This window comes from Sander vitreus, chromosome 2 (genome assembly GCF_031162955.1).
Source record: "Sander vitreus isolate 19-12246 chromosome 2, sanVit1, whole genome shotgun sequence".
Lineage (NCBI taxonomy): Eukaryota > Metazoa > Chordata > Actinopteri > Perciformes > Percidae > Sander > Sander vitreus.
The window spans coordinates 12,462,383-12,606,561 of record NC_135856.1 but is presented as its reverse complement, the minus strand read 5'-3'; the positions used below and the strand labels follow the sequence as shown (position 1 = coordinate 12,606,561).

At 42.4% G+C, this 144,179-nt stretch overlaps 6 protein-coding genes across 14 annotated transcripts in view; 2 read left to right on the top strand and 4 right to left on the bottom strand.

Annotated features, from left to right (window-relative positions):
• Nucleotides 1–24,359: 24,359 nt before the first annotated feature.
• tmem186 (transmembrane protein 186) lies at nt 24,360–26,621 on the bottom strand. The gene is made up of 2 exons (XM_078278580.1): nt 26,488–26,621; nt 24,360–25,458 (listed from the first exon to the last, which is right to left on the bottom strand). Exons 1-2 carry the CDS (start codon nt 26,524–26,526, stop codon nt 24,799–24,801), a joined length of 699 nt encoding a protein of 232 aa, XP_078134706.1. The 5' UTR covers nt 26,527–26,621; the 3' UTR covers nt 24,360–24,798.
• Nucleotides 26,622–26,892: 271 nt separating this feature from the next.
• gde1 (glycerophosphodiester phosphodiesterase 1) lies at nt 26,893–33,297 on the top strand. Its single transcript, XM_078278541.1, has 6 exons — nt 26,893–27,436; nt 28,173–28,348; nt 29,576–29,681; nt 30,146–30,238; nt 30,826–31,037; nt 31,213–33,297. The coding sequence occupies exons 1-6, from the start codon at nt 27,185–27,187 to the stop codon at nt 31,358–31,360; spliced, it is 987 nt and encodes a 328-aa protein (XP_078134667.1). The 5' UTR covers nt 26,893–27,184; the 3' UTR covers nt 31,361–33,297.
• A 994-nt stretch (nt 33,298–34,291) lies between these two features.
• Nucleotides 34,292–41,369, top strand: mcrip2 (MAPK regulated corepressor interacting protein 2). The gene is made up of 5 exons (XM_078278553.1): nt 34,292–34,906; nt 35,086–35,155; nt 36,375–36,508; nt 38,505–38,612; nt 40,915–41,369. The coding sequence occupies exons 1-5, from the start codon at nt 34,852–34,854 to the stop codon at nt 40,983–40,985; spliced, it is 438 nt and encodes a 145-aa protein (XP_078134679.1). The 5' UTR covers nt 34,292–34,851; the 3' UTR covers nt 40,986–41,369.
• A 215-nt stretch (nt 41,370–41,584) lies between these two features.
• Nucleotides 41,585–56,823, bottom strand: slx4 (SLX4 structure-specific endonuclease subunit homolog (S. cerevisiae)). Its single transcript, XM_078278567.1, has 15 exons — nt 56,611–56,823; nt 55,828–56,353; nt 55,071–55,269; nt 54,709–54,918; nt 54,091–54,350; nt 53,667–53,962; nt 53,224–53,449; nt 52,376–52,563; nt 52,190–52,258; nt 51,341–51,487; nt 50,657–50,826; nt 45,537–47,986; nt 44,574–44,673; nt 42,879–43,202; nt 41,585–42,214 (listed from the first exon to the last, which is right to left on the bottom strand). Exons 2-15 carry the CDS (start codon nt 56,282–56,284, stop codon nt 41,836–41,838), a joined length of 5,475 nt encoding a protein of 1,824 aa, XP_078134693.1. The 5' UTR covers nt 56,285–56,353; nt 56,611–56,823; the 3' UTR covers nt 41,585–41,835.
• A 1,342-nt stretch (nt 56,824–58,165) lies between these two features.
• crebbpa (CREB binding lysine acetyltransferase a) lies at nt 58,166–118,283 on the bottom strand. Of its 7 annotated transcripts, none has more exons than XM_078278438.1 (31): nt 117,365–118,283; nt 98,973–99,664; nt 91,047–91,226; nt 89,001–89,256; nt 84,596–84,709; nt 83,056–83,316; nt 82,615–82,714; nt 82,274–82,411; nt 81,976–82,093; nt 80,846–81,017; nt 80,184–80,246; nt 79,266–79,387; nt 76,921–77,133; nt 76,280–76,588; nt 75,767–75,946; nt 74,349–74,523; nt 73,834–73,952; nt 73,427–73,666; nt 73,025–73,113; nt 71,993–72,073; nt 71,423–71,479; nt 68,789–68,866; nt 68,618–68,685; nt 67,442–67,592; nt 65,651–65,797; nt 65,449–65,562; nt 65,122–65,287; nt 63,531–63,698; nt 62,972–63,133; nt 62,069–62,350; nt 58,166–61,727 (listed from the first exon to the last, which is right to left on the bottom strand). In XM_078278438.1, exons 1-31 carry the CDS (start codon nt 117,444–117,446, stop codon nt 59,454–59,456), a joined length of 7,371 nt encoding a protein of 2,456 aa, XP_078134564.1. In that variant the 5' UTR covers nt 117,447–118,283; the 3' UTR covers nt 58,166–59,453. The 7 variants fall into 7 exon arrangements, with proteins under 7 accessions (XP_078134564.1, XP_078134573.1, XP_078134582.1 ...); XM_078278447.1 differs by having other exon boundaries at nt 76,280–76,585; XM_078278456.1 differs by having other exon boundaries at nt 89,001–89,244.
• A 4,864-nt stretch (nt 118,284–123,147) lies between these two features.
• adcy9a (adenylate cyclase 9a) overlaps nt 123,148–144,179 on the bottom strand; it is a 33,742-nt gene continuing 12,710 nt past the window's right edge. For 2 of the 3 annotated variants that reach the window (XM_078278506.1, XM_078278516.1), the window contains 10 exons: nt 134,735–134,934; nt 133,750–133,857; nt 133,017–133,291; nt 132,240–132,342; nt 130,140–130,357; nt 129,007–129,166; nt 126,470–126,618; nt 125,752–125,781; nt 124,860–125,145; nt 123,148–124,600 (listed from right to left, as the gene is read on the bottom strand). In XM_078278506.1, the coding sequence (XP_078134632.1) occupies nt 123,545–124,600; nt 124,860–125,145; nt 125,752–125,781; nt 126,470–126,618; nt 129,007–129,166; nt 130,140–130,357; nt 132,240–132,342; nt 133,017–133,291; nt 133,750–133,857; nt 134,735–134,934 (2,585 nt within the window). In that variant the 3' untranslated portion in view covers nt 123,148–123,544. The remainder of the gene's footprint in view (nt 124,601–124,859; nt 125,146–125,751; nt 125,782–126,469; nt 126,619–129,006; nt 129,167–130,139; nt 130,358–132,239; nt 132,343–133,016; nt 133,292–133,749; nt 133,858–134,734; nt 134,935–144,179) is intronic. The other variant, XM_078278527.1, reaches the window with a different exon arrangement.

The following is a 144,179-nucleotide window of genomic DNA, read 5'->3' as shown; positions in this document are numbered from 1 at the left end:
TATGGCCTAATTTTGTAGGTGTGATGTTAAGTACAGTGTATGGACACATGGGCGCGACACAAAAACCAAAGGAAGTGACCAAATAAAGATAAATTGCACCCAACTGACATAAAAGCACAACAGTTATTTAATCATGTCAAATCAAAGCTCAACACATTGTATTATAGGCTTAGCTTTACGTCAAGACTTGGATGTTGTGGACACTACAGAAATTCTCATGGCTCAGACAGGAGGCAGGGTCACACAGTGTATTTGCCAAGAATTCAGACGTATCTTGACCGCTTATTCCTCTGTGAGCCATAATTATGCAAATGTAAATGCACAACTGTTGGATGATTCCTCTGGTATTATTGCTCTGTTCTGGCTTAATCTAAGCAGGGTAGCTGTAGCATCAACTTTAGAGATGCAGGCTTGTTAACTGTAAGGTCGTAAGTTCAAATCCCCTCGCCTGGCTGAGAAATGTGGGTGGAAAACACACTGACACTTCTCCATTCCCTCATCAACAATTCTCTTGACCCCCATCTACTACAGCAGAGCTGGTCAGAGGCCAGCATGTGTGTTGTCAAGGGCAGCTTCCAGGTGTGCATGTACTGGAAAAAAGGATGGTGAAGGCATTACAAGAAAGGTTCCCTGGATGAATAAGTAATAAGACCGTCTTATTGATGGGTGTTGTGTCGCATTTAACAAAATAACACATTTAGACAAACCTTTCAACAGTGATGCGTTTCATGAACTCATTTTTCAAAACGATGATGCGACCGCTTAGGAAAAAGCAAGTGAACGACCATGCAGTACATAGTCAGTGACTGAACTGCACAAAGTTATTCAAATCAGTAAAGGGTTTTGTGATTATTCGTGATACATGTTAGCGGTAGCACAAGCATAACCTCATCAGCAGATGATGGGGAGTTCTGTCGTGTGGGGAAACTCACAAAAGCAACTTGTGTGGCCCAGTTTACAGTGCACCCTTCCCTGCCCTATTGGTAGTCCAGTTGGACAGAGTTCTTCTTCCAGCCCGGCACACAGGGTTAGACAATGCATGCTAGGGGATATCATTACCTGCAATGTCATATTAGCATCACTGATCACAGTATACGGTTTACCTGGAGCCAGAGCTTCGACATAGCACTGATAATGAGAAGATAAAAAGATTGTTACCTGCTGGCCAAAGGATACATTACACTGTGAGTGGACCAATAGGAACAAATAAGAGAAACCAATAAGATGACACTTTCAGGTCAACTTTCAACTATTTCTACACATTATGCTCTCCAGCTACAAGGTACAGCCATAGAGGGGTAAAACTCTATCTTAATATTCTCTGGCAATAATGTTGTCTTTTGGCTTTGCAGCAACAATGCAGAGGCACCTCCTTACATGGCTTTCAAGAAATGCTAGCTATAAATAAGAACAGAGCTTTTCCCCCTCCATCAATCATGAGAAATTTTTTCACGACTGATGGCTTGACAGCTTTATATTATAGACATTAAGTGAAATACATTGACCGCTGGCCCCACGTTGGTCAAACTTTATTTATTACATGGAAATCCCTCTTCTCATCAGAAATATTTGTTAACCCATTCAAAAATAAAGTTGATGTAGTTAATGTACCCAAGCATGCATACACAAACTCACACAAATACAGAGGCCTTTTTACAGTGTAATTTTTGGGTGCAGAGTTTATCAATTTGCAGTTCATAAACAAATAACTCAAAGTGCTCACTATGGGTGGGAAAGTGCAATAAAACGCTGCAGTGAAAGAGCTGAGCCGTAACTACCTCCTGTGGAGAGACAGGCTGATTTGACAGCCGGAGAGGGATGTCACAGAGGTTAAAGGTTATGGAACTACCTTGGGTGGCATAGTTTAGCTTTCCCCTGCAAAATCCTCCCTCAGGGAGCCATGAGGAGACTTATAATAGATGTGAACGAATGCTGATCTCTTAGTGCCCCGCTGCGACTTCAAATCTACACACTATTCCCCTGATAAACATCAGGGCACACTGGGAAAGAGCTGGTGAGATATTTCAATGACGAGTGTATAGATTTAGAGCAGGCAGCGGCCCAGCTGGGGGTTTTGTAGACACATGTAGTTATAGGAGACTTTTGGGGCATATTCACGCTAATGTGAATAAAGTTTAGATAATCAATTTGTCAAAACTCTTCCATCACATACTCCTCCTCCTCTTCTTTTTTCTCCTCTTTTGATTTATTGGTAGTTGATGAAGAACAAAATTGTTCTGGTAAGGTTTGAGGTGGTTGGGAATTCTGGTTGCTGACTCTGACTCATTGACATAGCTTTCTGTTTCAGGCTATGTTTAGACTAAAATACGGTGGCCGACAGGGGCAAACGCCCTGCAACTTAAGAAAACACACGCAAATAGACAAAACACAAGCAAATTAAGAAAACAACTTCATTAATTTGACAACACATGTGCAGCATTCAGCAAACGTGCTGCAAATACACACAACACAACCAAATACATAAACGCGCTGCAAATAAAAAACAATGCAAAAAAAAAAGCACACAAACCCCGAAAAAAGAAGCGAGGCAAAAAGAAAAACAACTTCATTAATTTGACAACACATGCGCAGCATTCAGCAAACGCACTGCAAATACACACAACACAACCAAATAGATAAACGCACTGCAAATACACACAACACAACCAAATAGATAAACGCGCTGCAAATAAAAAACGATGCAAAAAGAAAAGCACACAAACCCAGAAAACAAATGCAACAAAAAACGCTGCATCCAGATTATACAACGGAAGTTCCCCAGGCTTCTAGAGGGAGCAGCTAGTGGAACAGCTGGATTTTCGACCCCACACAGAGAGAGAGAGAGAGAGAGAGAGAGAGAGCGGGCAACTGCATAGACTGTAAATATTAAGTCTATGTTTGCAATATGTTTTCTCTCGTTTGGTGGGTGTGTCTCGGCTCAGGTTACAGGTGATACTCCATCAGCAGAGACGTGTCTGTAAACTCGTGGTGATAAAACATTTAAAACTGCATCAGCGTTTAACGTTGACGTTTGTTTCGAGGTCCGAAAGGCACATTACTGAAGTATAGGCCTCCTCAAGTGTAATACTGTGATTATACAACAACGGTTACCAACAAAATAAGTGATCAATCTGTATTCATATTGTGGAGCAATTGACTCTTGAAATACAAAAAACAGACAGGATTTCTAGTCCCTCCCTGTTTAGTAAACCAGCCAATTTACCGTGGGATTTATCAAACTGAATAAAACCTGCTCGCACATATAAACACAAAACTGCATTGCTAACTCCAACGTGTTGTTAGTAAGACATCTGCTGAAAAAGTTATTGTATTCATTAGCATGATTGCCGTACTGTAACAAAATATGGGGTGCCACCGTGAGCATATCGGAGCAGACTTTTGCATTTTTACCCTTTAGACGGGAACGCTACGGTGGAGCGTTTTTAAGATTTCCACTCTGGAGGGTGGTTTCACTTTTTTGCGTTTTTAAGCCCCAAAAACGCCGTCGCCATCTAAATAAAAGGCACATCTGATAAAATATTTTGTGTAAACAGGGCCTCAGTCATACTACCTGTCACAGTCCTGGATAGAACCCAGTCTTTTAAATTGCTTAGGTATTAATAATGTTTGTCACAGGATTACGGTAAGCAATCTTGCTTACTGCTTAGAAGAATTTCTGTCAATGAGCAAAGAAAAAAGCCTGTGCCATCTTTGCACAACAATTTCTCCAAATTAAATGACAAAATACATTGCCAGTCCATGCCTTCCAAAGCATTTTCTGATCAACAGAACAACATTGCCGTTTCAAAATGAATACAATTTTCTGATCTTATACAGCTATGGTTAAGGTTTGGTTATGTTTAGGCCCTTGGTTAGGTTTAAGAAAAGATCATGGTTTGGGTTAAAATTAGGGCTGTCAAACGATTAAATTTTCTTAATCGCGATTAATCGTTGAATTTCTATAGTTAATTGCGATTAATCGCATGTTTTATCACATGATTTTGCATTTCAGAACTGTTTTTAAGTACATTTTACAATGGAAAGCAATTCTTACCAGTGTATCTTGATTGGGAATCAAATGAATGCAAAGAAAATTACTTTATGAACTTGATTTTAAGATTTGTATTTGTTTATTATATATTTAATCTAGTCACACATTTTAATCTAGAGTCAATATTAGGGTTGGGTATTGTTAGGTTTGGATACTGGTGCTAAAGCGGTACTTTTAAAACGGTACCGGTGCCTTAATGGTGCCTGAAACGATACTTTTTAAGAAAGTTAAAAAAAGAAAGGTACTAAACAGTTGGCGACATTAAAGAACGGCTTGTTTATTGCTAAGGCCATATCCTCAAAATTAAATGTTTAATAATAATGTAATCACTATAACAATAAATTATTTCACTAGTAAATAGCTGTTGAATGACAAAACCACCAGATGGGAAAAGGGCATTTAACAACAACTTTGAATGCACCACGAGGCTGTAAATTACCAGTTTCACGCACCGTCTATGTTTTTCCGACAACAGCAGCTGCAGATTGTTACCAAGGGGGTAAGCTTCTCGCGAACCTCCTATGGCGCCATTTTGATGCTAACAAGCCATCACCTCCGTTAGCATTCCATTGACTGCCATTCATTTTGGCGCCACTTTGACAGCGAATAACTTTACATCTGAAGCGTTTAAAGACTCTATTTGTCCACTGTTTATTTCTAAAGAAACACGACAATGTATAAAAGGCTCCATTACCTTGTACCTCACGTTATGGCTCCGTAGTATACGTTTTTGTAAAAATAGGCTAACAATTGTGTCATAACCATGCGACTTACTGTCGAATAGTAGAGGAATTACCGTATAGTACAGGAGAAGCGTGCAGGCAGTTTCGTCTCACATTAGCTGTTTAAGTGTAATTACTAATGTTAACTAGCATTTTAGTTAGCAATAATTAGCCTGTTCACATGTTATCTCCCTACATATACCTATGCTCTCCGTCTCTGCAATATTCGGAATGATTGAGATTTCTCTTGGCACAGCTACCAGAAGACTTACAACTTTCAGACACGTTGCTCATGGCACATTTACGTCATCTCTCTCAGTTGGAGGCTGCGCAGTAACGCTAGCCATCACCGGAAAAGTGCTTCTAATGGCCTTCACTGGACTCCGTCCAGAGCAACGGGATCTGTTGGTCCATTCTTATATACTGTCTATGATTGTTACATCCCGGTGTCGGAATCTTCTACAGTGAAATACAGTCACACTTTACACCATGTAGCGTTAGCTGTCAGCATTTTAACTGTGTTTAATCCAGCTACTAGCTAGCGGTAGGCTAACGTTAGCTGCTGTCAAGTATAGTGTTAACTAGCATCACGTGCAGCGATGTTTCTGTTGCCTGTAACGTCTGTTTCAGAGCATCAGAGAGATGTGCAGGCATATCAGTGGCACCAGAATGAGGCACCGAAATCCGCGTTGCTATTCCTGCAGCAGCAGGATGTGTTACGAGGAAGTACGGCAAAATAGTAGCCTGTTAGGCACGACGCAAAGTGAAGTGAAAATAAATTAATAAATGGCGGCATGCGATTAATACGATTAAAAAAATGTAACGCATTATGCTCGGCCCTTAATCGCATCGCGATTAACGCGTTGATGCTGAAAGCCCTAGTTAAAATCACTACTTCATAAAGATAAACATAAAATAAACCAATGCTGACTGTCCTATGTAACAGGAAATGAACAACGCCTGTGTTAATTTTGTTAAGTTTCGTTGACCCATACATACACCTCGACTTCCTCCCTCCTTTGCTCCCGACAGACAAGTATCATAATTCCTACGGCCGCTATAAGGCTTTGTTTTTCATCTTACTACATATTTTCCAGCTGGGCTGTTGCACTCATTCAAACCAAAGCAAAATGTCAAAAATGTTTTTCTAAAAACAACAATTACCTCTGCAGGTAGATTGAATTTCCAACATAAATGCACTCTTAGACAGAGTTGCAACAGTTGACATGAAATAGAAAATAGGATCTCATAGATAATCGGTGTGAATTTTTAAAATCTCTTTTATCCTCTTTCAATATAACGTAAAGCAACTCTGTAGAAGAATGTTGCCAATCCACGTCAAAAGTACTGCATTGTATGTTTAGTGTAAGCCCATTCATTAAATTATTACTACACAAGTGTTTACCAAAATCTGCTCTGAACCCTATGTGATTCCAAGATGCATAGAGTTAATGTGTAGAGTCAGCAGTAAGTCGGGCATCCTTCCTTCCAGTTCCTATAACAAATACTGTGGTAAACAATAACAATGACTATAGCCTAGGTTATTATTATATGCATCACCCACAAAATATGCTGCTTACATAAGGCTAGAAATGGGAATCTGGGTGCATACAATTCATATCTGTGTGGTTTGCCTTGTAATGTATGTGAATGTACATGTGTATGTACGTGTGTGTGTGTGTGTGTGTGTGTGTGTGTGTGTGTGTGTGTGTGTGTGTGTGTGTGTGTGTATGTCAGATGTATTTTGAATGTGCTTTCAACAACACAGGTTTACAACAAAGTACTTTTTAGACAACACAGGACATAAACAGAACAATGATTAGACAATTGCTCAGATATTGAGGAGATTGCAGGCGGGGTAAGGGTGGTCTAAGGGGGATTTTAAAAGGCCACAGGAGGCCACTAAACCAAAATAAAGACTTCTGGTGCTTTCCCCAGCCATTCAGTCCTCGTTTAGTCTTCACTAGATGGTCTGATAGCCACTTGTAAACAGCTGGTAGATCCATAATTCTAAGCACTTGCCGTCACTGGGGCCAGACAGAGACAGCAATAGTCGTAGCCCACTGCCGCCACACATAAAGCACTTTGATAAATTCAAGGGAGGACCAGATTAAGTTGGGAACAGTGAATGAAGATGTAAATCTGAATGAGAAATGAGAATTTCGGATCACAGCTGCCATGGTCAAACTAAAACTAAAACAGTTTGTTCTTTGTTGGAGAAATATTACGTTTTGAAGTCATGTGTGGTGAGCAAAGATCTGGAAGTGTGTGTTATTTGTTCCAAGATGGGACTGTATTGTCTTCAGCTGATTATAATCATAAATCTGTCTCTTCCAAGGAAATATTATGGATATATTACATTGCACATACTTTTCAGATGATGGAACCAGTCCTTGCATGCTTGTCACAAGCCAATTATCGGGTTGCCAGTGGTTGAGGATGGCATCTGGGAAGCATCAGGTGCAAGTCCAGAGGCACTTTGTATTGGCCAAACGTAGAGCTGGGATGCTGAGAGACAATCAGGGGATTCACAGGGCGTCCGAGTTATCCACATTATTTGGATTATAATGAGAGGTTCTTAGAATATATCAGCATAATTATCAATTAAATGTACTTTTTTATTAACATAGTGAATTTAAAAACTGCTATGAAGAGTTGTTAAACATCAATATGTAAATGTACCTGAGCATGTCATTCCATTCTCTCTTCCCTTTCAAGTCTAAGCTGTCCTATCGACAATAGAGGCCTAAAAATGGCAAAAACATACTCTTAAAAATAAAAAAAGCTAAATTATTATGAAATGGGTGAACTGGTATCATCAAAGTTCTTTACTGTCATGACAAAACACAATGTTGTGTTTTACAGCCAAATATATCAGTATATAAAGTTGATAAATGATGCTATATTGAGAGCACCAAAATGTGTGCACAATTTGTTTTTTGTGCATCACTGAACAGCCACAGAACTTCGAGTTGCCGTGCTTGCAAGGGCGGACTGGCCATCTGGCATACCGGGCTCTTTCCCGGTGGGCCGGCGTGCTTTTTGGGCCAACTCCGACACTTTTTATTTATTTGTTTATTTATTTTTTTAATTTTTTTTGTCCGGCCCATGAACCGGCCCATAAAAGTTGTAGGCCTAGACCGGCGGCCCATTGTTTTTTCAATTGACAATGGGCTGCTGGCCCAAAATACTTTAGTCAAAATATCACACAGTCTAGGTTTTTTTTTCTGACAGACGTGGCCCATGAAACACTTAGCGCAACTTGTTTGTTTTTTTAATTGGCACTGGACTGGACCAATCATGTCTTTAAACAGCACCCTCTTTGAGGGTGATAGAGATCATAGAGAAGAAATGCAAAGGAGGTGCAGAGAAGCTGTGTGAGAAAAAGAAACAGGCCCTTCAGGTAGAAGTGTCACCTCTCAATGATTCTTGCTTACTCATTACATGGCGTTAGTAGTTTTAAGGAGTAGGAGTTGTTATACATATTCAGAGGAGCGCGGGGGTGGTATTTGTGATCTTATGTGGTGGGCCGGTCTGGGCCAAAATGCCAATTTTTGGTCCCAGTCCATCCCTGCGTGCTTGCTTTGTCCAATTCTTATTCCTAGGCCAATTACACAGTGATTCATGTCTTCTGGTGTTCTAATCCAAAATGATGAGTCTTGAGGCAGTGAGTGGGTAGAGATGGGGGGGTTGATATACATGTATGCATGCATGTGTGTATTAAGCATATCACCGCCAGCATGACAGGGCATTTAGCCATTTGTTGGGTGTCTGCCCAGGCCTTGGTGTCTCTGTCGACAGCACTGTCAACACAGCATGACCGTTTACGCCGCATTTTATCTGTTGACGGAGGAGGGAGCCATCACCTCTGAAGAGAAAACCCCATGTTAAAAAGTAATTAGTCTTGATTAGCTATCTTCGTAATTATTCATTTTTAAATGAGCAGAACCAAAAGCTGCCATCTGGTCTGGCAACTGCTGGCCGCACAAGTTAAAAAAAAGCCTAAAATACAAAGCAAACACACAGGCTGTCTATATTCTAGAGACTTGCTGCAGTATGAATGGAGGTGCAGGAGGGCTAAATGCCTTTGGCACAAAAAAAGACATTGTCGTTTCCATGGGTGGGACCACAGTGTACTATTTGCTAAATTTTTACCCACAGGAGTCGTGCCATGTTGCTGTGCCAAAGTAAGTATGCACTCCCGACACAGGCCTCTCAAATAAATAGTGCAAGAAGCCAATTCAAACCTGCTAACATGTTAACAAGACAAGATAAGTTATCTTATTGTTACTAAATCAAACAGATACAGGTTTAAACAGATTCCTTTTCTTTCTTGTTGTTATTAAATGTTTATGCAGTATCAAATATAAGTAGGAAGGGAGCCAGAGTTTTGGGATAATTGCTGAATAAACTTTGGCTTTGACATAATGTGATGAGTTTTCTCAGACAGACTCCCACCGCTGAGTGCAGGGCCGTTTCTGGACATTTTGTTGCCCTCGGCGAGATGCCCACTGGCGACCCTGAGGGGGATCTGCGTTTGTATTACAATATTGTATGCAATTAAAATATTGTAATAATGTATTAGTTCAAATGTAACTTTAATCAACTAATCAAATCATTGATTTCTCATGTAAACAAACCTTTCGCAGTATACCATAAACCATACTCAGTCTAACAATTTGGGAATGATGGTTTCAATTCTGTGTCTTACATTATGGTGATGGGGGACCCTTTGGATTGCAATGTTCTGTTTTCTACAAAATGCATTGGTAAAATTGATTGGCATTTATTCAGATAATGACCAGCATTACACAAGTCAGGTAGTAATTGTTTGCATAAATGAGAATACAGAGAATGGCCACTGTGCTTCCCTTTAAAGTGAGACTTTGTAACTTCTAAAAGAAGAAATTAGTTGAATTCATTAGAAATAAAAACATACCTTTTATTACTCAGGGTTGTGCTGCGACAGTCTTACTTGGTCTGGTATGACCAGTAGCGTATGCTAGCTGTTAGCTAATGTTAGCAAACTTTGGACAGATATTGCTGTTTACACTTTAGGACTCCTTTCTACTCGTGCTACTGTTACGCGATGTTTAAGCATTCATCACTATTGTTTAATTGGCACAGGTAGTGGCCACATTGGCCGCTGATCAGCCAAAGTTGCATAGTGTCACTTTAAGACCTCTAAACTTAAAACAAAGTGCTGTTGGATTGTTTAACATAGTGCATGCCTTGGCTTGGAGGTGCGACTGTCCAAAAATGTGTGCCACGTTATCTCCTTTTGTACAATTAATCGTGTCAATACTACCAAGACATGCAAAAAAAGACACAGAATCCATGCTTCTAGATCAGTCATCTTTGGTTCTTTGATTGATCTTGGTCGCTAAATTTCACAGAATGAGCCAATTTACTAAACGTCCCATGAAATCCCAAACCTTTATGGATCTCATTTTCAAATCTACATTTATACAATAATCTTTTGTTTACAGTGAACTTTACTATATACCAACACATGGGAATAACATGTAGACTCTGGGACAGTTAAATTGTGTACATAAAATGAGTCTAAATAATCACGAGCACCACCTTAACTTTCTTCTCCATGATCTGAAAACAGTCAGGTTTACAAAAACAGCCTGCCTACACATCAGCCTTTGTTCCTACGTCCCCCAGGAGTTCTGCACCCTGCTGTTAATGCAAAACCACTTTATTCACACAAAGGCTCAAATCTACCGACAGCAGATAGATCATGTTCAAGTCCCTGTCAGCCCTTTCTGGACACTGACGGAGAAATCTCAAGACTAAAGAGGGTCAAGCTGTTACAAATTAAATTAGAGCGCAATTTCCAAGGACTTTTAAGGGGAAGTGAGGCGGTTCTGTTGACAGCATGTAACACATGCACTGCAGAAATGTATATTTATCTTCATTTATAATGAGTGAGCATGTAAGTGATTCTGAGTGAGCATGTAAGTCATTCATCATTGTACATTCCATCATTGTCAGTTGTATTGCTTTTTCCTGATTGAGCTGACTGATGTAAGGTCACCTGAGGCTCAGTGCTGGAAGTTGTAAGGCCTCAGAAAAAGTCCTGTTCACCGTCATTGTCATGGCCAAGACAAGGTGGTACCCAATAGTGGTCTAGCAGTAGAATGAATAATAGGAAGTTTAAGTAAATGCTAATGGAGCATAGGTAGGGATTCTGCACTAGCATGGTTAATTATATTTTTTGAGCATTTGTTTAGGCCTTTATTTATATAGGACAGCTGAGGAGAGAGAGAGAGAGAGGGGGGGATGACATGCAGCAAAGGGCTGCAGGGCAGAGTTGAACCTGCGGCTGCTGCATCAAGGAGTAAACCTCGACATTTGGGCACCTGCTCTACCAGGTGAGCTACCCAGGCACCCTGGCATGGTTAATTTACTCTTAGCTTTACGGAGCTTTATAGTGAGTTTGTTTAGCTGTCCGACCCGAGTGGCCAAATAACATATTTAACATTTAACAACATTTAACAATTTAACATTTGTTTTTAGTGCAGCAAAATGAATTAATTGACTTTAAAAACGGCTCAGTGTGTGTGGGTGGAATTCATCATTAAGTGGAGTAGCATTCAATATGATCATAAAATGTTATTGGCAAGTTTAATACTAGAATATTCACCTTTTCACCTTTTCCTGGCACATTGCGTTCAGCACTTTTTCACCCTGGGTGGATACTATAATGTATGACGATGGCTGTTTTTATTTCACAAATGAGGATTATCAGAATATATGTGTATTTGATGAGGAATAATACTTACAGTAATGTCCACTGAAGACCAGAGGCCCTTCAAAAAGATGACATATTGGTGCTCATGTCTACTTTAAGACCAACAGGACATTGCTAATGTCATAGTAAAAACAAACCACCTAATCATCTCTGGAATCTATCACTAACACATTACCTCTTTTAGGACAAAGTCATACTGCAATGAATGGTAAAATAACAAGCTTAGGAGTGTTTCCTTTCCTCATCAGGACCAGATGGCATCAGCCATTAGTTAAGAGCTTGATCTCAGCTGGAAAATGGTGGATTTCACAGTCAAAGCCGATGCCTTATGTGCCTTAGCTACCTGCAGTTGATGCCAATGCAACACAGATGCTTTTTAACCCATGAGTAATATTAAAAATAGAAGAGATATTCATGCCCCACAGTGTTTATTATAGTGTTAGTAATCATCTTTGGGATGATTTTCCCTGAAGCTACCTGACTTCGAAGTCTGAGCTGTTTATTTAGACACGCTGAATATATACATGAAAGGACCAGAGCCATTAGGTGAGATGAAATGAGCCTAATGTGTGTTGAAGGTGTAAAAGAAAATATGAAACATGCTTAGGTAGGTAGAGGACAAAAAAAGAGCCTTTTAGATGTTGATCAGCATAATATGAAGCCAGCGAGGACCTGTGTCTACGTAGCTCAGAGTCCAGGCGTCTGCTGCCAGCTGAGCAAATAACACCACAGGAGGAAAGCAGAGGGTCAAAAAGTTGAGGAAGATGTGGAGGAAGATAAAGGACGGTTATACTCATTGTTTTGCATTAGAAGAGATGCAAAAGATGGATGGATGGAAGGAATGTCTGCAGTGTAGTGATTATGTACAGTACATAGCCAAAGGAATGTGGACAACTGAACATTACAGCCATATATGATTGTTGAACATTTCATTCCAAAACCATCTGCTGGTAAAATGTTCTTCTTGTAAGGTTTTCCACAAGATTTTGGAACCTGGCTGAACCTGAACCTCAGCCATAGGAGCATTAGTGACATTAGTGAGGTACTAGTCTATATTGTTTCATTTCAGGGATTGTTCAGGTGCCGCCGGAAGTCCCTTATTTTTGTCCGGATGTCCGTCACCTTCCGCTTTCTTTTTGTTGGCATTTAAAATGTCGGTCGATCTATGAGAACTGTGGTTAATTGCTCCTTAGATCTCTGCAGGGTAAATCGAGACAGCTAGTTAGACTATCTGCCAAATCTGAGGTTTCTGTTGCACGACTAAAACAACCTTTGAACGATCACATGTTCCACCAAAACAGGTTCCTTCCTGAGGCTATTTTGCAGAGGTACCATTGCTCCGTCCGGCGCTTAGCACCACCCAAGATGATTGTGATTGGTTTAAAGAAATGCCAATAAACGAGAGCACGTTTTTCTCCCATCCTGGAATACTGTGTGGACTAGCCAGACCCAGGCATTAAGGCCTGACTTGCAGTCGGCGTTCCAAGCTGTTCAGTGGGGTTGACATCAGTAATTTTATGCTGTGGAGTGTCCACATACTTTTGGCCATACAAACTGAGCAAAACATTTTACAACCTGACTTAGACAGAGTTGATCAATATCAATATTCTAAATGGAATATTTTTTTGCTTTGATTGAAAAGGACATTATTCAGCAAGACATGTTCTGTATGTAAATCTTTAAAATCTTGCACTCTCGCATTGCAACGTGTGCAATCAATATGTTCTAATGTTTCTCCTCAATTATAATAAGTACTCTTGATTAATGCAAAAGATCCAGTGACACCTCCACCTCCTGTTCCATGGGCACCCATAAACTAGAACACTGTGGCCGTAGCTCCAAGATTTGAGTCGGATCATAAAGCAGGGCGATGATAAAGAAGAGCAAATGTTGTCAGAGTATCTTCCTTGGATAAAAGAAATGTGTAAATTATATATTATATGCAGTGTTTCTGCTGTCAAGTTGATCTAGAACAGAAATGAATTTTGCACAAATGAACCCTCCACACTCAATAAACATAGTTATCATGATGATTTCTTTACTCATGATCTATCATACCACCACACTGAATTTATTTTGAGAGGATGAGGAGAGCATCGAATGCATATGCCAGAACAAATATCGTAGTCATTTGACGCATAAATTACCCCAATTTTCACTCTCTGTGAGGTAACCTTATAAACATGCCATTCTGAATACTACAGAGCTGCCAAGACACAGCGACTCAGTGAAATCTGTATTTATTGAAAAGTCAGAGCTGGAATTTAACCAGATACATTTAATCACACATATGTATGATGATGAAACCAGAAAATAGTCCTGAGCAACATGTGTGCAGACAGTGTAAGCTGCAGCTTAATGGTGATATGTGATTGTAACCTTTACTTTAATTACATGTTATATTTTCAAAATCCGGTGCAGCCCTCTACTGTTTTAGTGTACTTCAATGTCAGAGTGGTTGTTGCAAACTGGCTTTGAGACAGACACTAAATTGCTGTTGTTTGACGATCTGTTCAAAAAGTTAATTGATACTATTGTAGCCCAGGATAATAGATTAGACATACAGTATAGCAGTGTAAAACAGAAGAGACGATAAGAGAAGAGAAGAGAAGAGAAGAGAGAAAAGCAGTACAATGCACAACAAGTGCATTGTATGAATGAATGAATGAAACTGAATCAAGCAGAGTACATTGAGTTTAGCAGAGAAGAGTCGAGTACAGTAGAATAAAGTCATTCTAATCGCTTCTAATCTTAGAGTGCGAGACAAGGAGTCTGTTTACCTGCACGGTGTTTACGAGAAAACCTGGAATCCCCCTGCTGAACAACAAAAGCTGGACGTGTGCATGTGCAAGTGAGCTGCTTGTGTGTGTGTGTGTGTGTGTGTGTGTGTGTGTGTGTGTGTGTGTGTGTGTGTGCGTGTGTGTGTGTGCGTGTGTGTGTGTGCGTGTGTGTGTGTGTGTGCCTGTTGTCTGACTGCATCTCTGATTGGTTTAGGTGTGACCAGCTCTGTTTGGAGCCTGGCCTCCTGCACTCTCCCAGCTCCCCTCCCTCTGCTGGGCAGCAAGGTCGTGGGGAAAGAGAGAGCGAGCGAGTGAGGGAGCAGCCCTGACCTCCGGCGCTCAATACGGAAACAATGGCGACGCGCCTCAGGGTGACAGCGGGAGACAGGAACAGGCACAAACACAGGAACTGTCCATTCTGCCACAGAGACAGACCTGCAGAGGCCTGAGAATCTGGAGGAGGAACTGTCTCTCTCTCTCTTGTTCCATTGCTCTCTCTCTCCCTTTTTCGATATGCCCTAATATGACAAAAAGTGATACACTTGATTGTATGTTGTTATTAGCCAGTGGTCCCAAAGGGAGAGGCTCTGAGCGCCATAGAGTCGTAAGGAATGAGACAGGGATATTTTAGGATACAATGATGGTTTCTTTCAGCTCCTACTGTACCTTGCACAAGAGGTCAGAAGCTTAATTCCAAAATAAGATAAACACCATTTAACAAGACTGAAGCCCCTTTCACACATGCACTGCAAACCAGAAATTATCTAAAACATTACCTGGGCTGTATGTGAGAATGCAAATGTCTGAACCAGTTGGTTAAGATATTAAAGGGATTTACCCTGCCAGCTTCCTAGTACAACGTCCATGTAATGTCCAATTGAGCCCATGTGTGTGAACAGAGCCGGTCACTGGGGGCCGACACCGAAAACGTCAGACAAATTCAAGGTATACAGCAACGAACTTGGCTGTTAATGACCAAATTATGAACCGGCTATGTGACAACAATGTAATCCGCATCATGTCTTGCCCCCTGTACTCTCTACCTAGCGCCACCCCTCGCCTAACCCAAGCGGACTATTCTAAGATGGACATCTGAGATGGACAATTTCCTGTTGTGTGCATCTGAGATGGGGCAAGTGTCCAGACCTGATTCGTCGAACATTGTCTGGAGTTCATATGTGAAAACAGACATGTTTGCAGCTCTTTGAGTCCATACTTGAGCTAAACGCTAATGTCAGTATGCCAACATGCTCACATGCTCATAACTATGCTAACGTCCTGACATTATACATTATAATATTAGCAGGTATATTGTTCAGGTGTACACCCAAAACTGATGAGAATGTCATGAGTTTTGCAGGTATTTGTTCATAAACCAAAGTATTGAGCACATTTCAATTTTAACCTGATGATGGTCTAGATGAATGTCAGGGGAACACCAAAGTCATTTTCAATCATCCTATGGGGACTATGCATGTCAGCACAAAATTCAATGGCAATCCATCCAATAGTTGTTAAGCTACTTCGGTTTCACCATGGAGCCACACCTGTAGCATGTTAAAGAGTTAAAGTGCTCATATTATGCTCATTTTCAGGTTCATAATTGTATTTAGAGGTTGTACCAGAATAGGTTTACATGGTTTAATTTTCAAAAAACACCTTATATTTGTTGTACTGCACATTGCTGCAGCTCCTCTTTTCACCCTGTGTGTTGAGCTCTCTGTTTTAGCTACCGAGTGAGGCATCGCACTTCTGTCCCATCTTTGTTGGGAGTCGCACATGCGCAGTAGCTAGGTAAGCAATGCTAGCTAGTCAGAAGCAGAGTATGAGGGCGTGCCACGCTAGCAGCTAGGCGAGCATTATAACGTGTGTTACAAAGTTTGTCACGGAAGTAAAGGCTGGACTACAATAGAGCTGTTTGGAGCAGTTTGTGGACTGTGTTTTCTGTTGGAGATGGTAAGTGCCTTTGGGGTGGACTTTGGGCTTTTTCACTTTGTAAACCTATAACATGCACAAAAAAGATATATATAACACAATAAAGCAAAGGGAAAAAGCCAAACAGCATAATCTGAGCACTTTAATAGAAATGTACTGATTTACTGACCTAAATCCATATTTGTAAATTTCTAAATCTGGACCAGAAAAGCATACAAAAACAGAAGGTAGAACAAGTATGTATGTGCCCCACACTAATACAGTATGCATGCTCGTGTGTATCATGTTTATGTGGGTGTAGATGGAAATACCAGGCAAAAAGCCCTGTCAGTTCATAGCAGAAATAATGAATGACAGGCTCCAGTTGCTAGTTATATCAGGGTGTAGGCTGTGCTGAACAAATGGGCCTTGAGTTTGTACAGAAATACCAAGATTGTATCTGAAATCCTTGAAAATACATCAGGTTGTGGAAATCAACTCCCTAGTTTTCTCCTGACATGGACAAAGGAAAACTTTCAATACTAAAAGTGATCAAGAGCAAAAAACCAATCTTTGGTCTTTTGGTTGACTTAATTATTTAAGATATAGTGATAATATTGATTATTAATATGATGTATATTAAAAAATTGTTAAAGCTCAAGTTATTGCATTATCCAGCATTTGTAGCATGACCACATTATCAGTAACTATAATCGTTCAAAGCCATCCTCTGTTCTGAAAAAGTAGTGAATGGTAAATTTTGATTTTGGAATAAAAGTTATTTTATATACTTGATCCTCTCATTACAACATGCCAAGTATATATCCTAACCCACAACACTGTTTTTAACATATAATGTGCATAAAGTGTCTGTGTGGTTGCTGTTATTTGTTCTCAGAAATTAAAAAAAGAAACCTGAACTATTGATTTGAAGTTGATCCATGACAGTTTTATGTTTGGGTAATTACCTAATAATTTTGACTGTATGAAAAAACCTTAATGAGCTATAGCATATTTTAGGTTAATTCATCTCATGCACAGCATTATGAAGAGGTATTAAAGAAATACATTAATCATTGCTGTAAAGTCTCTACATTACCTACCGTTATTTTAGGGAGATGATGCTGAAAAATGAATGTGTACTGAGCTCATTTGTCAACAGCATTCTCTCAGTATAATGGGAACAAGAATAAACATTTGTCTGCGGTTTAAAAAAAATAATGAGGTATAAATTTGTACATACAGCATTTGATTTTTCCATTTGGTCCTTACTGCGATCAGCTGCACTGTCTCATTAAGTGTCTCATTAAACAGTGTGGTTCTGGGAAAGCCGACATGCTTTTGAGGAATTCTTTTCTGGCAGAGATTTCTATTTTTCTCTGAGGATGTCAGATCACTAACAGTAAGCAGAGTGTAAAGTAATGTCTACACTGAAACTTGACCCAGTCACAATGAACTCTGCAAAACCAAATGAGGGCTTCATATTTATTGCAGTAAAAAAAAAAATAAGAAAGTGGAAGATTCTTCAATAGGAAGCCCAGACAGCAGTGGTTATATACACTGACACTGCCGGCAAGCTGTTTGTATCCTCCAAACTAAACCAATTTCACATGTTCTCATATGCTGTCAAAATGTAGTCTAATATGGTGCAGCATGTGACTCAGTGGTCTATTTGTTGTAAACCAGATTTATTTTATTTATATTTTTTTTTTTTTTTTTTTGGGGGTACTTAGGGGTAGCGGTAACAAGTTATGAACACAACATTAACACATCATCACCTTTTAAGTTGATATGGTGAACTTGTTAGAAAGCAGTTGCCTATTTATTTATTTAGGTTTTTTTATTGGTTTAGTTAGACAGGGTTAAATTGAAGTGTGAAATTAGACATTGTTTCTGTGAGATTTACACGTAAAAACATGCAACCAATCACAGGAAATTGCACATCACTGTGTACACAGTACAACATAAAAAAAACAACAACACAGGAATACTTACAGTTCCTCCTGGGCCCCTATTGCTAACAATGTATGCTGTCATGGTATTGCATACATTGTTTGCATTCTCACTGTATTTCATTGCCCATTCTACATCTAGAATAGCTCAGTCTATTCTCACTATATATACTGTGCATACTGTATAGTGCATCTCATAAGCTGTAGGTTACACAATGGAGCTGCTGTTAAGGGTACGATTGAGCTATAAACCTGCCAACCGTTGATATACACTAAACACTGACTTCCTGTCTTGGTCATTGTGCTGTATTCAAGGTAAGTACTCAAAGCCTCGAGGGGCAGCGCTGCAATAACTGACCAGATTACATCACTCAACACCCAGAGGGCACCTACCACCTCAACTCAATACACAATCACACCCTCCTGCTACCTCCGTCCCTTTTCCAGTAATGTGGCATTGTTCAGTATTGATGAGGTTGACCTTAAGGAAATCCCCCGCAGCTCTTGAGTGGAGACTGTCAGTCTGGCGAGCTCTGCCAAGGTAAACACAGTTAATCAACCAATCAGTCTCTGACACCTGTCTGATGAGGGACCAGGCTGTTCTCACCTATCAGCAGCAATGTAAAACTGGATTAAGAATGGCACTGGGAACACCGGGGGCATAATGTTGGGAGCAGAGCAGTCTTCCTCCCTCCATCCTGTATGGAGGCCGAGACTGAGTCGCGTTTCTCTTTTCAGCAGGAACCCCCCACTGGGTGAGGCATCGCTTTCAAAGAATTCAAATGTGCAGCGTGGCCCACAAGGTCTATTGGTCGGGTGTGAGAACTGGTCCTCCATGCTGGCTTCAATGTGTTTCTTTAGGGGGGGAAATATACGATAAAAATTCAGTCCAAATGGGGGAAGTACAGCTCAGTGTGTCAAATGGGTGCAAACGTTGCACATGTTAACCCATGAACTTTGCTGGGTTCCCTGTGAGGGTGTTAATGCAATGTGTTGCATACAGGTCCACTATGTATTTTAATTGACCTTATAAGGACCAATGGAGCATTTATTGAATCCAGGGAAGACCAAGTGTACACTAATACCCAGACACAAAAATAGATTTTTTTTGTTTGTTGTGGATTCCCTGGTGAAGGAATGCTGTGCTTTTAAAACAAAAAAGGAAAAGACATTTTGGGTTTGGTTCAAAGGTTGGAATATTTGGGTTCCGCGAATCAAACTAGGAGACATTTCACCCCAGAACACAATGGATGTTGTGGTGCGGATTATTCATTGTCCATTGTCAGATTCCCCCAGCCTCACCCTGTGTTATCCCACAACACATCCCCTTCACTACTACTGAAAAAAAAACATAGGGTGAACCAGTGAATCCCTAACTCTTTTTGTTTTCAAAAACACCCCACTAGTGAGATCTTTGTCTGGCCTTGGCCTGCGTTGCCAAGGCGGTGGGACTCTATGCCTCATAAAAACAATTGATGAAACAGAAGATGGCGTGAAGCGTGTCCAAGAACATGGCTTCCCAAACAAGTGGGGCTTACAGAACATGTCTCCCAGTCCTCCTTTTTCCTTTCCTTTATAAAAAAAAAAAGCATCCTTTCTTTCTCACTTTCCATTAGCTCTCCAGACTGGTTGGTATATTATGTCTGGTTAGAAAGAAATACAAAGTACTTACTCACCAAAGAACTTGATGAGATCAATGGTCCGCCATTTTTTTTGCAGAGTAGAAATGAGAAGCAGCACATACTTACAGTAGTAGTGTAGTAAGTTTTAGATTTAAGTTTTATTTACCTTGTCTGTTTCGGATCAAATATCCGAAAGTTCTATGATTTTGTAGAGATGCATGGACATTTCGCTATTTATATATATTTTTTATACTACTGTATGTTTTTAGTTTTGTTATGGTTTAACTGTATGGTATTCAAATGTCAACTGTAAGACAGCTGCACTTATCCAAGTGCCCTATAAAAAAAGGGCCGGGTGTATTATGTGTTAGCGAGATCAGTTGGATAATGATTTCCTGTCTTTTGTGGCTTTGGACCAATTGTAACTGTTTTTACTTACAAAATAGGATTTCCCATAACTAATATATAAGGTTTCTAATCAGACTTAAGGTCTGCCCCATCTCCATGTGTTTTAGATTTCCTTGGAGACACAGTGGATAACAGATATAAAGGAGATCAGTGAATGGCTGGGGGTGAAAAAAGCTATATGCTACATTGCAGAGCTCAGCAGAGTATCCTCCTCATAACTATACAACTTTCTGGGTTACAAAAAAAAAAACTTCTGTTCAGTGATAAAATAAGCACACTGTTTTATCATGATTAGAAGTGTACTGCTAAATGGCTCTGTATTCAAAGTTATGTTTGACTACATGTTTGTTAATGTAAAAGTCAAAGTATTAATATACATTAAAGATCGTTGTTCCATGCTGGTCTTACATGTGTGTTTAAAACAGCACTCTTTCAAAAGAATTGTAAATGTGTGCCAATAGTAGAATCCCATTTCCTTATGACTATGAGTCAACCTGCAGAGCTTTGTCTGTAGCATAACCCCACAGTTCAGTGATGTCTAACTGAAACATACAGTAAAAGTATGACTATTCATTTCCCTTCTCATTACCTTGTCTGATAGGTTCTCTCCATCCTGGCCTCCAATCCACCTGCACATTCTAACGAGGTGATCGCAGCGCTCAAATACCAGTCTGTGATCACATCAAATGCCTGCCCCATGTGTCCACTTCCCTCTCTTTGTTAGTCCACCGCCTCACACACACATGGAGGCCCAGGCTGTTTCCTGCAGCCGAACACAGGGCAGTGTGTTTCTAATTATAAACCTGATGCAGGGTTAAGCACACTCTCTGCAGGCCACCACAGCCACCAGGATTTATGGTACCAAGGTCCAGGCTTCCATCCGTGAAACCCACCAGAGACGCAAAGTTTTCTGTGGCTATAAATCAGAAAAATATGGCCGTAGCTGCCAGTCTATCACAAACTGATGCGCTGTAGGCTATGCTGCAGGAGGTGAGAAAACAAATCTGCTCCTTGCACTCTAGTTAGATAAATGTGGCACTTTAATGCCTTCATTCCTGTGGGCTTCTCAAATATTAAACCTTTTCTTTAGTAATTCATCTCACATAATGTTACTTTTGGCTACTCCTGTACATACCATGCTAAAAGTGCATAGAATTAAAGAGTATTTTAATCAGCAGGCGCAGGGTCCAGCAATGTCCTCAGTAGCTGAGATCCATGTTGATCAGCTGTTAATGTCTGCTATCAACAGTTAATGTAATCAATTAGAAATATGTAAAAAGGTGGACTTTGCCAGTTGTAAATGAAGTGCAATTTCCTTTATGTGAAGAATTGTAAAATACGTAAAAGGACAATTCCGGCGCAAAACGAACCTAGGGGTTAATAACAGATGTGTACCCACTCGATCGTTCTCTGGGACATGTTTTCATGCTAATCGAATGTGTTTGTAGTTTGAAAGAAGCTAGCGCGGACCGCTGATTAGCTTACAATGCTAGTATTCGGGGCACAGGGAAAGTAAAAACAAATCGCTATTTTGTACCACTAAAAATGCTCAAAATATCACCAAACTTCAACGGTAGCATAATGAGGGTCTCTAAATGTTAACCGAAGCATTGAGAACTTTGTAAGTGTACAGACAGTTTATTGAACGAAGAGCTGCGGGAGACGCAGTGTTTTGTACAGTCTGAAGATTTCCCCTCTCTGATAAACAGGGCTGTACTTGAAACTTTTTTCCACGTCCCGAAAATAAATTGGAGACGGCGACCCAGACCGGAGGGACCAGTTGGACAGTTATCCACTGAGTAAGTACACTAGACAAGTTATGTTTTACATCGGTGCAATTATTTCAGATATATTGAGCAAATTCCTTTTGATTTTAGTTTGCATTGCCAGCTGTAAGTCATGACTGGTTTTCAATAAGGTGGCGGCATGTAAACATGAACGCGAGTGTCTTTATAATCTATCTTTTCAATAAACTGTCTGTACACTTACAAAGTTCTCAATGCTTAGGCAATGGTTAGGGTTAGGGTTATGTGCCTTGAAGTCGACAGTCGTAGCGCTGCCTTGAAGTCAACGTTGGGGGCTTAAAACACCATTGAGAATGAGAATTTGCATTGAGAATGCAAATTCCAAATATCTAAATCAGTTTTCTTAAATAAACTCTGGACACTGTCCGATATTTGTGTTCTCACGTACAGCTCCTCTGCGTAATAGCTACATAAGTTCAGGGTTGCAATGCATGTGTGAAAGGGGCCTAACTATCCCATAAATGTCCACTCCTTGAGAAAAATGTTGCTAATATAAAGTGTATTGTTTTGATACCACATGGATGATGTGACAAACTGGGATGTAGATAATATACTCTAAGTCTTTCATATGATAAGGAAATGAGCCATATATTTTGACGGTGATGGTCATGGATAGGAATAGCATGTACACTTTGCTATAATTGGTCAAGGTCAAACACCAGAAAACAAAAACAAAATCACAAAATATCTAGGGACCACACTGTTTGTTCTATCCCTACATAGTCTTTATTTAAAATACTGATCTAATTTATTTGAACCAAGCCAACATTAATCCAATGAATGAATGATTTACTATGAATACTTTTACCCTGAGCCTTTTGATTATTGAAAACAAGAGGAAATCCTTCACAGACAGGAAGGTTTCCCTTTTGTGTAATAAATATCCAAAATATTGTGGCAAAAACAATCTGGTGTGGTAAACAATGTAGGGGAACAAACTGCACGCATGGCATGGCTGGACAGTTGATCATAGCAGCGTCATGTAAACCCAAGGGAACTATGGCCTTAGTTTAGCACTTACAGGGTGTGATACAAGCACGATGGTATCCAGGTTGCGTTGTGATAAATGCCTCTTTGGGAAAACACAAGCGGTCAGACATACTTAAGAGTATTACACATTTGTTCTAAAAAGCTGCATGCGCCTTCCTATATATTGTTAATGACTAATGAGTCAGAGAAAAGCAGCCAAAATCTTTATAAACACAGGAAATTGTATTGAATATAAAAGCAAAATCACTCGGGCAGGAAAGGAGTCGAGGTCAATGCAATATTGTTGATCATAGGAAGCTCGTCTTGGTTATTAACAATGACAAAAACAAACAGAGGTGGGTCTGTAGTTGGCCGTTTTGGAGCAGGACAGCAACAAGTAGAAGTGGGGTTTTCCTACAGTGGAGCAGGGCTCTCCAGGGCCCTTCAAGACATAAAAGAAGCCCTCTGGGCTGCCAGAATCTCTTTCAATACACAGAGGTTTTTGCAGAGGGAAATCTAGGACCTTTGTTCCTTTGTTCATGTTCTCAAGTGTTCTTTTGGGAGCACATAGGTGAACTGAGGGTGTTCTATATCTAGGGTGTGACTGCAACCACACAATAACATCCAGATCAATCCCTATCTGCTGGACGTTTCAGGCTGAGTAGATGTATAGATTACCAGAACAGAGTAATGCAAACAGCGAGCCATAGGAAGACAAACCATTCAAAATATATGTTAGTAAACCATACAGTTCCCATGCATTGTCAGTTGGTGCCAGAGCAGGATGTGTGTTTATTGCATCCGTGCAAATGTAGTGATATAACTTAAAGTGGTAAAAAATGATGAGGGTTAACAGTTATAGATGGAAGTAGTTGCTGCAGATATTGTTACACCACATAATATTCATATATCAGGCAAAGGGAGCAAAACAGCTACTGGCTGGATAATAATCACCAGTGCAGCTTATAAAATGAGCGAATAGCCCACTGCTCCATCTGCACTGATGCTACTGACACTCTGCCCAGCTGCAAAATAAAATGGTATGAGCATTACATGGAGTCTAGTGACATCTGGTGGTCAAACCAACAGACTACAGTCCAGAGTGTGGTGATGAGTGGGGAAAAAAATTCAGCTCCTGGCAGATCAGTAGTTTTTGTTTTTCTTAAACCAATGAAAAAATAAAAACGTAAATACCGTTTTGGTCTTGAACTGAAGAATAAAGAAACACATGAATGAAGACACATGACCCGTGCTCTGCTTCATTTCTTACCTTGAAATATCTTTTAGTAAAGGAATGCCACTGTACTTCTGTCATTCATTGTTTTAAGAGGCAATACGACTATTTCTGCTTGGAAAACAATAGGACAACCTCATTTGTACCGAGAAGACTGTGATTTTATTCAACTTTTTTTCTGCTTCACACATTACGACACTAGTTACCAGACAGACGTAACCTGAAAATACTCTTAACATATTACTGCCAACAATGGTCACTTAGCACATTGTTCTACTCTGAAGGCCAGAGTCCTGTAAAGGGCTGACTAACATACAACCATACTTTTCAATCCCAAGCTTCACTAAACAAATAATTAGCTTGTTATTCACGGTGGACACATCAGCCCGATAACAGCAAACATATTTCAGTCACAGATTATATCAGAGACAGTCTTCCACTGTAAGGCCTAATCTTATTTTTCACAGAGAACAAAATCTTCTCATGATAACAAGGTATATTTTGAATATAAGAATTAGAAGAATTCACAATGCCGGTCCCCAACACGTATACATTTTGAACAAACAAAACTACTATATTTATGTTCCGAACACCTTCTCAAAACCCTGTTTGTCCACCACGCGTCCAAAATTAATGGAAAAATACAATGTCTCTGGAGAGCTGTATCTCTTTAGTTTCAATATTGTCTCGTTTACAGAGTCTCCTGTATCCCCAATGGTCATAACATCTGACACAGGCAGGTAGATGTCATGGCGCCTGCCCCAGAAATTGAGGTGGGACACTTTGAGCGTGGTCTGGGACGGGTCCAGGTACATCATCCCCACAACCCTCCTGAAGAAGTGACTGGCAGTGTACAGCATGACACCAGCGAACAGCGCTATCCCTGTTGTGTAGCTGACAAGAAAGAAGGGGATGTCTCCTTGGAAGTAGAGGAAGTACACTGGGGGCAAGATGACCACGGTGATTGCAGTTTGGAGCAGTTTGAGCCTGGACAACGCTCTGAGGAGCTTAATGTGTGGCAGGTTGTAAATCATGGTGTAGTTCTCTGTGGACAAATCAGAGTACCTGACCAGGGCTGTGGTTTTAGGTATAAGGGGTCCATGGAAGCTCTGCTGGATGGGTGTGTGACCTCGTGAATAAGGGTGCACACCATCAGGTATCCGACCTGTAAGAAGACACGATCCTCTAGTACAGGACAGGATGTGGGAGGTTAACCTGCGCAGCAGCACTGACCTGATCTGTAATAAAACAACAGATACGTGTGACACTTCACTAGAGCCAAAACAATGTGCATTAATGAATTGGTCGATCGAAATGTATCTGGAAAAACTTTATTGTTAATTGTTGTCATTTTTTAAAGAAAAAATGCATTACATCCCTGGTTTCAGTATGTCAAATATGAATATTTGCTGTTTTTCTTAATCTTCTATGACAGTAAACTAGGGATGGGCGATATGGAGAAAATCCAATATCACAATATTTTTGACCAAATACCTCGATATCGATATTGCGACGATATTGTAGTGTTGACAATGAGATTTGTGATAAAGAATCATCACTAATGTCAACTAAGTGGGTAAAGGCAAATAAAGAAGAGTTAGAACAGTCTGGTAAGTTCAGAACATTACATAACTTAACTGTAATGCAGCTTGTAAAACCAGGAAAAGACTAAAGTTATGTCATATTACTCTTTTTGTTTTTAACTATTTTCTGACTTTTTTTGAAGAACAGCTGATTAAGCAAAAAAAATTATCAGCAGATGAATTAATAGTGAAAGTATGTTCAAACTTCACACTTAATTATACAAAGTAATGCAATACAGCAACAAAATGTACATAAATAGCAGGGCTATTGGATTGGATTGCATTACATGTATACAGGTGTTCCTGTTATTTTGTTATTATTGTTATTTTATTCACCCTATGTATAATAAGCATCATCATGGCTGCAGTTGCACTTTGTGTGATGCTGTTGTGTAACAGTTTTTCAGTTCAGGTTCAGTACCCAAATTATAAATCCTCCTTGCAGCCAGTTGAATAAAAAGTATGAGCAAATTTAAATGAGCAATAAAGCATATGCACACCGCAGACAGAACTAACAAAAAACAACTAGTGTATAACCAGAGTTAAACAAATTAGATACACACTGAGCTTTCAAAGTCAAAGCAGCAGTTAGCTTCTAGGCTAAAATTGAACTTTCACATTATTTTCTCATGTCTTGCAAAATATTGAAAGCAACATAAGAGTTTGAGAAAGAAAGAGACTCACCATGATTGACGATCGGCTAAATAGAAAACAAAGAAACATGAATCTCCTTTTTAGAAATAAGAGACAAGCCAAAGGTAACACTTTGAGAGAAATTACGTACCCACTCTGACCCGGATATACTCACCAACCGTGTTTTGTTTGCTCGTGTGTGCCCCCTTGCGGGAAAGTCATAAATTGTCACTTTAGAAACATTTAATTGATATTTTATTAAAATCTCACCTGAACCTAACCCTACATTTTTTTTATTCAAAACATCACACAGATAAGAGTACAGTGTGATATAATATATATTCTACAAAATAACTCAAGACATTAGTGTTATCTATCTTTGATTTATGGTACAGGTAAGATATTCTGATTCTGATCCACACACTCCATACCAGTTGGTGGCGGTTATGCACCAAATCGTGCCAACCGCCAATACATGGAAGAAGAAAAATGAAGAACTGAAAATAGACAGCTTGTTGTTTCTCGTCAACTGTAAAACCAGTTACAGGTTTTTATCTTTTAAGTGTTTTATAGAACGGTTTAAGTAGCTAATGTTGCGACTTAGCTAGCTAGACGGAGCATGACCTTATCTCAGATAAGGCGTTTGAAGAAAGTAAACTTAGAACGGGTAGCTAACGTTAGCTAACGTTAAACTAACAGGCGGCGGCGCTCTTGCTGACGTTAGCAGGTTAACGTTACCAGGACAACAATGCTGCAGATGGGAGATGAAGTCACCCTGTACTCGGTCGTCTTCGTGGTCGTCCTGCTGGGGACCCGTAGCCCTGTTTGGACAACCGTCCTCACCGCCTCCCTCTACCTCTTTCTGGCCATGTTCCGGTTCCCCCAGGTACCGACCAGCCGAGCCCGGCAGGTGCTGCACCCAGCCAAGGGCGTGTCGGTGGTCGCTCACCGGGGCGGTGGGCACGACGCACCGGAGAATACGATAGTCGCCATTCGGGAGGTGAGAGGAGAGAGAGGAGGGGATTTGAGGGCTAAAGTTAAAATCCCAGGCTGGGATGGGACAGCCTGGGTTACCAATGGTAAAAAGGAGCACACCACCACTAGCTAGATGCTGAAATGTCATATCTTCATCCCTGACTGAATTGAAAAATATTGCCAATTTGCCATAGCTCTGTAAGATGGCAGGCAGTAACATGTGTACTATGAATGGGGAAGAAAATATCAGGGGGATCAGGATTTACCCCCACCATCAGGACATAATGTCCCATTTAACAACTGGTGACCAACATTGTTTCATCAGAATTCAGCAGCCCTACAGATTCATTAAAGCTGCATACATTATCCACACTGCTTTTCATTTAACTGTTGTATCCATAGCAGGCAAGTGGTGTATGTGACTGTTTCACATAGCCTCTATGGTCTGAAATTAGTTTCAAATAATGTGTACTGAACAGGGTGTTTTTAATTTGAAAACGTGTCTATGCTCTCCAGTGAAAAACTACATAATGGAGGTTCTTTTTTAATTGGTCCTTGTTCCTTATAGGACAACATACACCAGTATAAACCCAGTATATCTATATATGTTCAATATAAAGTCAAAGTCTGTGAGGTTAAAGCTAGGGTTTAGTCAGAGTTTTAACTTTTTAAATTAAGATTTTGACAGATTTCTGGCCATGACCAGAAGAAGAAGAACCCTTCTGAAATATTTGGCTTTAAACCCATCTGTCCTGCTTTAGGCCAGTAAGAATGGGGCGACAGGCGTGGAGTTGGACCTGGAGTTTTCAGCAGACGGCGTTCCAATACTGATGCACGATGAGACTGTGGACCGGACCACTAACGGTTCGGGACCACTCAGTCAGATGACACTGTCCGATTTGGGGAGACTGGATGCAGCTGCTAAACATCGACTCAAGTAAGAAATGAGTGCATAGGTAGGTCACCTGGTAGAGCGTGCACCCCTCGTACATAGGCATAGCCCATCGACGCAGCGGCCCCAGGTTCAATTCCAACCTGCTGCCCTTTGCTGCATGTCATTCCCCATCTCTCTCCCCCTCATGTCTAAGCTGTCCTATCAAGTAAAGGCCTAACATCTCAAGAAAGAAAGAAGGATATAGATAGGAATGCATATACAGTACAATCATGCAGACAGATGGGCAGTCATTCAACATTTTCTTTTCAGGGATTTGTTTTGCAGCTGATGCTTTCGATTTAGGATGACACAGGTTTTTAGAGTGTGCGTGTACAGTTGAAATGTCGCTCAAATAAGAGGCTGTATGCAATATCAGAGGTGTGCTGTCTGTAAATACATGTACGACAAATAACCCACAGGTTTCTAAACGCAGCTTACTTCAGAACAAAGAAAAGAAATGCAAAACAGTCTCTTTAACTTACACTTTCAGAATGGCAATTAGTTTTACAGCAAAGCATACAATACATGAAAAAAACATAGACATACAGTACAGTAAGGGGGAACCGTCCTGAATACAATTGGGCTAGAAGTCAAACAAAAGTAGACCTTATCACCTGACAAATGATAATATGGATATCACAGGACATTTTACATGGGATGAGAAATCTTTGTAATTTGTCTTAAAAATTACAGGAGGGAGGACATTTTGTTGTCCCAAGAAAGTGAGGTTCCATGAGTCATGCGTATCACCGAAGCATGATGTAATATTATGACAATAACGATACCAGAATAATAAACTACACATAACTATAAGCTTTATGAATGTTGGCAATTGGCTACTGTATACAATTTACCTAATGCTCCTAAGTTATGTAAATACTTTTACTATTTAATGACACAGGAGCGTGAAGTCTGTACAAATGTTTTACATGTATGAGTTGTAATATTATTACATAGGGGCCTTTGTAGTTATTATATTACCCAGCCTTAAAGATGAAACGTGTCCTATCTAGATATAGTGTCAGACAGATGCTAGGAGCCTTTACATACAGAGATTCATGAACATTATCACATGCATTTTATCATAATCCAGGCATGGAAAAGTTAGGTGTATCTCTGATCAAAGTTGAGTGTAATGTGTCCCCTGCAAACAGTAAATTAGTTTAAAAAAAGAATGATATGCACGTGAGCCTGAGATCGCACTTAAACATTTGTGTCCTTCATCACCAGGGACAAGTTTGCTGGAGAGAAGATCCCAACTCTTGACGAGGCGGTGGAGGAATGTATCAAGCTGCAGCTCACCATCTATTTTGATGTCAAAGGTCATCCAGATGAGGTGCAACCAACAAAACTAACAAACAAAACAAGAGTTAATGATGTGCGATCTGCAAGTCATACTTGTTGATTTAATTGATTTGTACCTAGTCAATCAGCATTGCATGATGAAGAGAAAATGATGTTATTGTGATTACGATGGTCCAAAGCTAGCTTTTACTTTGGCCTTAGTCCATCAGTGTACTTTCCAATACTCAGCACATTTTTCGATGAGTAAGAAATGCAGAGCTGCAGTTGTTGTCTTAGGCCGTAAAATTCTTGAGCTTCACAGCAGTGCATCTACACATACACAGCTGCTAGTTACCACCAAATGGTTGGACAGGAACACACACAATTATTTTAAGCCACACACACACACACACACACACACACACACACACACACACACACACACACACACACATACACACAACTCTAAACAGTTGACTGTCCTACAATAACCACGTGTTTCTCCTCTCCTCCCAGGCAGCTGCAGCCCTCAAAGAATTGTATAAAAAACACCCAGTCCTCTACAACAGCAGCATTGTCTGCTCTTTCGAGCCCAGAGTTATCTACAAGGTAAGAGGGCTCTTTGAAGTTTGTTGGAAGTGAGTGTTTGGTAGTATACTGTACCTGAACAAAGTCAGATTTGCAGTGTTTGACTGTCAAACTGCTGTGGAACAAAAGGGGCCAGTTATTAAATGAGACTGTGGACATTTTAATTGGGGAACCAGCCTGCACACATTGCTGCAAACACGTCCAAATGAAATGGTTTGTTCTGGTCCAATCCCTACCATGTTGCCTGCATAAACACTATATTATAGCAGGGCTCAAACACTTTGATCATAAGCAAAATGTCCATGTTTTCAGTGGTTGAGCAAAAAAACCTAAATTACATATATATTTTATACAGTTGGTATAAACATGTTTATCGTGTTATAACCATATTTAAAAAAAAAAAGAGACAAAACGTATTTGGAACAGAACAGGCTGGCGTTTTGTGTCACTTTTCTCTCCCAACTGTCTCATAGTTAACATACTGGTACTGATTAAATAAGCAAAAATATTGGCTTACCTCCCTGTCTTGTATTGCATTGCTGTTGTATCTATCACATTGCTAACATTCACCATTATTTAATCTATGTCTCGGATCCACTCTGGCCCAGATGAGGCAGAGCGACCCAGAAGTGGTCACAGCATTGACCCACCGGCCATGGAGCCTGAGTCGGTTAGGAGATGGCACCCCGCGTTTCTCATCGCTATGGAAACACAATTGGATGACACTAATGGACATGGTGTTTGACTGGGCGCACCATCACATGCTGTGGAAGCTGTGTGGCATCTCAGCCTTCCTTATCCAGAAGAACTTTGTCTCAGTGTGAGTTGAGACCATACAGTCATATTCTCTCATCATAAGAAGACACTAATTTTTTTGGATCACAGGGTGTTTGCTTAACAAACTGAAATTCCTGTTTGGAACCGCTCAGGAAGAACATTACTAATTACTTAAATAAGAGTAACTGAATAACTGTGTTTGCGTGTTCTGTCTGCAGGGACTATGTGCAGTACTGGGCCCAGAGGGGGGTGGAAGTGGTAGCCTGGACAGTCAACACAAAAGTGGAGAAAGAGTACTACCAGGAGCTGCTGCAAGTCAACTACATCACAGACAGCCTTGTGGAAGACTGTGAACCCCATTACTGAAACACACATGAACCCAGCACAGGATGTGTTTCCACATATTGTCATTAAAAAGATCAAATCCATATGAAAGGCCTTTTCACTGTCTACTTGTCACCCATAATGTGGCCTCAGGTAAGAGAACACATGCCACTCTTATTCCCATGCACTATGCATTATTGTGAATGTGTGTACGATTACTTGAGGCAGTCAAACTGACCAGACTGGTTGCCATACTTAATAACAAGAGGCATGACATGCCATTTCTAGACATTTTGGCAATAAGTGTCTATAATAGACCTTTATCAAATGTACTGTATTCACCAACTCAGGACTGCAGTTATGTTTGTTTTCTTTATAATTGTGTCTGTCTTACAAGACCTACAATATATGTATATTGTATCATACTGTCTGCTTTTTACTCAGTAAAGATGATTAGGTCTGGCATAATCCACCTAGAAAGGATTTTGGTCACTCATAAAAAAATGAATACATATTTAGAACTAATATGAACACGGTAAACATTTTATATATTTGACAAACGTGCATATGGAACTGAAATGTAGAGTAGAATAAGATAAGATGGATACAGATTATACAGATGGATACAGATATTGTTCTTTAGGTTCTGAAAAGTACAGTCCACCGAATCAACTAATAACATGAAATAAACTAACAATGTCTCTGTTGCATTTAGGTGTGGAAGCCAGTGAGCCAGCATCTGCAATATCAGATGAACTGGACTGAAAAAACCTAAATGAAATGCAGCCATTATTGTTAATTACTGGTATCTATGTTTGACCAAAGGTAAATTCAACATCAGAAAGGTTTTCAGACTCGACAGAGCTCTGAAATATACAGATAAGACCGCTAGATTCATTCAATTTATAAACTCTTTGACTCAGATATTAACCTCATCTAAGCAGACTTACCAATTTAAGAATCATTGAAAATGATTTTGAAAGGAAAAAGTAAAAGGCTTATTTCACTGTTAGTCTTAAAAGCGGATAGTATCAAATCATGAAGATTTGATTTTATATAATTGAATATGTTTTGTGGTGATGCAGAGTAGGCGGTAGAGCGGACATACTGTATGTATAAAATGCTGTGGGTTGGGTGCCCAGGTAGTTCAGTTGGTAGAACTCGCGCCCATAACTAGAGGTTTACTCCTCAACGCAGTGGCCGCAGGTTCGACTCCGACCTGCGGCCCTTTGCTGCATGTCATTGCCTCTCTCTCTCTCCCCTTTCTGTTTTCAGCTGTCCTGTCAAAATAAAGGCCTAAAATGCCAAAAAATAAATAAATGCTGGGGGTCACCAAATGGGTCCCTAAAGACCAGTTGTTTCAGGCCTGTTGTCAGGGGGTTCAAAGTGTACAGTTGACCAAGGCCCAGGGGCAGTCTATGCAAAGGTCTATGGTGTTGGAGAGCGTGGAGGAGGGGCTCAATTTGGAAAATTGTGTCCCACTGTCGGTTTCTGACGGTGGGCCTGCTGAAATTATTCAGTAGATCAACATTAAAACTAATTCTGTTAGGAGCATTCATAACGTGTCAGAAATCCAGACACTTCTGTGACACTTCTGGCCTGTGCTGTTAATTCAGTTTTGTTCATCTTAATTGTCAGAGTGTCAAGCACTAAGCCTATGTAGTGTGGGCTGTTGATGATTAGCCTCGTGGCCTGGAGTCTCAGGTGATTGACCCAGATAGTACAGATGAATGGGGGGTGAGTGGGAGATGTAGTGTTGAATATCACCCTGGATAAGCCTGTCTGAGCTGCTTCTTGTCCCGGCTGATCTTCAGTTACTAAACACGGACTGTCAGCTCACATCGTAGAGTCACTCAGGTGATTTTCACTTGAAAGACAAAGGTTACCTGTGAAAAAAAGAATGCTTTTATTATAAGTTGTTGTGTCACACCATGCTTGCTGTCAGTCTTTGGAAATATATGTTAAATGGTACATTCTCATCAGGCTCTCTTGGTTATTATTGATTCATTATACAATTTACAGTCTGCAAAAAGGTGCAGTTTTATTTAACTTTTTGTCATTACTGTCAACACTTTTATCTGTCTGCGCGTTCGGATTAATAGGTGAAAGGTGATCGCTCCGCACGAGGGGCGTGCAGTGACGTCACTGAGGGGGATTGCCCCGCTCCGTAAAGCAGTCCCACCACAGATTAACAGAAACGACAAGAGCGGAAATAAAGAGACTAACTTCAAAGTAAAAGCCACAAAAAGTAGGATATTCTAAATAACTTTAACTTTAAGATCCTAGTAAAATACTGTCGTTTTGCATGGTTACATTATAACTGTGCCTTATAAATAAGTACATTTGATGTCACACTTCATATTTACCCAAAACACACACACACACAAGAATTTCACGCATTAATAAGCCATACAGAAAGCGTTGGTTTCATTTGCCCAGGTCTTGGAACATCTAACCCTAATATAATGATAAATAAAATGTTGTCAATCATTGAAAAAAAATCACTCTAGATACTTAATGTTTTGATTGTACCTACTGCCTGCTAAACAAATAAAAAGAACTAACTTATTAAAATATCACATCAACCAAAACATCCATAGTGAAAGCTGAAACTATGTAAAATATTCATAATCACAATGAATAGTAAACAATAAAGTGTAGCACTAACTCAGTCCCTTTCCTACTCCCTAGTGATTTTTAAAGAAAATCCCAACTTTTCCAGTTCATGTGCACAGAATACAGGATGTCAAATAGCACATAAATTAATCCCAGTGTTCTCAATGATAATAGCACAATGTGCGTTATAATATTGAACATTACGAGTCCTCTAAAGACTGGACGCATTCAATGTTTTAAGTGGTGCTTGGTGATGTGATGTAGCATTTGTGATCTCAACGGTCATCAAAATAGAAGTTGTCAACATTTTATCTTGAAAACTTTGACCGGAAATATTGCTCCGTATTGTCGCTTGCTTGACGGTGGGTCAAGCATTGTAGCTTTCCGTCCTAATGAAAACAGCAAAGTGTGCACTGTGCAGTGTCCTTGTATTCTGTGAGAGAGCGGAGGTGTCGCAGTCAGTAGCCTACCGGAGAGAGGGTAAAGTGCCCGGCCTGGAGTGTCGCTGTCATCGGACGTCAGGAACCAGAAAGTCCCGTACCTCTGACTGACTGAACCCCGGCTTGTGGAGCCGCTTTCTCCTTGGATGACCTACACGCAACCTCTCACAGGAGCAGCGGCCGTCGGTTCGTACAACTGAACACCTGCTGGTTAGGAGGTGCAGCGGGTTTGCGTGTTAATATACAACTCACAACAAGGCAAAGCGAGTCTCTTGCAAGCGCCAGGCCGACTCTGGAGCAGCTGATCTGGGGAACAAAATAAGACACGTCGCGAATTTCTTTTCCACATCGTGGCTGCGTCAGGAGGAGCGGACAGCGGACTAAAAGTTGGAGTTGACAGTCAATGTGCGCACCTGATACATAAGAAGACAAGACAGGTCCTTAAACACAGACACTATAGAATACCTTGGCGTTCACATGATGTACACAATCACCAGAGGTCCCAGCAAACTTGTTACACAACGGAGGACAGGTCAGTGAATGTATCTCGTTATCTAAAGCATGATGTAATATCACATCAGATCGCTTTTGGTCCATGAGGGAGGTTTTGGGGCACTCTAACAGTTAACATGGTTCAGAGTTCACACGCAGCGTTTAAAGGTAACCTGTGCAGAGCATGGAAACAATTAAACTTGACTTTTGTCTCAAAAGGTCCCACGCAACAAATCGAGAGCAAATTCAGCGACTTGAAGCTCAAGCCGACGTCTTGGCTCTCATCAAAGTAAGTATAGCTGCTCTTAAGTAAGTCTTGTTTTAGAGTATTTGTCTTACAAGAATGTTTATGCCGGCTGTTTGAGCTACTTGGCCCAAAGTATTCAACACGTGCCCCGTGAGTTCGGTCATGTAACACTTCGGTGACTTGGGTAACGTCTCTGCATCCATTATCGGACACTTAACCAGCCTTCACGGAAAAACCAGGCAGCAACACCCCCGAAAGAAACGCTCACTCGCCATTTAATAGGTGCACCTATCTAAAACCGATTAAGTCTATTACAGCAGCTCTACTTCACTATGGAAATGAGTTGGACATATGATTAGAAACACCTCTCAGTGTAGCTTAATGCAGTACAATTCAACAGCACGACAAACGGCATCCTCCAAAATAAACATAACGTTGACTCAACGCCTCTTAAACAGTTTCTAACAGGTTTGCTTGGTGTACCTAAAACACTGGCAACTAAGTGCATTTGCAGTACAGTAGCTGCTTCAGGTGAATTTGACAGCAGGAAAAGTATCAACTGCTTTTTCTAATTTAAGCAGTAAACTTAACCATCAGGTTTTACTGTCAGAGGCTCAATTAAAGTAAGGCAAGCAGGGGTTTTTTTTCAGACTTTATATCCGCATCAACATTGAATACGTGGCTTTGCAGGATGAAATCCATTCTAGAAGAGGAAAAGGCATATTGCATTGCAACGACAAGGTGTAGGCTATTGCATTCTGAGTAAAGGTTGCAAGTCTTGCTTTTTCTCCACTGTTACAAACTCTTGTGGTCCTACTATTGCATATTGCAAGTTGGAGTTCTAGATTGACATTCTGGGATAAAGAAAGTAACATCTGGTCACTTAAGCACAAATGAAACAAAGTGAAAACTTAGCAATGTCTTTCTGTAATCAAATCAGAGTTTTTGAACTCCCAGCTGATGATAAAGACTGAGATACGGTTTAAATCTCTGAAAAAGCTTTAAGTAATGTTTGTTAATACCAAGAATGTAGGCCTATCTTTAATGAACGTCTGGACGCTAAATCTGAGGTTTAAAGCGTCACTTATTGGTGTCAACACAAAGCATCCTGTAGGTCAACCATGAAGTTTTAAATGAACTGGCAACCAGCATAATATTTTCCATCACTATGAGATTTAACTCTTGTGTTTTGTTGTGATGCAGGCTGCCCTAGTCGCCAAGCTGACGTATTTCTTTATTCATCTCGGTCTGATCTCTGCAGCTCTCCGCCCCCAAAGATCGTGTTCAATCGTCTGAACGGGAAGCGCTACCACAGTGCAGCCACACAGAAGACCGCCAGCCCGGCAGAGGGATTCACTCCTGCACATGAAGAGAACGTCCGATTTGTGTATGAAGGTGAGGGCCGCAGGATCAGTAGACGAGTGGATGTGGGTCACAGTGCGAGGGCAGACCTCCAGGGGCGATTCCAGGATTTCTTTTTTTAGTGGGGTGGCACAGTGGGGACCAATAATCAGTCAGGGGGGGATTTTATCAGAATACAGCCTAGAAATATTGGATATGATAGAACAACACATTGTAATTTTGCTAAATAAAACACATCACATTCATTATTAATTTAACTTGTTTTTATTTGCAACAAATTGTGTATCTAAATACAATACACATTTTCTATTGGCTCATCATGGAAACATTAATTGGTCATGTGACAAGGGCTGGGAAGATTTTTTTTCACAGAACCGTATAAAATTAAAGAACAATACACAATAGACTAGATAAAAAGAAACCCTTGCTGTACACAGTTTTCAGATAAAAGGAAACAGAACAGAAATAAAGTGCAATACACAATTTATTTCTTACAGCAACAAGTGCTCTACAGTGAGTTCAATATGTTTCTATTATCTATTCTATTTTGCACGGCTACATGTAACCCGTGAATATTAGTGGAATGTTCACTTTCTTTAGCCATGTAAACAGCTTAGTCAGAATATCGTCTTTTTCAGAATAAGGGCAAAAACCGCAATATTATGTGCATGTAAACGTATTCATTGTGGATGGCAGATAATCTCCTGCATTCTCTCTAATTGTTTTTTTATTATTATTTTTTTTACTCCTTTACAACAACGTCCTGACTGAGAAGCTGCATTTTAACAAGGGTGGTTGGTAACTTTGGGAAATTGTGCAGCTGAAATAGACCGACAAATTGAGGGGGTGTGTTTGGTAAATGATACGGGGGATATTTTTCAATTTTCAGCAGCCGTAGTTCAGTTTCTCAGTAATTTTACAGGATATGTCTGTATAAAATAAAACGGAAGCAGTGCATTACGATACAGCCAGTCAGTCAGATGTGTTGTGAAAAATAGGAGATGGCTAGTAACACTTTACACTGAGGTACATTATCTACTGTATATTCTTTGATTGCTTTGAACCACTTGTTAATTGTTAATGTACATTTATTAGTTTCTTACTAAGTCCTTGGTATCTTCCTAAGAAGTCAGAAGTTTTGCAGTAACTCCAAAACCACGTTTTGTTTACAGCCACATATGAACTCACAGTTTACATCGTCACAGCTCCTCAGCAGTTACAAATGAGGCTGAATATATACCGGCACACTTTGAACAACGGCCTCACAAAAGAAATGAAATGTGGCACGATTGCAAGAATTCCACAAACTGTCAACAGACAGTACTTCATTAAAACCCAACAATGATTAAAAATCCCGGCTGTGCACCACTCAGCCCGTCTTTAAATTTATCCCAGCATGCCTCAGTGCTGGCCAATACTTCATGCCCTGGTGGAAATGAATGACTTGCAGAGCTGAATCAGCATGAACTAGTTATCTGTGTTACTATTGGACCGCTGCCAGTACAGACTGCTTTGTGGCGTCCTTTTGTGACCTTTTTCTGCCGTTCGCACCTAACGAAAAAACCCTCGGGCACATTCTGTCGAGTTGTTTTAAGATGGAAAACCTGATGGGTCTCACTCCAGCTGAACATGACGACCCCTTAAACCCCTTACACAGAGCCGAAACCTTGAGGCTTATCGCAGGGTGAAGCTGGAAAACCTTCACCCGCAGCAAATAAAACACACGCCACAGAGCAGTTTAGCCCTCTCACAACTATTTACATTATCTTAAAAATGGACATAGTCAAAGTCAGCTGCTATGCAGTGGAAGTTTTCTTTAGTGATGTCCTGGAAATGTTTGAGTGTCAGGGCTAAGTTCAGAAATGTTGTAGAAAATAAGAAAACTTAATTAGTTTTTATACCCGTTTAAAATCATATTCCTGTTGAAGTATGCATTGCAGTTAATTCAGCGTATATATATTTTGTGTGTGTGTGTGTGTGTGTGTGTGTGTGTGTGTGTGTGTGTGTGTGTTTGCATGCATGCATGCAGCGTGGCAGGAGGTGGAGCAGAAGATGGAAGACGGGGAAGGTGGGGAGTCAACTGCCAGCCAGGGGCCCGTTCAGTACACTGAGAAGACTCCCAGTGCTGCGATGAAGAGTAAGTACCTGCTATCTCCACTTTTAAACAGGGATCACTTTGTTTAGAGTGCAATTCCCATCCATTCACCTGCTGAAAGTAAGTCTTCAAAGAACACGACAATGAAGTAAATCCGCCTAGGGCTGGGCGATATGGAGAAAATCAGATATCACGATATTTTTGACCAAATACTTTGATATAGATATTGTTGCGATATTCCACGGTTGACAATTGGTGCTTCAACAAAAATATCTTCACACTTAGATTTCAGATAAATTATCATCAGTAATGTGGACATAATGTCCAAGTGGGGAAAGGCAAATAATAGAACAGCTAGAACAGTCTGGTAAGTTCAGACAATGGCATCACTTTACTGTAATGCAGCCTTTAAAACCAGGAAAAGACACCACTTATGCCATATTACGATATCCAAAATCTAAGACGATATCTAGTTTCATATCACGATTTAATATCTATATGTCTCCCAGCCCCAAATCCGCCCTCAAATTTGATCTCACTACTCCGTTTTATGGCATCCAAACAGATGACCACCTTCCTGCTTTCTATAACCCCCTGAACTTTTAACCAGTAATCCTGTCAAGTTTTCATCCTTCCTGGTTATTAAAAGACCAGAGGAAAAAATCAATGGCTGCTTTCATCTCTACGCACAAATCACATGCAGTGTTTTTTTGGCTCAACTTTATCCGTAGCCACTGCCAGAGGTTGACTGTTGTAATAGTCCACTTTAATTTTTAACTCTTATTTTGGTTATTGAGAAACTGGCTGTTCCAGATAAACCAGGCCTGACTGCTGATGGTAGCGTGTCTCGTCTTTCCACACACACACCTGTCTGCTCCGGTTCCTTCTGTGGCTCGCTGCCCTCAAAGGTTATGACAGATTTGATGTGAGGATTTGAGGCACTTAGATTTTCATAAATGGTAGTTACAATATGAGTAATGAAACCTCTAAAATCTATGTGTATCTTCATTTTTCATAAACAGTACTTTGGATCATCCTTTTTTCAGCCACGCTCGTGTTGTGGTTCTATGGATGGCTCTGTCAGTTGGATCAAGACTGAAATATTGCAATAACATTTGCATGGATTGCCTCAACATTTTTGTACAGTCATGATCCCCAGGGAATAATGTCTACCTCCAGTGCCACCATGGGGTTGAAAATTGTGGCCGTGGTTTTGAGTGAAATGTCTCCACAACTATTTGATGGTTTGCCATTAAATTTGGTACAGACATGCATGTTCTCCTCCGAAAGAGAGGTTATAAGAGAGGTTATAATTTCAGTTTGTACAATACTTTGGTCAATGACTAAATACCTGCAAAATGAATGCTTCTCCCATCAGCTGTCCTTTTTTTTGTGCTAATTAGCAAATGTTAGCATGCTAACACACTAAACTCAATTTGTAAACATTGCACCTGCTAAACATCAGCATGTTGGCATCATAATTGCGAGCAAATTAGCTCGTAAATTAGCATTTAGCTCAAAGCCCTGCCTAACAGAGCCACTAGCATGGCTGTAGACCAGGGGTGTCAACTTCACTAAGGGCCGCACTGGAAAAGGAGAATCGCATCAAGGGCCAGACATATAGAGTTTATTTTCATGCTTTCATTTCGAAGAAGTCAAATATTTTTGACTATATTATTCCATGTCTCATATAGTCTTCTCACTTACAGTTTGGTCCACATAATGCCCTAAAAAAGGCAGCAAATAGTTCCTTAGAAATCTTAGAATTTAGCAAATCAAGCAAAACAAAGATTACATTTTAAAAGTTGACTCACAGCAACCAGTTTCTCAGCTTTAATTTAGAAAACTCTCTGCTTCTGTGGGAATTTCTGGGAGTCCCAAAGTCGGCAAATCTACCAAATTCTGCTCCAAGTGTCGTGTAGTTGCCGTTTTGAAAAACAGTTTCCTGTCTTTTTGTTTTGGTGCACAACTAGGCGGGCCAACATTTATTGTGAACCTAAATTGATATGCGGGCTGGATCAAAACCTGCCAGGGGCCCGGGTTTGGTCCACGGGCCTTGAGTTTGACACATGTGCTGTAGGCTGTCTTGTTTAAATTAATATAAATGTCCAGGTTTTGTTTTTTGGATGAGATGAAACACAGAATAAAAACAGTAACAGTTGTAATAAGTAACTCAGTATAGGAATTCACTTCCATACTTGGTTGCACAGATCATCCCTTGTTTCTTTCTAAAACTAATTTGACTTTGGTATCCAAAATTAATAATTAAAGAACAAAATGAATAAATCATAGAACATGGATTATGCTTTAATTTCGTGTCCCCTCTATCTTTGTTTCTGTACAGACTTTGTGCCCATTGACCTGGAGGAGTGGTGGGCTCAGCGCTTCCTTGCCAACATTGCCAACCTGTCCTGACTGGCTGAGGCTTTGAGGCGGGACAGGAAGCACGGCGTTGATGCTCCGTCGTGAGGGCATCACGAGGGTGGAGAGGAGGCGAGGCGAGCACATCTCCGGTATCTGCGGTGCAAAAGGGTCGTGCGTAATTAGGAATCTGATTTGATGCCCTGTGCGTCATGCTGCTGTAGATGCAACAACAGCGACCTAACTGAACTGTGACAGCGCTGACTAGAGGTTGTGCTGTTGTGAAGGACCCGTCTCTCTCTACGTGAATGACGTATCGGATAGAAGTTGGGAGAACCCTGCGTTCTTTCTCAAGTGTTCTCGGCTGTATGTACATCTTGGCTGATCTTTGGATATAAATCTATTGAGCAAAAAAGTAAAATGTTTTTCAAAAAAAAATTTTGTGATGGAATTTATTATTTAGGCCATATTTTTACTGAGTTTTTTCATGAAACCTGACGTGATTGAAGTGTATTTAGTATTCTGTTCATTCAATAGGATTATTTTTATACATAAGGTGACAGAGCGTGTGTAAAATCTATTTTACACATCAAGACAAGACTGAAATGATTTTTTTTAAATCAAAAAGAACCAATTGTGAACATGGACCACAGCAACATTTACCTTTTAATTTTCACAGAAGGTTCATAATGCAACATTTAAAACAATACTTAAATTACAAAACCTGTCCTGAAGAAACATTTGTATTGTACATAGTTTAAAACATGTTCAAACCTAAAGTCTACTCGAGTGCCAGCTGTCCAAGAACAACCACAAATGTTCTACTGACCTCTTCAGACAAATGTTCAAAGCACTTTAAAACCTGCCGCCTGTCATCACAGTTTCTACATAAACCTTTTTTGTTTTAAATCATGGCTGTAACAGCTCTTTTCCTGCCCACTCCTCTGTCCCGTGCTGCTTTTGCCCCCTTGGCTGTCCTCTTGCCCCGCCTGCGGCAGGGTGCCGATTGGCCCGGTTTGGCCGTGGTGAAGGTGATGCACTGAGAGTCCAGGTAGTCCACCAGTTTGGCGGCACCCAGGCGGATCCCTGCAGCTTTGAGTTGCTCCTGGAGCTGGGACAAGACCAGAGGCTGGTACTGGAGGATCTGACTGTACAGTCGGGAGTCGGACAGGATGAAGGAGCGCACCGCCCGGAGGCGGTCCTGGAGGCGGTTCACTGCCTGGGAGGCAGAGATGCCGCCATCGCTGTCTGAGTCGGAGGAGAGGCACAGCTCTGGGTTGGACCTACAAGGAGAGGGAAGTGCTTAGATGCACATACCGTATTTATGGAAGTCTTTTTCAAAATACCATATTTATGCGACAACACATCGTCTTATGGCCCCAATTAGTAATGAAGCTGGAAGGAGTGCTTCTCTCATTAAATCTCATAAGTGTACCCTACAAAATAGACTAGAAACACACGAGACAAACTGAAACTTGATTCCAAATACAAAATATTTCACAATCATAAATGAGTGCTGCAAACTACAGCTTTATTTAACAATTGTTTTCTTATAACCATTATTATTGTTTTGTTTGACCAACAGACCAAAACCCAATTTTTTAATTTACAATTATATACAACCGAGAGTATTGTAAATATTAGAAATATTATAATAGAAAATAATAATAGAAATATTTGTCAAAGTTTCTATTATGTATATTTCTATATATATATATATATATATCTTAACCTATGTATTTTAAAGCAGACCATTCTGGTAGCCTGAGCACACCCTGGGCAGTTGTGTGACAGGATTTCTAGTGATGGTGTCATTTTGAGCGTGTACAAAATATTGATTGAGCCCTTTGAAAATGCGTAACGCAACAAAACGCATGCGCGATGCCTGAAGAAGTGTGCAGTTACAAAACACCTGAGCTGATCCACACACTGGAGTAGACATGATACCTTTCAGATTCTTCACTGGCAGCAGTGGAAGAGGTGTTGGAGCCCTGCGAGGCAGACAGCAGCCCTGCCTCCTCCTCTCGGTGGGGTTTCAGAGGGGAGACGGCAGCGGGCGCTCTGGGCTCTTTAAAAGTCACTCTCTGGGCGCAGGAGGCCGGCCTGTTGCCAGGAACCTCCGAACCGGTGTGCGGGTGCTTCGCCCGAGCTGTGCAGCCCGCCGAGGGTGCCTCTCCCTCAGAGTCGGAGCTGACCAGCTGGTGGGTGTACTGGTGAATCTCCTTCAGTTTGAGGATCATCTGGCGCTTCGGTAAAGGCCGAACACCAAACCTGCACAGAGATAAAAAGTACGGAAGGAAGGACAGACGTACAAACAGATGGACGGGAGACAAACAGCCTGAGATACCGAGCCAGACAGACTAAGTTGACAGCGACACCATGGGAGGTAATCGGATAGCCTCCTCAGTTAATAGCCTTGATTAGAACAAATAAAAACGTGTGGCCCTTCTTCAACCTCTCTTTCCAACCGGAGGGATTTTTGCAGTTCTTAGAACTAAACGTTCCTAGAACACTTTTCGTCGTGTTCAGACAGAAAAAATGTGGGGATTTTTAAGTTCCTCTGGCTGCAGTAGCGTACTTTTTTAGCTCCTACTTCAGAGCAGGGTCTTTTCCCTTTTCCTAGGTGTACTTGATTGGTCGAACTTATAACAGGAATTATCTCAGGACACTTTACAGATAGAGTAGGTCTAGACTACGCTCTATAATTTACAAGGACCCAACAATTCCAGTGAGTCCCCCAAGAGCATGCATGAATGCGTAAGTGCGACAGTGGCAAGGAAAAACTCCATGTAAACCTCGGACAGACCCAGGCTCTTGGTAGGCGGTGTCTGACGGTGCCGGTTGGGGGTATATAGGCAGTCTTGCGAAAATTGATGCCGAATTGACAATTTGCTTCAAAGTTTTCGGAGTTGAGAAGCTCCATGAAGTGAGGCGACAGCCAGCAAGCGCCCGCCCCGGCCGCTAGCTCGTCGCTCGGCCAGTCTTGCTCAGACACCTCGCTGTAAGCTGGAGGTCTCTCAGACCGCTCTCGTAAATACTCTTATTTACGCTTTTATTTCGCTTGTTTAAATATCACAACACATATCCATCATAACATTAATGGGAACCTGTGGTTAACTGTCTTTTCGGAGTTAAACTCCACAAGCGTGTCCTGGCCGGCCATCACACACACACACACACACACACACACACACGGGGTCTGTTCCGAATATAATAAAGCCCCGTCTGTGTTGAGCAAAACATTACGTGAATTACTATGAGAATGGACGGAATGCGGAACTCGGAAAAGTGGACTGATGCGGAGGTGCAGGCACTGCTGGCCATGTACGGCCTCCTCCATGCTGCTTGCGTCACTCCCTTACCCCTCCTCCTACCAGTCCCTATGGCCACTTGGCCAGTGGGAATGCAAACGGTAAAAAAGATTTTGGGGGAGAGTAGTTCTTAGAAGTGTACTTTTCCTCTAAAAAGTACAAGTACTATCCGGTCGGAAAGCACCACAATTGAGTGAGATTTTTTTATTTCTACACTTCCTGATTGCCTGCTTTTATTGTTTGTGTTGCTTTATTGTTATTATTAAAGCTTATTACATGGTAACCACATTTTACAGTTCATCACATGTGGAATAGGAGTTAACCGACTGACCTGGTGAGCTTGTTCTTGAGCTCCGGTGTGTCCATGTCAGAGTAGTGGGGCAGGGGGGTGATGGCCACCAAGGTGCGACGCCTTTTATTGTGCGATGATGCTGATGAGACACAAACAGGAAGACATTGTTCAAGAGCACAGAAATGTGCATATTAATGGAGGAAATGTGATTCCATTAAAGCAGCTACAGTTGTACTCTTTAATGCTTTAGGATATGGAAATCATTACAGTCTTTTGTGAAGGCATGTTGACATTCATTAGCGTTTGTCTGCATGTTTTGGGCTGAAAATAAATAAATAATATAACTCTTAGTAGGATGTCCTTTTACAAAACTTCAGATTCTGCATTCTAGTAAATTACAAAAAAGTACTGCGGCGACAGACTCCTTACTAGGGCTGTGTATTGGCAAGAATCTGGCGATACGACACGTATCACGATACAATATATTGCAATTAGGGCTGTCAGCATTTTTTTTTTAAGTATAATTTTAGAAAAACTAATATAAAAAAAAAAAGACATGATGTTCATAAAAGTCAAAGACGTTTACTTTAGGTAAAAAATTCAGTACACAGAAAATCAAACTGCCAGTTTGGGATTGTGGTTCACAGGTTCTTAGTGAGCAAATTTTGATATGCTAAAGTAGGCCAAAGTTTAGCCATAGCTACGTTGTTAGCTTCTAGCAAAAAGTCAGGCACTGCTAGGCACTGTTAGGCAAGGACACTAGTGGTGCGTCTCAGCATAGGTAGGGGGTTTAAACACAACATAAACGTGAACCACTGTCTTACATGAATATTTCTGAACGTTTAAAACCTTTTTTAAACAATAATTAAAAAATAAATAATTAAAAATAAAAAATCAATATTGCCTTTTTGAAAATCGATACAGTCTTGCAAAATAAAATATTTTGTTGTATATTGTATTGTATAATGTGTATTGATTTTTTCTTACACCCCTACTCCTTACCTGGTGTTTTGAGCTGGGTGGCAGGGTTCACCCTCTGAGAGAGAGGAAGAGCCTCCTCTTCCTCCTCCTCTTCCTCCTCCCAGCTGTCCCATATTTTGGAGTCCAGGAGGCTGTGGATCCTCTCTGGCGTGGTGTGGGTGGGGGGGTGCGGTGGTGGAGGGGGGAAGGAAAGGCCTGTATGAGCCTGTACACTGGTGGGGGGCGGTGTACTGTGGCCTTTGGATGGAGGGGAGGCCGCCACACTGCCGTGGCTGTTCAATGAACGGACACCGGGACGGGATGGGGAAGGTTGGCGGCCGGTAGAGAAGGATGACCTGGCCGGATCTCCTTGTCCCAGGCTGCGCTCGCCTTGCTGGCTGGATGCGCCACTGTCCTCCAGCCTCAGGCTGAAGCAGCCTGGGTTGGCCTCCATGTCTACACAGCCGTCGAAACCCCACGAGTCGTTGAAAGCTATGGGAGGCTCGTCCATGGCCGTGAAGCTCTGCTGGAAACTGGATTCAGCAACGTCTGCCTCTCCAGCTTCCGCTTTATCCCTCCCTCCTTCATCACCCGTGGCTTTATTTTCGCACTCAATCTCTCCTACCTTCTCATTTCTTATCCCCCTTCTCTTGAGCTCAGGCCCCGTGTTGTTGTGACTGCTGGACTCAACCGAGCGGGGGCTATGACTAGAGCACACGCTGTGCCTCTGTGAACTGTGAAGACCTCTGTGAGAGGAAGACGAGGGTGGATCTGAAGGTTCAGACATGGGGGAAAGATAAAAGCTCCCTAGCTCTGTTTTCTCCGGGCTTTCAGACGGCGCCCCATCCCTTCCTGGACTTGTCCAGCTCGTATCGAGGTTGCTGTGGAGCGGGGAGCTGGCAGGAAGAACGGGGGCCTTGTGGAGCTCTGTGTGCAGAGGAGTGCTGCTGTAAGGATGGGGCTGCATGTGGACAGGTGTATCCTGCTTTGAGACGTTAGGTTGGCACGGGGCGAAAGCAGAAACTCCTCTCCCTTTACTCACATCACAACTACTTGTTCTTTTAGAACAAAAGTTGAGATCCAAGCTGGAGCTACAGGTCTCGTCCAGGTTTAACTTGGGAACGCTGTCCTCCGTTGGGCCAACGCGGGCAGAAACCCTGGTTGGACTGTTGGAGGTTTGCAGTCTGTTGTTCAACGGTAAAGCAGGAGAAGAGAAAACGGAGGGCGACGGCGAGGAAGTACGCCCTTTAGGGAACAGCTGTGTCCTGCACATGCTGCTTTTAGTCTGAGTGGAGCTGGTCGTCGTGGTGCTTCTTCCGGCCTGGAGCGGCGTGGATGGGATCAGCCAGGACACTTCTGGAGAACAGTCGGCTGGATCCTGCTCACACCAGGGACCCTGATGACTGTCAACCGGCGCTGCAGATGGATCATCAGGACTCAACTCTAAGCTACTGGACTGTTTATTCTCCAGCGTGGGTTCATTAGGTCTCAGGATTGCCCGAGGTTTGACCTGGGTGTAGCTCTGCAGTTTCTGGACGGCGCGAGAATGGGAATGTGGCGGAGGACTGCGGGTACTAGGAACTACCTCCAACTCCTCGCTCGAGTCGGACAAAACTATGAGCTCGGGTTCCTTCTTTTTCCGAGGCGATTCGGGAGAAAGAGGGACACAAACGCGTTGAGGTCCTTGGCTGTCTCGCTTCAAAGCCAGACCATCTGTTCCCTTGTCTCCACCGCCGCCCCAGTCACACAGCTGACCAGGGGACTGACCCGGGAGAGGGAGGTTGGACGCACTGGGTGGAGGGCTGAGAGAAAGCTCGTCAACGACGCTCGCTGAAGACTGAAGCAAAGTTCTGCCGGACAGTTTAGAGGCGGGTTTATCAGGGGACTGGTGTTGTTGGGATTGAGGGGTGTGTGTCTTAGCCGGGCGGGAAGTTGAAGGTAAGGAGGAAGGACCTTCTTCCTCGTAGGCCCCCCAGGAGTCGGAGAAGAGGCGACTGTAGCTGCGGTCCAGGCTGGGGTCCGGCTGCAGGTTTTTTACACTGAAGCCGGTTGAGCTTCTTTTGGGTTTTGTCAACACTTCTTCTCCATCTTCTTCCCCGTCTACCTTCTCCTCCTCCTCCTCCTTGCTGTCTTCCTCCTCCTCCTCCTCCTCCTCCTCCTCTCTCTTTCTCTGCGTGGCGGCAAACTCGTAGATCTCCTCCAGCTCTTCCTCGTTCACTTTCTCCTCACGGATCTCCCCGTCACCTGACGCGAGGCCATCGGCTTGATGATCGTCTTCCAGTTCTCCCTCTTCGTCCCTTCCTCCATCTGTATCCACACCCTCGCCGCCTTCGTCCTCTTCGTCCCACATGGAGCGGAGCAGCTCCGTGAGGGCCTGCTGCGTTTGGCTGTTCACGTTCTCCTCCTGGTCGGCGTAATCTTCCTCGTCTCCCTGAGTCGCTGCATCGTCCCGGCGGAGCTCGCAAAGCCGCCGTAGCTCCTGCAAGTCAAACCTTAAACACAAAAAAAAAGGAGCGTATATATTCAATCTTTCTTACCGACAAACCATGTATACTTTAGAATGTTTCAACAATTTTTATATACACATCTGGAACTTGAGCTATTGTGAACTATTAAGTAGGGCTGGGGAAATTTTGATACCGGTACCGATACAAATACCGGTTCCTGAACGATACTTTTTTCGATACCAATTTTATAAAATCTTATTTATTTTCAGAAACTATGTGAGCCCCGTCTCTGTGCGTGACATAGAGTTTTCTCTGCCTGCGTCCACGACGTGTAACGTTAGACAGCCAATCGCCAGCATTATAAGATCTTGGTAGACGCATGCTGCATGCTAAATGGCTCACTGATGCTAATGAGATTTACTTCTTAGGTATTGAAATTTGGTATTGAATGACGAGGCACTTTTCGATTTTCGATACTATAGAGCAGAGATCTTCAACAGGGGGTCCGGGACCCCTAGGGGATCCTCAGAGTTACTGCAGGGGGGCCGCCAAATTATTGTTCTTCCCCCTTTCTTTTTTTCCCCCAAGAAAATTTAAATATCTTAATATGAATCCAACATATTATTTGCAATCTTATTAGCAAATACAAATCAGCTTCACAATGTGTGAAAAAAACACCACTGATAATAGGCTTACTGGCCCATAAGTAAGTCACTAAGTTCCACGGGTACAGTTAATCCTAAGGAGCTACTGTGCCACATGTATGTTTTACATTAAAACATCCATCCATCCATCCATCTTCATCCGCTTATCCGGGTCGGGTCGCGGGGTAGCAGCTCCAGCAGGGGACCCCAAACTTCCCTTTCCCGGGCCACATTAACCAGCTCCGACTGGGGGATCCCGAGGCGTTCCCAGGTCAGGTTAGAGATATAATCCCTCCACCTAGTCCTGGGTCTCCCCGAGGCCTCCTCCCAGCTGGGACGTGCCTGGAACACCTCCCTAGGGAGGCGCCCAGGGGGGCACCCTTACCAGATGCTCAAACCACCTCAACTGGCTCCTTTCGACGCAAAGGAGCAGCGGCTCTACTCCGAGCTCCTCACGGATAACTGAGCTTCTCACCCTATCTCTAAGGGAGACGCCAGCTACCCTCCTGAGGAAACCCATTTCGGCCGCTTGTACCCTGGATCTTGTTCTTTCGGTCATGACCCAGCCTTCATGACCATAGGTGCGGGTAGGAACAAAAACTGACCGATAGATTGAGAGCTTTGCCTTCTGGCTCAGCTCTCTTTTCGTCACAACGGTGCGATAAATTGAATGTAATACCGCACCTGCTGTGCCGATTCTCCGACCAATCTCCCGCTCCATTGTCCCCTCACTGCGAACAAGACCCCAAGGTACTTGAACTCCTTCACTTGGGGTAAGGACTCATTCCCTACCTGGAGAAGGCACTCCATCGGTTTCCTGCTGAGAACCATGGCCTCCGATTTAGAGGTGCTGATCCTCATCCCAGCCGCTTCACACTCGGCTGCGAACCGATCCAGTGAGTGCTGAAGGTCACAGGCCGATGATGCCATCAGGACCACATCATCTGCAAAAAGCAGCGATGAGATCCCCAGCCCACCGAACTGCAACCCCTCTCCACCCCCGACTACGCCTCGATATCCTGTCCATAAATACTACAAACAGGATTGGTGACAAAGCGCAGCCCTGGCGGAGGCCAACTCTCACCTGAAACGAAGTCCGACTTACTGCCGAGAACCCGGACACAGCTCTCGCTTTGGTCGTACAGAGATTGGATGGCCCTGAGAAGGGACCCCTCACCCCCGTACTCCCGCAGCACCTCCCACAGTATCTCCCGGGCACCCGGTCATACGCCTTCTCCAGATCCACAAAACACATGTAGACTGGTTGGGCATACTCCCAGGCTCCCTCCAGGATCCTTGCAAGAGTAAAGATCTGGTCCGTTGTTCCACGACCAGGACGGAATCCGCATTGTTCCTCTTCAACCTGAGATTCGACTATCGACCGAACCCTCCTTTCCAGCACCTTGGAGTAGACTTTACCGGGAGGCTGAGAAGTGTGATACCCCTGTAATTGGCACACACCCTCTGGTCCCCCTTAAAAAAACATGATTTATAAAATCATGCCAACAATTATTATTTGAATAGCTTAGTATTCTATGCACTAAAAAGGTATGTAGAAAGGGCCACACATTATTGTAGGCCAAGTTTAATATGCAACTTCATTTTATACAATATATGTAGTAGGGGGTCCCTGCTCCATGTCTTTCAGTGAAGGGGTCCTTGGCTTAAAACACCTTGAAGACCCCAGCTATAGAGGCAACGTACTGTATGTGGTGGAATATGCTGCTCTTTGTGTCATTTAATTTCCCCCTGGGGATGAATAAAGTGATTTGAATTGAATTCAGTCGGTGCCTAAAAAGTACCGAAGTCAGTGCCCAGCCCTACTGTTAAGTAATAGCTAAGCGGACTTTCTTTACTGTGAAAGTCAGACAGCAGAAACAAGTACACAGAATCAGAGCAAAGCAGCTCCGATTTCTTCACAATATCAATACATTCTGCTGCTCAACATACGATACAACACATCAGTACAGAAACCTGAAGGTCAGCAAATTAGCTTGACCCAGAGGTGGACCAAATTTGTTTTTAATTCTAAAAATGTATAAATGTCCTGGCTTGTATACTGCGTACGAACCTGGACGCGAGCTCCAGTACGTGAGGCCGAAGTGATGAGGGGATGGAGCAGCGGGCGGTGTAGAGGTACTGCAGTAAAGCAAACACCGCCTGTCCCGGGACGTCATTCATCAGCACCCTCTGGGCTGCAGGCACGCCTGCCTCCTGCACCCCAAAACCACTTTCATGAACCTGTGAGAGGAGCAGAGGAAGAAGGGGAAAAAAAGATGTTGATGATGTAGACCTTGTGAAAATGTTGTTAAGATTGACTGAGTATTTAAAACTATGATTTAGAAAAAAGATTCTTGTCCATTACAGAGTGTTTTGAGTAAGTGTAAAAAAAGAAAAAGAAAAAAAAACACACACACATTACACATTCCTTCGAGTACAAAATTCTCAAAACAACAACACCCTTGTATGAAGACTAACAATCACTGCTAAGATCCTTTCGACTAAACTGGAAAGCCACAAATCCACTGGAAAGCCTCTGCTCGGCTTAATTAGAGAAGCTGAAACTACTGGCTGTCCAGTATTGTGAAAGATTTTAGTCTTTATAACCCTTTAAAAACGTCCTCTTCCAGTTATACTACATCTATTATTTAAAAGTCAACTATGAAAATAGATTTCTACATACAGTAAAGTATGCAGTCCTGGTTCTTATATTATCAGGGCTGTGCTTAGCAAGACGCACAGTAATACATTTTACCATTTCTGCCAGCAGGGGGCATCGAGCATACACCATGAAGGAATGAGCAAAGTAGATCTCTCCACTGTCCACCTGGAGCTGCAGGTCACTGAGCTGAGCGTTGTTCACCATGCTGCTCAGCTCTGATGCCAGTCTGGATAGTGCCACCTACAGAGGAAACACTGGGCTCAGTGCACTGCAGAATGAATATGTAAAAGGCACAACCCAAGACATACTATACTGCATGTGTCATCTCAGTTTGGAAAAATCTCTCTGTTGCAGTCCTGAGAAAAAAAAAAAATCCACACAGAACACAAAAGGACTAAAGCCCCTGACACACTAACCCGACGGCTCCCCGAGGTCCAAAGCAGTGCCTCAGCACACACCGAAGCGGCGCCGACTTGAGCGTGTAATACGTCTCCATAACAGCAGGCGGCGCTAATCTGCATTGTTGCCCAAAACATAAAAACCGGCAGCTGACTGGAAGAACGCGTCACGTGGGTTCTCTTAATACATCCATGGTCTGGCTGCTCCCGGATTTTTCAACCGGGCATAACGGCGGCTCGTTCAGAAATCTCATTTTTTACGAAGATAGTTCACCGAAACGTGTTTCTGAAAACATTTTAAGCGAGAAATAGGCCATGCGGTTGCTGAATCTGTCTTCATTTCGGATCGACAAAGGTCAGGTTAAAAAGATTTGTCAGATTTTGAGAGACTCTAGTCACGCTCATCCCGCTTGTCATTTCCGGGTTAGCGCTCCACCAATCAGATTGGTCATTGAGTCCGACTGCACGCCCTCCGACGCAACAAGTCAGGTCGGCCAAAATGAAGGCCGACGGCTCCTCGGACGGACGACGGCACGGAACTCACCGAACAGACTCGAGTCACCGACCTCGCCAGACTGTCCGATGGCCGATTATCGGGTTGGTGTGTCACCGCCTTAAGAAAGACAAGAGTTACACTACAGAAATGCAACTGATAAGATAAAAAAAGAAATAAAAGATGAGACATCGGGATCCAGGTTGAAAGAATAAGTGTGATAACGAGTGCTCTTACTGATCGGAGGCTGCTTCGCCCTTTGTCTGCCCCTGGCTGATCCACCGTCCTCGTCGCTCGGCTGCGAGCGGCCTCTGAATGTGTCGTTTCTGGCAGGAAGCCGCTCGCGCAAAGGTCAGCCTGCTCCTCCGACGACTCCTCCATGAAGCCGCTAAGACGAACGTTTGTGATCTGACTGGCACGCTTGTCTGTGGGAACAAAGACGATCAGGACCCAAACTGATGACAAATTCAGTCACTACTTAACTATTTGGATTGGTGAGTTTCTCCCATGGGTTGCAATATACCGGAATTCAAAAGTTGAAATTTAACAAATACATTATTTTAGAAGGGATATATAATCAAGGTTTGCCGTTTTACACAGATTTCTTAATCAGAACAGTGATTTTCTCCCCACACTTCCAATGTTTTTTTTGTGTTTTCAGCCAGTAGAAGACTGAGAAATGTAATCCTCTTGTTTCAAGTACAGCTCAGAAAATGCTTCTGGTAATACAAAGTGGGGAAAAAAAAAGGTTTTCACATATTCAAAATAAACGCTGAATCACAATATTCAGAGGGTACAACTATAAACAAACAAAAATGAACACTAGATGTATTGTATATAACAAAGAATACATCACTTTTAGGAACAAAAATATTTCGGTGGACTTTGCACAAGATTATTTGAAACCTAACTGACTGTGCATAGTAAACATTTCTTAATGCATAGTTAAGGGTTTACAACCACAGCAAAAGGACATAAAAACATTGCAGATTAAATCAGTTAGCAAATGTCAATTTTCTCTGCCTGTGCATTTAAATATATTATATATATATATATATATATATGTACAGATTTTTTTGTGTAACCTTTGTCAGGGCCCGAAGCAGTGTGACCATATTGGGTGAGGGTCACGCCGTCTTCAGCCAGCTCCATCAGGTCCATCAGGAGCTGCCCAGTCCCCGGGGTGGAGGGAGCCGTCTGAGAGGAGGAGGGCAGCATGGAGGCCCTGGTCCCTGGGACAGGAGTTCCTTCACCTACAGGTTGGACAGAAGACGCAGGCTTGTTGATGGTGCTGGAGGTGGCTGCATCAGTCTAGAAGTGGAGGAGAACAGTATCGATTTAACACGACTTGTGGGGATTGGATCCACCGGCAGCTGTTACTGTTACATTATCTCCCTTTCAGAGTTTCACACGTTAACCTCAGGGATGCAAACTCATCCAGGACAGAACTACCAGACAGCGTGTGGTTCTCTATCTTGAGTGGCGTAAGGAAAACAAAGTATGCAAACATGTCTTTGGTCCCTCTTACCGTTGCTGATTCCCAAGGCGTGATGAACTCTCTGAGCTCTGGAGTGTAGAAATCAGACAGACAGGTGGAGGCATGGCCCTTTAGTGTGCTCTTTTGCCAGAGGGGGGCAGCACCGCTCCAGCCAGGCAGACTGCTGGGGCAGCGGGTCGGGGTCGGGGGAGAGGGGGGCCGACTGCGTAGGAGGAGAGCAGAAACGCGTTCCTGCAGCCTCGCCAGAGCCACCTCGGCATCCTGAACGAGGAGGAGCGGAGGACGACGAGGGATGGCGCCCTTTTTCCTCTTTCCGCGCCCCTTACCTGCACCAAGATGAGCAGAGGAGGGAGAGAGGGGGTCAGATGATGTACCTGCAGACCTGCACAGAGAAGTATAATCCTAAAATTCTTTGTCTAATAAATATATATGGATTTAGGTAAAAAAGCAATACTTTCAATAGTTTGCGCCTTTCCTGTGTCTGGCCTCCACTTCAACGTTGGATTCATGGAGATGTGAGAGGCAGCCGTCTTTGTTTGTGAGTGCCTCCTTGACTCCCTCTCGCTCTGCTGCTCCTGTTCCAGCAGGGAGGAGGACAGAGCCAAGGCCACCATGGTGTCTTCGTCCAGGGGTGCTGTCTTCTTCCTGGGCTTCTTCCTCACTGGTAGGCCTGGCTTGGATGGGCATTTTCTTTTAGTGCCACCAGTATGTGTGCTGAAGAGGAAGAAAATAGACAAAGGCTAGAAAGGAGGTGTGATTAAGCCCTATAAGTACACATACTGACGTTAGGTAATAGGCAAGCTATTCTTTTTATGAGAAAAGACTGGCAATGAAACATGATCAGGTTAAGCTCAACATTCTCTCTTTGTTAATCATATGCAACCTTTAGACCCGGGCTATCGGAGAAACTCGGACCCTGTGTGGATCATCATAATCATCATCATCAACACCCGAATTTTGATCCTAAAAATGCTCATAGAGCAGGTGCATCAACTGTTGCCACTGACAGTAAACTCAGAGCTACATTAAGGTACTTTGTTGCGGCCGGACTGAAGCACCGAGGCTGACTCACAACGTGTTGGCAGTGGGGACATTGTGGGTCTCCTCAGTCTGTCTCTGCAGAGCCTGCAGCAGCACAACCGGAGCGACACCCATGTCTGCGGAACAGCGCTTCAGGTGGGCCAAGCGACTCTTCTGGGACTTGAACTTCTTGCCACAGATTGGACAGTCAGGCACACCAGGAGGCGGAGGAGGGGGGGCTGGGGCACTCTCATCCAAACACCTGTAAAGAGGCATCATTCTCACTTTCAGTGTGTCCACTTGTTTGCCACTTGTCAATTACTTGCAGTCAAGAAGTGGAAGTTAATTTGTCTGTTGGAAATCACTCTGGGTAAAAGCATCATTCAAAAGGCCTACAATGTAAATTGTCCAAACCTGTTGAGATGCTGTGTTCGCCCCTCGGGTGTCATATGTGACAGATCTCTGTGGCAGATCTGACAGAAGAAGAGGCCTCCGTCCTCCAGGTCCACCGTCTGGGCCTCTGCTGCCTCCCTGTCCAGCTCCTGCTGCAGCCGCAGGGCCAGAGCTTCATCGCTGTCCAGGGATTCAGGGTGGAGATCTGGGCTGAAAGACTCTGGAGTATGTAGGTACAGACGAGAGTTGTCACATACGGATACAAGGATGTGCTAAGCTTATGTTTGAACTGGATATTAGAACTAGGCTTGACGATATATTAATCAAATATTGTAACTTTAATGTACTAATATCATGATCCAATTGTGTCTTTTCTTAGTCTTAAGAGCTACAGTACAGTCTGAAATGATTGCACTTTTCTATTTGAATGAATTAAACATTGGATGTTTTTATTTGCTTGGCATATTATCCACATTCTTTCTCACAATCTCTGTGTTGGTAAATGTCTTCTAAAAAGCACTGATAGATAGCCATCATCAAAATACTGCTGCAGTAGCAGTACTGGATTACAATGTTGAGATTCACTCAATATCAGCCACCTCTACTGTATGCATCAAAGAGATGTGAAAAGACAAAGCAGCTTGTATTAACTCAACCACGGATGACAATGGCATATTTTAGGCTTGAAAAAGCAGAGAGAGAAAACCACATCTGTATTTCCTCTGTTCACATGGCAACAGTGCTGCATACTAACAACCTGTGCTAAGAGCATCATCACCTTGTCTATGTGTCACAGGTGGAGGAGGGACACAGCCGTTCTCATGCTTTGCTGGTCTGCTCTTGTCCTTGTGCACCATCCTCTGTGGACTGGCTCTCTTGAACTGTTGCATTCTGTGCAGTACTTTGTCTTTCGCCGCCAAACCTCTCTCAGTACTCGGTCCTGCTGCTGCTGCTGCTGCTGGCACAGCGGACGACTCGGAATCTCCTGAATCATGTTCAGTCCCTCCACAGACCACATGATCATCTGCACCAACAACTGTACAAACAGGCTGGGTCCCAGCACACGCAGACCCAGAGTCTGCAGCTCTTTTGTTTTTTCTTCTGTCTCCATCGCTTGTCTGACTGGAGGGCTGATGCTCTGCTTTCCGTGCCTGTCTGGACTCACTTGGTTTCTTGCGGACTCGTTTTAGCAGCTTTGAGCAGAGATCTACAAAATCCTGGTCAGAGTCATCCATGATGGTGCACTTTGTCTCACATTAAAAGGCCAAGCATGTCCCAGCATGTCCCCAGCTGTAACGACCAGCCTGCAAAGAGAGCTGGTTCAAGTTGGAGCAATTGGTGTCCAAAGTTGGTTTTTAGGGACCAATAAGAGTCCCTGTGACAGATGAACAGTTCAATGACAAATGATGTTGTATTCGGGATAATTACCTGACAAATAATGTTTGAAAGCGTAGCTATGTTTGTAGTGGAAATAACTACAGACTGACAGACAGCAGTTAACAGACAGCAGCTAACGTTAGCTAGCTAACGTTAGCTGGTCATGCTAACACTTTATCCTCACCCAGGTTTGATGAATTCAGCTTTTAGCTTTCCGCCTCATCGTTGCTCATTCACGACTCTGTCACAATGGCGAGTCTGGTTGATTTTAAAATACACACAGCATTATACATCAATTATATGGTTAATAAAACAGCCAAAAGGCCAGTGGGCTTTGTTTTCATTTCAAAAGCAATCTTCTTCTTCTTTTGGTTTGATGGTGGGTTGCAACCGTTACTTATAAGGTGCATACCGCCACCTACTGTACCGGAGTATATAACATGCACGATATAATATCCATGGATTTCTTTACATCATTGATGTCATAGCGTGATAAAAAACGGTAAAGTAAATACTTAAATGATATACGGAAAGTGACTGAGACACCTGCCACATAGTGTGTATTTAACCCACAATAATCCATATTTTTCCAGATGCACAGCTCTGTTTTACCCTGTACATGTTTTGTAAAGTACTAAATTATAGTCCCTTTATGATCTGAGAGGTTGTAAATATTAGGTCCTCCGAGAAAAGACGAGCCATTAGAGTGGCTCACACCATCTCAAGATATGTAGGAACAGAGTATGTCTGCTAACTTTACTCAGACTCTTTAAACATATTTCGTATATTTCCTAATTTTAGGGTATTGGCAATGTCTGACTAAACCGAGATTAATACAGCTAGAAGTATATAGATACACACACCCACAAACTTCAATCCTGCTTCCTTCCTTACTTTAACTATTGTTGTCTAAATGTATTGATGAGCCTCAAATCCAGACAGGACTTGAGTAATACATATTTCTCATAAAAACAGTACTTTTATAGAAACGTTCTGTGCTTTTATCCCACTTACAAGACCCTTGCAAAGCTTTTGACTTCAATTTGAGGTTAGGACTGAATTATATGACTTGAACTTATTTCCAATAACCGGAAAATGTAGACATTTTTAGAATTGAACGTATTATAAGTGAATGTTTTCCAATCAATTATTACTTTCAAAGGCTCAATATACAGTGTGTTTAATATCAGTTTTTCCCTTGCTACCAGTCATTTGGTCTAACTTGACTGGGTTATAGGCCTTTACTTGAGACTGAAGCACCAATAGAAGTGGGTGACTATCAAATAAAAGTGAGGCAACAGTTCAGATGTTTACAATCCACCACATCATTGCAAATAAAATGGTTACCAGTAACCTCTTTCAGTTTCTGAATTGTGAGCTCTATATGAAAATTGCTGCATCACTAGTCCTACACTATACTAAAAACTCCTGTAACTGTGATCATGCACTCTGATCTGAAACTATGACACATCAAACTCACCCACTTTTTCAATCTGTAGAAGTGTAGATGCAGAATAAAGTTATAGGAATATAAAATGAAATAGTTTCATTAAAAATAAACGTCATTTTAGGGCAAAAAAAAAAAAAAAAGAAGAAGAAAAAGACAGGGCTTCAACCAGTCATACGGTCACTTTTCTGACCACTATCACCTATTTTTTAAATACAAAATTAATAGCGACTGGAAAATGAAACACTGCTGAGCTTAACAATAATTAACACAAAGTAGTACACAGGAGTGATGCCTCATTATTTAGTCAACAGAGTACTGGAGTTCTTCTGCTGCACACAGTTTATTTAACAATATGGTATATAAGTAAGAAATGAGTCTTTTAACCAGTTTATACAGTGATGTCATTCTCTCTTCCTTATATTTATAGTATTTTGCTTAATAACTTGATTTACAATAGGAGAAAAAGTAAATCCCCCCCCCAAATTCAAGTTTTTGTGACAGAGGAATGAGGGTTGATAACATTTAGTTTTCCTCAGGGTGAACCTCAAATGTGGCCTTCATCCCTAGATAGCACACAGCTTAGTGTAAAATTCAGAGGATGGGGCGTCATCAGAGATGTGGCCGACAAACAACCGGTGATCATTCCACCTCAGCTTAGGGGGCTGGTCTCTTTCTCACACTCTCTTTACACTTTACAACATTTGTATGACAAAAAAGTATGACAAATTCTTTTTAATGTCAAAGCAACAATGTTCTACACCTGCAAGACAGATTTTCCAAATCACAGGCCACAGAGATGTAGTTCGCAGTCCTTGGTGTCTGTGTTTGTTAAACCAGTCGGAGCTGTAATTACTTAAGTGACTGTGAGGGTTTGTGTCAGTGTCTTCATGTGTGCCTGTATACATGCCTGTGTATACACAACTGCCGCAGTCCATTTCCTATTTTCAATACAACTGAGTGCTCTTCATACACACAAAGAGGAGGGGAACAGTCCCTGAACGCATCGTCTTGGGAGTAATAGTACAACCAGTACAACACTAGATTACAATGACAGCCAGGAATGACAGCTTTAGAAGAGAACGAAAACCTGGCCCAATTCCCACACAAATTATTTTACAGTTTCAACACAAAATGCTTTAAGTTTCTTTTCCAAAAGGTACAAAATAAAAAGATATGAATAATATAATGCAATTGTACATTTTCTTTGAGAAAAAAAAAAAGTAACGAAAAAGGCATGAACCCATTCCAAAAACAAACCAAAAATAAATTGAGTATTGAACACATTTGGTCTCAACCAAAAAATATATTCTTTGTGATTTAAATTTCATTTACGAAGCAACTTTTAGGAAACAATTACAATCCCTATAAGTGTTGACTTTTTTGTTTTTGTTTTTTCCAACCAGTTTCTTTTTCTTTTTACAACAGCTGAAACTTTTTACATGTCGGTACAAAAAAAACAAAAGAACAAACAAAGCCCTCTATCGGGATAAAGACTCCGAGGGGAAACTAGGAGGAAGAGAGGTGGGAGGATGGGTCCCTGGGAGAGAGATTGTGTTCTTTAGTTCCAAGCAGAAATGCTACAATCCTTCCACAAACTTCTCCAGAGTGTCCCCTGTAGCATCTCCCACCATCCCCAAGTCACTGTTCAGCCCCCCTCTGTTGGGCGTGTTAAGCTGCGGTAGCATGGCGCTTTGTTCTGGTGTCCCCAAATGTCCCTGCTCCATGGACCCTGACAGCGGGCCCCCGAGTCCCGGGTGGGGGGAACCCGAGTGGGGTGGGTGTGGGTGCTGTGGCGAGGGCTGGGGCTGGTTCTGAACCTGCGGCGAGGGACTGGAATGTGGTCGCTGCTGCTGGGGCTGCTGTTGCGAGGGCAGACAGGGGGACTGGACTGGCGCGGGGGAACGGACCTGGTTGCTGAGGGCATTCGCTAGTGTGGGCTGGCCGGGGAGGTGGGCTCCACCCTGGGGCTGGCTGGCCAGCAGGTGGGCCTGGGGGCTCATGGCGCTGGGCTGGGCAGGAGAGCCCATCTGCTGCTTGAGGACGGCCTGCTGCTGCTGGGGAAGTTGCTGCTGGAGCATTCGTTGATGCAGCAAGTTCTTGGTGGAGTCCATCCCCATGCCGGGCTGGGCCATCTGAGCCATGGGTGGGAGCTGGCCCATGGGTCCCCCAGCGGCTCCTGAACCTGCCTGCATGGCTATCTGCTGCTGCTGTTGCTGCATGCGAAGCTGGGAGTACGTTGCTGCTGTACCCTGCGCCTGAGCAGGGAACTGGCCAGGATGGCCCTGAGGCATCACCCCCTGTTGCTGCTGCTGCTGCTGCTGCTGCTGCTGCTGCTGTCTTAAGAGCTGCCGACGGTAGAGCTCCTGGATCTGGGGGTTGGTGTTGTGTGCTGCGTTTATCAGCTGCCCTTGAGCCCCTAATGCAGCCATGCCCTGCACAGGCGGCTGCTGAGGCTGCTGTGGGGGCATTCCCGGCCTCTGCACCGCACCTCCTGGCATGGACATGGCCTGCATTGTTGGCATGCCGGGTTGCGGTTGCTGACCTGCTTGTTGCGGCTGGTTGGCATGGTACTTGGCTGTTCGCTGTTTGATGAAAGCAGCCATTAGCTGAGGGTTTGATTTGAGGATGTTGAGGACTTGCTGCTGCTGCTGGGGCGAGCTGGGAGATTTGAGGGTGCGGAGGAGGTCCTGCAGAGCGTTGGGTGCAATAGCCCCAGGTCTCTGGGGCGTTTGTGGCCGGGCACCAGGCTGCTGTGGAATCAGCAGCCTCTGGCCCTGCTGAGGTTGCTGCCCTGGGGCCATCATGGCTCGCTGCATGGTCATGGCCTGCTGGGGGGTCTGGCCTGGGACAATGCCTGGTTGTTGAGTCTGAGCTGCCAGCATCGGCCCTGCAGCTCCAGACCACTGACCTGGGGGCATGCCCGGTTGCATGACCTGTGGTCCCCGGGGCCCTGGCACCATCTGCATGGGTGGCTGCATTGGTCCGGTCATACGCTGCTGTGGCTGCTGGGGGTTCATGGGTAAGCCGTTCATGTTGACCCGGTAGTTCTGCTGGTTCTGCTGGGCTTGTGCCATCATCTCGATGTGCCGTGCCATCTTGACTGCAGCAAGGGGAGGCTGCTGCTGTAGCTGCTGAGGTGGCTGGGGCGGCTGGGGGAGAGGGGACTGCTGCTGGTGCAGAGGGGAAGCCTGGGGCCCGGGCTTGCCCTGGGACACTGGTGTTTGAGGCTGGCCATTGCGAGGTGCGTTGGGAAAAGAGGGGGGCATGACGCCTGCTGAGTTGGGGGTCTGTGGCTGGTTGGAGAGCGGCAGTTGGGGCGTCTGAGGAGTGTTAGGCTGGGCATGAGAAGTGGGAGTGCTGGGAGCAGCTGAGGGCGGTGGGGACGGTAGCGGCATGGTTCTGCCTTGCATGGTGGCCATTCTTCTCCTCATCAGCTGGGCCTGCTGGAGCCTGTGCTGCAGCTGCTGCTGGCGAAGCTTGTGCTTGATGTTCAGGCAGAACGGGACAGGACACTTGTTCTCCTGACAGTGCTTTGCGTGGTAACAGCATAAAGCGATTAGTTGCTTGCATACAGGGCAGCCACCGTTGGTTTTGCGCTTGCAGCCCTTGGTGTGCTGCACCACTCGCTTCATCTTCTGGCAGGACGGCAGAGAGCAGTTGGCATTGCGACATTGACAAGCGTGGACCAGGGACTGGATGCAGCGTTGGATACTTAAGCGCCGGCTCTCCTGTGGGCTCTTGGAGGCCTCTCCACTCTGGCCGTTGCTGTCGTCGTCCAGGCCAAGGCCCCATTTCACCATCTGGTGCTCGTGGCCCTTCACGTTATAACAATTAATGCACAGATCAAAGTCCTGCAGGAAAGGGCAGATGGGGACACATAATTACCAAGTCTGAAAAATTGTTCTGTCAAAAGTTTCAAAAATGTACTCTTGCTGTTGAGAATATTAGTATTTGATGAAGTACACATATATATATATATATATATATATATATATATATATATATATATATATATATATATATATATATATATATATATATATATATATTTTGTTACGATTTATCATTGTCTGTAATATAACACGGACTGACTTTCGTTTTCATTTTCTTACACTGTGTGTTTCTTACAGTTTCAGACACAGGAGTGATTCCAGTGTAAAAACCCAACAGCATAGTAACAGTAGTAACTTACCTCGCACACAGTGCAGTGCCAGCGTGTCTCCACGTGGTGTTTGCACTCGTTGCAAGTGTAGACAAAGCGGTCCTGTCCCTGGTTGTGCAGCTCAACCAGCATGCACATGGTGCTCCACTTGCACCTCCTGAGGGAGCTGAACTCCCAGTGTTTGTCCCTGGCCAGAGTCAGGAAGGCATCGCGGCCATCCATCAGGTCACAGGAGAGCATGGGGTCAGGGTCAACGATGGGCGGCAGGGTGTTGGCCATGGGTCCGGAGTGGAGGTGGATTACAAAGAACACCTTCAGCAGACAGAGAAAAACGCACAGAAATGAGAATTAGAGAAGCACAAGCAAAACGGAAACTGGTATTAAAACATATTTACGTTCTAAATTACTACATTTAGAGGGGAAGTATCATTAAGTCAAATAGTAAGAACATACATTTTAGTCACTATCCAATACACAAATGTTCATTAAATGCCTGCTTATCATTAAAACTGCTTAATATCGAATAGAAAAATAAAAACGGGGTTCATACGCATTTTAACCAATACTTTTCCATGACTTTTTCGCAAATTTATATACTATGTGTTCCTGAAAATGTCAGTCGACATTACACAATACGAATACAAATCTGTGTTAAAGTTTACCCTCAGAGGTTTAACAATAAAATGAATGACAATTGATGTGGTTCATAGTGGGAGTCGTAATATCGCGCCCCGAACAGAACGGTGAGGTTAGGACGACGTGAAATACATGTATTAAACACAAAAACATTCCATGACTTTCCCAAAGCTTTCTGGGTCTTTTTATGTTTCCAAAACCTTTCCAGGCCTGGAATTTGCATTTTTCAAATTCCATAACTTCTCCAGGTTTTTTCAAAACATATGAACCCTGTAAAAAGAACTAAACAAGTCTGACCTCTTTGTGCTTCTCCATGGTGGCGTATAGCTTCTGGGACAGATCATTGGCTACATTCGGCATCCCAGGCTTCTTCTTATTGGCTCGGCTCACGCTGCCCTTGTTTTTACTGGTCTTCTTGTTGTTCTTCTTCTTAGCGTTTTTGCTGTCACCTGGTGTACCCTGTGGGAGATATGCAAATGACAGAAAACTAAGCTTATTACATTTTTACCATATTGATTTTTTGACAGAATCTCTCCCACCGTCAAGTTAGTACTCATAACAGCGAGGAATTTGGTATCATCAAAATGGCATGAGTACTTTAGTTACACTGTGTTACTCCTTGTTGTCACCTTAATTCAACTTCTAATTAAAAGATCATTAAAATTCATCAAATTCTATTTCAAATGTGTTAATAATGATATTCCAAGGAAAGTAGTGCTATATGAAAGAATGTTAATCTAATCTTCTTGAAGTGCAAAATGGCTGTCAAAGGCAATTAAACATGACTACAAAGTAGAGTTGTATATCCATAACTTTGCCAGTATCACATCACCAAACCATGACACAACGTTCGCACCTCCGGAGTTTCAGAGGCAGCTGTGTTCTCCTCCTTCTTCCTCTCCTCCTCCTCCTGCTCCAGCTCCTTGATGCTCTCCTCCAGCACGTTGGGCCAGAAGTCGCCTTCAAAGTACGGCAGCTCATTAGCGCTGGTCAGACGGTCCTCTGTCGCCTGTTTGCAGATGTCCTGAGGAGGAGGACGAAAAACACAATTGATTCAAGATGTTTCTGACATGTTTTCAGGAATCCAACATGATGGGCATTTACATGTTTAATGTGTTTGCCTGTTTATACCGACAAAGTAGCAGAAGTGTTCAGACTACCAACTATTTACGTAGAATTCTACCAGGAAATGGGATCAGGATCACAGCCAATCAAAACCTAACTAGACAACTAGGGCTGCAGCTATCGATTATTTCAGTAATCAAGTATTCTACCGATTATTCCATTGATTAATCGAGTAATCGGATAAGAAACACTTTTGTTTTATTGAAGAGCAATAATAAACAATAGTTTGGTTAAATTTTCGGAAAAAGCTACATTTTTGTTGTCTACATTGCTTACAATATCATCGCTCAAAAAACTAAACATATGAAGTGCATTTAAGTGCCATATTACGTTGTTTTTAAAGAAAACGTTTTCTGAAATGCAATAACAACTTCCAACTAAGGCCTACATTAAACATACATAAACATGACCTTAAGTTGTGCAACTTAACTTTCAGAACTACAAGTTTCAACCTGAGACTGATCTGTATATAGGCCTATATGTGAATATTAGTTATACTCAACCTATTTTCATTTATATATTTGATTACAATGTCAAGCAGCTCTGTTACACTTATGCTAGTAGATCGTTGATCAGCTGTTTCTGAGTGGAGAGAGAGTGGGAGAAAATGGTGCGCAAAAAATCAGCTGTTTCTGCGACAAGATAGTCAACAAGTCGGCTCTTTAGATCAAATTGTGGTCACCGCTACGTATTTTCTTGTCTTTGTTTTTGCTAGTTGTTGTGTTTGGTGTAGTTTCATCGTCCATACGACTCTGTGATTCACTTTTGTCGGGTCCGCTTCGTGGAATGGATGATTAAGTTAGACTCTGTTTCTGTTGAGATGCTGAAGCATTGACGTGCTATTATTGTGGTAAGCTAGTTTGATTTTGCAGTAGACACACTGTACAGAGTTTTCGTTTTAATTATGTTTAAACTGATTCCCAACTTTGGACACTTTCTCTCGTTTTCTCCAGCCTGTCCCTTCTCTTATTCCCTCACAATATTCACTTTCTTCATTTTGTAAACTGCGCCGTCAGTTTCATGGCATGTGTTGGGTCGCCAGCAGCGTCAGTAATAATCATCCGTGCGGAAACACTGTGAGCGATACGTTTGTAACACTGTTTAAACGAAGCTTCGAGGCAAATCATTTTTCATCGAGGATTTTTAGTAATCGAATTATTCAAGTTACTCGAGGAATCGTTTCAGCCCTATAGACAACACTAATCTCCCTTTACAAATCAATCAACTTTTTGCTTGCACATGTAAATGTTTCCTTTGTTAACCCTAAATATTACAGACTGCATATTGAGTTGTAAGCCTTGTGTCAGAAAATGTCTCCATACCTTGTAGTCATGCAGAATCCTCTCGGCAAAGGCCTTGTCCAGCATCTTCCTGTACCACTCCTGCAGCCTCTTAGGCTTGGGGATCTTCTGGTCAGGAGGATGGCAGTGGAAGATGTAGTCGTCTCCTTCACTCGGCGGACACGCCCAGATGTGGCCCTGGGCATACCTGTGGGTATACACAGACCAGAAATAAGACCAAAGAGACAATATGTAAGTTAGGACATCTGCTTCCTTAGAACTAAATCCCACCACGAAGTTCACTCCAGAGACTCTCCCCTCTATCTTTCAAGAGGGGAGGCGGAGAACAAGTATTAGAGCAAGGCTTACCCAAGTTTCTTGACATATTCTAGATAGCCGATGAGGATCTCGTGGTACACTGCTGTTCGTAGAATCCGAGGTCTGAAGAAGTGAATACTGTCAAGGTATGATATGTAGACCCGTCTGCAGAGGTAGAGAGAGGGGAAATCAATCAATTTCACGCATACAAAGCACCTGAAGTGCCAGTCCTTCATTGCAATGTAGTACATACCTAGTGTTGGGGAATGCGCACTCAGAGCCGTACTCCTGCACGTGCATGCCAAAGAAGCACACGTCCACGCCATCAATCTCCTCAAAGGCAAAAAGTGCTTTGGTTCTGTAGGGAAATGTCTCGGGCATTTCACCCGTGTCCACAAACCTGTGGTAAACAAGGAAAATCAGATATTAAAATGCGTAAACAGCATAACGTGATCTCTAGTCTGTCTTGGGTTATTGCTGGCTGAAACATGTCATAATGTTGGGAGGGTCTGCTCCGAACACAACACTCTCAACACAAAGGTGCGGACTGTGTCGAGCTGTACATTTTATATATATATATATATATATATATATATATATATATATATATATATATATATATATATATATATATATATATATATGAATGACTGTTTCTCTTATTTGCGCAGGGTGTAAAGGTATGTTGGCACTAAAAAAATCTTAAAACCTTAAAAGTATTCTATAGTTCCAGAAGAATATAATACAGTACATAAATGTTTCATATCAACAGTTTAAAAAGCCTTTTATTTTTTATTTTATTGTGACTATAAAGGCTTCTAGGAAAAAAGAGTCATGAGCTGCCCGAGAAATTGCCTTGTGTCCTGCTGCTGCTTTTAGCGACACTCAAGATCATAATGGGACAATTCAAGTCAAGTGGCCTTGAGTCAATAAAAAGCAAACAGCCTTAAATCAGTCAAATTGAAGATAACAGGTTGTTGAACAAGGGCCTCCTCCCTGCGCGGATGGGACAAGCAGACTTTGATCGTGTCGTGTGTGATGAAACAGTGAACAAACTTCTGAGGTAGTTGGAGAGGGTGTGCCCTCCATCTTGTCAAACATGCCGGTTCCACAATCCCTCTTGAGTGGGTATGAACGCTTTATAGAGGGCATTCAGCTTTGTGTTGCAGGGACAACATAAAATATGCTCCAGACAAATATGAGCTGGGCCTTTAAAAATAATAATCTGCCTGCCTCTATGGGAATTTAACGTAGGGGTGTACTTACTTATGCCCCCTGTATTTTAAGGAAGAACATTTATTTATGTACGATACATTATTCATTCACAAAGAAAATTGGGGTCCTTAAAGGTTGGATCTTTCCTCATTTTTTTAAATTACGGCATTAAGATCAATTTCCAAAAGATGATTTTTTTTATTCCTCTTTTTAGTCAACTTTAGCAGGGGTTCATAAACTTATGAGCACCACTGTATATGGCTTTCCTAGGTATATTGACCATAAAAAGGGGTTTCAGAGCAGTTTCCAGAACATAAGTGCTCCCCATCCAATCGCCAAAAAAAAATGCAATTCTTGCAGTAATCTCCAAATGTCAAAAGTTCTGATACCAAATCAGAACATGGATTTTTCTATGGTGTTCTTCTCGATTTTTTATAGGTTAAAAACTAACTTCCAAATCCAATCCAATACTCGCCAAATCTGTGTAACAAATGTTATCAACCCAAAAACTGCTGCAACAACTTCTGCGACATAAGTGAGCACGAGAATGGGCTTCACATACTCGTACAATTTAATTAATTAATATTTATTTCTGATTTATGACTAGAAAATCTTGACATGGCAAATTAATCCTCAGGCTCCCCGCTTTCAAATTCTGTATGCCCCTTCTATGTGGAATCTACTGTTGACCTGCTACATCCCTCTAAACATCCCCTGTCCGCCACCCCTAGCCCTCTTGACAAAGGGGGCGAATGCTAAGGGGTCAACATACCAAAGCATACATTACATACACCCAGTTCTCCTGTCTTCCTGTCAGCGATGCTCTCACCTGGCTTTCATGCCTGGTTTTACTTCCACTGTTTTGTCGGAGCTCGCCACCACTCGCACAAACACCTCTCCGGCCTCTGGGTGGTTCTGTCTCTTCAAGTATTTATTCACACGGTCCTCTATGTACATTCCCAATCGTGTCGATTGCAGCCCTTCAGTGTACAAACACACAAGAGACATTTTTGAAAAATGGCAATTCTTTTAACTTTCCAGGATAAAAGAAAAACAGGGGTTACACCTCGGGTACTTAAAGAACCTGCAAAATCTGTTAGCAACACATTCCATAAAGGTCAGTATTGTTCTCCAGGGCTACAAACACCAAAGAAAAATATCTGTGAGGAAAAAAAAAAAAGGCTGCCACTGCAGGTAAGCTACAGAAACAGACATATGCAGCCCATGTGCATGGGGAGGTGGTTTATATTATCTTTAGGGGTGTCAAATGATTAATTTTGTCTTAATCGCGATTAATCGCATGTTTTATCACATTAAAATTCTATTATTTTGCGTTTTTAAGTACATATTAACAATGGAAAGCAATTCTTACCAGTGTATCTTGATTGGGAATCAAATGAATGCAAAGAATGACTTTATGAACTTGATTTTAACATTTGTATTTGTTTATTATTTATTTACTGTAAACAAAAGAAAAATGTGTGAATCTAGTCACACATTTGAATCGTCAACCTGAGTCACGTTAACTGTACTACTATGCTTAGCTCGTAGGTGGTAGCTCAAGCTTGGCTTCGGTGATATTTTAATTTGGCTTTACACAATGTGCATATGGCTTTCAACTTGTCTACTGAGCCGTCCGGGAGTTTTGGAAAATAAAAAGCGCCATTCAGGATTGTGTTGCTGCTGTCTTTCTCCATCATGCCTGCAGCAGTTAGGAGGAAGTATGGCAGCTTGATGACAATTAAAGGTGTGGCAAAGGGTCAAAATAGTATCCTGTTAGGCACGACGCGAAGCAGAGTGAAGTGTAAAATAAATTAATAAATGGCGGCATGCGATTAAAAAAGATTAACGCGTTATGCTAGGCCCTAATTATTTTCTGTCTTCAGTGCTTGTGAGACAAAACTGCAATAATCTGTTGACATTTTGAACACTGCACGAGACATCACAAGGAAAGCTGATTCAAGGACCTGATATTTAAAACTCAAATGTAGAGAACTGAACTAACGTTTTGCAGAGAACTTGTTTTCCTTCCGTGTTTTTGCACTCTTCTTTAAACAATTGTCACAGATGAATCTGGAAAGAGAAAGAGAGAGATGTTAGACTTTGTTACAATTAACAGACAAAATATGCAAAAACAATTATGTAAATCTACTAAAAGTACAATTTGACATCTCACCCAGATGGCCAAATGACTTCGTAGTGTAAGACGCATATCTGGTGCATCTTCCGTCCACAATCTTTACATTCAACAAACCTAAAGAAAAGTAAGCATACAGTCAGACATTTATGCATTTGAAATCAGCTAAAAAGATCACAGATCTCCACAGAAGTCTTTGTGTCACATGTCTCCTTTCAAGCTAAATAAGACATTTAACGCTACCTAGTCTCGCTTCCCCAGACCCTCCTCCACCGCGGCGCTGTGGAGGAGGGTCTGGCTAGGCCACACAGCCTTCCAGAATGGGAGAAAAACGTGCTTTGGTTTATTGGCATTTCTTTAAACCAATCACAGTCGTCATGGGCGGTACTAGGCACCGGGAAAAGCCACGGTGCTGCTGCAAAATAGCCTCGGGAAGGAAGTTGTTTTGGTGCAGCATTTAAAAGTTGTTTTAGTCGTGCAACAGAAAACTCAGATTGGACAGATAGTCTAGCTATCTGTCTGGATTTACCATGCAGAGATCTGAGAAAAAGGTTAACCATAGTCCTCATAAATCGACCGGAGTTTAAAATGCACAAAGGAAGCCCAAGGCAACGGATATCCAGCCTAAATGAGTGAAATTCAGCGGAATTTCCGTCGGCAACGGAGCAATCACAGAAGTGGAACGTCAATAGCCTCTTTCTGACCAAGTAGTTACAGGAACGTAGTTATAGGAACAGTCCACTTCTAAACAGTTCTACTAACTACTCTCCCCCAAAACTGTTTTTTCCATTTGCATTCACACTGGCCAAGTGGCCATAGGAACTGACCTTTTGTTGTTATAATCACAGCCATTTAACCACCACTATGCGGAAAAGGGAAAAGAGCCTGCCCTGAAGTAGAAGCTGAAAGAGTTACAGGAACTGTGGCCAGAGGAACTTAATAATCCCCAAATTGGTCCAGTCGGAACAAAAATCCCTCCGGTCGGAAAGCGGCTATAGATATAAGGGCCTTTCCGACCGGAGGGATTTTTGCAGTTCTTAGAACTAAACGTTCCTAGAACACTTTTTTCGTCGTGTTCAGACAGGAAAAATGTGGGGATTTTTAAGTTCCTCTGGCCACAGTAGCGTACTTTTTTAGCTCCTACTTCAGAGCAGGGTCTTTTCCCTTTTCCTAGGTGTACTTGATTGGTCGAAGTCACGCCCACTGCCAACTCAAAACTTGCAGACAGAGCAACAACCAACAACGGGACATTTAACAATTTTCACCATCTTATTCATCATTAAATTCACTTCTGACAACATTTTAGGCGAGAAATTAACTGTTTAGATTTTGAATATAGGCAGTCTTGCGAAAATTGATGCCGAATTGACAATTTGCTTCAAAGTTTTCGGAGTTGAGAAGCTCCATGAAGTGAGGCGACAGCCAGCAAGCGCCCGCCCCGGCCGCTAGCCTGCCGCTCGGCCAGTCTCCTTGTTTGTGGCACCCAAGCTGGAGGTTCAGACCGCCTCGCAAATACTCTTATTTACGCTTTTATTTCACCGTTGACGGTTCGCTTGTTTAAATATCACAACACATGTCCATCATAAGATTAACGGAACCTGCTGTGGTTAACTGTCGGAGCAACTCACAAGCGCAGTCCTGCGGCTTGCCGGCCATCACCACACACACACAATATACTGCGCAGCAGCAGGCAGAGGCGGGTCTGTTCCAATATACAAAGCCCCGTCTGTGCTGAGCAAAACATTACGCGAATTACTACGAATGGACGTGAAATGCGGAACTCGGAAAAGTGGACTGATGCGGAGGTGCAGGCACTGCTGGCCATGTACGGCCTCCTCCATGCTGCTTTGTTGTTGTTGTATGTGGCGCTAAGGTCTAGTGACGATGCTATAAAGACCGTTGGCGTGCTTGCGTCACTCCCTTACCCCTCCTACCAGTCCCTATGGCCACTTGGCCAGTGGGAATGCAAACGGAAATTTTTTTTTTTTGGGGGAGAGTAGTTCTTAGAACTGCTTAGAAGTGTACTTTTCCTCTAAAAAGTACAAGTACTATCCAGTCGGAAAGCACCTATAGACTAAACGCTACCTGACTCACTCTGCTACATTAAGAGTGTTGGCCAAATGGTAAAAATGCAAAAACTAGCACTACTACGTCAACAGCAACAGCACCTGCCAGTTACTGTTAATGTAGCACTTCTACATGTGCTCTGACATGGATGACTGATGCATTGGTTATTTAATGCAACTGAAAATTATCAAACACTGCCAATTCTCAAAACTGTCTGTTCCTGATGGCCATCATTTGTATACATGTTGATATCTTAACTGCTCAGACAGCAAGCAACTAATGCAACTGTGCCTTTGTGGGATGACATCCTATTATACACATCACAAATGAAAGGCAATCGCTGCATATCAGAGAACTAGGAGCCTTCGTTCTCTGATGGAAAAACTGTCAATGAACAGGGAGTTTTGACAGAGTTCCACTCAGCAGGTGGCGCTGCTGAGTTGCCCTCAGGCACCACTGAAGCTTAAGTAATTGATCAGAGAGCACAAAAACAAAGCCAGAATTGGGTGGCAGAATAACTTCTGAAAAAGAAGTACAGAAAGAACATGCTTCTCTGTCAGTATTAGTCCTTCCCTCTGAGACGGTGTCAGATTTGTGTCTACTTACGGTTCAGGGTCAAGTACATCGTTCTTCTTCCGTTCGAACTGGTCTTTTGATATCATCCTGAAGTGTCAAAGAAAAGAAAGGGAAAAGAGAAGAGGTAGTGAGAAAAACAAGACGCACACAAAAACACTGTTGTATTTCTCTGTTTCTGCGTTTCTTATTGCTGGCCGAGTCTATGGGGGGCCAATTCTTTCATCCATGCATAATAAGCATCTAAAAAAACACTAAGGCTGGTAAAAAAAACAAAAAAAAAACGGGGAAAGTCTCCCCTCACTACATTCGCAGAAACGTTCTTATTTTGCACATAAAAAATTGACAGGCCCACTATTTGCAATCGGCATACTGCTACACCGCCATTTCTCTATATAAGGAAATACATTTGCCGACAAGTGTATCATGGAGAAAGCGGTGAAGTTGTTGTTGTTGCTAGTAGTTGTAAGAGAAAAGTATGGCCCCCAAAGCAAGAAAGCAAAATAATTTAACATTTCAAGAAATTGAAACAACAGTGAATGAGGCCCAATATTTTCTAAAAAAAATTTTAATAGTGGGTTTATCAATAGGCAGTTTACTTACGTCTGTGGCTGTGCAGGATCATCTCCTAACGTCACACTCTCCCCCTGGATCTCGTTGAAGCACTTCTCACAGAAATGATACCTGCAAAAATACACATTTAACATTCAGCACATTCAACACTCATTTAGTATTCAGCTATTGTGTGTCCAATACAATAGTGCACAAAATAACACTTGTCTTCTATGTTTTATAACAGAGTGAGGAATCCCTGAGCCCCCACTGAGAGTGTAAATGGCCTGCGCTGCAGGAGCCTCATGTTGTCTGTCAGGCTGTGCTGTATCACTCCTGCTTCTGTGCCGCTCCGCTCTCAACGTGCCCGGTTTAAGTGTGAAAAAGGGCTGCAGTTACCCCGCTTATACAGCAGGGGCCGCAAATAAATAATTTATACTTTTAAGGAACGTGCAGTCATCTGCTTGCTTTTAACTGAGAGGAAAGGGCACTGATCGGCAAACAGTTGTGTGGCCAACGCGATATATTTTCATCTGTCATACAGAAGCGATGGCTCGCAACACTGAATTCACGTAGTCCCTCGATAGATGCTGAGCAAAACACAATCAACACACTGCTTTGTTGCTCTGTGTCTGATGCTCTTTTGGGTTTAGTCCTCAGCGTGTTTCCCTGTATGTGCAACACTGGAACTTGGCTGATAAGAAATGTTGTGAGCAAAACCATTTTGTAGTCTCATGCAGTGCCAGGACCTGGAGGCAGAGCCATTAAAGCCGAAGCTGTCAGGATGACAGGACTGCCTGAATTACAGTGGTCCCTCTAGAGCTACAGAGGAACAGATCCCAGGCTGCCGGGGGTGGGTAATACAGTTCAAATGGCTGCATTTATTGCCCATCAAAACACTTAATGAACAACTGCGCATGCAAATGTGTAACACGCATGAGACGATTCAGTGAGATTCAAATTCCAATTAGTGCAATATCATTTTTTTATCCGATACATAGTTGAGTTTACAGACATCCATAACTGCAAATATATACACGGACAAACACTCAATAATGCATATACACACACACACACACGTACCTGTTCTGGTAACTGTAGTATGTGCCCCCAGTAGGTATGGTGCAGAGCTGCTTGCCATAGCAACAGAGGGTTTGAGGGGAAAACTCGTACTGCAGACACAAGCAAGATGGCAAAGGTGGTGAAAAAAACTTTAAACAAATCCTTTGCCTCAGGAGTAGAAAAAGTATCAGCCAGAGTTATTATTTGAATTTTACTCTTTAGCATCTAAATTTGCCTCATCTTAGTGCTGGGCAATGAGGACCAAGCACCAAAATATTCACAATCGCATGGTGAAAAGTAAAATGCATGCTCATCCTACTGAGTCAACAGTTTTTGTGTGTTTTACCAAACAAAGCTCATGAGTGAAAGGGGAAGTAAACATTGGATTTTTAGTAATTTGGCAGTCTTCAGCCTTCATCTCACCTTCCTCCCGCAGCAGTATCCCAGGCCCTGCATGACAGGGTCAATCTCTGACTCAAACACCTCGGCCAGCTTGGAGCAGTACTTGTAGACACGGGATGTCTTGCGGTTGTAGAGCCAGGCGTTGTTGAACATCAGCCAGACATCGTCAACGTATTGCCAGGGCTCTTGGTATTGGCCCGTGTCAAGCTTGCGCTTTATTGTGGACAGGTCTATTGGGGTCTTAACAATGTCAAAGTAGTCCTGGAGAGAGAAGGACAGATAAAAAGTTGTATTGTTACCGACAAAAGAGCTAAAATAGTGGAGCTAAATCACAGTATGTGCATCCACCAAAACCAAACTATTAACAACATTGCAGGAGCAACACTTTTCATCATTTCAAAAAGGTTATGTGCATGTGTGCTACGTACAGGGATACCCAGAAGCATAGGGTCTACTGGTTGTCTGAAGGGCAGCGACTCGGGGTCCTGCCTGTAGAGAGACTCCAAAGTCGGCATCAGAGCCTGGCGCAACTCCTCGGGCTTAAAGACTGAAAAAAATAACAACGGAAAAGGAAAGGTATGTGTAAGTAATAAAGAAAAAGTAAATAAGAAAAGATGGGGGGAAAAGCAGGGTTTACTGTAGAGGAAAAGAACCCTGAAACGTTACATTATATGGCCTTCAAGTGGGTATCATGACTTGTCAGGTATATTCTAACAGCAGGTGCACAACCCATTCATTATTTGTGTAAAATGCTGCCAAGATCAAAGAAGGCTTTCAAGAATCTGGACATTGTTCAGAGTTGTCATAATAAGTTTAAATGAAACTCATAAGTCATGACTGTCTCACAGTTGGCAAAGATTGGGTGTATTAATCAACCCTCTTTGCTTACTGAGTGGATCAGTCACAGACAAAGATTTTATTCATCCCTTGGAATTAGACTTACTTTTCCTCCGTGACTGAGAGGGGGATGAGGAGGTTGTGCCGTTGGCTCCACCCTCTTCCTCTTCTTTGGGTTCTGCCTTCATTTCCGGCTTTTTCTCCTCCACCTCCATTGGCTCCGGCTTTTCCTCTGGCTCCTCCTTCTTCACCACCACCGTTGAAGCAAAGTCTTTCTCAGTCTACAGACAAAAAGTAAAATGAGTCATTATACCACAGTCATGTTTTAAAACTTGACACTACAAAGAGTTGGATGACTGATGACTGAATTTCTCTCTCATATGTAAAACCTTGATTTTTCTGCAGGAAAACACGTTTCCCTTGTGGTTACTTGAGGTGCGAGTTTGTGGGTCACTGAGAAGTTTAAGTGTGCATTCCATGAAATTCTCATTTTGACAATCTAAAGTTCTCAAATAAGGGATAAAGGAGTGTAATTATACACTTATCGCAGAGGTACAAAGCAGCATTAATGCCACAAAATGTATTAAATTAGGCAGTGTTTCAATCAAAGTTAAATCTTCACCTTTTGATAAACATGCATTCATATCGTTATCTGCTGACGTTAGTTTATTGTTTTTTAATATATACATCGGCACGATGAGCAAAACTGGACCGTTGATTATTTCCATCTAGCCGCGTTTTGTGTGTCAGGGCGGTGCTGGTGTATGGTCTGGATGTTTTTCACAGTGAAAAAAGCATTATGCAATACTTGCAAAATCGAAGTAATGCAAGAAGGATGCTGTGTCAAATCCTTCAACATCACCAATTCGATCACTCATAAAGAATCGCAATGAAGTTCACAAACAATATCAGGAGAAAACTACCAGCAAACAGCAAGAGGAGCAACTTTATAAGGACATTGACAATTAAAATGTATTTAACGTAGCCATAGCTTATACCCGATCCGCTTAAAAAAAGGTCTGTGTCAGGGACAAAGCAGATCTGATGTATCATAGCATCCCTACTCAAAATCACAAAATTCATTTCAACTCAACTTTCTTTTTCGACCGTAACAAAAACTGGCTGAGGGTGATACTCCTGTTATAATGTCCACAGATGAAAAGATAATTTCCTTTTTGGCCTTGCATAGGTTCAAGTCTACTTATTGTTCAGATCCATTTAACACTTTGGTAATGGAGTAAGAATTTTGTTAAGGACTTCAAAAATCATTTTTATTTATTTAGGGACTAACGGCAAATGATAAAACATATGAATTGATGAACAAATATATAGATGGATTATGCAAAATTAAGATTCAGCTAGTCAGGCTACATAAAGCTTTATTTAAACTTTATTTTTGCCAACAAATATAGGGAAGGGTGAATCATTGGAGTGAGAATGCACAACTGAGTTAAAAGCTGCATGAATTAACAAATAGATAGATGAATCAGTTGACGTGTATTTGTACATATCGCTTCAACCCACCTCCATCTTGGGCTCAGTTTTGCCGCCAGCAGCCTCAAACTCTTGTTGGTCATGGTGTGCCTCTGCTTTGACCTCCTGACCAGGCAGGTCTGCTCCGACATGCTGCGAGTGCAGGTCAGCGCTGGCAGCTGAGGCCGGCGTGGGCACCCGGTTATCCAGACTCGCCCCTGGTTGAGACAGCTGAAACACGGGTGGGGGGGGGGAGGGGGGAGAGAAATGGAGGCATCGACAGAGAAAACGAATATGAGGTAATGTCAACAGCTCAATTGCTTTTATACATGCAGGGCTGAAACCACGACACAGATGAACACCTCCCATGTTTATTTCATTGCTCCCTTAAGTTGAAAGATGTAACATTCCCATTGTGATGGATGCTTCAAACAGTGTTGAAGATGCAGTTATCAGACAGAAAGGTGGACGTGGATGAGACTGGTTGGTACATGGCAGTCAGAGGGATGGGAATTTGCAGGGAGGGGGTCAGAATGGAGGGCATGCTGAGGGTGTCAGTCTCACCGGCGTGGTAGGGGGCTGAGGCAGGGGCTGCGTCTGTGCTGCTGCAGGGAGCTCCGCCTGGGATTGGGGCTGGGTGGGGCGGGGTGGGGTGGCACCCCGGGCAGGGACAGGGCCAGGGCCAGGGAGGGTGGGGGTGGAGCTGCGGCTGGAGGGCTGGGGATGCGGCAGGTTAGTGGCCCCCCCAGCCGTGGAAGCGGAGGAGGCAGCAGGCGGAGGCGTGGTGTGCAAGGGGGTTTGGGAGGAGGCTAGCTGAGGGCCCAGCGAGGGGCCAAGTGCATTCATGGGGAGGTTAGCGCTCTGCTGCTGCTGCTGGAGAGAAGGACACACACAAAAGGGCAGGCGAACATACGCATACACACACAAGATTAGCAGACATACGTACAGTCATAAGGTCAACCAGACAAACACAACACACAATTTGAGTTTAGAGAGCATCTTGTGATTGGTACGAGAACAATTTAAGAAAAATTAGTGTGTAGTATGATTGGTGGAAGTAAGAGTTTTAGTTCCGCAGCAGCTGGGTGGAATTAGCACACATATGTAGCAACTCTAAGAGAGCATCGCTGAAAACAGCCAAACCAATCAGTTTTTCGACTTTATTTGCTACAGCTCCACACCCCTCATCTCTCTTCATGTCTCACCTGGGTGACGGCAGCCTGGGCAGGGGGCTGGCCAATGCCAGGCCCCACGGTGACATTCATGGCACCCGTTGCAGCGCCTGCAGTTGATCCTGGAGGAAACTGGGTCTGAGCCAGAAACTGTCCCTGGCTGGCCGTCTGGCCTACCATGTTACCACCACCATGTCCGGCCATCATGCCCTGGGCCTGGGGCATCCTGGAGGGAGACATGCCCATCTACAAGGCAAGAAAAGCTGATGTTACTATGAGAAGAGTAACAGGAGTCTCCACTGACCAAACCAGACGCACGAGCCATGGCAAAGATCAATCACATTGGTGGCATTCCAACTCTATAATAATGCAGTAATGGTTTACAATGAATTTCTTCCATCTACAATAAGACTGTATGAATGTGCTCGTAGCAGAGATTTTTTTTTTTAGTGTGTCACTCATCTAGATTTCCGTCTCTTTCACAGTCTTCTAGCTAGTGTCTATAGCTGCTTTCCGACCGGAGGGATTTTTGCAGTTCTTAGAACCAAACGTTCCTAGAACACTTTTTTCGTCGTGTTCCGACAGGAAAAATGTGGGGATTTTTAAGTTCCTCTGGCCACAGTAGCGTACTTTTTTAGCTCCTACTTCAGAGCAGGGTCTTTTCCCTTTTCCTAGGTGTACTTGATTGGTCGAACTTATAAGTCACGCCCACTGCCAACTCAGAACAATTTTCACCATCTTATTCATCATTAAATTCACTTCTGACAACATTTTAGGCGAGAAATTAACTGTTTAGATTTTGAATATAGGCGGTCTTGCGAAAATTTATGCCAATTGACAATTTGCTTCAAAGTTTTCGGAGTTGAGAAGCTCCATGAAGTGAGGCGACAGCCAGCAAGCGCCCGCCCCGGCCTCTAGCTCGTCGCTCGGCCAGTCATACTCAGACACCTCGCTGTAAGCTGGAGGTCTCTCAGACCGCTCTCGTAAATAAGAGGCTTTTATTTTGCCGTTGACGGTTCGTTTGTTTAAATATCACAACACATGTCCATCATAAGATTAACGGGAACCTGTGGTTAACTGTCTTTTCAGAGTTGAACTCAAGCGTGTCCTGCGGCTCGCCGGCTCTCTCTCTCTCTCACACACACACACGATGCGGAGGTGCAGGCACTGCTGGCCATGTACGGCCTCCTCCATGCTGCTTTGTAGTTGTTTTATGTTCTATATGCGCTAAGGTCTAGTGACGATGCTATAAAGACCGTTGCCATGCTTGCGTCACTCCCTTACCCCTCCTCCTACCAGTCCCTATGGCCACTTGGCCAGTGGGAATGCAAACGGAAAAAAAGATTTTGGGGGAAGAGTAGTTCTTAGAACTGCTTAGAAGTGTACTTTTCCTCTAAAAAGTACAAGTACAATCTGGTCGGAAAGCACCTAATGTGGTGGTTAGAGGGCTGTGTTATAATAACAAAAGGTCAGTTCCTATGGCCACTTGGCCAGTGTGAATGCAAATGGTAAAGTAGGGAGAGTAGTTAGTAGAACTGTTTAGAAGTGGACTGTTCCTATAACTATGTTCCTGTAACTACTCGGTCGGAAAGAGGCTTATATTGTCTATAGTGCTGAAATAATAACGAGAGTAATCGATTCTTGTTTTTGTTATAAAAGAACAGGTTAGTGCTTTCTTTAAAGTGCCCTGCATATTTTACCACATCTAATTTAGGTCGTCCAGGAATGCCGGTAAAATCCTGACTGAAACTATGTTTTTTCATATGATTAAAACATTATCGTATGTATTAGAGTCTGACCAATATACATCAGCAAAGCTTATTCTTGGCTGATTTCAGCTCATCACAGATGCAGCAGCTTTAGATATAGTATTCAGACCCCTTCACTCTTCGCCACTTTGAGTTGTAGCCACTTCTACACAGGATCAAAAATTCGCAATAATTGCCGAGATAACCATGACATCTTATGTTCACTGCGCAAGAGGGCGTATTATTCTGTACTAAAAGGTCCATGTCTCTATCCCACACCTGGGTTCCCCAAAGCTCTGCTTGGCACAATCTGACTCAATGCTACACTGTGTAGAGCAATACACTCTTTTCTTTACAAGTTACCTGCTTCTACTAACAGCAGGCCTTTCGCTTTTTTCTTACATGTCCACCTGGTGCAGTCTCTCTTAAAATTCACCAGCTCATGACCTGATCAATCGACTACATTTTTAATAAGCCTGAGGTAGCTTGTGTGAATTTACCAGCGACTGGGTGTTAGCTCATGTTACTTACATGCCTGTGTGTGTGTGTGTGTGTGTGTGTGTGTGTGTGTGTGTGTGTGTGTGTGTGTGTACTCTGTGATTTGCGTGCCCTCCCCCCTGCCCTCCTTACTGCTGGGACGGAGCTCATGTTAATTTGCTGTGGGTGGTTCATGGGTGAGGCAGCTCGGGCTCCCATTGGTGTCTGGGATATCTGGGCATTGGGCAGAGCCATGTGGTTAAACTGGTTGATTCCTGTAAAGAAGAGTGGACCAATGTTCAGCAATGGACAAACAACAAGGAGTGCAGAAGAACTACGCAATACCAAGATAGTGTTAAAAGTTTACTTTTTTTTTCTTCTTCTTCAGGTCTTTAATTAAACCATTGTCTCTTCCTGATGCTTTCTTGCCTTTTTAATGGCCTCAGTGAGCGTTCAGTGAATGTGTTCTGCTTCACTGTTTATTTATTCAGACGTCCATATAATGTAGCTTAGTTTCTATCCTTTTATCTCAAAATTGAATAATCTTTTCTGTTCCTCTTTATTTGCACATCTTCCACATCTTTGTTTTCTTTGTATCTGAAAATTCCTAGACTGGGTAAACCCAGCCCGATCTGCTGGCGATTTGATTTTGCCCTGCAGCTCAGGCTGGAAACCTGTACGTTTATCTATCCTGCTTCCGTTACAAATTTGCGGGAACCAATCACAAACTGGCTTATCCACCTGGCGCGCTATTGGCGGGTTTAACACAATGACGATAGAGAAGCAACCAAGCAGCTTTTTGTTTACATTCAACAAGCCAGCCACCGAAGCGCTGCAACCTGTTGATGCTGCTGTTGCTGCCACGTCGCCCGGATCGTTGGTCTGATTGGTTGAAGGACTATCCAATTGCGTACAGAGTCATTTGAACTATGCCCATTGATCACGCCTCTTGTGCAGAGAAAATACAAAGCAGATTCCCCAGACTAATGTTCAATCTTAAAAGATTGAGCTTGGTCTGGTGATAGCCAGACTAGAAAATACCATGAGCAACATGCAAAATTCAAGGCGTACCTTGAGAAACCTGCATGCGGTTCATGATCTGATTTGGCATGTTGGGCAGAGGAACAGGCCCATCTATAAAGAAAAGAAAAAAAACATTGAACCAAAAGACAACTCAAAGAACATAATCAGCTGTAATGAAAATAGCCAAATAATCACTTAACCTAAACACTGCATGGTTTTCCATTTATGGGCAAAATATTCTCAACTTTATACAAGAATACAAAGAAATTTAACATGATAAATGGCTGGGTATAGGGCAATTGTCTGGGAATTAAATTAAGAAACATAAGCATCATCTATAAATAAAATAACGGAATGGGAATGTTTTTTGTAAGTGAAAAAAGTAGCTGACAAATCAAGAAACCTAAACCTAAAAAGGAGTATAAAGGGTATAGCAAACTCTTCAGGTAGACAAATCGTCTCACAGTATTTATCGGTATGGCCCAACCCGGCTGGGTAATATGTCAACTTGACCATACAGCTTTGCAGCCGAGAATAATTCTTTTTAGTATTCAAGATGGAAATATGTGAAACTGCATTCAATATCAGGTATATTAAGGACACAAATAGTTTTAGACAATTGCCCTGTTCCAACAATGTTTTCTAAAAAACTTTAAAAATATTTGAGCTTTTGCCTGAAATTCTGTAAGCCTTATAAACACTGTACTCACTCTGTGGCCTTGGGCCAAAGGCACTGGGCTGGGGAAGGCCTGGCTGCTGGGTCGCCTGGGCAACCATAGGTGCCTGATTGATGATCTGCTTCTGTAGCCTTGAGCGCCTCTTCTCCTCCAATTCCTTTTGGATTTTATAGATTTTCTCAGCCAGGAAGTGATAGTACTCATCCTGGGGAAGGGGGGAGAAAAGACGTAAGTGGAAGGCGACAGTAAAGTTGACAAAAACAATGAGCATACTGTGTATTTTGTGGCTATGCTAAAAAGGCTCTCTCTGTGTGTGTGTGTGTTTGTTTTACTATATTCATGGGGTCCAAAAACCAGGAAATATATACTTGTGGGGTCTGCACAGCCTTGTGGGGCCCAAAATGCGGGACCCCACAAGTTTAAAGAGCTGTTTGAGGGTTAAGACTTGGTTTTAGGATTAGGGTTATAATTAGGTTATGGTTAGGGTGAGGGTAAGGGTTAAGGTTAGGCATTTAGTTGTGATGGTTAAGGTTAGGGTAAGGGGCTAGGGAATGCATTATGTCAATGATGGGTCCCCACAAAGATAGTGAAACATACGTGTGTGTGTGTGTGTGTGTGTGTGTGTGTGTGTGTGTGTGTGTGTTTAACCCATGTTACTAGGCCTCAACTATGTGTAAAGAGTTAGCAATAAATTAATTGCAAGATGATATTTTCCAAAAAAAATGGAAATGAATTATGAGTTAATTATAAACAGTAAAGAGCACTATGGTATAAAAGAAAAATAAATTGTAATATAGAAATACCTCATTGTGAGTGAATGTGCTTACTTTGCAATATGTGTAAAGTTTCAAGTGACATTGGAGTGTAATAACTCTGAAATCGGTATTTCCTGTGATATTGATGTGATACTGGGTTCACATGCCTCAATATTTAATCTGAACTCTACTTTACCCCGTATGCTAGCGTACCCAGCACTCCCTATTCTGTTTTCCTTTTTTTGTAGCGAACGAGACCAGAGTCAGACCAACTGCAACTTCCGGGGCAGAAAAGTGAGGCCAATGTGAAAGTATCTTAAACCTGCATTTTATCTGCTTTCCAGCAGGTTACACGTGGCCTTGAAAAGGTGAGTTATTCCTAGTTGAGGCCCGTTTCAGGAAACCTACCCGGCTGTTAGCTGACTCGTACATGTCCCCCTCCACCTTTCTGGCATAGGCCACCAGGTTCTCCATTCGTCTGTCCTTCAAAGCTGCCGGGTCGGGGGTAGGGAATATGGCTTGTACTCTGCCACAGAAGAACAGAATTTTCAGCAATGAATCGCTCCAATTTCTACTACTGGACTTCAAAACTTTGCTTTTAAAATCAGGGTTTGAAACAACAGTCAAGAGAGGGTGACTTAACAAGTAAGAAGACTAACGATCATTCTCAAACGGTTACAGTTCTCCAGCAGGGGTATGCACTTACAGCTTGTGTACAAGGTGATTGCGCAGGTCTTGAGTGACATGCTCATGCCACGCTTTCCTGGTGCCTGTGGCAGAGATGGGTGCTGCTGTGGGTAGGTTGCCCATTGAGCCCACGGTGGACCCGTCTGACAGCAGCTGACTGGAGGTGGAACAGAAGAACGGACACAAGTTACAGCTTTTATTTCTTTGTTTTTAAATATAGTGTCATTATTTTTCCAGGCAACTGCACTCAGCATCATATCTATTAAACCTGTATATTTTAAGTAGCTTCTTTAAGTTTCCTGCAATTTAAAAAAATGTGTAGGGTCAAAGAATGCAATGTAGTTATTGGCTGGGACTGACTTGTTAGTGTTGAGTGCGTTGGGTAGGGAGTCCGTGTGCAGGTTTGTCTGTTCTGAAGTAATCACGCCCAGTGTCGCACCTCCAAGAGCCATCTGGCGTTCTGTAAATAAAGAGCGCTGTGAGCAAACAGCACCGCCTTGATTTCAAAACCAAGCTCAGACTATACAATATGGCCACCATGTCTACAACTCAAGATTACTCTATACAATAACAAAAAACATACTTAAAATAGCAGCTTGACAACAAACACTTGAATTAACAGTTTGAGTTTTTCTTTAAAACATAAAAAAAAAACCTCTTTAGACCCATTTCGCAAAGCCTTGCAGTTGAGTGTGCATTTACAAGTCAATCAATACATACATGCATACATTTGAGAGAGAGTAAGGTTTCGAAAAGTGCACATAGAAAATATAGGAATAAAATCATACTGTTTGGCTTTACCAAGTGCATTGATGGGTCTCATCTGCTGAGGAAGCTGTTGTTGCTGGGCCTGTGCGTTCTGTGCACCTGCAGTCTGTCCTGGGGCCCCCCGTGCCTGCCTAGTGGTCTGGCTGCTGTAGGGCAGCCCAAGTGCCTCGTAGGCTCGCTGCATGGAGCTGGGGTCTATGGGGGCTGAGGTATTGATGGTGGGAGCACTGGGCTGACCCACACCAACTGAGGACATAGGGTTCTGGAGGCCCGTATTGGGGGAGCTCAGCATGGCTGGGGTGAGAGACGGAGCAGTCAGTCCAAAACACTTAAATACAATCATACTGAAAATGCTGTCTTACTCCAGCGAGAGTACGCAAACACAATGCAAGTGTTGATACTGTGCCAAGCCCAATAAATATTAAAAAAATACTTCTTTGGTGAAAACATGGCAAAGACGTAGAATACTTAACACAGGTAGTACCAAATACACATGCGTTCACACTTAAACTTCTGGCAAACAAAGTCAAATGGCAACATGATACAGTGAGAACATAATGTAAGGCTAAATGCTTTAAACAGCAGTGAACTGAATGCATACATAAATCCCTTCAGGGGACAGAGCATTAGCATATTTTTCTGGGTTCGGGCTTTGATCTGGTTAAAAAAGCTCCTAGTTTGTGCAAAGACAAAAATGGGAGGAGGCAGAACAAAGAAATACTGCGCTCTGCTTGTGTTGGCAGGAGAGACACAAGCCTTGGCGTCACGTTCTTTAACATGCAAGCCAAACAGGGACAGACCAACGCTGGAATGATTTAAGTGATGAAAGATGCTGAGCAGAGTGGTAAAGTAAAGAAAACAAATGGGAACAAAAGTGTAAAGTAACTAATGTAAGTAATCTAGAGAACTAACAGATACTATTGTAAGTAATGCAGAAAAGAAATGGCGAACAGACTGTGAATCTGTGACAACAGCTACATGGGGAGAGTGAAAAACAAAACAGAAAAACAGTTTTAGAATGAGGCAGAAAGAGTGTCAAACTCAGCTCTGTTCTGTTCTAGTGGGGAGCAGCAGCAAACAGCTCAACAGCCAATGGCTCAGCGGGACAACCCTGTTTCCTCCCTCTTTCCCTCCATCACACTCCTATCCCTCATGTGTGTCAGATTACAAGCCCAGTAGGTACACTCTTACTCATCGAGTGCATTTTGTCATTGTGGAAAAGCACAAACCTAGAAATAAATTGCCTGAATGGTAAAATACACAAACATTCTACAAACAAACATCTTTGGCTGGTTTCAGGAAAGCCACAATTCACGCAGCCAAAGTTCTTCTAATTCTTTCTAAGGCGGTCACTATGGACTACTTGAACTCAATACTCATAATCTAATCTAACATAATCTCCCGTAATGACTGAGATAAAGTCTGGGGCCTTTGTAAATCGAGCACAGAGCTTGCAATGTCTAGATGTCCTGCTTATTCAAAATACTTAATGGAAGTAATTTAGCCTTGCATTGTGGTGACGACTTGACAATGGTCAAGCGACAGCGGGCCGGAGACTGCTTCTTGTACTTACGCTGCTGGGTGCGCTTGTCGCTGGCGTTCTTCAGCGGCAGGCAGACAGGACAGTCGTGCCGTGTGCAATTTTTCCAGTGGGAGATGATCTGCCTGGACGACGCACAGTGAGCCACTGCAGAGAAAAAGAGACAGAAAGAGAGCAACAGGGCTCAGTCTTGACACTGACAGTTTTCCTTATTTGGTCGCCTCCGAGAAATAAACACTGGGAATCACGATTGCCACATTTAATTGCCGTTTTTTCGATACGTCTTACGTTTAGCTTCGTTTTGTTTTACATTAAAGTGTGTAAAAATGACCAACATGGTTGTTGTTTTTCTGTATCAGCTTTTCACCCATTCTTGCAACCCCAAGCAGCAGGTATACGTTTTCCCAGCCCGACTTAACACTGTATTTAAAAAAAAAAAAATAAATAAAAAAAAAAAAAAAAATATGTTAGTCATGAGTTTCCAAGGAAAGGGTTGTTTTTTATTAACCTGGCTGAAAATGGGTTATATGAAAACAGTATCGTACACAAAATGTGGATTTGCATTATGCTCAAATCTAGGAGAAAATATAACTTGGTATATAAAAATGATTTAAGGATGGGCCTAGTGGTCAGCTCACTAAACACATTTCCACTCTTGGAAGGCTGTTGGTTTGGCCCAGTGGAAAGGGAACTATACTGTATTTCCTGATGCGTGACTGAACAAACTGAGGTGCTCATTTCAATTGTGGCCAGGCTAATGTGCTAGCAATTATCTAACAAGAAAGCACTAGCTGGCGAAAATCAGCCTTGCACTTTTTAATATTACCACATATACATGTACAATTACTACCTGGCTTTAAGCTCCAAAGGGCTATGCACAAATAATCACAATTAAACTTTATTATCTTTGTATGGACCCCAATACTACTGGCAAAGACTCAAACATAGCAGGACTATCATGTTGGTGTTTTTTGTACATTCAATGTGCAGTGATCAACAAAAGATTGAGGCCCAAAGTTTGTTATACTGCAGACTCCAAAGTCCCTCAGAGGTGAAAATGAACTTAGCTAACAGATCTAAAACCTTAGAGGTGATAACTATGTGTTAGGGAACAAAATCTCTCTCCACGGTTATCAGAGGCACAGAGAAGCACAGATTCTGAGCTAGAGAAAATGAGCTGGCATGCAGGAAGCAGAGCCGTAGACTCCTTCACTCATAACACACCTTGGCCTCTGAATAAGTTTGGCTTGAAATTTAACTTTGCATTTCTGTCCAAAGCCAGGGCAAAGACATAGAGCCAAATTTAAATCAAGAGTAGCTTGTGGGGAATGTTTCATTGAAGCGATGCTGATATAATAAGGAAAGCAGCAGGGGCCAGTGGTTCAACAGCAGACAAAAACACACCATACTGCCAATTGGTGGAAATTGGTGGAGGAAGGGTACAGTGGATCTAGCCTAGTTGAGAACAGGTTCTCATTTGCAACGGCGACCTGGCCAAGAAAAGCATAAGCGTGCAGGACAACAAAGTTTCACATTCAATACAATAATACAGAATACAAAAGGCTACATAAAGTGCAGTAGTAGTAGTAGGCATTACAAAGCCGGTGCAAAGTGAGGTGTAAGTAAGACAAAGGATTTGCGAAAGTGATATGGTAATTAGGCCTGTCACGATAGTCATCTAATCGCACGATAAAAAAAAAAAAGAGCTCCAGAATTTTTCCGGCCGCGATAATTTCCATTTGCATGCTTGTTTTCTTTCCTTGTCTCTCTCTCTACCAAAGAGACTGGAGGACCACTCTCGGTTCCTTAGCGTAACGAGGAGGGAACCCCCTTGTCGGTCGCATGGTCTTTGTGTGGGGGCGGGACGACAGAGAGCGAGAGAGAGATTTCCCACAGCACTTTGCCGTTAAGGCACCGTCAAAAAGGTATATGAGCGATATCCGCTGTGTTACTCAGCGTCCAGCAGGTGGAGGTGGTGGAGACAGGCTCGGACATACACGCCGCTGTGGACTTGTCAGTCTCGCAAGTTGTTTCAGGAAAGTGGCTGCATGTGTCCGACAATGCACAGAACATTAACGGTACAAGCCTACAGCTGTCCGCGGACACGGAGTGCGGAAAGTGTGTGTCGGCCCGCCCCCACCAAGCTCCGACCTGTAGAGGAGCAGAAGCTGCACCTTCGCCAAAATGAAGACTGAAAAACAGAACTATTTTGGTACAAACATTTACTCACCATGTGGCAGATCTCTGGTCTCTGAACGTCAATATTATCGTTTATCGCAATAATTTCTGGGACAATTTATCGTCCAGCAAAATGTGTTATCTATATGGCTATCTGCCACATGGTGAGTAAATGTTTGTACCAAAATAGTTCTGTTTTTCAGTCTTCATTTTGGCGAAGGTGCAGCTTCTGCTCCTCTGCAGGTCGGAGCTTCGTGGGGGCGGGCCGACACACACACACACGCAACTCTGACACACTTTCCGCACTCAGTGTCCGCAGACAGCTGTAGGCTTGTACCGTTAATGTACAGGCTCGGACATACACAGCGGCGTGTATGTCCGAGCCTGTCTCCACCACCTCCACCTGCAGGTTGTCAACTGTGGTTTGGAATGAAAGGGAGAAAACAGGACGCTGAGTAACACAGCGGATATCGCAGTTTTTTTGACGGTGCCTTAACTGCAAAGTGCTGCGGGAAACCCTGCTCCAACTCTCAACTAGCGTTTTCTCTCTCTCCGCCAGGAGTCCCGGCCCCACACAAAGACCATGCGACTGACAAGAAGGTTCACTCCTCGTTACGCTAAGGAACCGAGAGTGGTCCTCCAGTCTCTTTGGTAGAGAGAGAGAGACAAGGAAAACAAACAAGCATGCAAATGGAAATTATCGAGCTCATTTTTTTTCCCATTGTGCGATTAATTGATTGACTGACTGACTATCGTGACAGGCCTAGTAACGCGTTTAGTTGTTAATTATCAAAATCTGTGTTGCCCGTTCACAAACATGTCCTTTTTTATGAATATTTACCACCACCATCAATTCCAAGTATTCCTTTTGGGTTGAAATTTTACATTCGCATGAACTGGGGTAGACGCTCCATATTCATGCTCCATCTTGAAATACGTTAGCCGGTAAGGGACATACAGGACATACTGCTCCGCCTTTCGCTGACACGATAAACTCACAGGTGCTGCTAATGGGTGTCGTAGCTTCCCGGCCCCGGCAAGTTTGAAGAAGGAAATATGGAAGACCACACGTATTCAAAATCCAAATTTCAGGAATAGGAGTATTTTTCTTCGCCCAGAAAAAGAAAAGGATATTGAAAAGAGCAAGAGACCGGCTTTTTGAAGCGTGAAGGCTACCGTAGCTGTAATACGTACTTTGAACTGCGTGGCGCGAGAGAGTTGATTGCGCCACGCAGTTCGCTAGATGGGAGAAATTCCTACACATTAGACCTTTAAGTACTATGCCTATGTTACAAATGTTCATATTTTTTTTATACACTGTGAATCCACAACATGTAAGTGTTTTCCTGGTAGCCATTTGTTTATCAACATTTAATCTTAACTGTCCACTCCCAACTAGGGATGCAACAATTACACATTTTGTTGGTACGATTATAGTCTGAAAAAGAATCATGGTTTCACGATTATCACGGTTATTATGCATTAATTAATTTCACTGCTAATGTATGAAATTACATGAACCCTTTAGATGTCAATATGTTATTTATTGCTGCCGTTTGAAACAGAAATAACACTAACAGTTTTGAATGTTTTGAAAATGAAATCAATCATCAACCTTCTTATTTAAATCCATCTGAAAAGATTAGAGACTAGAGGTGAATCACCACAAACAAAGACAGTGCTGTCCTTCTTAAGAAGAATGTGGCCCTTTTGGGGCTAGAAACGGCCCTGCTAGCTGGTGTCTAAAGTTGAAGGAGCTGCTAAGATGCACCTGTCACAGGGAGATGTGCAGCATGTTGCCAAGAAATAAATGCAATGGAGAGGTGTCTTTGAGGCCCTATGTCCCATAGGGGATGTAGAAGAGTTACGTTAAGTGGTAACGTCAGTGACATGATTGAGCTGTTGCGTTTTGACTCGTACGAACGTAACGCTATCGTCAGCTCGCTCACTGTAAATGCAAACGTTGGCTACCCAAAATGTTGTCATTCCAATCTCTCTACTACTACTTGGTAACAAACAAAGCAGAATTTACACAAGATCCATACATCAAATGTATTTGTTTACTTTGTCAAGATTGCCATGGACATTGATTAACGTTTAGAAAAAACTGAGTCTGAGTCTTAAGCCATTTAATAATCTAACCCCACAGCAGCAAAGTCTCAATCAGTAGAAAGGAGGGTTGATTTCTACAAAACTTTTCAACCCCAGGAAAGTATCAATTTGATTTCATTATATGATAATATCAAATGCTCCAACTCACCCTGGCAGGACTTGCCGGCCTGGCAGTGGGTCATGTGGTTGAGGACGTTCTTCATGGTGCGGCAGTGAGGCAGGGCGCAGGCTCTCACCTCCCCGTTGGCCTGCTCCCGTCGCTGGCACTTGTGTGCGTGAAGCAGCAAGACCAGCTGCTGCTGGATCAGCTTGCGCTTCTCTGGGTCGGCTGTGGGGCCTGCCGAAGGCACAGCCACACCTCCGCCGCCGGCCAGTTGGAGCATTGCCGCCTGCTGCTGAGGCTGCTGCATGGTTGACAAAGAAAAAAAAAAAAAGACAAATGTTGTAATGGGTTAAAACATTTTTTTGATTGCAGGCCTGTCAATACCACAGTTGTAGACAGGCAAATGACTTCTGTGTACTGTTACACCCTTTGCAGACAGCGCGTTGTTAGTGGTCATGGTTGTTAGTGGTGGAATGTAACACTTACTCAAGTACTACACTACCGGTCAAAAGTTTGGGGTCACTTACAAATTTCCATTCCACTCCATTATAGACAGAATACCAGCTGATCTGAGTGGGTGGCTGATCTTTAATGCAATATCTACATTTTCCATTATCAGCAACCATTCATCCAATGTTCCAAAGGCACATTCTGTTTACTAATCTGATATCATTTTAAAAGGCTAACTGAGAAAACATTAGAGAACCCTTTTGCAATTATCTAAGCACATAATGTAATCTGAAAACTGCTGCCCTGGTTAAAAAAAAAAAACAATGCAACTGATCTCAGCAGGTATTTTGTCTGTAATGGAGTGGAATGGAAATTTCTAAGTGACCCCAAACTTTTGACCGGTAGTGTACATTTGTATTTTTCTTTTAAGTATTTCCATTTTCTGCTACTTTATACTTCTACTTCTTCTATAGATTATCAGTGTGTTTCCTTGCCAGATTCAATCATGGAGAAAATAGACCAGAAACTAGATTGTGAGCCGAACGTGGAGCTCCGCACGGCTCTGAACAGTCCAACTGATTAACATTATAATGACATACAGTCTAGGGTTAACATAGACACCAAAGGGAAGCTGCCTCCTGTCTCAACCCGGCAGCTGCCAAATTGGTCTGCATTAATATAACCTATATAACAATGCATGTGTATGGGATATGACTTAAGCAATTATTAAAAAATGATGCAGTAAAAAAAAAAAAACTTAATCACAATCATCACAGAAGTACTTGGGGACCTGTTGTACAAGAAGATTGTGGAGTTTGCTGATAAGTTTTTTTTTTTAAATAGAATTTTATGAATCTGTCTATGTAGATATTGTGGGATATTTATGCTATGATTTTAGCATATAATCATTAAAAATGCTGTATCGAAAGAACAAGAAAATGATGACAGATGTATGTATTTCAACAAAGAAAAAGAAAATTAAACTTTGTAATTGTAAACAACCTTCAAAAACATCAAAAGTATAGATTTCAGAGTTTACGAGATGAACCTGAATGAAACATTAGGTCCCTGTTGGCTCCCACGTTAGTGTGGGCGAGGTCTACCGATCTGACATATGATGTTGCCCACAGTAAAACATCACAAAACCAGCTACAGTACTGTATATATCCACTACCGTAGCAGAAAAATGTGCATCATGATGTCTGACCTGACATCGCTATGACATCATCCATCGGACCAACTCTATCCCACACAATCAATTTTAAGTAGAGATAGCGCGTCCGTGGCTGTTAGTTGGTGTGACCGCAGTTCTAAAACGGTGGACAGAAATAAATTTGCCCATGAAGTAAGGAAGTTAAGTATTGTGAAGTAAGGACAGCACGGCAAATAAACACTAACGTGCATGCTCGCTTCATTCACTTTACTGCAGTTGGCATCCAGCTTATAGGTGCATTACCGTCACCTTCTCTCAAAATGAGCGATACAGTGTTAGCATTCGCTGAGAGGTTTGTCAAGAAGCGAGTTGTTTGCTTCACTGGGAATTGCCGTATTGACTGAAATTCATGTGTCTAAATATTTGTCTAATAACATTTGTGTTATCATTTCTTTGGTAATGTCTCAATATGCATAACAAGCACTAACCATGTTTGGCACACTAGTGACAGTGGCCCCTTTGAGCTCATTGGGGAAGGGTGACAGGCTGTTGGTAAGAGAAGCCTTGTTCTGGAGCTGCTGCTGAGGGTTTAGCTGCTGGCTGGGCCCCATGGCACCCTGACCGTAGGGCTGGGCCCCAAAAGGAGCCCCATTACTGCCCAGGCCCATCTGGAAAGACAGACATATGATAATAAAGTTAATATAATAATTTAGAAGCATTAGCTTCACAGACTGACAGCACACACTACTTAGGCCTATAGTGCCAAAAAAAAGGGATCCACCTTCATTTCAATGCTAATATGTCACTACTAGACCCCCTCTGCAGATGCAGGCCCGATCATAGTTATGCCAGGATGACTGTGCTTGGCTTGGTCTAAACCAGCCCATGCTTTGGCACCATAACCGCTCAGCATGGTACTAGCTATTGGCAGGAGGGACTTTTACAGCCCTCAACTACAGAAACAGTTCCAACCATTTCTCTTCCATCACCTCCGTCACCTCCTTTTTCTTCTCAAGCTAGTCGGTAGTAGAGTTTGCAACCAATGGAACCATGAGAAACAACACAGTTAAAAACATTGCTAACATTGCAGTAGGTAGGTTACGGAGCCACCAGATAGTGTTTTCCCTATAATTGTACAGGCCAAAAACATTTTTATTGCCAAAAGTAACGGCAAATACCCATTGTGTTTCCCCTATATTTATTCAGTGTCGCACTGCCGTGAACAGTAGCAACGCAGTGCCGCAAGTACATAATCAAGGCAACTGTCTCTGGTTAGTCCAGGTCTGTAAGAGCAGGACAGTGGAGTGCGTTATCCGAACTGCTAAAGTCAGTTGAACAGGTAAAGGGAAAATAAAGTTGTGGGTAACCTAATGGCTACAAACAGGCACGGTAATGAACAACACGCTAAAGCTGCTTACACACCAACCAGACGGCCAACCGTCAGCAGAAAAGGCAGTTGGACTGATCAGTCTCCCAGAGTTTGTAAAAAAAAATGCCTCAGAACACACCGAAGAGATGAGACGCAATACCTCTCCATAACAGCAGGCGGTGCTAATCTGTATTGTCGCCCAAAAATGAAAACCGGCAGCTGATTGGACGAACCCGTCACGTGGGTCTCGTTTCTCCGGAAATTCAAAGCCAGACTGTCATGGCAGCTTGTTCAGAATACGATCTCATACTGTACTAAAATAGTTCACCGAAACCCGTTTCTGAAAACATTTTAAGCAAGAAATAGGCCATGCAGTTGCTGAATCTGTCTTCACGACGGCACTGACGTCGCCAGACTGTCCAACGGCCGATTATCGGCTCGGTGTGTCCGGGCCTTAACATGTTGACGCATTCAGTGTTGCGTTTTTAGCTGAGATGGACCAGAGAATATTTGATTAGAACGAGACGCCATTAGAGTCCGTTTTGAAATTCGGGAGCAGCAACAACCACGTGACGCGTTCGTCCAATCAGCTGCCATGTGTTGCGTTCGTCACGCTCATCCCCCTCGTCGTTTCCACTAAGTGTTTTAACATAGGTGTCGAAAGTGGGCACTACGGCAGTAAGAGGTTAGTGCACATTAACAGTGGACTGACGAACCGTGCGACACACACACGCTCCGAACCGAGACAAGCGAACCGAGCGGTTCGGATGTTTTTTTCATGACCCGTACCACCCATACTGTTCAGACCATAGCGATGCAGAGCTTCGCGGTCGGCTAGCGATCTAGTTTCAAGCCAAGTTTGTTTGTCAGAAGAATTACAGAAAAACTACTGGCCCAATTTAAATGAAACTGGAAGGGTGTAGCATGGGACAGGGAAGAACCCATTACATTTTGAAGCAAATGGACAAATTTATTCTCACTTTACGGATTCAAATTGAAATCGGGTATGGCCTTGGCGGAGGTCTGTGCTCTCAGAGTGCCCTTCTAGTTTTATCAGTTGAATTTCTAGAAAATGTACTATAAAAATATATTAGGGGTATGAATCTTTGGTATCTCAAGATTTAATTCAATTCTGATTCTTGGGGTCATGATTCCCAAATCCAAATTGATTCTCGATTCAGTACATAGGGGTGCTAATTTCAGGATCTACTACTCTATAGAGGGTGTGTGGCAAACTATGGCATGAAAGCAGAGTCAAGTGTGTAAATGATTATGTAGTTTTTATAATTGAACATTTTTTATCAACCGATTGCAATAATGTGAGAGAGCGGTTTTGCTAACTTTGATGTAGTCTCGCATTGCCAGACCTATCTCCACAGTGCTGCGGAGGAAGGTCTGGCTAGTCCCCACAACATTCCAGATAGGCGAAAAACTTGCTCTGGTTTATTGGCATTTCTTTAAACCAATCGCAATCGTCTTGAGCAGCTAAGTGCCGGATGCAAAATAGTCTCTGGAAGGACCTTGTTTGGGGGAATAAAATCCTCAGTGCCATGCTTTACACACTGAACATGCTGCTGCTCTCTCATCCACAGAGCTGCTGGGAGACCAGACCAGACTCAGCCATGCCAAGCAAGGCTGTATCCCCTCAGGCTGTTGACACCGCTCCAACAGACCAGATAAAAAAGATCCAGCTGAGTCGACCAGACACTGGCAGCCTTTCAACACAGCTGAGCAGGCGGACACACACAGTTGCACATGCATAAACGCACACGCCCTCTGCTTTGCTCTTCCCCATTCAGTCCCCCGCTCTGACACACTCCACACATCGGCAGGCAGGACAGCTGCCAAGTATCATCTCAATGCTCTGCTGCCAGGCCAGACTATTCAGCTGAGCTGCCCTCCCTCCTTCTTCCTCATTGCACTCGCCCTCTGTCATTCTAACTGATTAAGTGGTTTACAATACCCATTTTTCCCTACATGACTGACAGGGCATGCAGCCATACAATAAGCCAGAGTGAGAGTGTTCAGGCATATAGAATAACAAAGTAGCATGGGGCAGGAAGGAGTGACAGCGGTCTCTAAATACCACAAATGCCCAGAAAGAGATTTACAACCTACAATTAAAGCACAATAGAGGAAGCCCCACACAAAGACTTGGTGTAGTGGTTTTCATCTCTAGAGCGGTTGACGGCTTGATAATCACAGGAGACCGGTTATGCTTACAACTCACATGCCTTTTCCTGCAAATGCTGACAGTCATGCTTCTACATTCGCTTTTAATCTTTGAGGTTAAAGCATGTGTACATACTCTTATTTGAGATTGAATCTCAAAACACACACATTCACCATCTCTCCAAGTCTCTTCTCAGAAGATTTCAGCATGTGTGTGTTGTGGTTACGTACCGCTTCAGTGTCTTGGCTCTAGCACAAAATAGATGGCTTCCTACTTATTTCCTGTGAAACCACAATTGTGGCAAGCTAACACATAAGCAGTCAATGATACCACACACACAAAAAATGGGGTTTATCAATTCAAGTTAAGTGTTTATCTAAAAACACCTACTGATGTATTTGCTATTAAATGTAGTTAAGAATCAAAACCAAAATTAAATGTAAAGGTGTTTTAAAACTTTTGGATGCTTAATCATTTTAATCAACTTAAACCTTATCGGACCACTCTTTTTTGCCATCACCCACTTCTTTGCACGGTCCAAGTGTGGCTCTGTCCAAGTGTGGCTCTGTCCTGTTGCCACAGTTGTTGTTGTTTCCCATGCATTACACACTGACCGCCACATATTGATTTTCTTTTTTGTTTAGTATTTAAAATGGGTAAAATCTTAATTTATTGTAGAGGGCATTTCTTTGCTCAGCACCTCCTTGCCCCACCCTTCTCTCTCCCACAAACACAAACAATGGACCCATCTGTGAGTTAGTCTGTGTTGTAAGTTATTAGCAAGCATGGAGGAGCCTAGCAGAATAGCTGTGGTGCCAAGGCTACACAGTTACCCGCAGGCACCAGGCCCCCAGGAAGTGTGCTAGGCGTCAAAGAAAATGTACATGCTAGAGCATAAATTGCACTCACACCACAATTTTTACTTGTCATGCATGATTTATGTGTTACAATGTAGATATTATTGTCTAGTTTCAGCAAAAGGATCTCTGCTGTGTTTACAAACATGGCCACTGATTAGTAAGCATGTCTGTAGTAAGTAACTACAGACAGTTATATGAACAATAACAATGAACATTAATATATTTAAAAATGTTATGCATCTATAGTTAATCGCGATTAATCACATATTTTATAACATGATTAACATTCTATTATTTTGCATTTCAGAACAGTTTTTAAGTACAGTACTTTGTAATTATTTATTTACTGTAAACAAAAGAAAAATGTCTGAATCTGTCATTATTGCACAATTCCTCCAAGTACCTAACTAAAAAACTAAAAATCCCTATCCTTACTAGAGACAATATAGTGTTTAGGAACTCCTAAATAATGTTGATTACTCACTGACGTCCAGTGATCACCGGTTAATGAGCAGCTCATTTCAGCACAAGTCCGTGTTAACACAGCCCATCTCCACTCTTACCCGTCAACAGAGAAACAGGCTGGATAGTCCGGTACACTGTTGTTTCCACAACAACAAAAACACAGCAGTCTCTGAACTCGCGTTGGGAGTTTCGTTGAAGTTGGATGTAGTCCAGTTTTTGTCTAATGAGCGGACACTTGAAAGCAGGATTGATGTAACAGGTGGCCGGCTATTGTTAGCTTTCCACCTAGCTAGGTTATACTCCAGCCATTTCACCGCTCAGGATGTCCCCCCCCGTGATCGCCCGCTCCGGCCGCCGCAGCTGCTGCTGCTGACTGCTCCGGCCACCGCTGCTGCCCACTGGTCAAACTAACCTGTACGGCAGGCCACAGCAACCGCTTATTTCCGAATATTCATCTCTCCCCCGCCCCCCCCCCCGAGGGCCGGTGGTCTAGCATCACGTTAACTGTACTACTATGCTTAGCTCCGTAGGTGGTAGCTCAAGCTTGACGTGCTTCAGTGATATTTTAATTTGGCTTTACACAATGTGCATATGGCTTTCAACTTGTCTATGAGCCTTCCGCGAGTTTTGGAAATAAAAAGCGCCATTCAGGATTTCATTGCTGCTGTCTTTCTCCATCATGCCTGCAGCAGCAGGATGTGTTACGAGGAAGTGGCAGCTTGATGATAAGTAACGGTGCTGCAAAGGGTCAAAATAGTAGCCTGTAGGCACGACACAAAGCCGAGTGAAGTGTAAAATGGCTGACAGACCTAAGTATATTAAGTAATAAGTACTGTGCAACAGTTTTAGGCAGGTATGAAAACATTTTGTAAACTAAGAATGCTTTCAAAAATGGAAGTGTTAATAGTTTGTTTTCATCAATTAACAAAATGCAGTAAATGAACAGAAGAGAAATCTAAATCAAATCAATATTTAGTGTGACCACCCTTTGCCTTCAATACAGCATCAATCCTTCTAGGTACACTTGCACAAAGTTTTTGAAGGAACTCGGCAGGTAGGTTATTCCAAAACATCTTTGAGAACTAACCACAGATCTATGGATGTAGGCTTCCTCAAATCCTTCTGTCTCTTCATGTTATCCCAGACAGACTCGATGATGCTGAGATCAGGGCTCTGTGGGGGCCATGCCATCACTTCCAGGACTTCTTGTTCTTCTTTACACTGAAGATAGTTCTTAATGACCTTGGCTGTATGTTTGGGGTCGTTGTCCTGCTGCAGAATAAATTTGGGGCCAAGCATACGCCTCCCTGGCGGTATTGCATGATGGATAAGTATCTGCTTGTATTTCTCAGCATTAGAGGACACCATTAATCCTGACCAAATGTCCAACTTCATTTGCAGAAATGCAACCCCAAACATGCAAGGAACCTCCACCATGCTTCACTGTTGCCTGCAGACACTCATCATTGTACCGCTCTACAGCCCTTCAGCAAACAACCTGCCTTCTGCTACAGCCAAATATTTAAAATTTTGACTCATCAGTCCAGAGCACCTGCAGTCCATCTACAGTAGATGGGTGTACCTCGGTCCCACTGGTTTCTGCCAGTTCTGAGCTGATGGCACTGCTGGACATCTTCCGATTTCGAAGGGAAATAAGCTTGATGTGTTTTTCAAATGCTGCACTAAGTTTCCTTGGCCGACCACTGCGTCTACGATCCTCAACGTTGCCCGATTCTTTTTGCAATATTCTTCTTATTCTTTTGAAAATATACAGCTGCAACACATGTAAATTATCTGAAATAAATAGCCTGGGATATATTTAAAAAAATATCTCTCTGAGAAAGCTCCTTCACTTGTTTTCAACAACAACAACAGACCCAGATAGCCCAGTAGCTCATATAGGGAGAGAGGGGGAGTATGATGGACTGAAGCCTATGCTAGCTACTCACAGAGTGACGGCTGACTCATTATGAATGGGTCCAGCACGGGTCGAATGCGCTTTGGCGGGTCAGCGGCGTTACACACGTCTTGTGTATGAAATGTCTGTATCGTCCCTGGCTGCGTTGCATTTTTATGAACTATGATAATGTGGCCATGGGTCACATCTCTCGCCCAGGTCCAGCAGGATCCGTCTCACACGCTATTACTCAACGAACTGAAGTTAGTTCCATTCAATAACTTCTAATGTGTTTTTCACCGTGACGGCCGCAATAACAGAGAGTTACCAGCGGAAACAATGGTACCAATACAGGTTTCCCTCTCATACTTAATATACAGCTGTGTTAACAACAATTAAAACTGTAGACAAATGTCAGCATGTGGACCGGCAGCGCTGTGTCTCTCCATGTTGCAGGGGAGTGTGTGTGAGTGAATGGGGGTGGGGCTGCGCGGAGGAGAGATCCAAACACAGGCACGGATTTACAGAAGGAATGGGTCATGTAACGCAACATTAAACCATATCGATATAAACGACATTGCTTCGTTCGTGGAGAGGCAGCGGATGCGAGGACGTTAGGTGCACCGATGCGACCTAGGAAAAATCTTAGTCGCACCCTTACAAATTTTGGTCGCACTCTAGAGCCCTGCTACATCCAACTTCAGCGAAACTCCCAACGCGAGTTCAGAGACTGCTGTGTTTTTGTTGTTGTGGAAACAACAGTGTACCGGACTATCCAGCCTGTTTCTCTGTCGCCGGGTAAAAGTGGAGATGGGCTGTGTTAACACGGACGAAATGGAAACGTTAGTGATATTCAAGAAAAAATACTGCTCCCGGTTTACTTGTTGCCATTAAAACAGACTTACGGCAGCTATAATTGGCCAGGTGTCCATGCTCGCTCGATATAACAGAACCAGATTTGTTCAGGTCCCCTGACCAATTTGGCTATCCTAACCTTAACTACTCGAGGTCAATGCCTAACTTCAACCAATCGGGCTGCTTCCTAGGGCGGGACTTGCCTAGAACTGCTCTGGGATCCATAATAACGCAAACCATGCACACTGATCTTGTGGGTTTTCCGAGGAAATCAAATTTCTGCTAAGTTGTCAACGAACTGAGGCAGGGTCTCTCAACTGCCGACAAATTGTCACTGTGGTGCCGCAATGTGTTCGAAAATAAGAGCATGCAATATACAAAGTAAATTAATTTAGGATTGACAAATAAGGCTCCACTTGAGTTCAAAGTTGATGTGTGAGAAAGAACAAGACCATTTTGACTGACTAACATGTTCATCTTGATTTAGTCAAGCATTGAAGGAAGAGAGAGGACTCACAGCACCAGCACACTAAAACATTAGGAATAATTATCGAGCTTATTAAGTTTTTATGTCAAGAGTCTGCACCCTTCCAAAAGGCTCACATTCATTTGTGTCCAACGTTAAAATGGTTTCCACCCACCATGCACACATTCTATGAATGACAAGTTAATAATTATGTGAGAACAATTAATCAGCCAGCAACATGTTCTATGCATGCCTTGATACATTATCGCCTCAAAATGCACATGCACAAAGGCCATATGTTAAAAATGGTGAAGAAAAGAGTTTCTGACCTTGTTCATGTTTCCTGCCTGCTGGGCTGCACCAAGGGTGGTGTGAGTCCCCATCTGCTGCCCTCCCTGGGTGAATGTTTCTGCCAACGCACTCCCTGCTCCTCCTGGTCCTGGGGCAACACCCTGCATTGTCTGTCCCTGGTACTGCATGCCCGCCACCCCTGTTCCTCGTCCTCTCCCGGCTTCAGGTACGAGACCACCATTCATCACATGCCCAGGTTGGGACTGCCCTCCCTGGGCCAGGAGCCCAGCATGGCCCTGGCTACTGTTAATCATAGCCTGGTTGAAGCCTGTTGTTGCAGTATTATTGTTGTTGTTCTGTCCTGCTAATCCAGTTGGTGTTCCTGCTTTTTGGGCCTGGGGGGACGGGTGGTTGTTGGGGGAACCCTGGCCAAGGGGGCTCTTTCTGAGTGGTGTGCCCAGCTGAGGCCCCATAACGCTTGGCTGAGGGCTAGCTGAGTTCAGCCCTGAGCCTGTGACACTGGAGGTGCTACCTGCTCGAAGGAGCTCTGAGAGCTGCTTGTGCTTAGCGGCTGCATCCGGTACAACAGGGGTGCCACCTGGCCCACCAGCTCCAGGTGCTGCACCAACGTTTGAAGGCATCCCACCCATCAGACTCAGATCTCCTCCATTAGGGATCAACTCATCTGGAAGGTCATTCTCCAGATCATCCCAGGATAGTGACCCCAGATCTAGGAGAGAAGAAAGAGGAAAGGAAAATAAGATTAATTTGATTAGATCAGATTTTAGAGATGTTTAAGAGTTTCAAGTGTGCAACATTGGATCACTTTGAAAATGTTGCCACGTATCTATACTTCAGTGTTTCTCTGTTATTTACATATCCGCAGCTGTGGCCTGGAGCACTGGGTCGAACCTGTGTAAAGGCAGCAACAGGAAGTTGCTGATCCGGTGGAAAATCAGGGCAGTCTGGGATTAGCAAACTTTCTGTTATCCATAACCCTTTCCCCCCGCTGCTGAAACTGCTGCTGTACTTTCTCCATGTACCAACGTCAATTCAACACACAACTGTATGTGTCAAATCTAACAAGCCGTATTGCAGTTGCAGTATCCCCCTGAAACATTACGAGGCTTACAAACAAAACATTTTGTGAAGAAGCAAGATGTCTACGAGTGTTAAATAACGCCATATACCAAACACAGACCTAGAGCTGGGTGATCTGGAGAAAATCAAATGTCACGATATTTTTGACAAAATACATTGATATTAGGGGTGGTACGGTTCACAAAATCCACGGTTCGCTTCGTATCACGGTTTTAGGGTCACGGTTTTCGGTTCTGTACAGTTCTTATTTTTTCTTTTAATCTTTAACACTCCAGAAATATACTTCAGCATATGATATATAGCTAAAATTAGCATATTGAATGCATGATGCACAATACATGCATACAGTTGCAGTTTTATCTATTGTTTTATTTCCGCTGTCATCCAAAATGTTCCCACACACCAGACTATATACACGACGCTGGCGCATCCTCCAACTCCGGGCAGCCTTCCTTATCTCTCCCACTTACCATTTCTGCATGTGACGTGACCTGCAGCACTCCACACTCCCACCTGAGGAGCGGTCGGCTTGGCGAAAATCTTTGTCGATCTTTGTCGATCAAAAAAAACAGACAGATTCAGCAAATGTATGGCCTATTCCTCGCTTAAAATGTTTTCAGAAACACTTTTCGGTGAACTATTTTCGCATTAGAATCCGTTTTGAAATTCGGGAGCAGCAACAACCACGTGACGCGTTCGTCCAATCAGCTGCCATGTGTTGCGTTCATGTTGCTCATCCCCCTCGTCGTTTCCAGTAAGTGTTTTAACATAGGTGTCGAAAGTGGGCACTACGGCAGTAAGTGGTTAGTGCACATTAACAGTGGACTGACGAACTGAAACACACACGCTCCGAACCGAGACATGCGAACCGAGCGGTTCGGATGTTTTTTTTTTACCACCCCTAATTGATATTGATATTGTAGTGTTGACTATTGGTGCTTTCACAAAATATTTACACAATGAGATTTTTGATAAATAATCATCAATAATGTGTAAATAATGACTAAGTGGGTAACGGCAAATAATAGAACAGCTACAACAGTCTAAAAAATATTTTTTTAAAAGTCTAAAATCCTAAGACATATTAAAAGTAAAAAAATAATTCATTACTTCACACACACTTCTTAAATTTAGGTTACTTGCTTTTAGCAGTATTTGTGGCAGTCATGTCTGAAAAGCCCCACGGGCCCACAGTTGGGCACCTAATTACAAAAGAGGGGCACAACCAAACACTGGGGCAACTTGCGGATGACCATTTTTGGAGCACACGCCCTAGCACCGGAGACATGGCGAACATAAACCTAGCTTTACTGGTCTGCTCAGTCCAAATGTTCACAAACACTCCCAATTATGGAATATTAATGATGAAATGAAATGAAATTAACATGCTAACTAGTGCTGCACTGTGGCATTGTCCCTGCAGCACAAAACAAACAAACAAGATGCAGCGCAATAATAAGAGCATGGCTACTGGCTGACAGCGTGACAAGAGAGAGAATCCAGCAGCACTCGGGGTTCCTGCTGGGCGGAGGAGGAATATTTATGTCACACCATCCAGAGGTGTGAGCATTATGCCGAGAGCCTAGGGAGCCATGATTTGTTTGAGATGAAATGATTAAGACAGCGAGAAAAGGCGGGAGGTGTGTGTGAATTAGGGCGGTCCTTGACCCAAAAAGCATCTCTTTGACTTATCAATTATATTTAAATGGGCTCGTCCAATCTGGGGAAGTCACCGTTTTCATTTGGTGTGCGAGAGTACACTGGTTTAATGCCCCCCGTACTGTCTCAACCGTTAGTTCCCTTCAAGACTTGTATTCTGTGTGCAGTATGTTATAGCTTTTGAGCATAAGCTTGTGAGTTTGTAGTGCTGGTGTTATTTTCAAAACTGAACTGCACTGTTGGCACAGCTGAAGGTAGTGAGAGCTGATGAATGTCTCTTTATCTTAAAGACATATCCCAATCAAAGCAAGCTCATCAGTTATTAATAGGAATGCACTGATTGCAAACTTCTCGGCAGATACCGATGTGTAGAATTTTCATTTGGCTGATGATTTGAACGATGCTTCGTTGTTTGTTTACATAACTCACTAAGGGGAAGGCAAAATGTTGCCACACTGGTGACCTCAGGGAAGCAGGAGGATTTTCTGTTGTTTCTCTGCACACAGTATATTGGCCTTTCCCAATTCCCAAATCTGTACCTCCTCGACTATTCATTCTCAGCGCGCCATGTTGAAGGATGTCCTAATTCCTAAAAGGCACATCGAGGAACGAGGATCAAGGAGGCTGCCCGGAAGAGCTACAATCAAGGATACACCGATGTATCCTCTGTCTAAGTCTTTTCACCTGTGGCATGTAAACAAAGAGGTGTGAAAGCGAGACGAGGAGAGACAGAGGAAAAAGGGGAGAGAGCGATAACAGAGTCATACCAGCAGCCCCGTGGTTAATCAAACATTACGGATTGGGCCGGTGGGATAATACACATTAACATTCTGATTATTAGCAGGTGGGTGCAATAATAAAAATAAATTTACACGGAAAATATAATTAACGTTCTCTAAAGTGTGAACATAGCAGAGCTGCTGTCGGACAGACAGCTTAATTGTAAGTGCGTCTGGAGAGACACTTCAGAAACAGCAGCTTAACTTCATTAGAATTATTTTTGAAGCTAAAAGGTCTAGTTCTGTTTACTATGTCAAGTTTATAACTAGTTAGTTTTGCTGCTTAAATGTCCAACGATATGAGCTGCAGTGACATTACTGTGCGCATGGAAACGTTTACAAGCAGCATCTCTCATCATTGAAGTAAATCGTTATAGGAAATAGAGGTCGACTGATTAATCGCCCGATTTTTGGCATTTTTTACATAATCGGCATCGGCCGCTATCCAAGTATATTAAGCCGATTAATAAGCAGGCGCATCTGCGGGCAGCCTAGTGTTGTTGTTGTGGAACACGTGTTCAACGCACACTGTCCCTAGAGTAAATTACCAGCAGAGTGAGCAGACCTCATCCAGTGCCTTTGGAGGAGCCAAGTTCCTTGGAGAAAACGGTAAGGATTACATTCTTATAAGTCCTATATATTTAATTAGTTGACATGTTACTGCCAACTTCGAGAAAAAACATGACTTGGTGACATTTTTTACAGCGCACCCAGACCAGCTGCCTCCAGCCCCTCCCCTCGTGAAGTCCTGCGCCACGTAGATTTTATCTACCAAGAACTGCAATGAATTTGCCATCTTCTTCAGTGAAAAAAATTCAGAAAATTAGACAGTCAGTGCCTTCATATCAAGTACAGGGTATGCGTTGTCACAGTGTTTTACATCTTAACGCTTGAAATTCCATGATTTTTGGTCTAAACGCCAAATTATAAGTGGTACAGCTCCCATATACTTTGACACTGGAAAGGAAACACTCAAGTTTTTGTTACAAGTGTCAGGGTGATTCTAGGCCTTACTGACACAGAGTTACAGAGGCTAGAATGGAGAGTTTTTATTTCCGTCCAAGTCATACATCTGTAAAATGATTAGAATACACTGCTGTAAACACATCTGGTGAGATACAGATACACCAAGGCCATAGCCACATGTCTCAGCTTACTACAGAAAAAATCCAGAAGCCAAAAGACTCAAAAATGGATTTTATATGTATTTTTTTCTGCAGATATGTCTGTCCGTTTTTCTTATTTCAATTTGAAAAGTGCAAAGAAAAAAGCCAATAAAGTACAAAATAAAACACTTCTCAAATACACAAACACACCCACATCAATCATACACATACTTGAAATAACTATATACATAAATATATAGAAATAAGTCATTATAAATTGCACAGGGTGTGATATGCTTATAGGAGGCCCTGTTTTTGCTTTGACACAGCTCCAGCCATTACAGGGTTAAAATTTCAGTGTCAAATTTGGTGACTTGTCTGCTCATTGGCTACAAATGTAGACGGGTCTTATAGCATTTAAATCTAACTGGTCCGAGCAAATGTCGCTCGAGTGCGCGTGGGGCTTACATCGCGTCAGAGGCGTCTTCGGCTTCTCATTGGGAGATCACAGGCAAACCTGAACCGATTGGCTTATACCAGGTATCTATGGAAACCTTAGAACTCAGAGAATTCAGTGACGCCCAAATCGAGTTGGTAGGAGCCTCAAGAGAGAACCGAGCCACGATACAAGTGCGGAAATGAAAAACAGTTTAGCGATTTTCCGTTGTGGTTCGGCCAGAAATGTCAAGATTGTGAGGCGAACAGCTCGTTTTGGATATAATGGCTTGGATATTCCCTTTCCTTGGACTCTTGGGGATTTAAGAAAAAAAAGTTTGGGCAAAAAATCCCTGTGTCACTTTCTGTATGGATCATACTATAGTTATAATTGTTATTTTATTTATGAAAGTTTGCAGATTTGTGTTCTCGGAAGTTAGATAAATGCTGCTAAGTGCACTAAACTTTATTTTTTCATTGAAAAGTTTATTTGACAAAGTTTATTTTCTTCTTAGCTGTTTTGTTTAATATATTTTTTATACATTTATACAATATGTTTTTACATTATACATTTTTAATTTAAGTATACAAGTGCAGATTGGTTGAAGTGTACAAAACATGTTTTTGTTGAGAAATGTTGTGTATCTTAAGTAATTATTAGTGTTAGAGATGGTCCGATACCATTTTTTGCTTCCCGATACCGATACCTGAACTTGCGTATCGGCCGATACCGAGTACCGATCCAATACTAGTGTGTCATATATTTTATTATGTTTTAAGAACTGTATACTACTATCCCTGTATGGATGTGATTTCTATCTTTGGCAGTATCGGAGGCAATACCAATACTGGTATCGGTACATCTCTAATTAGTGTTACATGTTATCTTTCAAATAGAAGTTTAAAAACAAGCACATAATCAGCCAAATATCGGCCAAAATAAATCGGCAGCATTTGTCGGCCATCGGCTGACCCCGATTTCTAAAAATCGGCATCAGCCAGAGAAAAACCCATATCGGTCCACCTCTAATAGGCCTACAAAACATAATTTAAAAAAGCAACACACCTAGTCCACCTACAGGGACTGTAGAGGGGCAGTGAAGTGTCCATGTGGGTCCATTAATCGGAGAAAATAATTCATTCAGGTGGGTGAAGGGTGGATGATTTTAAGCCTACAGGCAGATTCGGATGAAGAGAGGCTCCACACATTAATAGTTTTTTAAATAACTTTATATTTTACAAACTTAAAGCTAAAGTGCGTAGTTTCTGTTGCCCCCATGAGAGTTCTAAGTAATGACAACAAAACTGCTGACGCATCCACATGACACAAGCCTTACAGTCAAGCCCGAAATGATTAATACAAGTTCTGACTTACTTTTATTCAACCAGCAAGTATTTTTTTGACCGGAAATGACACAGGCTTCTCCCAAAAGAAAATAAGACGATGTACAAGAGGCATCATTGTGGGAAAAAATATTATTCATCTTTTATTTACATTTGAACAAAAAGCAGCATGTTCAAAATTATTCATACCCTTTGCAAACTGTCACAGTCTATGGGAAAATCCAAAGTTCTATACCATTCCAAATAGTCCAAGCTGTTGTAAAGCATCCTAATTACCCTGATTCATTGGGAACAGCTGTTTTAATCAAGTCAACAGGAGAAAAACAGAAGCTCTCTGCTGTTGGCAAAAGGAGCTCAGTGAGGACCTGCGGCCGCGCATTGTGGCTGCTCATAAGTCAGGAAAGGGCTATAAGACCATATCTAAATGTTCTGTAGTTTCAGTGGCTACAGTGCAAAGTATTATTAAAAAATACAAGATGTTCCGCATTGTGAACAATCTCAGAGGATGTGGTCGGAAGCCAAAAGTGACACCTGTGCTGGACAGGAGGATAGTGAGAGAGGTGAAAAAGAATCCAAGGATCAACACCAAGGCCATCCTGAAGAATCTGGACTCTGCTGGTGGCAACATCTCAAGGCAGACAGTCCAATGGATACTACACACCGCTGGGTTCCATGGACGCAGACCAAGGAGGACACCACTTCTCCAGATAAGGCACACAAAAGCCCGCTTGGCCTTTGCAAATGCTCATCTGGACAAAGAAGAAGACTTCTGGTCTTCTGTTTTATGGTCAGATGAAACAAAAATTGAAATGTTTGGCCACAATGATGTAGCCTTCATTTGGCGGACAAAAGGAGAAGCCTTCAACCCTAAGAACACCATCCCCACTGTCAAACATGGTGGTGGGAACCTAATGTTTTGGGGGTGTTTTACAGCCGGTGGACCAGGGAACATAATCACAGTAAACGGCACCATGAAAAAGGAGCAATACATCAAAATTCTCAACAACATCAGGCAGTCAGCAGAGAAACTTGGCCTTGGGCACCAGTGGACATTTCAGCAAGACAACGATCCAAAACACACAGCAAAAGTGGTGAAGAAATGGTTAGCAGACAAAAACATTAACGTTTTGCAGTGGCCCAGCCAGAGTCCTGACTTAAATCCAATTGAGAATCTGTGGAGGGAGCTAAAGATCTGGGTGATGGGAAGGAGACTCTCCAACCTGAAAGAGTTGGAGCTCATCGCTAAAGATGAATGGGCAAAAATACCAGTGGAGCCATGCAAAAAGCTGGTCAGCAATTATAGGAAGCATTTGATTGCTGTAATAGCCAATAAAGGCTTTTCTATTGATTATTGAGAAGGGACTGAATAATTTTGAACATGCCACTTTTTGTTCAAATGTAAATAAAAGATGAGTAATATCTTTTTCCACAATGATGCCTCTTGTACATCGTCTTATTATCTTTTGGGAGAAGCCGGTGTCATTTCCGGTCAAAAAAAAAAAAAAGACTTGCTGGTTGAATAAAAGTAACTTCAAGTCAGAATTTGCCAGGGGTATGAATAATTTCGGGCTTGACTGTACGTGATCGCACACGCGCCCCCACGCAGTTGCTAGTAGCCAAGGAGGACACGGAGGATTAAAAAAACATGAACTCTTCAGAAGAGGTAATTATCTTCACTTGAGCTTCTGCGTGCGAAAGTCACCGGACGACACAATCTTCTGAACATAGCCACACTGAGAAATAAGTGAGTTGAGTCGTTCATTAATATCAAAAAGTCACGCATTAAAGCTTTAAATAACAAAAGGCAATATTTTAAAAATAGACATTTTTGCTTTGTTCAACACTACAAATGAAATAAACAGAATAGGCTAACAAAAATATAAATTCTTATTTAAATAATACATTTTGTATGCCCTTTTAAACAATGATTTAAAATGGGTGTAATATAATAACTAGTGATTAAGTACAGCCTATTCTTAAAGTTTGCATGCTCTGAACCACTCTACGACCGATACTCACATGACCATATGCTACACATGCGCTACTGCCTAAACAGACTGACTGGTCATATAGGGCAGATTCAACGTAGATTCAACACAAAAGAAGCATAAATCGAGAACAGCAGGTACTGATGAGTGACGTCAGTGCCTGAGTGGTGAAGCAAGAGAGGTGAGGGCCCGCTAGTGAGCGGTGTCAGACTTTAGCTTAGCGGCGTGTGAGAGAAAAGGGAGAGGAAAAAGAGATAGCAAAGATGATGTAAAGTGTGTTAACAGGGAACTATAAAAACACCAAGCTTCTTAAGACACGGTGGCTTCATCTGTTGTTACTACTGTCGGTAAAGTGAAGGGTGTTACAACGTGGAGTGCACACAACGCTACAGGATGGGTTGTGGACAGAACAGAGCAGATAGAGTAGGGCTGTGTATTGGCAAGAATCTGACGATACGCATCACGATACATGGGTCACGATTCAATATATTGCAATATATTTCAAAAAGGCGATATATTGGGATTTTGTTAAAGTATAATTTTAGAAAAACTAATATTTAAAAAAAAGACATGAGGTTCATAAAAGTCGAAGACGTTTACTTTAGGTAAAAAATTCAGTACACAGAAAATCAAACTGCCAGTTTGGGATTGTGGTTCACAGGTTCTTAGTGAGCAAATTTTGATATGCTAAAGTAGGCCAAAGTTTAGCCATAGCTACGTTGTTAGCTTCTAGCAAAAAGTCAGGCACTGCTAGGCACTGTTAGGCAAGGACACTAGTGGTGCGTCTCAGCATAGCAATCTAGCGGTAGGGGGTTTAAACACACATAAATGTGAACCACTGTCTTACATGAATATTTTTGAACGTAAAAAAAAAAAAGAAAATAAAAAGAACTTTAAATAATAATAAAAAAAAAAAAATCAATATTGCCTTTTTGAAAATCGATACAGTATTGCAAAATAAAATCTCTCTTTACTCAAGTGTATTGCTTTTTTCTTACACCCCTAAGATAGAGTGAGGCATTAACCCTCCCATCTGCTGCTGCTGAATATCTTCATTGGGATTCAGTAAGAATCCAGCCTTTAATGAGGGCACTTGGCCTACGTACTTGCTACTTAAGATCTACCGTGCTAGCCCGCTGTCTGTCCCTGGCATCAGGCAAGCAGGTGCTCCATGTGGAGGAAGCTTGTTTAAGGCTGAAGGGACCATCCGTCTTTCCCTCCCTAGCTCCTCTCAGCCCCTCCTCTCTAACCAGCAGCCACATGGATGTTCTCAGAGCAGCAGCATTTAACCACATGCGCTCAGACCTGGCCCTGCATTCATTTCTGAATGGGGACAGACACGCACTCTGTGCGACTTTGCCCCGGGGCTCCTTGGCTGGAGACCAAAAATGCAAAGCAATGTTTTGGTTAGGTAGCTCCACATGCAGTCAGGGGAGCCCCAACAATGAGAGGAGGGGAGACAGAAATGGAGTACTACTCTTCTCTTCTTACAGCCTTCTTTTTTTCACTTTCCTCGCTTCCATTTGTTTCCCATTACTCCCTCCTTCCAATGCCCTTTCACCGAATTATCCACCCTTATTAACTGACTGTTCACCACAATGTTCTCTACGGGTTTTTTTTTTATATCCCCTGTGGCTCCTGGGACCTACCCGGAGTTGGTGGCTATAAATACCTGCTAAAGCAGCCCCAGCAGCGGTCCAGACTGGGGATGTCTTTCATCTTGCCCTAGGGTCGAGTGTCTGGCCTATAGGTGTTGACACACCAACTGTGGCGTTGCCTCACATCTTTTCACGTTGTCTGTGTCTAAAAGTAGTTTATGTTCTTTTTTCGTTATAACTGACTGTCAAACTGCATAATAAAAAACTCTCTGTGGCATTCATGTTTCACAAATAGTTTAACCTGAGCTAGACCGACAACAAAGACAGAAATCATATCACATCCATACAGGGATAGTATACAGTTCTTAAAACATAATAAAATATATGACACGCTGGTATCGGATCGGTATTTGGTATCGGCCGATACGCAAGTTCAGGTATCGGAATCGGGAAGCAAAAAATGGTATCGGACCATCTCTAGCTGGAAGGGTAATGTATTCTAAACTTTCTCAACAATACTTTAAGGATCCTTGGAGTGGGTCATAACATTTATCGTTGGAAGGAGGTGAAGGGAAAATATCTAATGAAATACTATTAAGTTATGGTTATATGGACTCAATTGTTCAGATAATCATGAAGGATATCACTCAATAAAAACAGAATTTTCGTATTACCGTGGACTTTGTCAATTCCACTTGCATCAGCTTCAGTGAGTGATGCAGGACTCACATTGCTGGATTATTGCATCCAAACGTAGATGTGTCAGCACTATCATGAGCCTCAGGAGAGGCCGGAAATGAATACTGCTCTCTGTGGCAGTGTCAAAAACAATCACAAGTGCAATGACTGAAATTTGTAAGTCAACCAATGCGTATGACTTATTAGTCAATTATTCGTTTTATGGGCTAATCAACTTGTTTTTTAAAGATACGTTATAGATCTTAATATCATTTATGTACTTGTGTTGCCAACTATAAAGAAACGTATGTGTAGAAAGTGGCATTCGGAAATTTTGTTAAAAATGTGTCAGTGGGTGTTGCTGTTAAAGAGTAATTTTGCACAGCGCAAGTTTCTCACCTCCTGAAAAATTCAAGACACTGGTTTATGACGGGCAGAAAAGAGAGGAAAAGGTTAAGTCCAGCAAGTGAGGGGACAGGGTGTAGCATCTTTCTTCATCCTGAAGGTACCTGAAGGCTTTGCTTTTTAAAAATAAAAAAACATCACTATGCGGATATTTTTCCAACGGACCTCTGCTCATTGCAACAACTGGAGGGCACTTCAGCCAGGTTTGTCCATTTGTTTGAGTTTCTTCGTGATGCTGATCACCACTTTCGTCACTCAAATATTTAAACAATTTGATTGCCAACCTTTTGTTTTTGTTGAATTTTTTGGGCATTTCTGCCTCCAATGGATAGGACAGCTGAGACATGAAAGGGGAGAGACATGCAGGAAACCGTCACAGGTCGGACCCGAACCCTGGACCTTCTGCATCGAGGAACAAACCTCTACATATGTGCGCCCGCTCTACCAACTGAGCCAACCCGGCCACAGCACTTGATTGCCAACTTTGAAACAGACATTAACGGTCCCCATTGATGATGCGCTGACTTTTCATTTTGTGCCACCACCATGTCAAACTGTTGACCAAAGCGTTTCAGAATAAATTAATGATCAAAGACAGAAGGCACATACAGCTAAAAAAATGCGAGTCACTCTGCCCCACAAAAGCAGCAACAAAACAAAAAACGCTTCACTTTCACTGAAAATAGAGATGTTCCGATACCGATGCCAGTATCGGCTCCGATACTGCCTAAAACGCTGGTATCGGGAAGTACTGGAGTTTATGCACCGATCTGATACCACGTAATAAAGCCCTAAAGAAAAAAATACGTTAAAGTAGTTTATTTATGTTCTTTTTCCGTTATAACTGACTGTCAAACTGGATAATAAAAGAATGTTCTGTGGCGTTCATGTTTCACAAAGAGTTTAACCATAGCCAGACTGACAACAAAGATAGAAATCATATCACATCCATACAGGGATAGTAGTATACAGTTCTTAAAACATAATAAAATATATGACACACTAGTATCGGATCGGTACTCAGTATCGGCCGATACGCAAGTTCAGGTATCGGAATCGGGAAGCAAAAAATGGTATCGGACCATCTCTAATTGAAAACAATTACAAAAAGCTGCCCCAGGCTGCTAAAATGCGCTAATGTATGTATGTCTGATCGGAGTATTAATCTTCTTTTCAACTTAATTTTTTGACTCCTAATCCTAATGCAGTCCTCTAAAGCCGAGCGCCGCGCACACACACTGCCCCGCTGGCGCACACACACACACACTGCCCCGCTGGCGCACATCAACGCGACCCATGGCTTTCAATAAAACACTGTCTCTTAAAATATCAGTACTAATAAAAAATCTAAACTAATAAAAGGGTGCAGGGTATTGCAATACTATTATTGGTATACCGTGCAACACTACTGTCATTATAACCAAAAACTACACCAAATGATGCAATAATTCGGTCTCGCCTCTCTGCTAGAAAGTCTGCTATTGAGTGAAATTAAGGTGGGCACACAGACCTTTGTTTTTATCCAGCTCTTCTCACATTGCTCCGTGAGACACGCTGACACATCATCACTAAAACAGCAGGCTGCTGTTCACTTACTCGTGCCCAACTCTGTATTGGGAGACTTTCCAGTGTTTTGACAAAGCTCAGTTTTTGACAGCTAATGTATCGAGGGGAAAACAAACAAAGGATTATAAACAAACAGGGATGTACATAACTGATACGGGATGATCACAAAATGTTTTAATCCGACTGGCTCAGGAAATCTCTACTCCTGTCATCAGTGCACACTTCCCCTGTGTTTCCCAAATTGGAGACAACTTGGACCGTGACTCAGATGATGATCCACCAACAGCAGAGAAGGATTATTACTATCAAATTAGCGGGTGCAAATATCAGCAAAATACCTGCTGTAACATCACAAATTGGGGTGCTGTATTAAATAAGACATGCTTGAAAAATTCACTCTCTCACACATCAGCCTATGCAGACGCCCAGTGTAGTACCAACGCACTTTAGTTTTATTTTTCCTTGACACAACATTTGACATATGGAAAACAGTTGGTCATTGACACATCCAGCAGCAACATTAGCATTCATTTGTAGTCACGTATCTGGCCACCTGGCAAATTCAAATAAGTCACTTTCTCGTAGCTCCGTTTTTGGTCTCGTCCAACTCCTGAGGGAAATATCTGGCTCTTCAGCTGCTAAATGCTCCACTATGTTCACCAGCTAGTCGCCGTCTCTGTGGCAGTGTAAAGTGGGTGTCAAGAGCTTTTTCGATGAAAACAGCTGCCTATGAAACGCTATGAGAGCAGTGAGAGTGAACCAAAACAATAAAGTTGTGGGCCGGGCAGCCGAGCCAAGAGCTGAAACTTGCTATAAAGCTCTGTAACCCTAAAGGGGAGCTGCATATTCTGGTGATAATTCTGTAGGTTCATTACTATGAGCAACCCTTTTACACGGTTTTACATTTTTACATTATAAAAATATCGATTACAGCCGCTTTAACTTCGCTTTTCATAGAGCAAACACCACATGTGTCATAAATCACTGCTACTTCCTGTAGTGGATTTAATCCGTTTCCTATCTTGTTTTGACCTCACCTGATCTATGCATTTCCATTTTAACTTCTTGAAAATCTACCTCTGTATGATCTCTTCCAGTAAAAATGTGAGGAGGTCCAGTCAAATGCAGCTGCAAGAGATTTAATGCATATGCAAAGCTTCATTTAGCCAAGTGCTTTAGGACAAATCAGAATTACTCAAAGATGTATTGTTTTTCATACAATAAGGAAATTTGTGGTGGAAAGTCTACGTATATAAGTCAGCTTTTCTTCATAAAAATGTTTGCACAAACAAAAAGCTGAATTTTCTGTGTTGTCTACAAACGCACTCTCACACAGACAGCTGCAAGTAGAATCAACAGAAATTGCAATACTGGCTAATGGAAACAGATTGTTAACAAGGGAAAAAAAGCCTAAATACAAGCACAGACACAAGAATTACCAATCAGCTGATCCTGCAAACAAAGCCAGCTAAAAAACAAGATGACGTTGTCATAAACCTTTTACATGAAAAGGGGTAGGTGGGTGGTGACACATCACCACCCATCTTCCCTTGTCCACTCTACTGCTCCCCCTTCTTTTTTTAGGGTTTTTCTGGTTGCCCGCAGTCAGAAGCATGAATGGCTCCATTAGCGACTGCGTCATGAGCTTATGGTCTGCCTGCTAGGCTTTAAAAGGTGCCATTTGCACAGTGGGACGTGGGACATTTGGGGTGTTTCACTGACGCAACTGTGACTGACACATGGAGCTGAACTAAGATCTCAGCAAGGCATGTATCAAAGTAGGTTTTAGCACACTTGTGGCTTTGATCAGCAAATAGACAAACCAGAGACTGACCCTACCTATACATTCCCTAACTTTGCCAGAGAAACAGTACCATAAGCTGAAGACCATCAGCCATTCACAGACTATGATTCACATGTAATCTAGCATAGTTATTTTACATTTTTTTAAACAATAACCATTGTCCCAATTTGAAATAAGTCACTACAATGTCAAGACATTGTACCATTAAAACCTATGCTCACTACCAATAACCAAAAACCTTTTTTGTAGACAGAGGGGCAAGGGGAGCCCAGGGACCCTACAGTGTGACACATGGCCTGAATAGAGACAGGAGGCACACATTTGCCCTCTGCCACTACAATAAAAAGGAACCTCCCCAAACAGACAAAATTAAAGTACACACATGCTGCAAGCATGTATGCTTCACTACACACATCTAATTATGCAAAGACTCACCATAAACATGAGCTACATTACACCCCAGAATGGGATGTGCAACTCAAACCAGGCAAAGGCCAAATGTCAGGGAAGAGGCGTGCTGCTCACTAAGCTTCAGGCATGACAGTCATCAAAAAATGAAAGCAACCTCTTTATCCGCAGCAATTTATGGCTGACGACAATGTTGCCCAGTGCTGTCCCATGAGGTCCGTTAGGTCCCAATTGTAACTGGCGAAAACTATAAAGAGTAGTCAGGCCGAGTTTAATGATTGATCAATGCAGACATGTGGTGCCTCTGCCATGTGTGATGGGTGTAGTAATTCATCATTGTTGTGTCAGCTGCATTTGTTTAAAAGGCTGTCCACTTATTTTTTATTGCAGACCAAACAAAATCAAACTCAATGAAGAACATGTGCCATTTGATAGACGTGATGCGGTCATAAAAGATTTGCTACGAATACAGATCTACATCCCTATAACTCACATACAATTCCTACAACTTACATATGATTCCAAAACATACTTTGCTGGCACAAATAAGACTTTTTTCCCCCCCAAAAAACCTAAGTTTGAAAACTGGGGGTCCTATTTTATCTGAAGAATAAACCTTTGGGTATTCACAACAGCAGACCTAGTAAGTACCGACTTGTGTTCCAGTGTTACGTTAGAACTGCATTAATCATTTTTTGTTTTCTTTATTTATTTTTTTAAACTCCACGGAGCAGTGGCCCAGAGGTTGCGTTAACCGAATATTTTCCGCCATTGACTGAATTTGTTTTCAAAGATTATAACACATAGGGCAATCTACCGTAACTTTAATTAATTCACACCCCGTCCAGTTGGTGGCGTGTGCATATGAATTAGCATTTTCCTAGTCTTGCCTTTGATCTCACGTGCATAACCTTGTTGCAGATGACTGGCACCCACTACCCTCCACACAACCAGCGCCCGCAGCTCTTCGCTCACCCGGCAGCAAAAAGTCGGCCGGATAAAACGAAACCACACGCAGAACTGGTTGAAAACTGGCAAACTTTCACTTTAAAACACCCAATAATTGTGATAGCACAATGGCCACAGTGTTTTCAGTGGCCTCCGCTGTCACTGCGGGGGGGAAAAAAATCATTGATCGGATTCATGTGGTGTTGACATGAAGAGTAACCGCACGGTCGGTGTCTCTGTTCATCTTTTCTCTCCATGCATTATAAATGCATACTGCTGGCATACTATATTTTTTGGGTCATGCGTTAGAAAAACCATTGGCTACTTACACATCCAGCAGAAAAAGTGCAACATGGATTCACGTTGGCCTTTTAGCAAACTTAGTTTGACAACTTTTGAGAAAACCCTTACTTGATAGATGTCTGACTTTATTCCCCAACCACTTCTCTGTTGGACACAGTGTGTACAGTGGGTTTACCAGAGCCTTTTTGATGGAAACAGTTACCTACAGGGTTTGATGAGACCAGCTCACACTCAACCATACAGTAAACGTGCAGGCAGTAAAACCAGAACACTGAGCTCGTGGACACATGCAGCCACTTTCCTGGAATAACTCGCATGACCGCGCGCATGTCCGAGCCTGTGAGGTTGTCAGCTGTGTGTCTGCCTGGCATACTCTGTGTGTAGGCCGGCTTTAAAACAACTGTATTGCGCATTTTAGGCCTTTATCCAAAAGGACAGCTTAGACATGAAAGGGGAGCGAGAAAGGGAATGACATGCAGCAAAGGACCGGAGGTCGGAATAAAACCTGCGGCAGCGATGACTGAGCCTCCGTACATGGGCGCACGTTCTACCAGGTGAGCTACCCAGGCACCCTAGGCTGGCCGATTCAACCCGCCAGTCCTCGAGGATATAGTGGCATGTGTCACGTAGCCCTCTGCTGTAAACGGTACCGCCCAGCAGAGAGTCTTAGCAGAAAAAAGGAATTAAAAAGCAACTTGCTAGCGCAAACTTTGCGCTAGCAAGTTAAATAGCAAGTTACTCACTAAAAAGTAAATTGTATAACATGTGCAAAAAATGTTTTAATATTTATTTTGTTTTTTTATTATTGTGTTTAACTGATGGTATTAAAATCGGTCAAAATAATTTTTGTCAGTTAATGGTTAATCATTAACATCCCGATCAAAAACATTGATTGATGCAGGTTTAACTTACTGGTGTACTATGGGTTGTTTAAGCCTTAATTTTGCTAGGCTAGAATGTTTTTTACCCATCTGTCCTCCACCCATGTCTGCTATTGGAAATCAATCCCAGCAGTGTCTAATAAACCCAGTTTAGCCTACAGGAGTTGTCTGCTGGCTAAGGTTACATGTTGTGCTGCCATTGAGGAAACATATTCCTAACAACCTTATTACCACAGAAATGGATCAGAGTCATCTGTTAAGCAGCCAAGAAAGTGTCACAGAATATCACATCAGAAAATGACAAGCCCGGAGATACTACCCCTTTAGTTATTATTTTATTTAGTCTGCGTTTATGTAAATGGAACAACAAATGTAAAGGGTATTTAATAAACTATGACAAAACCAAATCCAGTGAATATTTACTGTACACTAACAGGCAGTCCAGTCACATCCAGATTGGTCTGTGGGTTGAAATGCTTGCTTAGGGGTGCCTTGGCCAAGAAGATAACGGTGTTTTTGTTCCTGCTAATTCATGTTTTATACTTGGCAACTGAATTGAGCCCCAGTATCAAACTGTTTGTCAGTCACCATTTTTTTTTTCTCACAACGGACGCAACAAACGCCTGATCATCATACCACACCGACCTGAACAATGAACGCAATAAATAAAATCTCTTGAAATGAATGAAACTGCTTTAAAAGATCCAGCATGGGAATTTGATAAACTATATAGATTTCAGATCAACAGTATGCCATGAATTGACGTGGCATCTGATCTTAGAATAGGTATGGACGTTGCATTTGAGCATTTAAGATAATCAGGGTCTAACTCTAATATATTTCAGTCATCATGTCATCAGATCTATAATGAAAATTATAACTAACATTAAAAAACTTCCTACACATAGGGTTTACTGCTGTATAGGAACAGAGTCAAACATAATAAAATGCCCTTTGCTAACATATACATAGAATCACTTGTCAGTGTGATACAAGACATCCAACTTTACTATCTTCAACAATGTTCAGTTTTTGCTTTAATAACGGAGGTCCCTTTTGGAGACTCTAGATTGTAGTACGGTTGCATTGTAATGAGCTATACCCCATGGTAGGATTTATTGCAGGACTGTTATAAGAACTGTATTCGATTTCATTAGCACAAGGCAAGCGTACCTAATAAACTGCCAATCGAGTGTACAGGGTAGGTCCTTCCAATTATCGTTACATGCTCACACTACCAAACCACAACACTGCAGTAAAACCAGAGTTAACGTTACTACTAACAGCACACCGAGCTGACATGGTGACTTTCAACTGTGCTGTATGGTTAGTCGATACATTTGCGAAACAAGAGCACACCGGAATTAAGTGTAAATCTTGATATTGGTGTTAAACGTTACATGTGCAGACGATGTTGAGGCCTTTACCTTCAGACGCTGACAGGGCAGGTGAATTCAGCTTCGGCCGCTTAGAGTTGGGAGGTCCGACGTCCAGCAGGTTATCAGCCATAGTTGTTCTCTTGCCCGGCTGATTGCTCAAAAGTTGATTATTATGATTATCTTATGGCAGGGAAGTTGCTTTATCAACCCGAACCTTGCCGGTTAACACATTAGCAAGCTGGCAGCCTGTTAACGGTAGCTAACTGGCTAATAGCTAGCTAATTGCCTGCTACCAGCTAAGTTAACTGTTAGCGTTAGCTACTCCTTACTGTGACAGTCCGTGTCTTTCAAAAGAGATGCAATAGCGCCCCGCTTCGCCACCGCCATTCACCCCATGATAATCCAACACCCAACACCCACATTATTATCGTTAAATAACCCAAAATAAAATATTCCCCATGTAAAAATCGAACTTCAAAATGACAATCCAGTAAAATCAGGTGGACTGCTGCAGTCAGGGGGAAAGGTCGTAATTTCTAGGTGTTCGAAGTACCCATTTTGCGTGACGTCAAATGTCTTCATGCAAAAATCGCGCGAAGCTCCACAAAAATACGCAATTGCATAAAAATGCTGGATTTTTGCAAATCACCTCGAAAGTCACGATCTGGTCTCCGCTTGCCCACGGTAAACAACACTGCTCCTGAACGGCGTCAGGGGCTGAATCGCCGCACTCTGAAGGGGAAATCAGATATACGGAGCTTTTTTGCCCGACGACCACCGATCCAATTCCCGTTTTTTCGCACAAAATGTCTCCGAGGCGATGTTAAGATTTTGTTTTCGGGTGAAGGACGCTGTCATATCGCGGTAAGGATGCTCTTTTTTCTACGTAAAACCCAGTGTTGGACCGAAATCCTAATTCCGAGCCACGACAAGATGGCGGCTGTTGATTCCTTCGATACAAAAAAGTTTTTTTTTTCCTTTTCCAGATCGTCTGTGGAGGGGGAGGGGCCGCACAATCACGCCCTACGTGAGAACACTGCTTCTGTTAAACGCTGGGGGCGCTACAGCACTGCCAGAGATACATACAAGCAGTTAAAAAAGTCAGTGAGTTCATACATCTATAACTAATTTTTGTGAGTACATTATGTATTTAATTTTAATAGAAAAATAACAGAAACATACCAATATTAAAAAATTGAATGTAAAATAAAAATATTCAAAAATAATACATTCATTTTAGTTATGTGTGGAATGCTATTTTATGAATTAAAATGACCCAAATTCCTGTAAATTATAACATCAGTTAGATATTAAATTCAATAAAGTTACGATACATTTAACAAGTAGAATGCCATAATGGTAGTAGGGCTACCTGTATTTTTATTTAAAAGGGGAAGAACTTAAAAAGGCATATTATAATCTAGACTCACATTATGTATTCTTTAGTCAGAGGTAAACATTTCACAGGATCCGGGTTTTTAATAATGATAATGTGATTTTCTGCATCACAAAAGTAAAGCAGAGGTTTGTGCATGTTAGTCCTCCCTGCAGATTAGCACAGAGACAACAAAACTACACAAAAAAAACAATCAGTTGGTGGCCATATAGTTTGCTGATTCACTTTTTAAACACATTTTACTCATCTCTTCTGTTGAACTTTTCCCACTTTGTGACCGGTCTTTTTCTTTTGCTTTGCTGCTAAAAGTTAATAACAGATGTCAAAATCAATTCATTACCCTTTACAGGTTCTGGCAGTGAATATTTTGTAAAATATACTGAAGATACATACTAAGCCGCATTTTAGTCATCCGCTGGCTGATCAAAAGAACTTTCACCTTATTGGCAGTGTTGGGAATATCTGAATGCTTTCCTTAAACTTGGCCACATCTATGATTTACTCAGCAACTTCAAGACAAAATGGCAATTCAGTCTGATAATCAGGCTAATGTGCATCCATGGTTTGACATGAACTCATCTTCCCTTTATACCTCACAGTGCACTCAGTTTCTTTTCTGCATGGAGATTTATTTCTCTCATACTGAAATAAAAATAATAAAACACTCACTCAAACAGACACACATTAAATCAATTTGATAGTAAGTGTCGCTTTTTCATTGTTTTCTGGCAAAATCTGACACATGCACATGTATAAAAAAATCATATGTGACATAAAATAACTGCATATGTACAAACAGAGTGCTTTGTGCAAATGTGTACAGATTACGATCATGTGTTGATAAATGATACATGGGTAATGTGCACAAAACATACATAATACACCTCTTTCATGAACATAAAACAAATACACAAAGATTTTAAATCAAACAACTCTGTCTAAGTTTTGTCCCAGTGTAATTAAAAACACATACGGGTTGAATTTATACTTTGTAATACAAAGATGTGGAGCTGTCACCATTTAAATTAGTGATTAGGCAATGCTATTTTTCTGTGATGATTTTAACAAGTGCTAATAGAACACTCTTTCCCCTATTTTTCCGTCACATAAACAGAATCACACTTCTTCAACAAAAACGGGATGACTGAATGCTTTAAACTTCTCCTCAATGCACTTGTCTGTTTTTTTAAATGCATTTTTTTTTTTTTTACTGAAGCGCTGGACCTATAAGGACAGGTCTTTTCCTCTGCCAAAACTAAAACAGATCTTGTCATACACACATCATCTATCAATACACTGTCAGAGAAGAGTAACCTTAAATGAGCAAAGCTTAGTGATTTAAAGAATCCTGCGTGTTGGCAATACATGCTTAATGTTCAACATAATTATAGAAAGAATGATATTGAAATTAAATTTTTTTTTAAAGGTGATAGCATGGTGCAGAATCAAACTAAAAATGTAGTGTATCTGGCAAAAAAGAAAACTGCTCATTCATTCCCATGCAAACAAGATTGCGCATACTTCTCCCCCCATGTATCACAGATCACAGAGCCAGCAGTGTTCACTTGAATATTTTATTTATACGTGTGTACAGATGTGCGCTACTGGAGTTGTGGTGTGCCCGTCAACCTGTGGAGCCCCACATCTCAAATCTACTATTGCTAGTTTCTGTTACTGGTGTGCATGCTAAGGCTACATGGCCAAACAAATCAATCACCAAGGATTATCTAACAACGTGAGGCAGAAGGGTAATCTGGAAAATGTAGGGGGAAAAACTTTCCTTGAAAACTGATACCTGATATTCTCATCTGTTTTTATAACTTTGTGTGGTATGGTTTATTAGGTTTTGGCAAACCTGAGCATGTTGAGAATATGCACTACAAGCGTACGAGAGATGTGCCTGTTAGAAAATATTTTCAAAGCATATTCCTAATTCAAAATGCACTGGCTGTGTATGTTTGGAGTGCGCAATGGTAGAGGTAAAAAAAGATGCTTTTTATGCTACAGATGGAGACGGCTACATAAAAATAGATGGTTCCTTCTTTTTCATATCATCTCTGTAGCTATGTGTGTGGCCATAGCTTCTCTAGGCAAGATTCTTAAGCCCAAATGTTGACCGGTCTCTAAAATATGTGGCGGTTTGTATGTGTTTTCCGCATCATTACACAGATTTCAAACTTCAGGGCTTTCTTAAAGAATGCAGCTTTGTGCGTTTAATTCTCCTACAGATCCTACAGCAACAGCAAAATAAACAGTGGCCATGTAGTTATTGATATCGTTTTGCATCATATTACAGTGATCTTTTCTATTTTATTGACTTGGAGTAGAAATTAAATATCTTTCTCTCACACATACACGCAAAGTACAAGGGGAAACAAGTGCTTTAAAGAGTAAAGATAAAAGCATGAAGTGAGTAAAGAACAAAGAACTACAGAGGTGCCAGCTATTCAATGAGAACACCACCACCACATTAGTCCAGGCTACCGGTTGATGACAGTATGAAAGAAATGGAAAAAAGCAAAAACAATTGATGGAATTTGTGAAAAACAATTGCAGCAAAACGTGCACAACGAGCATCATTTCTTCAAACATACAGTCATAATCTATCGTCATTATGAAAACAGCATGATAAAAAACTTTCTGAAAACCAAAATACTCAAAAAATACAGTCATACTTTTTAGGCACCACAAAACAATCAGCTAGTTTAGGTTGCACTGCACCTGTAGATCACTCAATTAAAGTGGCACAATTAATGTATATTGATACAGTAGAGGGCCTTCTCCGTATAAAGGCTGTGACAGGATAAAGTTAAAAGTCCCACCCCTTCAACAGCAAATTACAAAGCTAAAGGCAGACAATACTTAACCCGTGAATAAATCTATAGTGATGGACTGACCAATGTTTTTTCTTTTTTCCGGCGATGAAGGCATACATTGAGTGCGAGGTTTTAAATACAGAACTTGATCTGCGCTTTAACACTTTAACCAACAGCAATGTGGACTAACCCCTATCATCTATCAATAACTAAAGACTGATTCTCCCTTACAGTCCCACTTCAAGTGATACTCCACTCAACATATTTTGAGTATCAAACTCTCACCCCACTCTAGGCTTTAAAGGATAAGTCTGGTGTATTTTTCTTATGGTTAACAAATTCCATGAAAAGACCAAAACCATTGATTAATTGACAAAAGTATTGTCTGATATGTCTTATTCCTCTGTGCCTTAGAGCTCTGTTATTAAAAACAATAATAGCACATTAATGAGCCATAGGTGTTACACTGGTTTACATGTTCCTTCATTACAATGAACATGGGCTATGTAGTTTCATTTTGAGTCAATCTCACATACACCGTCCTGCTGCTGTAAATACTCACTAACATACCACATCAGCCACTGAATACAATCCCCAACAAATGCACTATTTCCTCATGTTTGATAAAAAAATTTGCTAAAACCTATAGTGCCCAGGGTCACCATGTTGGCCAAGGGATTAAGGGAATTGTTGCATGTCATTCTCTCTCTCTCTCTCTCTCTCTCTCTCTCTCTCTCTCGTTTCCTGTCATTACTTTACTGTCTGCTATAATATATACATACAATGCCCCCAAACATACTAAATACTTTTGGTCTTTTAATTTGTTTTTGTTTTTTACATGTTAACAACAAAAATAATTTAATAGAATATCTCTAGGTAAAGGTGGGTGCAACAAGTTTGTCGTTTGCCCTATTTCTCGTTTCTCTCTACGCAGCACAGCAGCTTTCAGTCCAGCCAATGAGTGAGCTCCAATGGAGTGGTTCTGACCAATGAAAAAACAGAATGGGTCATACTCAAAAGACACATCTTGAGTGGAGTATCACTTTAAGTATATTTAAAGTGCCTTCCTGCATTTGTGATTATCTCACTGTTTAAAACCACCCTTTCCTCCATATCTATATTCCCTTTTCTGATTTAATTTTGTGCTTTTGATTGTACTCGTGACGGACAAGAACTCTGTTTCAACGTTCTTAAAATCTATTTCACGGTAATAACTACCAAATACAAGTGGTCGACAAAACACTGTGCAAGACCTGTGCTTAAAATGTGCATTTAGCTGCTATACAAACTAAAATGTATGCAGCCTGCTTTGTAGCATGTCCCCTTTTTACTGAGACTAGCACACATTAATACTGTTTTAAGCCCTCATGTCAAAGCAGAATTACAAATTAACACTGCTTTATGTATTCCCTCATTCTTCCCATAGTTCCCTGCTCAGCCCATTATGCTGCACTGGCACTTATATAGAATCTAAAATAAATTTCCCTTAAGTAAGGTCTAGACTTTGATCAAGTTAAAAGAAATGATATGGCACAACAATAATGCTTTTTTTAAGAAATACTTCCATTGAAAATAAAAGCATGGAGTAAGAAACCACAGCATGTTCTGTAGTCTAAGATTGTTAAAACTTTGTTCAGTATTCATATTTGTTTGTTCACTGTTCTAGTCCTGAAGGCACTTAATAACAAAAATGAATAAGAAAAAACATCAAGAACAAAACCAACAAAACGTCCTTCCCTCTGAACCCCTTTCAGCCTTCTTCCCTATACACTGCTGTGCTCAACACAGGTCTAACTCACCCCAGCACTCAGGCAACATTACCATGAAAGACAGTAGTAGCCATTTTCATAGCCACTGTAGCCACTGTTTGTGTTGAAGTGAAAAACTCCCTCTTCTTCATCTGCCGAAGACACTTCACCCACGCCTAAAGGAAGGGACATCGTGCCCTGCACCTGCAATCGGTCCTGGATAGTCAGCAGCAGGGGGGCAGAACACAGGGGAAGAGAAGAGGAGGGATCAGAGACGGGCATAAAACTCCTCGTTGAGTATTGTTAGCTCGTTGGCCTCCACCTCTTCATCCTCCTCTTCTTGAAGTGCGAGAGGAGCAGGCTGCACCTGGGAGGGCACTTGTGCTGCACTAGGCTCTTGGCCCAGTTCAGAGTGTGGAGGAAGGTGAAGGTCTGTGGCAGGGGACTGCCCAGGGAGGTATGGAGAGTCCCTATATCCCTCCTCCCTCACCTCTGTGGACTTAGCTTGGACAGGCTCAAGCCCTGCTCTTGAAGGCCTTATAGCGCTCTGTGGTTGAGGAGGGAGTGTGCAAAGAGAGGAGGAAGGGGGAGTGGAAGAAGAGGGGGGAAGAGCTGCTGCATGGGCAACAGATTCTGAAGTATTATTGGCTGTTGATGCCACAGACGAGGGTCCTACCCTGGCGCCCAGCTCCGTTCGATCTTGATATATACTTTCCCCACTTTTGGGATACAGAAAGGTCCTCATTTGACCTTTGCCCTTAACATTCACTGTACCTCTATAGTCAAACTCTAAGCCCATGGCACTGAGCACAGCATGGCTCTCCTCGCTCACCTGCACCCGACACTCCACCCCAGTGGAGTCCATGCGGCTGGCAATGTTGACCGTGTCTCCCCAAATGTCATAGAGCAGCTTAGTGGTGCCGATCACCCCCGCGGTCAGCGGCCCGTGGTTAAATCCAATACGGAGCTTGAAACCAAAACCCAGCATGTTCTTGTTAAAGTCGTCCAGGACGCCCATCATCTCCAGGGCAAAGTTGAAAAGTGCCCTGAGGTGAGCATGTAGAGAGTCATCATCATTCTCAGCCAACTGCCGGACATTCAGTCCGGACGCTGCCATGTAGGTGGCACCGATTGTTTTGATCTTTTCCACGCTTTTGAATTCAGGTTTACGAAGGAGCTCGTCAAAGTCTCCAATTAGCTCGTTGAGGACACGGTAGCACTCTTTTCCACCCTCGTAGCTCTCTTCATAGAACTCACTGAAGTTTACAATACTGGCAAAGATCACGCCCACACTGTCGTGATTCTTGGAGTAGCTCTGGGTCACCTAAGGGAAACAATGAAATGAAATTATTTGAACACTACAATGTGTATATATTTATGATGATTGTGACAGTTAAGATTTTTATCTTTCATCTCCTTTTCACCTATTCACGGAAGAAATAAGAAGGTTGTATTTTTGGAATTCCTTTAAAAAGTGCGTTCTGGATTACAAAACTAATAAAAAAAAAAGTATATCTGTTAAGCATTGTTCTAATAACCTTCATAATGAAGTATTATATTTTAGTTTCAACAACTACAAAAACCTTGAGATGGTCAGCGACATGGATGGGGATGATGTTGCCCAGTAACCACTCAGCCTGGTCTCGCATCGTCTGGATCTTGGAGCGGTGTTTGTCAGCCTCTACATTGCCATGGTAATGGAGACGGTAGCTGACCTCGAACTCACGGTTGAGGAACCAGACCAGGAGAAGTAGCAGAAAGAAAGCCAGGACAGCCTCTGGGATCAGAAGGTCAAGAGGTTGCGGGGGAGGTTCAGGGCCAAGAGTGTCTAATGCTGAACCACCATCACTGGATGTGGAGATGTTCAGTCTGAGCGGAGAAAGAAAAACAAACAGAAGAAGAGTAAGACTGGTTCAAGGTGAACATAGGAATAGCGAACAAAGGTACAGCAGAACAGGACAATGATTAACAGGATTAAGAGGAGAGATGAAATGGTGGCTGGAGAATCAACCACACACTTAAAGACTTAAAAACAAAACAGCTACTGGTGTCTCAACTGGCATTCTGTGGCACAATTTGTTGTCAGATGATAGGGGATATTTCCAGTGCAGCGTTCATACATTTGTGAGTTCCTCGAAATTAATTATTAATTCTTGCAATTTTACTCCAATGTTCAACTTCATCAGGCAGATTCATCCACTTGCCTCAATAAATCACACCCAATACTCATGAGTCATTTCCACCACTAGTGACATTTACCAGCCATTACCACTGGTGCACAAAGGGAGAGACAGAGGAAGAGGAGAGAGCGGAGGATAGGTGAAAGAAAAGAGCAAAGAGAAGGAAAAGCATTAGACTGAGTAAAAGCCAGAGAGAGCTGTAGTTATGAAAAATATAAAAGAGAGCTGTCGCCCCTGTTGACCCTTCAAATGTCACTCATACATCAAACCCTGCTGTTTCCACGGAGACACTCACCCATGAACTGGCGAGCTGTTATTACCGGAGCTGAAAGACGACAAGAGTGGTGTCAGTCAGGAGAAAGGGCCAGTCACGTGCACACACACATGCAATAACACAAACAACACACATACACACACACACACACACACACACACACACATGAGCGAACATATACAAGACAGATCATTTTAAATCCTCTTTACTTACTGAGATCAGGTAAATATATAGGTATGTAGTACCAAAACAACTAGGTTAGTTAAAATGTTTGAGAATAATTACCTATTTGTATAAATAAAACTTGAAGCTATCAAGGACAGAGGTGGATGAGGATTGTATGCAGTGTGTGTGTGTATATATATATATATATATATATATATACACATCATATACATATTACAACACAAAGTTGTAAATTAGTGTTTTCACATTGTAGTCCTAATTCCTAGCTTTCACTTACACGCTGCTTATAAATTACTACTTTGGCCTACATTGATTTCTTAGACACTCATGCATTTTATACTACTGCACCATGATCAGTGACTACATATTTCAGACTGGATTACAAGTCTTTCAATTGAATTAAATGTGAGATGCCACATTAAGTGCATACCGTGGATAGTATAACTATGTATGTCTGGGTATATATACAGCACGTGTATCTGTTGACTTGCATGTGTGTACCATATATTTGCATTTTGGTATTTGTGTATGTGTGCAAATAACAAATGCTCACCTGTACCTGTGCAAGGGGCTGTACAGCAACAGCAGCAGGGCGACCCCTGTTGCAGTGGCCAGGACTGAGCGCATCCAAAAACTTAACTGACAGAAGTTACAATACTGGATGATGGCCAGGATGGTGGCACAGCACAAGAACATGGTCACCTGGGGAAAAGGGGCTAGTCATTAAAGTGACTTAAGAAAGCAACTGAGGACTATAGTGTGGAAGCAAAACAGAACAAACACAATACAGTTCAGCTTGTGAGGCATCTGTGTGTGTGTTAAGTAGGAGAGGTAATAAATAAATAAATGAAGGGTTCTGGTAATTAGTCTTTACTGGCTAACACTTTTTCACCTAAATTAAAGAAAAAAAAAGTTGAGTTTATTCCTGATCCAACTGTGGTGTAGTATTGGTACATTGTTGAAACTTTAGCTGGCATCAACAGTGTTGGTGGTGGCCGTGTCTTTACCTGAATGGTTTTTTTTAAGCACTTGTAGTTTAGCAAAATGTAAAACTTGTGTTAAAGAATATGTTTGAAATAATAGTTGTACTAAGGAACAGCCATTTTCCACTGTGGGCGATTGTGCTGCGTTCCGGATTTTGTTCCGCCCTCCGCCACGCGCCATACCACACCGGGAGCGTCTCAGAATCGGAGCGTCTTGCTGCCTGACTCACAGATTTTATTGTCTCTACAAGTACTTTACAGAACAATCACGTATGTATTAAGCTAGTATCTACCTTCCACTCCAAGCACTCCTGTAATTAAACTCCATGCCTTCTCTTCTCTTGCCGTTGTCCTGATAAAAAGGATCTGTGATGTCGTTTTATGTTTTTCCACCTCCAAGATGAATCTCTCGTTGTCTGTGGTGTTGTAGAGGAGACGTATACGATATTGGGGCGTGTGTTTTGGTAAATTGACTGGATATTCTCGCTGTTTCACTGCCAGCCTGGCTGTCTGAAGGCCCCGCGGCTCGCGTGAAAATAGACCTGGCACGTATCTTTAGCTGAGCGGAGCAGCGAGCCGCTTCACGCGCGCTTCTGGGACGCGCCGTGGCGCAGCTGGTTTGCTTTTTTTTAAGATTATTTTTTTGAGCTTTTCCGCCTTTATTTGATAGGACAGCTAGGTGAGAAAGGGGAGAGAGAGGGGGAAGACATGCAGGAAATCATCACAGGTCGGATTCGAACCCTGGACCGCTGCGTCGAGGCATTAACCTCTCAGTATATGAGATATATATATATATATATATATAATATATATAGCCTGCTCTACCCACTGAGCCAACCCGGCCACACTATACCACGTTTGCTTTTGTCTTTTCTCTGCATGTATTGTATTGTAAAATCAAATATAAACTAAGTCAGAGCACATTGTATCACAAATAATAGTTATAATAGTCAGAAAAGGGGAAGAAGAACCTATTTTATGCGATACATTTGATAATGTATCGCAGAAATGATGGTATAACATGCTGATTTGATATTAATAAATATCCATGGATCTATTCAAGCAAACACACATAGAGACAGCAGTAGTATTTTGGTTGTCTATATCTACGACGTTTCATTTACGGGATACAGTAGTTCCAGTGCCGCCGGAGGTTTCCGCCGGATGTCCCTCACCTCGCGCTTTCTTTGTGTTGGCATTCTAAACTCCTGTCGATTCGGGAAACATCCTCCGAGCTAGAACCAACAATCAAATTATACTTCTTATTTTTTTAAGGAAAATCCTTATCACACACTCAACAGCCATTTGATTTCCAGAACTCGCCTCCCTAAGTACACATGTTCCGCTTAACACCACCCAAGACGATTGTGATTGGTTTAAAGAAATGCCAATAAACCAGAGCACGTTTTTCTCCCATCCTGGACTAGCCAGACCCTCCTCCGCAGCGCTGTGGAGGAAGGTCTGGCAATGTGAGACTAGTATTTTGGTGACATTCACAGGTTGTTAATGATTACATTGACAGGATAACATCTTTTTTTTTTCCTACACCCCCCTCCCCCACAAACACTGCATATCTTCAAAGGCATGAAGGTCCAGAAAACTGCCTGTCTAATTAACAACCCTCCCTGAGACTACGGCTTTGATCTGCATGGCCCGAAGAGATGTAGCGAGTGGAAGGAAAGACAGAGCAGGGTGAAGAGAGACATGGATCGAGAAATGGGGTGTTGAAAATCCTTGGAAAAACAAGATATCAAAATGCAAAACATCTTGCAAGCAGCCGTTGGCTCAAAGCTGGAAAGAGAGAGCTGGATTTGGCCTTGACTCAAAACAGCACAAAAACGCTGCAAAGTATGGCAGCTCTCAACCTTCTCACATGGACTCAGAGAAGAAGAAATGTCTGGTGCATTTCTGGTGCCAAGGTCCACAGGCGAAGCCACCTGAAGCCCCCTAGCAAGTTTTCCTTTCACAGTTCCTCTCAGAGCTAATGACACCTAACGGCTCCGCTGGTCTCCAAGGATCTCTGGATTCAGACCACCAGTGTATTTTCTTCACACACACAGTCGTTTTCCAGTTTTTATCCTACCAACCCACCAACAGACATGTTTACCTGGAGGGGCAATTGGACGCTGCAGGTGAGGTGGGACAAGACAGAGATGGCAGGGAGGGAGACTAACACAGCCCCAATCACGTGACGGGGAACCCATCCAGAGACCACCAGGAGCAGGGAGCGGGTACAGTTCATCACCTCCTCCAAATAGAAGGCCATTCTGCAGGAGAGGAGAGGTTAGGAGAGGAGAGGAGGAAGAGGAGAGGAGAGGAGAGCAAAGGTTGTTAGGAGGAGACGTTTCTAGCAGCAGAGCTCCAAAGAAAATGAGTTCATTCTAAATTACAACGAAATCAGCATCCACAAACAAAACAAAACAAAATCCAAACAGAAAAAAGGAATACTCTCCCCTTATTACTCTCTCTCTCTCTCTCCATCGTCAGGGAAAAACTGAAGCAGACTTTCATCACTCATTATTAAGACACATTATTAAAACACAACTGTGCGGTCCAAGTCCCAGCTAAAAGACGAAGATGTATTGCCCATTTTTGCATGGCATTTACTGAAAAGAAATTCATTTCCAAATGTTCTCCACAGAGATGTATCCATACACCCAAAAAAAACACACCACAAGATACATAAAACACATCTTAAGCACTTTAAAGACTGGGAACTCCAAGTAGACAGGTGTGTTTTGGTTTGGAACTCTACCTGGTACCAGGATGTCATTGTGCCAATTTCTGAGCCAATACTGGTCCTTCACAAAACAATTAACATGAGCCAGACATATCTGACCTGGGAAGTTAACCCATAGTGGTGTGGGAGCCAACCACCACATAAAAGCATTTGTTTTAGTTTCAGTGGAGAGTTGTGGTGCTATGGGATGGTCTATCGGTGATGTTTAATTCTGTGCCACTGAGGCCCAAGAGATGCAGGCTTTTAATCCAACAAAGCACTACAGCAGTCAATTTATAAACAAACACTTAGATATTATAGGGCCCTGATGGCACAGCACTGACAACAACAGCCTAAATGACATTTCAGAGGCTTTTCCATCCTGCCAGGAAAAAAGAATATCTGAGGAAAACACAGACTCCTTGTCATTTTGTATTACAAAAATGGTCAAGGTCTGGGGCCATGAATGTATTATCTTATGTAATGTGTTTTCATTGTTCTTAAACACACAGCCTCCTTACCGTATGGACAGTACCAGGGAGGCCAGCTCCAACAGGCCAGCCAGGGGAGCCAGGGCCAGGGCAGCAGGAGCTGGAGGGCCCACGGTGGCCGGGCTCACCAGAGGTGGAAGGAAGCAGGCCAGTGTCAGGGCCAAGAAGACAAAACAGCTGAGGAGAACATCCAGGAAGGAGCTAAAGGTGGAGCTCGCAAATGTCTGCACTTGCACCTGGTTCTTCACCTGGAGGGGAACAGGGATGTGAAACTAAGAAGATGCAGTGGCTCAAATGTTTTAGAGAAATCATACCTGCGCCTTACACTGCACATACACAGGTTTTGTACCATTATTTGAGTGTCTACTTAAGAGATAACGGCTTAATTTAAAAACAGCTTTCATTGCTTAAATACTGAATATTATAAATGTCCAACCCTAGTGTGTATACTGCTTTTGAAAGAGTAAAGTATTACATTAAGTTATAATGCTACCATAGTAAAGAACTGATGAAAGGTGGATGTATAAAACAAGTGTTATTTCAGTGTGTAGCATAAAAATGTAAGACCATCTTGTCAAATAAAGATAAGTAAAACAAACCTGAAACACATAATTAGGCAAATCCACAGTGAAAGCTATCTTCTAAACTACAATATAAATAAAAAAGTGGAAGAAAAGAAATTAAAGGTCCTATGACATGCTGCTTTTTGGATGCTTTTATAGAGGCCTTAGTGGTCTCCTAATACTGTATCTGAAGTCTCTTTCCCGAAATTCAGCCTTGGTGCAGAATTACAGCCACTAGAGCCAGTCCCACAATGAGCTTTCTTTAGTATGTGCCATTTCTGTGTCTGTAGCTTTAAATGCTATTGAGGAGGAGAGAGGGGGGCAAGGTGGAGGGTGGGGGTGTGGCCTTGATCAACTGCCACTTTGCTCGTTTGCAAGCCATGATGTCTCTCTCTTTCTCATGGGCGGGCCAAATTCTCTGGGCGGGCAAAGCAGAGAAAGGGGAGGTAACCTTCGTTCTTATGACGTCATAAGGAGCAAGATTCCAGATCAGCCCATCTGAGCTTTCATTTTCTCAAAGGCAGAGCAGGACACCCAGGGCTCGGTTTACACCTATCACCATTTCTAGCCACTGGGGGACCATAGGCAGGCTGGGGGAACTCACATTAATGTTAAAAAACCTCATAAAGTGAAATTTTCATGCCATGGGACCTTTAAAATATAAACAGAATTTTTGAAACAAATGCAAAGCTACTCATTATCAAGAGTTTTCATTTCACAGCTTAGCCAGAAAGCCACAGCCAGTACAAGTACAAAGACTAGTCATCAATGAGTATCACTGTAGATTTGCATGAAATTAACTTAGAGGTTGAATGTCAGTGTTTTTAAGCTCTGTAGTAACACTGGTGTAACAGCAGGGGGCTGCAAGGCTGACAGGTCAATGCAGGCCAAGTGGAACTAGTCCTTTATTTTGTGTGCGTGTGTGCGTGCGTGTGTGTGCGTGCGTGTGTGCGTGTGTGCGTGCGTGTGTGTGCGTGCGTGTGTGCGTGTGTGCGTGCGTGTGTGTGTGTGTGGTCTGAAAAGACAAATTGAGTGATTTTGTTATTGAGTAACCAGCAATGTCTCTCTGCCAAGATGGAAGTATTATATAGTATAGTATATAACAATGTGGTAACAATGAAGGGAGGGCAGGTGTCACAACGGGATGCTAATTTTGCTATCATGTTTTGGGATATTGGGACTAAGGTTTACACACATTCAGTAATGAGATACTAATCACTTGTTTACATACTGCAAAAAAGGTACAGGCATCAAACTTCAGTATTGTTTTGGTACTGGGCAAAATCTGTCCGTATCGACATTTAAAATCCGATAAGTTGTCTTGTTTACTTATTCTTTGATGTTTCTGGAGTTTAATTACCATTTTGCCAGTTTAGAAAGTCCTGGAGCGTTTGATCATTTCACAGTATCTTCATCAGCAAACTGTTCACCCAATTGCAGATATTCAAATCTCTTTATTTTCTTTGAGCACTTAAGTCCTTTGCTGTGTGCTTGTGTGTGTGTGTGTGTGTGTGTGTGTGTGTGTGTGTGTGTGTGTGTGTGTGTGTGTGTGTGTGTGTGTGTGTACCTCCTCCTTGTAGCTGCTGCGATAGGCCTTTTCCAGAGGTCTCTCTAGGAAATTGAGGCTGATCTTGTTGATGGGTGGCTTGAAAAAGTAGTCCTTCATCAGACTGTGAACCACAGAGAAACCAAACCATATATAAAGTCATATGTTTTTCCTTTGAAAATCAAATATTTCTGAAAAAACTAAACCTTTGATAACAAAAGACACCAAAATTGCCAATGTATTTACTTCTGAATTTAGTTTTCCCATCTACTCTACTTTGAGTAGATATTAACATTTTGCAGACTGGATCCTCTCCATCAGGGATTTTTCAACCTTTTGTGTCTTGTGACCTTGTTTTTAAGGCATTTTTAACCCTGCGTTGCCCGTTTGTATGGGCAGATCTGAACACAGCAATCGTATTCTATGGCCTCTGAATGTAAAATTATCAAGTTATCTTATGACAATAACTGCGGCAAACGTTTGTATTCTACTTTTAAGAGCATACTGAGGCCTTTCTACTGTATGTGGAGTTTGCGTGGTTGTCACTGTGTTCATGTCTGAAGACATGTAAAATGCTATGTTTTATCCTTGTGATAGACTGGCAACTGGTGTCGATAGATACATACCTTGAAAGGATGAAAATTATGTAAAGAGGTTTATAGTCATATAATTAATGCTTACTTATTTAGAAAGTTAAAATATATAAACATGAGATCTTGTTCATGAACAAATGGGTTCCTTCACCATTACTCACTCTATCACACTATCAGTTCATAAGTTCTACCTTCAACCTCTTACCTGTCCTCCCTGATAACATCCACAAAGTGGACGTCGCTCTTTTCTCTGAAGTTCTTGGCACGCAGCTGGATCAGGGCGGAGTGGTCCATTCCCGTGCCTGATGCCCCTGTGCCTCCAGCCATGCCTAGACTGGTGCCGGTCCCCGTGCTAGTGCTCGTCTTCTTCTCTTTCTCCTGGAGCATGTCGCACAGGGAGCTCTGGCTGGCTCGCACCGGGTCCTCCAGCGGAGGACTCAGGAGACCGTTGGCTGTTCTGGGGCTGTGACCTGGGATGAACTGGATCGGGAAGAAAAGGTGAAGAAGACAAAGAAGAAGAGTGGGACAAGATTCAGAAGAACAAAGAAAAGGTCACAAAGAGGGAGGGGCACAGAGCATGACTGTGTGAAATGCAAGGGGAGCTTGACAAATGTACTTTATCAACAGCTAGCTCTAAACTCTAAAACAGACCTTGAATTGTGAAGGAAAGACTTGACATAATAGACATTGAAAAATTGTAGTTTTCCGACCGACACACTGCACAGAAGGTTAATGTGGCTGAGTGTCAACTACTACTAGACGAAAGCTGCCAGTGCATAACAGAGCTAATCCTTCACTTCTGAGTTTGTGCAGTCAAAGTCGTTGAAACACACTGGTCTCTTAAGTGTGTGTGTGTGTGTGTGTGTGTGTGTGTGTGTGTGTGTGTGTGTGTGTGTGTGTGTGTGTGTGTGTGTGTGTGCGTGCGTGCGTGTGTGTACCTTGGCACTGCTGGTCTTGTGCTCTTCCTGGCAGCCGTTCAGCACGGCCACATCATCACCCTGCTCTGTCCCCGGAGACAAGACCACACTACGGGACACACAGGGAGGCTAGAGAGACAAAAGGACAGTGGAGAGGTTGACGAATTAAAACATACCACACAGAAGCAATTTGAGATACAACAACACTTAAACATGGGATAAACTCGCCGCAGACGACCTGTCGAGCGCCAGTGTGACGCCATGGGAGCGCCGTAACTGTTTATACTCGCGCGTGGTGGTCGCAACACTAGTTGCAGTCTTCTCCTGAACAGAGGAAAGGCTACAGACTTTGCTATTTCTATGGACTAGAAGAAGAAGAAAAAGGTAAACAACGGCAGAACTGGCAGCAGCATTGACGTCAATTCTTCGATTTGATTCGATGACCTACTTTGTCGGATCAAGCCTTTCATTCACCATAAAAGAACTCATCTTAACCCAGTAAGTTTACAAGAGAGACTTGCAGTCACTCGGAGAGTCCTGGCATCCGGTAAACCTCAAGCTCGTTCATGCTTCCTGTTTCCACTTTGTCGCGCGCCGCTGAAAAAAATAGAGTGGTGCGCACCCTCTTGACGCTCACTCAAAATCCTGGCCCGCCATTTTGACGTCACATTGGCACGCGCCAGCTCGGCTGAGGCGACTGTAAAACGGCCTTTAGATAGGAGTTAGTTGGAGTGTGGACACTGTGGCACTGTGATATTGTTTCCTCATAAGTAAGACTCATTCACTCTTTCGCTGTAAATTATTATTAATCTGATTTTTAGCCAAAAGGTGCAAACAGAAAAAGTGAACACTAATTTAAAATATATAGCTGTGTTTTCAGCCACAAAGTGTGAAATAATGCAGTTATCTTTTTTTTTTGGGAACTAGAAACCATCACAGAATTAACAGTAGAGGTATCCATCTCTTAAGTTCCACCCTCAACTTTTTTGTTTTTTTTCTGACTTACCCTGATCCTGTCTGGAGGTTGGTGAGGCAGCAGGGGCTCAGCAGCCTGTGCTCCCCCCGGGATGAGGTCCGGTGTGCGGGGCTGAGGACAGGAGGACAGGCTGACCCCAACAAAATCTCCGCCTGGCAGTCCCACCTGAGAACAGCCACACTGCACATCATGCTCCAACTTCCTTCCTGAGATCAGGTAGGTTTTCAGCCCTGAGGAAAAGCACAAACAAACAAAAATACACTCTGTTTAGAACTTTTTTTTTGGTTTGACTTTAAGTGACGGGGAAAAAAGAAAAGAATTGCAGCACACAAAAAAGACAGTCATATGTTCCTAAAAAGCATCATTATTGATGGTAACACTGAGAACACAATGCTTTTAACAACACAAGAGGCTGGACCACCACAAAGTAATGAGCAATGTGTCTATACCAAACATTCCCTGGGCAACAAATCCTGTGATGTGATGATTGCTCCATGTCACATCTGCATAAACTAATCCGATGCTGAAACAATAAGTCAATCTACAGGACAATTGATTGTGTAATTGTAATTTTGTTATGTTATTTAAGTAAATTATCAAGTACAGATACCTAACATGCTGGTTATAGCTTCAAAGATGCTAACATTAGCTTGTGTTTCTTTATTTTATATCATTATGAAATAAACACTGTTGGATGTTGATGTGACTAAAATCTTACAGCAACACAGTGCCACTCATAACTTCTGAGTTACAGGCATTCGTGATTTTTTATTTTTTGAGAAAAGATTTTTCAGTTGTGAAAAATAGTGGCTAGTTGCAGACATGCCCTCATCAGCCGATCATCATCCACTCCTTGTTGATGTACACATACTGACAAGCAAGTGGTAATGCAATACTGGGTGTTTCACAAACTATGTTTGCACGTCAGGCCAAAGCTCTGGCCATGTTCACACTAGTGTAGGGCCAACAAGGAAATCTACAAACAGTGGATTAGCGTAGTGGCCCACAGCCAGTCGCTATCAGCCTGTCCAAACACACAGAAACTTGGCTAGCTGGCCTCTTTGTTCAAACAGCTAAAGGTGCTAACCATGTTAGCACGGTGATGACTGGAGGAGCAACTGTAGGCCATAAAGTAACCTGGTACTTTCTTTTTATCCTTTAAAATAGTTGATGGTGCCCCTCTCTGAAGAACATCTAACTTTGCAGTATTAGGGGCTGGTATGTACTGGTGTTGAAGGGGAGGGCAAGGGGGGTGTCTGGCTGATTGTGGTGGGCTGGTCTGGGTCTCAAAAGTCCAGGGCTGATGTTTTACCCCAGTCCAGTCCTGGATTAAGATATAATAAGAACTTGCCTTAAACTAAGTCAAACTGATCATTATTGGCGGAACTAAAGCTACAATAATTTCTATGATTTGGTGTATGACTGTTTGACGGATACAGGGCTAATCTGCCGTAAAATGCAAAAACAAAAAGATACACCAGAAGTTAAGGTTGCCACTGCGCAGAACCAAGGAGCATGACTGAGTTCCACCACAGCTTTCTGTTCTGCTTCCATTTCTGCGTAAATAAAATTAGTTATGAATACGTTTCTAACAATGAACTTATCTTTGGAGTCTGGAAGCACTGTGTCTCTTGTTCCGTGCTCTGGGACAGTGTCAACTTGGCAGACGTTCTCAGCCTGTAGGCCAACAACAGCTCTAACTCTGGGTTTGAGTCCTGCCAAGGCCTGCCTTGCCAAGCAAGCGACAAACAGTCCCTCCAGAAAAACGCAATTATGCGATTGCATAATTCAATGCATAATCAGCCAAAGTCCGCATATTTATGCGGGGGCCGCATTTTTTCAAATACGCTGCACTTTCACCGCAGAAATTGCAGATTTCCGCGCAACATATGCAAGGTTTACATGATTTCATAATCCCCACATTTTCGTTGCAAAAAAGTCACATATATCTTAGCAGAAAGTTGAAAAATGTTGCGTTTACTTCACACAAGAGCAGCCATTTTCCCCTGTTGCCATGGGAACGTTACGAAGTGACGCAAGTTCCCGCAATAATTTCATCGCATCAAATTTCATAAATATCCCGCATTTTTTAAGAAAACGTGCCGCATAATCAAGGATTTTTGCCCACAACAATCACAAAAAAGCTCTGCATTTTTCTGGAACGACTGGACAAAGGCCATTTATGAGAACTCGACCCACACACGCTCACACACACGCGCACACACACGCACACACAAAGGTTCACTGCTGTTGTCTGCCGTCCATTAGCTCAGAAGCAAGAGTTGTGTACCCCCAAATTATCTTAAAATACAAAGTCAGTACATGTTATAACATAAGAAGTAAATAAGCTGAAAGCGTTTTTTGCTTCTTGTAATGTTTGTCTTGTTGGAAACTTTGAAAATTTGTGTTCCATAAGGCTTTTCCACGACCAACATTTTGACTTGTCAGATTAAGAAAAGCACAGGCGTTAATAACAATAAAGATGGCTCTGTTCTATGCAAGTGTCCTATCAAGCCACGGCAGTGTGACAGTGATCCAGCATTAACAATACCAGGACCCTGAAAGCTAAATGGAATTCAGACATCATTCATTTTATTAATTACACCTGTGCATTTCCTATAGTGACATGTCAAAATGTCTTCTGTTCTCAATTAGGAGGATATTAAAGTTTACACAAAAGTAAAACCTCCCACAGAAGCAAAAGTACAAAATCTATGAAGCACAGCCCAGGCCACTGACAACACTTAATGTAAAGAGTCCTTAGTGAATACAAAACCCACTCTCAGTGATCTGCACAGCCAGCACCTTCTAACATAACATAAAAATCTTACAGTTTGCAGTTGGCTGAGATCGGCTGCTAAAGTGACAGAAGAACCTCAAATGATGTACCGTATTGAATTAAAAAAAATGTATTCAATAATGTTTTTGACTTTCATGTCAGTAAAAGAAGACGTAGAGGCGTACAATGACTACAGACACTCATTACAGCAAAATGCTTATGAGTTAGAGACACAGACACAGAGGAGATACGGAAAGCAGAGTGGCAAACGGCGAAGAGATGGCGAGGGGGAGGAAGAGACCCAGAGTACTTTGAAGATCACTGAGTTTAGCATGCCTAGCATAACCCACATTCCTTGTCTACTTCCATTTCAGCTTTCTAACTTAATCAACAGGTTGCTCTAAACTCTAAAACAGACCTTGACTTGTGAAGGAAAGGACTGACATAATAAACACCGAAAATTTTTAGTTTTCCGACTGACACTCTGCACAGCAGGTTAATGTGTGTGTGTGCCTGAGTGTCAACTACTTTCTAGACAATAAAGTGCCAGTGCATAACAGAGCTAATCCTTCACTACTGAGTTTGTGCAGCCAAAGTCATTGAAACACACTAGTCTGTGTGTGTGTGTGTGTGTGTGTGTGTGTGTGTGTATCTGCACGTGTGCTTTTGTGTGTGTGTGTGTGTGTGTGTGTGTGTGTGTGTGTGTGTGTGTGTGTGTGTGTGTGTGAGTGTGTACGTGTGTGCGTGAGTGCATGCATGTGTGTGTGTGTGTGTGTATTGATCTCCTCTAGGCACTGTAAAGGCAGCACTCTGGGAAAGAAACTGACACCAGCACTCTAAAGTCTCAATGCAGCTCAATGGTTTTTATTGATTTATTCATACCAGCTGGCTTGAGCAGCGAGGGTTCAGCTGAGGACTGCTACTACAACAACTAGAATACATACAGACAAACAAACACACACACACACAAAGACAAAGACAAAGAAATACCCATACAGTATGTATGTACACCTATTCAAATATTATCTGGCAGGCTTGTGGAGCCAACACAACCTAAACTACATGTGACAACATGAGCAAAGCATGGAAATTACTGACTTAGGTGTGGCTTCATCATCTTAAAGTTTGTGCCTGTTCCAGAGTAAGCCAGCTCCAGTGATTTTCTTGTACATTGTTTATACTGTTACACTCCATACATGCATTGCTGCCACAGAAAGTGCTGTGGTAAGCACTTTATTTTTGGCATTGTTAGGCAAATATTCCATAGTAATCTTTCAGCAAATTGTAATTCAAGTGGTCTGAGAGAAAACTGGACTTCTGAACCTACTCTTGGCTTCAGAAAATCTAGCCATCACGGGAGACTTTGGTCAATCATAGGTCATTTCAGAGAACAAGAGCGTTCCTATTGGCTGTTCTGTGCATGCATTGCCTGTGCAACAAAGATGGGAGAGGGAGAGCTGCAGGAAGATGTCTCATTCTAATTCAAATTCTGGTGTTTTTTTGCATTCTACCCACTGCAGCTCTAAATGACTGAAAACAGTAGACCTTTAAAGCTGGATAAGAGAATAATATTTTGATCACTTATTCTAAGGTTGGTCCCATTCAAGTCTAATTTCTTCAAGGTCCAGTTGTTTTTTGGGTCAAGATACAAATTTCAGCCCTCTACTCCACATTTACTGAACACAAACAGAGACACCTGTAGGTGTACACGCTCTGATTTAATGTGTGCTAATCAGTACAATGAGCCCAGTCCAGAATCGGCCACAGGTGTTAAATTGTTTGATATCTGGTGACTGCGAAGGCCTTAGCAAATGATACACATCATTTTCATACTAATGAGACAATTCAGTGAGCCCCATGTGAAAGCATGTACATTCACATTTGCATTTGTTATCATTAGTTAATTAGTCATTTAATGTGTCACCCAGGCATCAATAAGTGCATTAGGCAGCAACTACAGTAATCTGTAGAATATTAAAAAAATAAGTGCGTCCATTGTTAATGTCTCTATTTATTGTGTTTATTTGAAAAGTTGCTGTACAACTGTACAATGTTGAGATTAATTTGGTTGTTCAAGTGTGTGTGTGTGTGTGTGTGTGTGTGTGTGTGTGTGTGTGTGTGTGATGGGTGTGTGTGTGTGTGTGTAGGTATGTAGAGTGCACATACAACCCCCCCCCCTTAAAGAGGACATAGCCCTTTATACACAATGAATGCACCCTTTCCTGGAAATATGCAGCATCTGCCTGTCTGAGACATATTGGATGGTGATATATCTGAATGAACACACACACACACACACACACACACACACACACACACACACACACACACACACACACACACACACACACACACACACACACACACACCTTTCCTGCGAATATGACTTATTCAAGGTAGTGCACTGCAGTGTGATCCCCTTTGCCCCAAATATTCTCCTTTATTGAAATCACCAACAACATGCAAACACATACACAGCACATGCACTAGTCACTTCCACAAGTCCAAATGTAAAGGGTGTATACACGACACGTGAATGAATGAATGAATGAATGAATGAATAGAAGGATGAATGGAGAGGAAGCGTAGTTGAGTCGTCACATTCCACATGTACACCCGAAGACCATACGCACCATAGACACACACACACACACATCAGAAAATGACTCTCCTATGAACACACTCCTAACTCACTACCACAGCCATGCATACAGATTCAAACACATTGCACTACTGAAGCATCTGGTAAATTAATCAAACTACAGAAAATTATCCTTAACCAATTTTGATAATTATTGACCATAAACATTTAAATCATTTCCCAAGTCATCTCTTTGTTGCTTCCAGGTTCTCAAATACAGGGATTTGCTGCTTTCCTCTAGCCTATATCATATTATTGTAAAGATATTGTATTTTTTTCTATCTCAAGATGGGAGATGGGAGATTGTGATTGGGTCTGTGATAGGTCAAACACCAACCTGAATATTCTTGGGGGTTTGGACTCAGAAAGGTTGAGAACCACTGCTCTAAAAAACTTGTGTGCAAACACACATTTTTAAATAAAAAAAACGCACACACACACACACACACACACACACACACACACACACACACACACACACAGACACACACATGCCCCAGGTTCTGCTCAGCAGTCCCCCTGTGAGAGTGTCTGGGTGAATATTTTAGACTAAAGCAATCAGACAATCCCCGCAGGGCTGTCCCGATCCGGATTCTGCACTTCCTGACAAATGACCTTTGACTTTATGGCGGCTTCCAAGCGCATGATCAAAACCTTCCCTAGTGACCCAAAGGTTGCCAGTTCCCCTCTGGTCCCACACATAGAAAAGGGAAAATGTGCGTGAAATTGAGAGACAGAGAGACAAAGAGAGACACTTAACACACATCTATCTATAAATTGCAGGAATGTCTGTCTGTCTGTCTGTCTGTGTGTGTGTTATGCGCATATCTCTCGAACCGTTAGTCCGATGGATTTCAAACTTGACAGGTGTCTTGCTACGGGCACGAGTAAGTGCGGTGCCAAGTTTGACATTGTTTGAAATGCAAAAGATATCGTTAAATATATATTGGTAAAAGAAGCGCACATTGGCTTTTGCCGCTCTAGCCGCTGGCCACTCCCCCTCTCACACTGCACACTGAGTGAGCACAGACACAGAGAGGGGGTGTTACCGCCTTTTACTCTTTTCCTGCTTCCGAAATAGCTACATGATTGCTGGATATACAAAACTTACTTTTCTTCACTTTCCTGGAGCACAAGTGGATAGCTGAAAGGAACATTGCGACTGTTGTGTGGAATAAGGTTGGCGAAAAAAAGGCGCTACGCTTTTCCGTGTCTATTTTTTCGCTAAGAGGAAACTCAACAAAAAGCCATTTGCCATCACTAAATATCAAACAAAAGCCAGACACTATATAGTATTAGGTTGCTGTGAGCCGTAGCCTACATTCACCACTTCTAACCAGAGGCAGAACGTAACCTAATCTCGATTATTCCTTCAGAGCGCTGTGCAATGCGAGAAAATCTCAGAGCTGAACCGGGCAGACACATCACTTTTCATCAGACTCACCCCGGGTTAATTAAGTATACTGCTAACTAATAACATTACCGTCGCCAAAATACCCCCGCGAATCAAATCCCCTACTTCACCGTTAACTGTCAAGCCACCAAACATGTATGGAATTTAACACCTCTGCTGAAATGTTAAATTTGTTAACGATCATACGACACAAGACAACACCATGTGTCTCTCTCTCTCTCTCTCTCTCTCTCTCTGCACACACAGTCCGGTTCTGGTGGTTGATTAACGCAGATCTGCAACGTTCTCTGTCAGGTAAATCAGTAAGTTAGTAATAGGGTATACAGTGGAGTTGCATATTAAGTGGTTTGGGGTCCTTCTGTAAGTCATTTTGTGGTACAATTTGGTTTTGAAGAATTCTACAAGCAGCAATACCACAGGCCAAGCAATCAGCCCGTTCCAAACAGGCACATTCTCAACGGGCACTGCACTAGTTTACTTAAACTAATAAAGCATCAAAGCAACTTAAGTCAACTTCAAAACTGAAAAATTAAGGAAGGCAGTGGCTTAACTTCCCCTTAGCGTTTTGTGCTTTATCTAACCTCTCTCATTCTTCACTTTCATCTTGCTATTTGGAACAGTCAGACAATAAACAACTCCTGCACTAAAAAAATAGATTTTAACTTTTTTTCCGTTTCCCTTTTTCGTAGATTTGGCCTTCCCACTGTCCAACTTCTACTCAACTATCGCTCGATCTTTTTCTCTTTTGTCTTGCCAAACCTTAGATCTCAGGCAGCCTCTCACTACCTATCTTTTTATCTAGCTAGTCTGTCTTATCTCTGTTGTCGCATTCTCTAATTTTTAAGCCATCTTCCTTTCACTTAAACCTTCTCTCACTGGTCTTTCTTTTTTTTCTACCCCCCCTCCCTTCCCTTCCCTTCCCTCCAGCTTTCTCCCTGGTCAGTGGCGGGTCTTGAGAACAGGCCTAGTGCAATAGCAGATGCTTCCATATTTGGACACGCTGATGGAACCGAGGGATGAGACTCTCACACGATCCTCCTTCAAATACGCTCCCATTCCTCCCTCCAATCTATGCATCCCTCCTCCCTTCCCTCTTTTGGGCAATCATTTTAGTCCAGGGAGTTCCTCACTCGCTCCCTCTTCTTCCTCCCTTTCGTTTTTTCTCTCCATCTCTCTCTCAATCCTCTATAAGCAGCCTAAGTGGTTCAGACTTCCTAGGTTTGGGTCAAACACAAGACCTTTGTCACATCATCCCTAGGGTAGAGTAGGGTATCCAGAAGCAGCAGCAGCAGCCATCTTCTTTGTTTTCAAGTAGCAGGGAATTGACCGGATCCGTCGTAACTCTGCCGTCCTTATGTTAAGCCCGCCCCACCGCCTTTCCAGCTCGCAAGCCAACGGAGAGTTGCTAGACCCCCTGGCTGCAAATTACGTTTGCTGCCGATAGGGTGCGTCTAGATTTCTAGGCTACTAAGAGTCTGGAACGCAATGAGAATCAATATCACTTACAGATTTCTCAAGTTTCTTTTTGTGCTCAAAAAACACGACAACAATTGGAACGACGATTCAAAAACAGATTGATATGCTGAATTGGAATCAGAATGGACAAAATTTCAATGATACCCAAACCATAGTCACTCCCTCTCTCTTCCTGTTGTTTTTTACTAACATTACATCTGACTAATAAAGGCAAAATGGTGTGTGTGTGTGTGTGTGTGTGTCTTCACAGAGGCTCTGAGTTTCTCTCTAGGGGAGGCTGTCGCTCACCAGCAGAGGACAGTCCTTGAGCAAGAAATGACCAACCTTGGTCCTCTGCAAAAGGGGAGGCCGATGATGACTGACACATCACTCTGTTTCATGCATGTGCACACACTTAGCCACATATCAACTTGAAGCACGCTGGTAAGTTAACAGTGCATGGTATTAAAATACACATATGCAACAGGGTTTATTATACTTATGAACAGGGGCGTAGCACAAAATTCGGGGCCCTGTAGAAAGGCATTTTCTATGGGCCCCTCCCCACATCCACAGCTATTCATTCTAGCATCTTTTTGGGCCCTGGGTACTCAGTCCCCTTTTAGCCCCCAGTCCGACGCCGCTGCTTACAAAGTCTTCTCTTCATATAACATAAAAAAGGGGAGCACAAACACACTTGAATTGTATGTTCTCATTTGAATCATACCATGGTGTGATTCATTCTGCTGTATGACATGGATTTGTCACACACACACACACACACACACACACACACACAGCTAGACTGTGGGAAATCCTTGGGAAAGGGTCATGACCTGAAAACATGCTCCTTCTGCCTTCTTCTTCTCTCTCCCTCCCTCCCTCTTCTGTTCTTCCCTCTAATGTCACACAACTCTCCCTTTCCACAGACCACCAGGGAACAGTGCTTTACATGCTGTTTATAGTTGGACTAGACTGATACAGGTTTTTGAAGGCCAGTACTTACATTTTTAGACAGACATCTCAGATGTTTTGTGGCAAATGCTACATTTAAAAACATTACTAATTTGCAGTTTTTTATCTGACGTTCACAGAGGCCGTAATAGTGCAATTGCAATTTTGTATGTCAGTGCTATCTTTTTTTTCTTTCAAAAACCCAAACCACAACATCAAGAGCTTCAGGTCT

What these genes read in the sequence shown, in the direction of transcription:
- tmem186 (XM_078278580.1), bottom strand. Translation starts at nt 26,526, where the DNA reads ATGTTTCTTTGTTTTCTATTTAGCCGATCGTCAATCATG. An exon ending in TTAGCCGATCGTCAATCATG is followed by an intron (nt 25,459 to 26,487) that starts GTGAGTCTCTTT and finishes GTTTTATTACAG; the next exon opens with ATCAGGTCAGTGCTGCTGCG.
- gde1 (XM_078278541.1), top strand. Translation starts at nt 27,185, where the DNA reads ATGCTGCAGATGGGAGATGAAGTCACCCTGTACTCGGTCGTCTTCGTG. An exon ending in CGATAGTCGCCATTCGGGAG is followed by an intron (nt 27,437 to 28,172) that starts GTGAGAGGAGAG and finishes GTCCTGCTTTAG; the next exon opens with GCCAGTAAGAATGGGGCGAC. An exon ending in TCAAAGGTCATCCAGATGAG is followed by an intron (nt 29,682 to 30,145) that starts GTGCAACCAACA and finishes CTCTCCTCCCAG; the next exon opens with GCAGCTGCAGCCCTCAAAGA.
- mcrip2 (XM_078278553.1), top strand. Translation starts at nt 34,852, where the DNA reads ATGATGTACACAATCACCAGAGGTCCCAGCAAACTTGTTACACAACGG. An exon ending in ACGTCTTGGCTCTCATCAAA is followed by an intron (nt 35,156 to 36,374) that starts GTAAGTATAGCT and finishes TGATCTCTGCAG; the next exon opens with CTCTCCGCCCCCAAAGATCG. An exon ending in CGTCCGATTTGTGTATGAAG is followed by an intron (nt 36,509 to 38,504) that starts GTGAGGGCCGCA and finishes GCATGCATGCAG; the next exon opens with CGTGGCAGGAGGTGGAGCAG.
- slx4 (XM_078278567.1), bottom strand. Translation starts at nt 56,284, where the DNA reads ATGGATGACTCTGACCAGGATTTTGTAGATCTCTGCTCAAAGCTGCTA. An exon ending in GTCCCCACTGCCAACACGTT is followed by an intron (nt 54,351 to 54,708) that starts GTGAGTCAGCCT and finishes CTTCCTCTTCAG; the next exon opens with CACACATACTGGTGGCACTA. An exon ending in AAAGGCGCAAACTATTGAAA is followed by an intron (nt 53,963 to 54,090) that starts GTATTGCTTTTT and finishes ATCTTGGTGCAG; the next exon opens with GTAAGGGGCGCGGAAAGAGG.
- crebbpa (XM_078278438.1), bottom strand. Translation starts at nt 117,446, where the DNA reads ATGGCTGATAACCTGCTGGACGTCGGACCTCCCAACTCTAAGCGGCCG. An exon ending in CCGCATGCAGGTTTCTCAAG is followed by an intron (nt 79,388 to 80,183) that starts GTACGCCTTGAA and finishes TCTTCTTTACAG; the next exon opens with GAATCAACCAGTTTAACCAC. An exon ending in GGCACTGCACTGTGTGCGAG is followed by an intron (nt 61,728 to 62,068) that starts GTAAGTTACTAC and finishes CCTTTCCTGCAG; the next exon opens with GACTTTGATCTGTGCATTAA.